Source organism: Phalacrocorax aristotelis, chromosome 7 (genome assembly GCF_949628215.1).
Source record: "Phalacrocorax aristotelis chromosome 7, bGulAri2.1, whole genome shotgun sequence".
Lineage (NCBI taxonomy): Eukaryota > Metazoa > Chordata > Aves > Suliformes > Phalacrocoracidae > Phalacrocorax > Phalacrocorax aristotelis.
This window is the reverse complement of record NC_134282.1, coordinates 44,477,264-44,621,442: the sequence shown is the minus strand read 5'-3', so window position 1 is coordinate 44,621,442 and position 144,179 is coordinate 44,477,264. Positions and strand designations below refer to the sequence as shown.

Here is a 144,179-nt window from a genome sequence, read left to right as displayed (position 1 = left end):
TTGTTACTCTAAACACCAACTGCATTGTCTCAAGTCGTTTTCCCTTGCGGGAACACTTAGCCTTACCAAACACAGCTCAGCCTTACAGGTACATTCCCACCAATTAAAGAGGAGGGGTTCCTCACAAGTCCTGCCAATGCACCCACCTAGCTTGAGCAAAGATTGCCAAGTACAACAAATGGTGCCAAAGCGTGTGGTGGTTTTGGGCTCTGCTCCAATGGGGACCAAGATGAGACACTCAGTCACAATTTAGCCTTTACATTAAGCCAAATCTTTGTGTATTCCTCCGGATTAAACTTGGAGCCGTCCTCATAATGTAATGGAGCTATAGCTGGGCGGCTGCTGGCCTCTTCTGCTGGCAGAGCTCCACCCTGGGAGAGACTGGGCAGTGGTGCATGCTTCTGGTGGAGATTTAGTTGGGGGTTGCCAGTTAGGTTGGCAAGTCTGGTTTGTGTCAATCAAAACTGAGATTCTCCTCCCAAGATTTTCAGCTGTGAAGTGTATGAATTTGATGAGGCCTTGCAAAACACCAGCCTCCCAGAAGACAGAAAATAGGTACCTTCCAGCCTTAGATCTAACAAAGGACTGAACCCAGAGGGTGGGGTTTGGATGAAGGTTCAAATCTGGATTCCCTGTTTAGTTTCAGCATTGTGGTTTTGGACCATCAGCAGCGGCAACATACAAATGATTTTTCAGTCTAAAGAGCACAGTAAAATGCTATTATTTTTGCTGATCTTTTTTATATCGTGCCAAGTAAGGACTGTTACGCTGCAGCAATATAGCTGGCGTAGCAGAGGTGCCTGTGTTTTTGCCACCCTTTGTTCATGGTGGAATGAGGACAGTTTTCTGTACGCAGTATTCTGCCCTCTCCTTAAAACATCTGAGTCACACAGCTGTTTCCCAGTTAAATTGCAGGGTCAATCTGACTGTACATTAAGTTGTGTTATGCAACACAGGCTAGCAAGCTTGGCCAGTGATACAAACTGCACAGAAAAATCTGAAGGTGGACAAGATCCCTAGAGGTGGGTTTGCTTCTCTGTTTACCAGTGAGACTTCCATTATAAGCTCACCCTGCCTTGGTTTGCTAAGAGGTTTGGTCACCATTATTCCTCATTCCAGTAGGCTCTGCCAAAGACTGCTTTAAAATCTGATTCAATCTCTGTAATAGAGCCCACGGTAAAAGATGCTTACAGCACGACATCTTGGTTTGCCATGGCTATGAACCCGCCCTGGCCAGGCTGGACTCTTAGTCCTCCTGCTGCATTTAGACCCCCAACAAAGAGGAAGGCTGTGGGTGCTTTCCACTGCTGCAGCCTCTCCCTGCTTTGCTGGCAGAGGCCATGTGTCCTGGTTTACGTTGGCAGAAGCCAGCATAGCTCAAGGATGAATTTAGCCCTTGGCTCTCCTTGGAGAGCTGACTCAGATGACTGCACATGAAAATGACAGGCCGGTCTCTTACTGAACATTCGGGAGAATTAACTACTATGTTATTTTACTATTTTAATTTTTACTTTTTGTAAAACCCTTTTTGTTTTCAGTGGGAGAGCTTTGCTGTTAGACTCTGGGATGCTCTGGAGTTATTAGCAGACTGGAGTAATAATAATTTTCCTATATACAGCACCGTATCCCAAAGGTTCTCAAGTCCCTCACAAAGAATAAATTCAGCCTGATTAGTGGGCCAGCTGATAGATAATGTTGTTTATCTTGTATATGAGAAAATGAAGGTATGGAAATTTTAGGTGATGTGCTCAAAAGTGCATGGCAGATCCATTTCAGAACTAGGATAGAAGGTAAATATCACAACTCCTTCCTCTGAAAACTGTGGGCAAAAGGATGACCTCTGGAGACAGGATTTCTTTTCTTCTGCCAGCAACTGCTGTGGATCACATTAAGGTGTAACTACATCAGTTAGTGTCTTGGACATATTTTGAAATTGATTACCTCAGAATTTCAGCTCATTTTGAATTGAGCATCCTTCTGGTCTTCACTTGGAGAGGGGAAGCTTGAAAACATGGCCAGAGTGTAGACTTGGAAGGTATAGTAGCCTCTGTAGCAGCGATACCTAGGCAGTAGCTCTGGGAATGTACCTACTAACGTCCAGTCCTGCTGTGGGTCTGATACACCAAATCCTGCAGTGGGATGAAGTGATCAGAGTTCAGCCAACCTGTCTGAACAGATATGGAGTATCTGTTGGTTATATGTTGGCTGGGGCTCTCAAGAAGGAGAATAGAACCCCTGGTGCCAAATCTACAGCTTGAAGGGAATCTTCAGTTACGTTTCAAACAGGCATGAGGTTAAGCTCAGGGAGACTTGTGCTGTCCCAAGTAAGTGTCAGGGTTGCATCATATGCAAGTTATAGCAATTGGGAGGCTTACATGTTACTTGTTAGGGGGTATCCTTTGAGCAACCAAACACTACTGGTGCCTAGGTCTTCACAGAGGCTAAGACTCCTTGCATTGTTTCTTGCTCACCTGCAGTTTTGCAGCATGCAGCACATTCCTTAGATTTTGAGGCAGAAGAATTGGAGTTTGTCTTTCATACTGTATGAGTACTTTGGCCTTGGAGAGAGCTCTAGCCAAGGACAGTAAGAAGCAAAGTAGAGATTTGCGTCAGAAATAAAATCCCACTTATTGCCATTTGCACCTGAAACTGCTTCCTGCCAACTCTGTGTCTCACGCACAATTTCTATCGGAAGCAGAATTGGTTGGGGCATGTTTATGATTGTAGCTGGCATTTCTGTCATGCCTCATGCTTAATGCACAGCCTCTCCCTGCACCCTGGGTGTCTAAACACATTAGGAACGTTGCAGGGAGGGCCTGGGAAGTGAATGCCAGGGAAGGAGAGCCACAGGGCAGACGACTACACAGGCTCAGTGAGCAGAGTTCACTGTCGCTCTTCTCGGGTGGTCAGAAAAGGTGGAGGACAGTCTATTGAAACTGCAGTGCAAATGTCTGAGAGACACCATGTGCTAATATGATCTATGAATAAAATTGGCTACTAATGTAAGATTTCTGTAAAGCTATAAAAGATTTTTTCTAAAATGGCTTTGCATGTTACATGCAAATATATAAACTTTTAAAAAATAAAACAACAAACCAACACCTTAACTAACAGAAGAAACTGAAATCACTGGATTAATTTGCAGTGGAGGGAGTATATTAATTGTTCTAATAACATTTGACTGAAGAATTACCCTGCTACCCCCAGTAGTGCTGTATTTTGTTTCTTAATCCAATCACCTCATGACTGCTCTCTAAGCCTTCTCCTTTCTCTTCTATTCTTAACATGCAATTAAAGTGAAACTCCCCTGTATTACTGCTGCAAACAACATGAAAGTAAGCGAAGCACATACTTTTCAAATGTCAATGCTTTGTTCTCTCTTATCAGTTAACCTGTATTGCTCTGATAATTTAGTTGACTACTTTGGACTTAGGCCAGCACATAATTTGTCCCCTTACTAGTAGGATAAGTAGATGTTCAGTAATGAGTAGACACGATTTTGTTTGTCTCTAATATAAAGGTGGGGTTTAGTCTTGATTTAAATAGCCATGCAGGTCTCTTACTGCATCCACTGAAGAAGACACAAATGGGCTTATGGAAGCTGCTAAGCTATAGAAATCTGTCCTTTTGGAAGTTCCCAGCTTTCTTCCACTTCTATTTCTCAATAGTAAATATAATATAATACGTAAAAGTCCAAATGAATTGGACTAAAAAATGTACTTTCAAAACAAAATATTTCACCATTTAATTCAAACTGATTAATTCCAATATTTCAATGAAACTCTCCAATGTCATGCTACCGAAACATTTGTTTTGACTAAGTTTCACTAAAACTCTTCCAATTTAGAAAGTTTTTGACACTTCTTTCAGCTGCTTTAGAAGCTTATTAAAAACTCTGACAGAATTCTGTGCTCATGAAGTTTGAACAAATGACAATAGCTGGATCCTAGGCAGGCCATACTGCCAAACTGCATATATTTTTTCTTGGCCCAATAGGCCATGCCTTGGACCAAAGTGGGCTTTGGATTGGGCTCTTTATGTGTTAATACAGTGGAGCAATGCCTTTGCTAACCTCTGAGTGGAACTCTTTAGAGACAACAGTACCCCGAGTAGCTAGCCAGATGCTGTGATTTGTGATGAGGTTAAATATCCAGTAGGAATTGAAGTGGATTAGTCAAACTACCTTTATATACTTGCCGAGCTTTCAAAAGTGAAGGGCTGCCACTAAGCCACAAGACCCTTACCACAAGCAGCACCATGCTACTGTAACTGGTATTGAAATGGGTGCACTGGGAGATATCTCTTAATAACCGTATTACTAGTGCAGAGTTGCGTAGTGGCTCCACAGGCAAATAGATAATTAAACCATTAAACACTACAGAACTGAAAACTGTGTCCCCAGCAAAATTCAAAGTTGTCTGTCTTCTTAACGGACTGTGAAACCAAGCCTGGGCCTGAATCACATATGATATGAAGTGGAAAGAAGCATAGGAGAATATGGATTTAGATTTTGCAGCTTGAGCCATTCTTCTGATTAGTCAGGTTTTTCTGAGTTATCTACTTTGTAAACATACGTGTAGATGTTTACACAAGAACAATAAAATTCTATAAACTCTTGACCTATGAAAGGGTTGCTGTATATATAATTGGTTTTTGTCTTCTGTCTCATGGGAGAATAATATGGAGTTCAATAGGAAGGTACTGTGAGAGAGAGAATTCTAGCAGAGTTCTGCTTTGGGACGTATGGGCACAAGGCTCCTAATACTGCAGAATTTTTGCAGCATTTATGTTAGGTTCATTTGTATCCTGAGATAAGGCAGAAATTATATTCTGAAACTGGAAGGGAAGGAGGGTTGTCTCTGTGTGTGTACCCTTAGAATGAGAAGAGGTGGGTACTTCAGTGAGGTGTCTACTACTCCTTGGAACTTCAGGCATATGTCTTACATTGTTATCTTGAAAATTTAAAAAACGCAAATAGCAACAAGAATGGCAAATATCTTGGGTATCAGATGGCAAGATTTGCAATAGTAGTTCTTTTTTTAAGAGATCAAGAAGCCACAGATTTGGTCAGTAAATGCTATGTCATAGGAACATTTATTATTTAGTGTACACTTCTGTTCTAGTATATGTATGCATCCTTTTTTTGTAGGCTAAAATTAAACATTTTGAAACAGAGCTAAAGCAGACTGCAGCGTTTGTAAGATTAGAAGACAAGGTCATCAGGCCACAGGGCATCTTCAGTTTCGTCCTCTGAAAATAGGTGAACATATTAAAAAGCTATGGGAGAAGTCAGATTTACTCACTCATAAAAACTCTATAACAAGACTTTTATTTCTTGTCACCTGTCTGTTTTTATTAGATTTTTCAGTTTTCAAATAACATTAAAAAAAAAGAAAGAAAACCCTCTGAGGAGGACCCTTGCCTTTAGCAGCAAGTATAATCTTCCCATTTCTCTCTTTCTTTCTCTCTTTTTTCCTCTCTCTCCCTCTCATTATATGCTGGCATGAACACTCTGACATTGCTAATTGCCTCCACATTACACTGGCTGAATTCCAAAAGCAGTGGCATAAAAATTAATGAACAAGACAGAGCTCACACATAAGGAACATATGGTGCAATAGCGGTCAATTGCATTCTAGTTTAAAATAATGTCTTGAGAGAGTCATGATCAAAGCAGTTTCACAAAATGAAAAGGGCCAGATTCTACTTGCAATATATATCTATGTTACCTCACTGTCCTCAGTGAGAGTGCATATGTGAAAAAGGAGATTCCCCAAACTGTAGATAGTTATTTTTTTTCAAATATAACAGGAATTTCCTCCACAATTCTTAATGTGAAAAATGCCATGACTTAATTCTCCTCTGTGAAGTCAAGGCTAGGGGAAAAAAATGTTCTTAGAAATGGAGAGAATTCTTCAAAGATTTTATCATTGTCTCTGCTATCAGTGCCTTCACAGAGCAATCTATGCAGTTTACAGAAACGTGACACACAATTATTTCCCATTATCCTAAAATGTGCAACATGTTAACACGAGTTGTTTTTATCTGTGTATATGCTTCACGCAAAATCCAGATTTCAAAGCAATAAAGGTAGTGTTAATACAAGGTACTCTCAAGATTCTTTCAAGTTGAAAGCTTGCTTGAGATTAATGTTAGAATTCAGGTTTTATTCTCTTGCCAAAGTACAAGCTAGGTAACCTCTCGTTAACATTAATGGGAGTTAAATATTTGCACTCAGAGGAAGATAGACCCCCGTCATGATACTAACTAGGGTTATATTATATAAATAAACATTGTTTGTTTAATAACTTTTACTGCCTTATTATGGAACAAACTGTTACAATAGTATTGCAAGGCCTTATGATGTAAACTATAGATTTTTATTTTGCTGGTGAGTTTCTATCATTATAAATGTATAAATGGGCGTTCTTTGTCTCATGAGATTTGAGTACTAACTTTAATTTATATGGGCCAAGTCCATCAGCACTTTAATGAATGGCCCAAATAATTGACTCTATCAGTACGGTACTTCATATACAAGGAAGGGAGCTTTATATCACATCATTACCTTTCAGTATCTGTATCCTCAGCCAGATGAGGTCCTTTGGTCCGTACCCCAGGTTAGAGCAGCCTGGGTGTTGCCCAAACTGACATGTGGCTGCAGATGGCCCCACTAGGTCATCACAGCCACTGGAGAGAGCTGGAATGCAGAAATACTCAAGCCACATCCCCAACATGCCTCCTGCTACTCTGCCGGAATTTCCTTGGGGCTAACTCACGCTGGCTCATAGCCATTTCTACTTTAACTCCTAGCAGGATAAAGCATAGGTAGGACAGCTTATTGGGTAGTGGGAATGAATGGTAGGCAGTTCTTTACTGATCTGGGTAAAAGTCGTGTTGGTATTTGAATTTTTCTTATCTACTTAAAAGTGTTTCTCAGAGAATTACTGAAACATCCTTTCAGTAATCCTGAATTAGTAATTGCTTCCCATCCGGCTTGTATATATGATATAATATTGATTTCGGTTGAGTTTTTATTTACTTATTTCAAGGTTAAATAAAATACTTGAAACTATGTCCAAAATTGAAAATCAATTTTTGCTTAAGACATTACAAATTATATTTTAAAGGAAAAATCATACAGTAGCTGAGAGCTGGGTTCAATGCAGTTACAGTGGCTTCAGCATAACCCTTTTCATTTACAATGCAATTAGATGCTATTCTCCTGCAGTTAATGGGCCAAATAACACTCCCCGTTTTTATAATAGGCTTCCTGATATAAATCTGAGATAACTTAGATTGATACTGAGACTTAAGGAAATGCCCGTGCTGTAGAGAGATGCAACTGGGAGAGAAAAGGACCACTGGAGTTGCTGTTTCTGCTGCTGCTACCAAGAGTTAGGTTTGGCCCACTGTGTCTTGGTCTATACATGAGGAAGCAGCCTCTCTCTTTCTCCCTTTTCATAAAAAGAAGGCAAAGGGTACCAGATGGCATGTGTTACAGAGGTTTTCCTTCTAGCATAGAATTTATTTCCAAGATGTAGAATTGTGAGGATTCCTTCAGTCATTCCCCTAGAGTCACGGGTTTGGTATCTCGCCAATGGCATGTAATACACTTCCTGGCATGCTGTAGAAGAAGTAAAATTAGTTCAGAACTTCACTTTACAACTGAGGGGTTTTTTTTACTGTGTTTTTTGAACATGCCTGGAAAAGGATCAGTGTTTAAGATTTATTAACCATTTCATTTCCAAGTTAGACGTAGCCTCCCACCCTGGTTGTAGATTTGGACAATCATCAAAATATGCGAATGCTTTGTGTCTTGTTGCTTAATGCCATATGCAAGTATCATTCATGCTTTGTTCTGTTTCCTTGGTATGGACTAAAGCATTGGGAGGGAACTGGAAGTGATATTAGGAAAAATCTTGTTTTCTTATAGCTTTTCTTACAAAAAAAAGTATTACTGGTAAGATTTATTTTTCAGGAGTTGGGGTTTCCAGGTGTAGTTTCAGGGTTGCTTTTGTAGGCAGAAGAGGGGGAAAAAAGCAAACTAGAAAATTAAAGTGAGTAATTATTGTAGGCTGTTTCCCTTAATAAGGTTTCCAAGTGAATTTCAAGCCATGTGAAAAAAATCCTCATGAAACAGTTGTTACAACCCAGTGATTAATGCATACAAATATGTGTTTCTCTGGTTTGCAGATTTGGGTGCAACTTAACAAGTTGAGTGTGAAAAAGAAGTTTATCTCAAGGGGCTTCAGCAAGAACTTTGTTTCACTATTGGGACATGACAATGGAGTTCTTTTAAGACATTTGCCTCTTAAAGGCTTTCTTCTTCTTTTTTTTTTTTTTTTTTCCTAAAAAAACCATCGTAGTTGTATTACAATGGGTATGAGTACTTGTTTCGTATTATGAGGAAAACTTCCTGGGGGTTTGGGTTTGGGGATTTTTTCACGCTCTCTCTCATACATTCCCTTGCCGTTTTATGGGTGGGTGTGCTGTACTGTTATCTCAAGAACAATACACATCACACCATATGCATGTAGTTGAGTGCATGTTTATATGAAAAAGGAGATTGTTTCTGTCTTGCTACAATGCATGTTTGTACAATTCTTTCAATGTCTTTAATTGTTTTGAACTCTAAAATAAAATGACTTCTAGATAAAATGAGCTTGCAGCTCTCTCCTTTTGTGACAGATTCCAGAGCATCTCTACCTCAAGGCACGTTTGGTCACCATTTTGCCTTTATGACCCTTCCTAACCTGTACCACTCAGCAGGCTAGCACTAATGTCAGTACTGTTTACTTGGGCAAGACTGATAGCATCCAGGTGGAGTTTCCAGTCCTCTTTTTTTTTTTTTTTTTTTCTTCCTTTTCTTTATACAGCCATGGAATGCATACCCTAACCAAAAAGTCAAGCAGCAGGCTATTTTGCAGATCTGCCAGGTCTTTATTTTACAAACTAGTTAACATTGTTATTTTCTTTTGCATAAACAGGACAAAACCTCAAGTCAGTGGGAAATTGCCTGGTTTAACTGACCTCAGTGGTCTTATACCACTCTGAGGTATACTAAGGATCGGTCTTGCAAAGCTGAATTTTTCCCTTTATTTGACCTTTTCCAAATACAGCTTCTTTACACTTTGTGGTGAGCTTGTAGTCCTCACTTCTCAGTAAAATACTAACACCAGTGCATCTTTATTTCATTGATTTAATCACTTGTATGCTGTTTTGGTGATACTAGCTTACTCAAATGTCCTTTCCCTGGTTCTCTTTCATTATTTACAGATTTCACCTAGATGAACAAGGCTGTGCAAATTAGTATAAATCAGTCCACTTACAACTTCTGACGCTTATGATTTAAGCACTGAACTACTGTCCGTGACAGCTGAAAGCTGCACAGTTTCTCTCCCTTCTGAATTTAAGACTGGAATGTAATTCTTAGCAATTAATAACAGATCATTAGAAATACCCTCGAAGTATCCACAACTGAACTGTAAAGGCAGTGAGACTGATCAGAAGCATACAGAGTACTGCAGCAGTGCCTGTCAGAGAAAGAATATTTAACAGTGAGTGCTTGCCTGCCTCTGATACATCAGCTCCTCCAGCCAGCGTAAAAGCAGGGTAGGACCAGTCCCCAGCCCTGTCTTTGGGGACAACCTTTGCAAAGAGCTTAAGTACCATTAGCGTGGCAAACTGTGTCGGGTGCTTCTCACAGTCAAGTAGAGGAAGTCCAGTATAACCCACTGCTTAGCTGAGGTTACATTTCTGTAAAGCATGGAGAGCAGGAGTCTGCCACTGAAATGTGGTATGAGTCTCTATCCTTTGGCTCCAGTTGTGGAGCCCATGCTTTTACTTCATGTGATAACTGTTTTCCAAACCTTTAACTGTAGCTCAATGCTGATACCTCTCTAGGTTTCTTGAGCAAATGAACAGATGCAGCCCACTGAATTTTAGACAGAGGTAGATGAATTAATTATCTGCCCATTCAGAAAAGATTTTGTCAGCAGGTGAAAATCTCTAGGGATGAGGTTTTTTAAACATATTTTGGTTCCTCTCATTAGTCTTGAAAGTGTTGATTTCCTTTTTCCTGACTGTAGGAGTGGTGTAAAGCACCCTGTCATTCTGTGCTGGCCTAGTTAGTGCTGCAGTGTCTTTGTAACTCTGCCACTGAGGATTTGTGCACTGATGACCTAATGCTGACATGATAAAACTAAACAAAGTACCCCCAAAAAATTTATGTCCCTTCAGTTTAAGACTGGAGAATGGCAAAATGTCAATGACTCTGCTTCTGATTAGAATTGCGTTGCTGTTTTAAACATAGGTGAGTCCTTCGTTGTCTGTTATATATTATTTTGGTGTTCTATCTGTTTAGAAGCTGAAGTTCCCTGCAATAAGATGAAAAACTTTTTACTGTGCCTATTTTCTTGTGAAAGTGAGTCGCAGCTGGTTTTTTTTGTGTTTATACCAGTTGATTGAAATATTGCGCAAGAACTAATTTTTGAGAAGGTTCATAGCTAGCTTTTGTGGACTTGTTATAAAATGACCATCCAAGAAAACTGTGAAGATACTTAAAACTCAAACTACAATTCATTTACCACAGAATATCAAAGTGTCCTGTTATTTACTGTATCTTTGTGCAGTGACACAGTCACTGTTGCTGCTTTTATCACTGAAAACATACTGGGATCTAATTTTGAATATGCTTTAAAGGGACCTTAAACTAAGAAATTTGTAGTTTTATGACATTACCTTGATTTGGTAGTATTTTCTTCAATATGCTTGGAGGCAAGAAAGAAGGAAGGGAGGAAGGATGATGCTTCATGAAGCTAATCTTCCTAGGCCCCATGTATCAACATTTCTGTAGAGGACTGTGCAGAACTATGCAGAATATCTGTGTTAGTCTTCTATTTTGAAACACTCACAGAAGGAGCCTGTCCCTCTGCTCTGAAGATAGAAGAAGCCTCGAGAGAATAATCTTTTGGAATATCCTCTGCAGACACTTAGTAATTATCAGAGAAATCATGAAACTGTTGTGATAAAAATCAGTTTACTCAAGTTTTGTTCTTTTGAACATATGGTTTTCAAAACTTTACAAGAGGTTAACTAATGGAACAATAGCACTAGATTAACTGGATCTGAAACAGCCTGTAGCAGTGCAGCCCAAGGTACTGCAAAACCCATTGCACAAGCAATAGGGAGGAGAGAGAGATGGAATCGCCCGCCTGTAGTCGCACAATTGTTGACTACAGTTCAGGTCTCTCAAGTCCAAAGTCAGCATTTAGCCCATTAGGCCAAATTCCCTGGAAAACTGTATGATAAATGTATATAAGTCCAAAGGTATTTGAGCTTAAACTTGCATCATAGGGTCTTGCTTTGTTACATAAAGAATCATTCAGAAACTTCTGTTATTGAACGCTACTGAGTGAATGACCTTTTTACATGTAAGATTGATACAGACAACGTTTCTGCAAAAGTTAGATAGTTAGTTGCAATGCTAAAATGGACACCTTCTCCAAAGATAAGAAATGTCTGGCTTTGTTGCTACCTCAGGAATTAAAAAGGCAAAAAAAAAAAGTAAAAATTACACCAATAAAAAGGTCTTGCATCATGCCTAAGGTCATTAGCATCTGGCTTTGGGAAGCTGCCAAAGGGAATGAATTTCAAAGGCTGAGCCTATTAGTTGAGAGCCTGCCAGTCCCAGGAGATCTTACCTCAGTCTTAGAGCAAGAGCTTCCTGGCAGATCTTAATAGCTGTGACAGTACGTTCAGTGTGAGGATATCACTTACAATTGAGTCTAGAACTGCACAGGACTTGGAAGAAACTTTTCTAGCACAATAAATGGCTCCAGGAAGTCACCCGAACCCAGCGAACGGCCTGTGTGCAGGTGTTGCTTGCTCACTTAGGTTCTCTCTGCTCTGGGGGAAAACAGATGCTTTTCTGCACCTGCTCTACTTTCAGCCCAGCTAAGAAGAATGCACTGCATTAATCTTGTATAGAGGTGACCAAGGCAAGGTGAATCTGCATGGTCTCTTCCCCATAAACAGGCAGCTTTCTAGATGCGCACTGTTGTATATAAACCTGTAAGCCAAGAATAGTCAGTGTATATGCAGAGCAGGCACTGCTCTTACTCAGTCCTCCAAATACTTCTCCAGCCAAAAACCCCAATCTCTTCTAGCTAATCTGAAATGAGTCACAGTCAGGTTGTTTCATAAAGTCCCCCGTCTTTGTCAGGCACTGAGAAATGGATCTGTGGTTGAACGTTATCTGCCTGTTAACGTGACACTGCAGATCAAAATAGGTGCCCGTGGCTTCCAGCAGCTTTTACAGACACAGTAGTGAGGACAGAAGAACAGAGGACACAATTTTCTGGGGTACAAACAGTTGCCCAAGGGTGTGCTTTGGAGCATATCCATTCATTTTAAAAGGGGAGTGAGAGTGTGTGTTTTAGCACATAAATAAAACCCAAAAGAACTTTGAGAGGCATGCAGGAAGTCAACTTCCAAAAAAACCTAATAAATAAATAAAGCAAACCTGCAAGTCAAATACATCTGTGGTGTACTTCCTTTTCTTCAGTGCTTTCTGTCCCTCTTCCAGTGTACTTTTGTAATCAGCTATTGTCTCCAGATGTTAAAAAGGTGGTGTCCTTACCTTATTACTGATGCAAATGTAAAATGCAGTGATTACAGTGGATAGAGGTCCTTGTTTTCTTTTACAGATGGTAACGTAAGGGAGCATAAGTGCAAAGGTATTTAATGGTTCACCAAAACCTGCCTTGCTTCACTTTCAAGTTCACCCTCCTGTTGTCCTCACCTGTTCTTAATAGGTTATTGGTTATCCAGGTGTAATTGAAAGAAGTGCCTAAAATCACTTGCATGGCTACATAAGTGGTCAAAGAGATACGTGATGTTTGTTCCAATAGTGTATTGGTGTTGCTGTACATAAAGAGATGAAATATATCTTCTACAAATAAAAAACGTCATTGTTGCACAGAGATAAAATGCTGGCATTTAAAGCTTAACCTGTGGCTCATCACTCTTCTACATGAGATCATTGCACAGCAGAATGAATTTCACAAAACATAGTACAGATAATTTTAAAACAGGATGGATTACTGGCTTGCTTTAACCTCAGTGATGATGACTGGAAACTGTTCCACCATGTAGAAGTGAAAGTTGATAGGTCTCAGTTCAGTTCCCATATGGATTCAGTTTAGTTTTCACATGGGAAGGTGTTCATATTGTTGAAACTGCCATCTTTTTATTTTCTGGTTTTGTGTTGGTTTTTTGGTGGTTTTTTTTTCCTTCCCACTTGTAAATGAGATCATATTCAGCAGGATCAGGGAAAGCAAGGATTTGAGTGAGCTGTGGAAAGAGAACATGTTTTTTTAGAGCTGGTCTCTCCAGAGAGTGACCAGATTTGCGTGGTAGGTGGGAAAGCGCACATACCTAGTTGCTGTCTGCTGGCCCCTTGAATGTCTATTTGATGCCTTTCCTCAACAGCTAAAATAAGACATTATTTTTAAATATCTGCTTGTGCTTTTGTGGGGCCTGTGGATTTTGTCTGAGGAGCCAGAGAATTTTTTGCAAGAAATAGAGAAAACTTTTCTTTCATATGGCTGAGGTTTGCTAATTTTGTTTTTATTTGCAGGCTCAGTGACATCCTTTGTGTAGTTTCACTTGTATGGTGAAAATTTAAGTGACACACAAGTCACTTAAGTATTTTAAAAACACTTACAATCCTATTATGCTTGAATTTAACTTTAAAGAAACAATCTGAATCTGAAATAAAATATTTTTGACACAGATTAAGCAGTTTGACCCAAAATAAAATTATGAAGAGCTGCTCAAGTATTTTTTTTCCAAACTGTACTTGGAAGACAACTTGACAATCTTCTTACTGTCAATATTAAGTGAAACTCAAGTTCATTGTTTTTAAAAACGCAATGATTATAAATTAAGAAAAAAATAATAAATACTTGTAGGTAAGTTAAAAGGAGATCAGTGCAAATGTCACTCCTGCTATGCAGCCCTAACTGCTTGGTGTGAGGTACTGGCACTGATAATTGGGTGTATTTTTGCCTAAAGCATCACAGCAGGATGCTGGACCTGGTGTCCCCCCTGTGCTCCCTAGGTGTATGCCTGAGTGATACTTGCGCTTCCTGGTAAAGAACTGTATGACTTCAGAGAGGAGGAGCAAATGCTTTTTAATATGGATGTCTCTCTTTTCCCCAGATTACTGTTATTTTATTGGCTCATTTATCTGTCAGCCATGTTTCAAAGTTAGCTGCTGTTCAGGGCTTGGTATAGACGGTAGGAGGCCAGTCAGTAATTTCCAGTGCTGGATACAGTTGTTAGTCACCTGAGGTTTGCAAACTGCAGGTCCTTGATAAACACTCATTGTTTCAAAATGCGCTTATTTACTAGGGAGATAATAAAGTAGGTATCTGCTGTACTCCTGATCACAACTGTTTTTACTTATGCTTGTCGTGCCAGTTTTCCATATTATGACTGGCTAGGTGCGATGAAACACATCAACTGGTAAGTAAAATAAGCAGCATGTTCCACTGCTAATGGCTGGGATGTGCAGAGCAGTTTCTAATTAGACTAAAGAAGCACCAAATACAGGCATTGTCGTAAACTGGCTCTCCAGCAGCTTATTTACATCACAAAATCTGTATGTAAAATTAGCTTGCATCCCTCCTCCCCTGTAAACATGTGTTCCACATTCTGTGAGGCTGATGCTTCACAATGAATGTTATCCAGATAATGTAGTTCGGAGTATGGACAAAGCATCTTGATAAACACAATACACAATTTCTATGGCTAGAAATGAGTTTTTAGAGCTTTCTAAAGAAGACAAATTTTTTTAATAGATGTATTGCAAAGACTCTGCTATTCCTCTGTACTGGCCAGTATAATATGATGGTTCTGCACAAAGACGTCTTTTTCTAAGTCTATAGAGGAAGAGTTTGTAAATGCAGGGATTGTACCTATACTCTGCTATTTTTATAAACAGCAATTGTCACTCGCTTGCTAAAATGGAGGTCAGGAGAGAGTGCTATTCTTGGGAGGAGGATGAAGCCACAGAACTGACTGAATGGCAGGCTGCCTCTGTCACAGGTTTATTATATAACTTCAGGTAAATCACATATTTACCCGTTTGTAAAAGGGAGATAATGCTAAGCTTACAGTGAGGGTTGTGGTGGTTTATTGGTGGTTTTTTAATGAAATACGTGGAAATTACTTGAAGAGAATGGCCTCAGAGGTATATGGAATTTATTACAGATCTGGTATAAATTGCATTTCTTGGAACTAAACTGATATATACTAATGAGGATTTGAATATATTCAGAGGAAGAAAAGGCATTTCCTTCTTAGTAGTCCTTCTTTACTAGACAGAAAACTGAAGATCATACCAAGTATTTAATTTTTATTTAAAATTGCAACAGTTTTTTAATAAAGATAATGCTGAAACTATCACAGTCTCATTTTAGCATGAGTGATTTCAAAAGAAGATAGCACTAAATGCTTATGTTGAGTTTAGTGTTTCTTCCCTATTCAGGCTTTTGTCTAATCAATGTAGAGGTTTAGTGCTGCTTTACTAGAGAGTCACAGAGGCTAGATACCAGCTGCATCTCCTGCTTGTAGAAGAGAAAGTTCAAAAAGAATATTCTCTTAATAGTCTGTTGGGCAAGCTGTGTATGGTAGAGCCATATCTGGGTGAAGAGTTTAATGCAGAAAAATTTATGATGAGCGAGGGGCTTTGGAACAAGGCATGTGGCCGGACTAATAAAAATGTCTCTCAGTTACTGCTGGAGGGCTTGATCCTGCTTCCCTTGAAGCAAGCGACACAAGTCACTTTGGCTATGCAAAGTCAGGATAAAGTCCTTTAGCTTGCAGAGACCCTCAGCAGGAGGGGACACCTGTCCAAGACATTGAAAAAGGCATCAAAACTAATCCTGAACTCCCATTAACCCCATGCTGCTCCAATAGAGTCTGTTGCAGCGTAGTCGCCTTTACATCCTACAGTGCAATGACCATTCAGCTCTTCTCTATAGAGGCCTCAGGCTCCTTCTTACCACCACTGTATGGTTTATTTTAACATTAGGACAACATAAAAGAGAAAAGGAGGTTTGTGAAAAATCACACAAACCATGTGTGTGCTTAGTATACCTGAAGGCTCGTTACTTCCTTATGGTAATCCTGCCAGGCCTCCTTCTTCAATCACCTCTGTGTAGGTCTGGCAGTCAGCTTCCTGCAGATATTCTACCCCAAACCACTGCTCCATAAGAGACTTCTGTTTTACACCTGCCATCCTTCTTTTAATTGTATGATTTCGCACCTTGTTCTAGGCCTGGCACTCCTCCAAGCAATCCCCCAGTGTCCACTAAAAAGTGGTTGGTCTTGAAGCATTTTTCTTTTCCACTTTTCATGCTATGCATACTCCCCTATTATTTCAAACCAGGGTATTAATGGAGGGAAAGCCCTGGTAACCAGTCCAGTGCTTCAAAGTCATTAACCGGGCAGCTCTGGTCTCACCCTAAAATAGGCTTGTGCTTGTTCACATCCATTTCAAGCAGCGTGGATGCTAAAATTTAAGGGACTCAGTAGCCAACACAACACTTATTCATAGCAACTTTGTGTTTCTTGAATTGCTTCTACCTGTTGCAATGCTCAAACGTTCCCACAAGTTATTTAGTTCCCAGACTTGCTAGCTGCAGTCTAAATAAGCATCCTAGCCACTTTACCCAAGTCTAGGTCCAGATCAGCTGGATAGATACAGCTTCAGCTGACAAGGAGTTTAGTTCCAATCTGGACACATTTAACTAATAATTTCCAGTATAAAAGTCTGTTCTTAATGCTGCCTAAAAAACACCAGGTAGCAGAAAGATTCTCCTTTTTCTGTATAAGGAGTCTTCTGTCAGAAAGCTCAGTGAGACAGGGGTTGGCAGAAGGAGGAAAGGGGCTGGAAAGCTTGGGTGTCTGTAAGCGGAGAAGGGCTCTGTGTTGGAAGGCTTCTCTGTATCCTGGGTTCAGAGGAAGGCAAAGTGGCAAGGGGGTGAGAGGAGGGGAACTGCAGAGACCGCCTAGGCAATGGGGCAAGGCAGCATCGGAAAATAAATGAGAGCTCACGGCAGATGCTGATTCCTCAGCCAGCTGTTCTTGGCAATGAATAAAAAGGTTAAAGCAAGGAAGAGTTATATTTATTTATATATGTGTGTGTATGTATATGTATGTATTTTATGTTTAAAAGGTTACTTTTATTTCCAGGTTTTCAATTATTTCAAAGGTTGCCTGTATTGGAGGTGCCACAATAACTCAAAGCTTCACAGAGACAAATCTATTATTGCTTATATCACAGGAATGCCCAGAGGCCTCTAGTAGGGACAAAGCTTCATTGTGTCAGATGTTATGGAAACATCATGTATATCTTTGATTCATAGTGGATTTTGAATCACCCTTAATAGTTTAACACTTTTTTTCCCATCAGTTAATTTCAGTTTTCAAGCTCTGAAAGGGGCTTTTACACAATATTTGTAGGTTCTGGCAAAAATTTCTACAGATTGCTACAGCCACCTCTGCATACCATTTCTATACACCACCATTGGCAAATACCAACAGGAGGCAATAAAGCTAGATATAAGTGATTCTGAGAATGTATCACGGTGACAGATTCAAGCATTAATGGAAAAGAGAGTCAGAAAACCATGCGTTATTCTTATTTTTGTGAAGTAATCTTAGAATTGAAATGACCCTTTACTAGCAAAGTATTTAGACATCCTGTGACCGAAAATGAGGGAGAGAGTAAGGCAGTGAGAACACTGAAGGATCGTTTGGAAAAATTCAGTGTAACATTTTCTGTAAAGTATTATCAGTTTAGTTTTTTCCCAAGAAACGTAAGATCTGTCCTAGCTGCTGATAAACTGTTTTTTTTTGATAAGAGAATATAACAGACACTAGGTGGACTCTACAGTGTAAAGTTGTCTCATTCGGCAGACAAATAGTGTGATAGTTGCTCGCACCATTTAACAGCACACTCTGCAAATAATCTTTGGAAACCACTGAGCCTGTTCATATATTTTAAACAAGTGCTTCTGTAAAGTTCTGGCGTTGCCCAAGAATGGTAGTTTTATTCATTATGTGAATGCAGTAACTTTGAATTTGTTCAGCGTAGTAAAATAGCATCCACTATGCACAAATATTGGAAGACTTTTGGACTACGGCTGCATAAAGTAATGGTTTGTGTTGTTTAGACTGGTGTTAGCCAGAATTCCAACGTTTTTGTTAACACCACTCACATCATCAAGGTATATCCAAAGCTACAGCCACGTAGCCGGGCAGCTTTCACTGCAAGTTTTTCAGATATTATCCTTCTGCACTCTGTTTCTAAAGTCTTATCTCCCTTGTCCATAGCCAAAAGCTACTAACTTGGAACAAAGTTCAATCAAGACCCAAACATAATGAAGAAGGAGAAATCACAAAAGATGGAGTTAATGGCTGCAGCTACCGCTGTGGATCCTTTTGCCACAGGCTCTGAAAGTCTGGAAAATTAATCAAAGTTCAATCAAGGATGTATGATATTGCGGCTGCTGCAGCAGCAGTGTCTGGTGTCACCTGGGAGCTGTCCATTAAAAACAGCTCACTGCAAACCATCCTGGTATCGATGTGCTATCCCGGTTGAAGGGGGTAGTCAGATGCTACTCCAGGACATTGCTATACCTTCTGCTTTCACTCCTGGGTAAACTTCAAAAGTTCAATACATATTTTAGACATAAAAAGAACAGGAACGTGTCTGGATTAAGTTAAGAAGAGGCAGTTTTAAAAGAATCTCTAAGTGGAGGGTGGATGACCATTTCAAGGAAGTTTCCTTGGAATGTCACTGGAAGATAGGAACTGAATTTTCCTCCTCCCAGTCAAGAAGGGGTTGTAGATGGGAAAAGGTAACTGAGAGTAAAAGTTTTGGCTAAAGCATGAAGTTGTAAGAAAAGTCTTCAGCTGGTAAGTATGCCTCCATAATAAACATTGATTATTCTAGTAGCAACAGTACTTTAGGCATGTGTGTTAAACTCAACATTTGGTCAGAAATTCATAGCTTATGAGCTTGGGAAAAATCTTCCACAGATAAACTGTAGTAATTTTTTTCTATAACTTCTAAAGCCAAAATTAATTTAAATATGTAGAATGTTTGCTTTTTATTTCATTGCCTAGAAAAAAATCAGTGTCCTGTAACCTGTGTGATGTTTATGATTAAAACTTGTAGGCAGGGAAAATTCATCTTTCATTTTATCAGTCTGCCACTGAGACATGTCCTAGTCATCTCTCTAATACTCTAACACTCCCATGAAACAAAGCAAAATTGCCACCACTGGTATTACTGCTATGTTACTCATCGGTTATTATATGCCATAGTTCAAATGGTTGAAAACCACTACCTGGTATTAAAGTACAAGAAGGGAAGGGGGAAAGAAAAACAAACTAAACCACAACCAAAAGGAAGGAAAATGCTGGAGGCCGTGAAAATAAATACAAAGCTCGGCACTGCAGGTGAAGTGTCTCCTGTATTCGTAGGACTCAATCATCTTTGGGAAAAAACCCAACAGCTTTACTGTTTCAGGTATCATACTGCAGACTCCCCTTTTCTTTAACCACATGAATACGAGTGGCTACCAGTTTTATGGCAGGTATTTTATTCTGACTTCAGTGCACCTCTAGCCTGATGTCACACCCTTTGGCTCCAGGGCACAAACGTGGTTCCTGACTATTCCTCTTATGACAACAACGAAGTCTCTGGAATTCTGTCTTGGCCCTTTCAATCAGATAGTGTAAACATGTCTGTCTCCCCATTGTATTTCTGACTGGTTCATCAGTATATCTTAACTGAAATTACTGGTATTCTTTTGATAAACCGTTAGTGTTAGGAAGGGGGTTGAATTTTTTTGTTAATTACTAAATCTTGGTGACAGACAGAATGTGCCTGTTAAAACTTGTATTGTAATTTGGGGATTAAATGCTGCACCTCTGACTAATATCACTATCAAAACTCATTTGCTCTAAGAGACTGAACGTTTTTAGGAGCTGCAGTTTGACAAAGTAGATTCCTTAATAACAGAGTTAGCAATTAAATGTTTTAAACTCTTCAGAGGACTTGCAAGCTGAGAGGGCAGTTGGTAGAATTGTGCAGAAAGGGAAATGTGTAGCCAGTACAGCTCCCACCTTAATCCCTGACAGCAAAAGACTTCAACTCCCATTATTGTTTGGTTATTAGATAATAGTTGAAAATCGCATTTCACTTGATAACACCTTTCTCATCTAGCCCAAAGGTTTGCAGGTTCATATTCTCTGCTAGCACTTTAATGCAAGCCCACCCCAAACTAGACTGACCATGCAAAGAAAGATGGGCAGAGCTGCCAAGAACACTTGGGTATCTCATCCTTGCTGCAGCATTCCCATCTCTACTCTTTAGAGTGATATCTCCAGTTGTGTAGGTATCTCATATATATGGCATTCGTATATGACAAAATGATGCAGTCTTTTGCCATCTATTTAGATGGAAGCTGCATACTTCATCGCAGTTAAAAAAATTTAGAAAGGTAGAGAACAGAACCTATGGGTAAGCCAATTTTCTTTCTCACAGCCTGGGGTATGGGGAAGTGGGATGAAAAAGTCCTTTAGTGTATGTCTAAAACTGCTCCAATCCAGGCAAGTCACTTAAATATGCTTAGTTTGAATAGCAGTGTGGTGCAATTCATATTTTTGTAACAACTTTTACAATCTTGATATTCACTACATATATATACAAAATTTTTCCATTTCTGTGTTTTTAAATAAATACATTTTTAGGGATTGAACAACTTCAAAGTTGACGCTTTTTTAGCCTGTTTGCAAGTTTTACTTACAAATAAAGATTTGGATTCTGAAGCCATCTTCTCCTTGAAGTTTGAATTTTGTGGAGGTTGATCTGCTTCACAAACCATTTTAAAGATGATAACGTCACTGTGTAAGTTCTTTATAATTTCTTTTCTAGTACTCTGGTTGTATATATTGAAATCCAAGTATAGAAAGCGACTAAGCAAGAAGGTGAAAGGCAATGTATTTAGTTTAACATTATAAACTGGCAAAAAGACAGAGAACAAACAATAGGAACAACCAGTGAGTTTGCAGGTGGCTAATAGTTTAGCTGGATGCTCCAGGCTCCACATTGGGTCAGATGGTGTTTATTAAAAAGCTGGGGAGGGTGGAGAGAGTACAGAAGGAATGCTGCTTGCAGAGAAGATACATTTTTTAGGCTCATTAAGACTCTGAATTGCAAGGCTCTCCAAAAGGATCTAATAAACCTACCTAAAAAGCAGATAAAACTGTTGAAAAATGCAAAGTAGAACATGCTGGAAAGAAGTAATTTGGAGTTTTTGTAAATGTGTAAGGTCCTGGAACGAAATTGTAAGCATTCAACAGAAAGGCCCAGTTATCACAAAACTGGATGTACTCACCAGTATGGCGCATATGAACAATGGATTAACTCTATTGCTCTCATTAGGAGAGAGAAGATGCTGTATTTATCTATTTGTCATCACATATGTGCTAAAAGTTGTTTGTCTCTTTTGCTCAGTGCAAAACAGCATTAAAGGGAGGAAACTAAAATGCTAGAAAGCAAAAGAGTGGAATAGTATAATATTTAAATTATAGTTAATGCTATCAAAAAGTCAAGTGAGGCAGTGTATCCCTTCTGGTGATCCAAAGACATCTCCAAAAAGATTTAGGCAAAGAATGAAGAATGAAATTGGAGAATCAAAATACACAATTCTATAAATCATTGGAGGCAGGGGAAGGCTTTAGTAGGAGGACCATCAACAGGACCACCTCAATTACCGAAGAGATTAGTAAGAGATGACATGAACAATTGTAGTGATTAGCACAGAGAAGTCAAACCACATCCTTTGGTTTGTTTCACATTTTAAAGCAACATGTTTTAAAACCAGTATATTCAAAAGATTTTTCTGTGCAATACATAATTAAGCTATGTTGTAGAAATATGGTACCATTTATGCTGAGAAATTGGCCTTGAAAAAGGATGTAACTTTAAAAAACCAAACTACATTAGGTGGCCAACTTTTACAGAATCAGATTTTTCAAAGGCAAATACATTGTAGCATAAAGCAATAATTAATTAATGTTAAAAAGAAACTTACTATTCAGGCAGGTGTTTTCATAATTAAGTGCAGGGTTTCTTGATCGTAGTGACTGTTTCAGTGGAGAGAGGTGCTGTTTCGCAGGGATGCATCAGTGGTATGATCTGGTACTGGGGATGTCTTTCTGAGTCTGCCGTACACACTACTTTAAATATTAGCATTTTGTAATGGCCAGTGCTCACTTAACTTCACTGCTATTTTGAGCTACAGAAGAAAAGTAATACAGTGAACAGTTAGATGAAAATTAGTGCGGAAGCAGGGGTGCAAATGCAGTAGTATTAAATAAACTTATTATTTTTGTTGGGTTCGTTTTGTCTAATTGCACTAAAGGGGATATAAATAGCAAGACAGGGATCAACATTTGAACTTTGTTTAAACTGTTAGTGGAAAACAGTTTTCGACACTTTATAGTTCAGTATTACCTGCTTGGGCCACCTTACAAAATCAGCCTACCTGGAAATACTAAAAAAGAGATTTGGGTTTCTCTGTTGCTTACGTGAGAACTGGAGTGTCCTACCTGACCTTCCATGGATCTTAAGAAACTTTATGAAGTACTTTATGGCTTTAGCAGGCCTATCGGTAGTTTGACTAGTGCTTAAAACCTATGCTGCAGCACACTTATGTTTAAAACTATTTTCATCTTCATGTTCAAAACACTGGGCTTGCAAGTTGTTTGAAACCCACAACTGTGTTTATGTCTTGCTGACAGGACTTCAGTTTTCCTTGTTTTCAAGGTCTGTTTCCTCTTTCCCCTGCTACCTCCCCAAAATCTTGTGTTCCTTCAGTTCTGGACATCTATTCCTGTTCCTGTTGGCTTTTATCCCTGAAAGGTGACCCAGTGCCCATCTGTATGATCATGGGGCTGGCCATTACTTCATGTCTTCTGAGAGATTAAATGTTTAATCCACACATCTCTCCAAGGTAATAAGTGAGCAGAGCATTAAATTAGCGCTAAGATCTTTGCCAGCACTGATTTAAGTAAGAGGGACACAGTGTATTATGTGTTTGGAATTCAGGTCAAGCAGGCAGGACACCGAGGTTAACGCTGTTTTGCAGCTAACTCTGGCAGAAGTGTGAAGCAGGCAGCGTGTGGTTGGGGAAGTTACATGCCCGTTTGCCTAGAGAACGCAGCAGCAAAGATCAAACCTATTCCTAACATTTAGTTGGTGCTTGATTAGTTTCCTGATATTCTTTTTAGATTTTTTTTTCTTCTTTTTGGGATCAAACACCAAAATTCAGGTCATGATTGAAATATAAGTTATTTTCCTGGGGATTGTATTGTGCTTTTGTGCTGTGTCACACTGGTTCAATTATAGTGATTCCCTAGGATTACTGCCCACTTTTTAAGTGTCCTAGGTAATAAAACCAGGTAAAAGTAGCAGCTTTTTGTTTATAGTCAGTTCCATACATTGGAGCTCTTCTCAAAACTGTGAATACTCTTGTATTTGCTTAAGTAGTTTTAGCACTTCACAGTCTGCCCTGCATCCCCTTACTTTCATATTGCTCTGAACACACAGGCTGAGACATGGAGAAGAGACAGGCTGGGGCAGGTGGGAGGAGAAAGCAGCTTTCCTTGGGCTATGTTGTTACGCTGTGATTCTAGGCGTTTATGTTATGCCTTACATGGAGTTCAGACCTGGGGACCCCTTTCCTTTGCCCTTAGCACTGTCCCCAAGAACAAAGTAAGGTGCCATAGTTTCCTCAAGGAGCTTACAACTCAAATGGCTCAAACCTGGTGCCCTGTCCCAATGCCTGTTTCTTTCCACAAGAAGCTGTTTCTTCATTAGATATTACTGCTGGAAGAGAGCTCTGGGAGTCACCGTCTGGTTTCCATTTTGGTCATTCTTCAAGACACATCTTGATAACTGTTCTGTACAAGCAAGCTTGAACTATGAATCAGCTGAAATTACTGAAAACGCTGTTAATGTACCAGTATTTCTTTAAAATTTGACCTGTAAAAATGAACTGTGCCTTGCATATGTCACATTATGCTGAAGATCAGTGGATTTTACTAAAAGGTGCAGATAGTAAGATGCTGAAAACTTGCTAATCAGTAATAGTGAATTGTTTAAAAAGAGCAAGGCATGAATATGTTCCCATAAAATATTTATTGAAAAAGCTCGAATAATGAAAATAATGCTTAAAATAAGACTGTTAGTAGATAATTAATTAAGAAAAAAGTAAATTGGTCTTCTTGTTTGCTGTGGATAGTTAGCCCATTTAATAAGAATTATCATCTTCCAGGCAAATGGCAGATAGCTAGCAAATAGGTTTTTTTCCGGGAACTGGCTACGGGGGAAAGCAGCTCTCCACACATCTAAGTTTTAGTCACTTAAAATTTTGAAGTCAATTCAGAGCTTCTGGCAGTTTATATAGTCTTAAGCCACTCTTCCCACTTTTGTTGCAGAATTCTCAATCACATAGGGTCTTTTTTAGTTACCTCTCTGCTTATTTCATTAAGAAGGAAATATGATTTACTAACAAGGTGTGCCTTTGGCTTTGAGTTGTTATCATGATGAGAGCAGTTAGGTTTTGTCCTCATCACAGGACATACACTTTTAAAACACTGCTGTTAAGGATGACCTCAAAGAGCATGATGTTGGCCATGACTTATCAGGCACTTTTTCCTATGCCTTACAAGACCCTAAGTAATCCCTGTGTAAGTGTCCTGAGTGCTCAAGAGAAGTGTCCTGGCATGTTGCAGGGCACAGAGGTGGCACTGGAGCCCCCATTCTCTGCTGGGGAAGGACCAGTGGTTGACTTTTCTCACCCTTCAGTGTGTTTTGGCAGGAGTATCTGGCAGACCACACTATGAAACTAAACTCCCTCTCTTTTTCAGTGTTGTTCAATAGCTCAGTGGGAGAAATGAGGTAAAGGGTGGAGAAACCTAGGGATTTAGGGAAAGTGTAGCCTTCATGTTGTGCTCTGTAGAAACAGATTCTGGTATCACATTGGCTTTATCGGTGCCTGGTTCCAGCTAATGCTGTGGACTTAACGTTAACCGTACTCCAGTATTAAGTAAAATGTAAATTAGGTTCTCTTCTTAAGCATTGTGCATGTATCTAGCAAATAGTAAATAGGATTAGAAGACGACAACAGATTAACCAATAATAATAATAATAATAATAATAATAATAATAATAATATGTTAACTGCCCTCTCCCTACAGCCATCTTATTTCCTGCTGCCATTCCTATGGGATTACAGGTATTCATCTGGTCAAATATTGTCCTGGTATGTTCCTACAAGGATTCTCACTGAGTTCAATGCAACTTGCTCACATCTATCTCTGGGCATAGTACAGTGTATTCCTGGGTTAGGAGAGTGCCAAGAAATTATCTACAGGAGGCAAAAGTAGAGTAGAGAGGAAGGGAGAGGTGTTTTTTCAGGGTTTTGTTTTGTTTCTTTAAATAGGTGAGAAATTACTATGACAAAAATCCTGCTCTAACTCATGAATGCAACCCAACACCTGAATAACTGAAACCAGATTTTGCCCCAATTACTGGAAAGTAATTCTCCTGTCTTTATGACCTGTATTTCTCTTAATAGGAAGCTTCAACTTCATAAAAAGAAATAAAATTCAGCCCTAACTCAAACGTAAGTTGATAGGGGGAAATGTTTTAACTTTTAAAAAATACACACCCCACTCGGTGAACCTTTGAGACCTGCAAATGTTTAAAAAGAAAAAAAAACCACAGCAGCTGCAATTTGAAAAACAACACTCTGACGCTAAAAATAAGTAATTTTAATCATAAGTACCTCATAGCTTATTTGCAGATAGTTGTAGACTCTGAGAAGGAAAAAAAAAAAACAACCCTGTAATAGGCCTTAGGTCAGCTGCATTGATTTAATGCATTACTTAGGCTGCCAGAGCAGAGGTAGAATCTCCTCGCACTGCATTAGGAGCGCCTCAAGCCTCCGTGACTCCTTTTGATCAAATCTCTGTGAAAGATGAGTGTCATGCCCTCTTCAAGCCAGCTGTGAGGGGACTGCCCTGCGACTGGAGGAGCACGTTGGAGCACACCAATCCGGGGCAGCGAGGTGAGAGCTGGCTGCAGAGGTGAGAGGCAGACACAACTTCGTACTGTAGGTCTGGAGAACACCAAGGGGGAGGATCTTATTTCACTCCCCTGTGCACAGCCTGAGCATACATCAGACCTTGAGGTGCTCAGAGTCAGACAAGAGTAAAGAGGCGTGTGATGGTTCTGCCTTAGTACTTGTACAGGCAGGAGTGTTTCCAGTACTTCTTTGTACAACTCACTGAGGGAATGGGAAACTGTTTTATAGCTCTGGAAACATAAGCACAGTAAGAATGTCTGAGGTAAGGAAAGTTCTTTGCAGTTCTATATGAATGTGTATTTTTACTGTGCAACTTTTACTTGTGGTTATGCACTGTAGAGATATAAAGAAATCTTTAATGGTGTTGTTTTGAGTAAGGAACAATGGAGATGAGAGCTGTAGGGAGCTGTACTCTCCATTTCTTAATTACAAAAAGATACTGTGAAAGTAGAAAACTAGTTTATGTAAAAAATCCTGGTTTGCTTTCTGCTGTGCACTGTAAACAACTGCATGACTTTTCTACAGTAAGTAATGCAGAATTGCAGGCTGATTATAATAAGCAGAGCCATCACTTGTGTAATTGTTTTCCAGCTGAAGTAGTAGCATGTAAATCATAAATACTTGACAATGTTTAATTGTACAAGTCCTCAATATACATTAATAGCAATAAAATCTGTGATTTGTGACTCAGATGTGTTCTGAGTCAAGTGCTTTAAGCAGATACATTATCATTATCATGACGTATAAATGCACTGGAGAGCAGACAACAATGTCAATTCTCTATGAAGTTCTTTAGAAATCACCACTAAAGTGGAGTCTAATGTATGCCCTTTATATACAATTTATTGTTGACTTTTCAGCATCCAGAAAATAAGGCCAGTAATTCTTAGGATAAGTGTGGTTTTATTTTGGGGGCAGGGAGGGCGGGGGGGGGGGGGGGGGAGAATAAGTGTGTGAGTGTGAAAGATGGGGGTGTCTGGTTTTTTTTAAATGTATTGTGCTATTTAAGAGGTTAAATGCATAAGAATACAAGACGCTTATTTAATTTTTGTTCATCACATAGAAAAATAAACACAGTTTAATTGTCAGCTCATACATAATGAGGTTTTGTTAGATGTGTTTAAGATACAGCATTTTACTTTCTGGTTTATTAATTGCCCAAATACTTGTAGTCCTCTGTGTAACGAATCCTTGGTTTAAAAATGAGAAGAGGGCAGATCGCTAACCCAGGGGAGGGCTACTGATATACACAGGCTGTGGTTTATCCTTCTGTAAAATCCTATGGGTAAAATTGACACTACTCCTCCCCCCCCCCCCCTTTTTTTTTTTTTTTTTTAATTGTTTTCAGTTTGAATAACCTAGGAGCCGGGTAACATTCTGATATTTTGGGACTGTGGGAGAGAGAAGATGAAATGAACTGGTTTTGTTTTAGTTTAAAACAAACCATTGTTCTAAAGGCATTTAGCAGTCGATTTTCACATCTGATCTGAAGTTGGAGTTTATTGTGCTCATTTAGTTGTGTTGTTCAACTGATTTCTGTATAAATTTTTGTAATTCGTGTAACTACTTGGCTTCTTGAACCTCGGGAGCTGACTGTTTGTCTTATCTTTTGGTGAGCTAACTCTGCGTTATGTTGCAAAACCTTGAGGCATGTTGTGTTTCTTCGTGTTCCTGCAGTCTGCAAGTGAAGTCAGCTTCATTAGTTTCATGATGGCACATCAGTGCATGGCTGGTGTTGCCGCTTCCTTCAAGCTACTCCCGGAGCATGATCTGGGCTGCCTTGGTTTGGATAAGCTTGTAAGGATTTGTCAGCCAGATGTGACAAGATTGTCAAGAGGCAAGTAAAGAAGGAGATCTGATATTAATCAGTGCATAGCTTGGAGCCAAACTTTCTCAAATGCAGTGTAGTAACATGTTCTTCTCATTTACTGCTTCTCTTTGTGGCTATAGAACTGCCACTGTCTGAGTTTGACGGTTAAAAGGGATGCCAGCTAATAGCCTTTAATTGTAAGGATACAATTCTAGGTGGGAAAAGATCATATGCTTCTATTTTTAACGTCCTTTTGGAAAATACGGTTTGCTGAAAAATATGCAAGCATTATGCTAGACAAGAGTCTCTGTTTTGTACTTTGGTTTTAAAATACTGAAATTGTGGTTCAGCTCTCAGTGCTGGAGGAGTGGGAGGTAGGGAGCCTCACTCCACTTCAGGTCATGGTGCAAAGTAGGACTAGCATTATTTTTAACTACTAACAACAGTGTGTGTTGGTTTTCTTTGTTCTACTGATTAGAACAATATATACTGCAGAATACCTTTCTAATTCTTTTAAAGAAAAGGGTAAAAATACGGACTTTCAGAGAACACGTCATGTATATTTCATTAGATCTATTTACCATTTATATGTATAAAGCTAATAAGTTTTCGTTAGAATCAGTGTAATTATGTATTTCTGTTTGAATTAAACTGGTTTTAGTAGTTTGCAGCTTAATCAGGTTTTTATTTTAACAATAGGTGACCATGTAAAAAGTAACTAATGTTACGGAAAATATGTTTATGTTATACTAAAAATATGGAAATTTTTTTTGCTTGATTAATTTTAAAGAGTAATTGTTCTGTTTATTCTTTGAACTACCGAACCATCTACAACCTATTTAGAACCCTAAAAATAATTGCATTTGCAAGTATCCAAACCTGGAGGAGAGCTAAATCTTCACAGAAATAGGAAAAATTATTACAAACGTTGTGCCACTTCATGGACTTTAGTATAGCCGAGATTAAATTCTGCCTAGTTAGGCTGCAAAAAGGTTTGGCCTTTTCACACCAAATGTCTTGACTTCCAGCTTACGTGCCTGTTCATGATATTGCTAGAAAATCTGTTCATACAATGTTGAGCACATCATTCCATTTCCAATCAAAAAAGCCAGTGATTTATTTTACTTTCAGTAATAAAGGCTTCATTACTATAATATTTAATAAGCCTCTGATAAGAACAAAAATGTTCTTATTTTATTTTAGATCACAGTTTTTGCTACACATATGTGTCTTAAAAACACCTTTTGTATGTTTTGGTATTTGTTAAAAATTTTCATGCAGATTTGAGCTAGAATTTAGGAATGGAACTTGAATTCATTATTCCAGCAAAACATCCACAAAATGCAGGGTAGAAAAACTTTTTTTTTGGCCCTCTGGGTCATCTCTTGCCCCTCCTGGCTTTAGTGGTGCAGGAACTCACATGGTTCCTATGTGCTGGGCAGCCAGGAGTTTTTGTCCTCGCAGATGCTACAATTGAAGTTTTACAGCAAGTGTCATTGTCTTTCTTTTTTCTAGTTTTTATTTCTTAGTATTTTATTGCTAATTGCTATCTAAAGAATGTGCTTAGGGACTGAAATGTCAATATTCAGGCTCAAAAAAAATATTATTGAGGGAGTGAGGAAAAGTGAAAATGTCTAACAGACTTCAATCATTTTAGAATAAAGAATAGTGATGCTTTCATTCCACACTTTAAAACCATGGTAGAATTGTTTCTTTAATCCCAAACTTTTTACTTCAGATTTCAAATGTAGCTGATTATCAGTGAGAAATGGGTATTTTTTTGTCATCTGAAAGTAGCTATTTAAACGAATGTCTGAAAGCCATTTAAAACTTCCTCACCTGTGTTCAATAAAAAGTTTTAAATTGTGAAATTACCAATGGAGCTATACTGTTGCATAGAATATTGCATAACTCTAGCACCATAGATAGTATCATGTGTATGTGTACAAATACTGTTTGGGTTTAAAATTTATGAAATGGCATTAAATGAAATTGTGTAACGCTAAATATTTCAGAGTGCTGTTATTTTTCTTTTATTAATCTATATCTTCCCCCGTAACAGGAAAAAAAAGGAAAAAATTTAAGCATGCATGTTTTATGGCTTTGAGACTTAAGCAGTGGTGTGAGGAGCTGAAAAAGTTAGGATTGTCTTTGAAACATTAACTGAGCCATGTTGCGCACATACAGCATTTTATAAACTAGGTAAAGAGTTAAAGGCATACTTTAAAGGGTTTACGTATTCTAAAGGGCTTGCAGTTGATTTACACTAATATTCTTCATTTCTGTGATACTTGTGCATTTGTGCTTGTAACACTTATTTCTTGCTAACATAGGGCTTGGAGTTAAATATGTAATTAAACTTTAGTCCATGGATAGATCTGTAGCTTCAGAGTTTAATATGGTATATGTAGCATGTGAATATGGGTAAATAGTGTGTGCAATTTATTTGCTAGATTCGATAGCATCTAGTGCTTTATCATAAGAAATTTCACACCATTTCTATCCAGTGACTTACCCTTTCCCCGCAGCCTGAGTAGTTTTTCTCATCAGTATGCAGCAATCTGCTACTCATTTTTGAAACGCACTAATAAGAATTCTTCCTGTAAACTTATTAAAAAGGGAATTTACTTCAATATCTTGTGATAGATACTGCTTAATACTCAGCAAAATGTAAGGGTTTCTGACCTACACAGACTAGGGCAGATACACCATGGGAACTGTAGCATTCGTAGTCTGTTTCGGAATCAGAAGTAAACTACAATGGTAAGACAATGATGATGTGACATTTTTCATTCCTCAAGTTGTATTTCCTGTTTTCTTTTCCAAACCAAATGATAAAAGAGGATCTAAATATGTTCCTGAGTTTGACCAAGCTGTCTGTCAGCACACACCTGTTGTTAACAAGTGAGATTAATTGCAGTGTAAGCCAATGTATCTACAAGCGCGTTGTTGAACAGCAATATTAAGTTTTACTGTCCAGTGCTTTTTGTTTAAAGAGTAGCAGTCTTGAGTGTGTGTGCTTAAACACACACATACACACACATTCTTTTCTCTTCATAATTATTTTGACAGTGCCATTAACGAGAGTTGCCCTAAGGGGCCCTTTAGGGTAAGTGACATGCATGAGGAGTGATTTTCATCCCACAAGTTATGCTGTGATTAAAGTTTGGCCTTGTAGCATGCTGCCTTTCTCAGAAAGAGCTCCCTTCTGCTTCATCGCCCAGCTGCATTGCCCAAGACTGCCCAGAGCTCCTCTCCATTAGCCACGAAAGCTGCCACCGAGCCCAAATTAGCTGTAGGGTTGTGAGTCTGTATTTAGTTTAGCCTATTCGCTCAGCTCCTTGCTCCCAGGACTGTTCTCAGTTAGAAAAATTTCTTAACAAAGTGGCAATATGTAGACTCGTGGCCCGTAATTCAGTAGCCAGCTGAAACGGTCGTTTAAATCCACAAGCACGGTTGATTTGATGGGGTGGTGCCATCACATGAAGGTATCACCTAATTTCAATTCCATCTCACTGAGCTTTTTCACTTCCCCCCCTTCCCTCCCCCCCTTTTTTGCTGTTTTTGAGGATGTTCTAGTCAATTATTACAAGGACAATAAAACATTTTCAGCTCAAGGTGCTCAACTGCACCCACAGGAGAGAAATTTGGTCAAATTCTAGGCCAGATTGCTTTGTTCAGCCTCACTGAGGGCAAGAGTGATGGGGTAAGGCAACTTGATGCAGGATCTTGTTGTAAATACTCTGCTTACGTGTATTCTCAGGCTGTGGCTGTTTAAAAGGAGGTCAGGTTTTTGTATCTGACCCCAAATAAACATTAATATATACATAAGGATCCAGATAATTAATGGGATGTATTCTGTGGTCTTATCTAGAAATAGTATTCAGCTTGTGGCCTTTGTGTTCTTTTAGGAGTAAAAATCATAACATCATTTCCACACAGAGAAGGGATAAGTGGGAGTTGAGTGGTATCAGCACCAGCCAAAATTTTCAGCACAATAGGTGTTATGTTCAACTCCTAAATCCACGTTTGGCCTCTGAAACAAAAGCTTTTTGTCTGGGTTTTTCAAAGGTTCTTGCACCTCCTGAGCATGGTATGGCCATACATGGTCGATGTGTATGAAAACCAGCCCAGTTATTGAGGAGCCTTCGTGGATTTAGGAACTGAGCTGTGACAATGACTTTGTGTTTAGTGGCATTGTAAAAGGCAGGTTGTGGCCCATCTCCATCTTCCCCATCTCTCTTCTAGTTGGTCTTTTAAGCTAAGTTATTTTACTAATAAGCAGTTTGTCAAATGAATCATCTAAAGCTAGCATGTTAAACATGTCTGTTAATGGAGAAGATTGGAGCTATTTGGTCAGTGCTGTTTACTCCCTCGCATCCATGTGCAACTTTTCTCTACTTAATTAAAAACTTGAAATACGGAAGACGTACTGTTTTCTGGATACAACAAACTGTAAGGGTTGTTTGCATCTCATGAAAGATGTTTGTTGTTACTTACTATGTTTATTAAACAACTCTGTTAATGGCAGCTGTTACTTTGTAAGAAATATTTTTTGTGAGATAAGACAGTGGAAATGGTGTTGGAGCATTCCATCTGATACAATTAGAAATCTTATACGGACCTTTTCTATATTTGAATAATTTTATGTAATTATTTAAAAATACTTAAGACTAAAATAAACTTTAGTATAGAAACAGCAGCACTTGAAACAACCAAATGTACTCGAGTAGGCATAAATGTACATGAATGGAAATCCCTTTGTTTCAAGGGCTAAGGTTGTTGAAGGCAGGCAGTGTACATGTACTGTCAGTGGTGTGTAACTTAGCAGTACAGCTTTCACCTCAGCCATAACTGAGAACACGTGTCAGAAGAAAACACCACGGGACTGAGCTGAACACATGCAAGTTGTCGCATAGGCCAAATCTACTTTGTGCAGAGCAACTCTCATTTTGGCCTTGCTGTCAGACCTGTACACATGTAAGTGCATTTCAGTGCACTATTGCTTTGTGTCTCCCTTTTCCACATTCCCTATGTGTCATCCTAGCTCTACTTACAGGCAGCGAAGGGTTTCCATATTCTGTCCGTCCTCCAGGCATCCCATCTCCTCTTTGAAGGGAGCATGTCAGGAAGAAGAAAATGGCCCAGAGCTTTTCCTTGAAGATGCTGCAGGGGCCCTCCTAATGTTCTTTACAGGCAGGTGGGATTCATAGCCTTAATAAACTTAGAATATGTTGAAACTTTCCAGAAGCAATAGAGATATAAGATGCTTAATCTAAACTCCACCAGACATAATATGAACATGCAATTTAGGCTTAATTGTTGGGCTATGTCTTCCACAAGTACTCATACCCCCTGGAGCAGCCCAACACCTTTTGTGATTGTACGTGGAATATACTGGAATGTATTTTGGTTCCAATAAACTGCAGGGAGCTCAACAGCGTGTCAAAAACTGAAGTCTGTGGTTAAGAGGAACACACACCAGGGCTTAGATATGTACTGTAGAGTGGACAGGGTGGATACAAATACATGTGGGATGGATGAAAAAGCCAAACATTATGGGAGTGATCCAGATAGAAACAGCTGGGATGTGATACAGTGAAAGTAAGGTGGACAGAGTGTAAACTGAGAACTTGTTTTAAATCATGACAAAACCGACAGACGGTGTTATTTATCAGTGGAATATATCCCTAGGAGAAGTGGCAAAAATTGTCTGACAAAAAGTGGACAAAGCAAAGTTTTGCTCATTTTATGGCATGGAAAAGTACAGCATTGTCAGAGATGCTTAAGATAAGGGGTTTTTTTTAAATTTGTCTCTGCTTTCAGTGGTTGTTCAAGGGATTCAGATGGAGATGTAATCAAATGTAACTGGGTGATGAAAAGGAAGACTTCTTTAAACTTTGCAACCACAAGAAACCCAGTAAATAACAGTAAAAACAGGAAAGAAGAATTGGACAGGACAGTTCTGTACTGGAAGATGCACAGATTTGGATTTGGCCTTTGATTTAGCTGTGGACTGTACTTTTAATTTAAGAGATGGTAAATGTATCCATCCCTTTACTTCCCTTGCAGATCTTTACAAAGTGCAAGCAAGAAAAGATTTCCTAATAACCAGACATATGTCCCCTGTTTAATTTTATTTCTACAAACCAAAAAGAGAGCTTAATTTCTGTCGATTATTCTTAATATGTGAGAAAATTGTTACCTGTACTGTAGGAAGTAAAAAGGCTTTCATATTTTAGCTGATTGGCAGACAAAAAAAACCCACCAAACCTAATGCTTTTCAAATTGATCTTCTGCCCCCGTTATAAATCTTGCCTCTTCCTCCACAAGTGTTCTTACTGTGGAGCTACTGCAAGTCTATTCTGCAGAAATGGGACGCAGCCCAATTCTTTTCTATAGGATATGTGCTCACATATATCACATATATTCAGTGGGATTACTTTTTCTGGGAAATGAAGGTGAGATGGCCAGAGGAGATATGGCTTGTTGCTAGAAGCCCTCAATAAAGTACATGAAAAGCAGTGTCTGTTGTACCTCATCTAATGAAAGTTTCTCTCCCACATTTCTTTCATGCAACTCCTATTTCTTCTTCGAACTTGCATTTTAAACTGATAGGAATTTCTAATCCCTGCTTGCAAAAGATGTTCCTGTAACATGGCGTTAATGACATCATTTTGCAGTAATCTGCATAGCAGAGCAGCAAAACTCTCATACTCTTCATGCGATAAAAGTAGCTTCAAAAAAAAGCCATTTCTAACGTGAGAGGTAGCTTTGTGCAGAGAAGACCCGGGTTTCTCTTGGATGCCAGAAACAAGTGAGGGTGCTGACCTGTGCATTACTGATGTTAAATGCTGCCGGGGTAATACAGGACTTGCTCTTGCAGCTCTCACTGTGTGCAGCCAGACCGGCTTTCTAGCATGAACAGAGATCTCTAACTCGGTCCTGACAGTGTCTTCAATATTTACTTACTTTTTAATTTATTTCCCAAGCCAAAGTGCTGTCAAACCAGAATCCACTTAACACCGAATGAGATTTGATACGGTTATACGGCCCTTCTCTTGCTGCACTTTTTTAACCCCGCAGTTAGTACGCTGCAAGTGAGCATAGGTCCCAAAAGGCTTCAGGAGAGCATAGATCATCTCAGACCTGCTTTATGAAATGAAGCCTGATTATATACCCAGAATCAGAATGAACTTGTCCCATTAGACTGAGCTTTTCTTTAGCTGTGAAGGCTGCAAGTGTGTTGCAAAGAAACATTTGGTAACTTCTGAAGCACAGTCGAAGCCACGTCAATATCTGACAAAGAAAGATGTCAGTAGTCGTGACTTTCAGGCAACAGATGTTAAGGTTTCTTTCTCAGTGATTAGTAGTTAGATGTTTTTCAGTGGCCAGTTTAATGGTTAATCTCTCTCGTAATGAGGGATCATTTGTATTAAAAATCTGACATTCAGGTTCCCACGGTCATGCTGGTAAAACCACAGAAAATTTTTATCAGAATTCTCTACTCTATTTAAAAAAAAAAAGATTAAGAAAGTGTTGCTGATAATGGATTTGGAAAGATCCATTTGTGAGAGGGAGAGTGACTGGGAAGCAATAACAAGATCATTGACGATGGGATAAGATTTATTTTTTTAAACATCTGCCTTTTGTTTCTGGAAGATGAAACTAAATAATAGATCTGAATGAAAGGATTGCACTTTAAAAAATTCACTTTAATTTTCATCTATGTTTCCAATACTTTAATTACAGTTTTGAAGCTTTACCATGTATGCAATATAGAAAGTTATTCCTTTGTTCTGCAGAATGAAATTGTGTGTACATTCCACTTGTTGGGAGAATAAAGCTCATTAAAAGACTTGGTATAATTAGAGTACCTTGGAATAGTTATATTAAGGATAGTAGGATTAACAGGAAAAGACAAGCATATTAATCTCATGAAGTTTTCCTAAGTTTCTGTTCATTAAACTCTGATATAAGTTAATTTGGGAGATAATCAAAGTGCATCTTTTATAAGTGCCCTTTAAAGTTGAACAATGAATGAAGATTTAAAATTGTGACTCACTGATTATTTTAAAAGTTAATTTTATCATGTAACATATTCTCTGTGACTATATCAACACAAATGTTGCTAGAAAAGTTTTAGGAGACACAGACTCTGAGAAGCACAAATGAATGGAAATGCAACCAACCTGAAAATCACACTTGTTTCTTCTCAAGGATTCTTACAAGTAATTTTAAAAGTCAGCAACAGATCCATGATTTGAGGGTATACCTTTGATATGTTAGCAGTATGCAAGCTAACTACATCTAAGACTGGTGTCCAGAAGCAGTAATGTATTGACTTGAGAGGGGATCAGTTCCATATTTAGAATAGAAGGGGAACTCTGCTCCCTTTCTAATAGCCACTTTCCTATGCATACAACAAGATGTCCTCCTTTTACTTTTTCTGGTTTTTGCATGTGCAGTCTTCTACACATACATGGGAAGACAAAGTAAGTACATGTACCATACAGAAGAAAGATCTTACACAAAACAATGAAATGCAAAATTTAGTGCAGTGTGTCTTTCTTGTCTAAGTACACAAATTAAGAAGAGAAAGTAGTTTTAAAGGTCAGTGGTTTGTGGAACATATCCAAAGGAATGAAAAAAATCTTGAAATTTTAATTAACTTATCATGACAGCTTTTTTTGTTGTGCATATTTCTGTTACTTCTTGCAGAAAAAGGAAGTACTCTTTTGTAATTTTGTCTGGAGGGACTGCAAAGGATGCATTCATCGAATGCACTGTAGCTTACTGAACCTCGCAGGGTTGCCTATGGAAGGGGTTCAGTCTGTGCAAGTCACAGAATATTATGTATGTACAGAGGTAGAAGACTTGAATTGCATTATTGTTGGATATCTTGTGATAGAAATGAATCATCAGCCAACTACACCTTTTTTCCAGCCTTTCCATAAGAAATTTATGGCTTTTTATTGTTATAAAAGTATTTTATCATCTAAGTGAAAATATAGACTCCATTAAAGGAAAGCAATTCACACTGCATAGGGTATTGATGTGTATTTTACGACTTCATGGGGAGCACAGAGCTTTTCTCAAGAATTCAGTATTTTGCAATGGCTCGTTTAAAAGATTAAAGGCAACGTGATTCAGAGATTTCAATAGCCCTGTTGCCACTTGTTCTGATCCTTCAAATAAAGATGAATCTCAGCATCCAGTCACTGCAGTCTGGAGATGTGCATGTTAGCAAACTCCTTGATAAGCCAGCTTCTGAGATTTTAAAATCTCAGTACAAACCCCATCATGTAAAGCACTAGGCATCCAAATGTCTTGCACATGCTTGTTTGTAGTAGACTGTTTTATGTCGTGTCAAACTTGAGTCAGCCAAATTTTTCAAGCCTAAAGAAATGCCTGTTGCAAACCCCAGTGAAATTACCTTTCTCTTGTGTCCTTTTCATTTTAAACATTTCCTGTGTTCATCTTTCTTAGCCTGATTGTCCAAAAACTTGCTTATTTGAATGTTTTCCAAAAGTGCCAACGTGGGGAGACCTGCATTGAAAAGACATTACTTTTTTCTTCAAGTCTTGTCTTGCTTTTCTTTTGGGTATTAATAAGTAGTGGAAGTCCCCATTTTGCATAAGACTCGAGGAGGAGGAGTAGCAGCCAGTAGTGGGCATGACTTTGCCTTATTTCATATTTGCTTCTCTGTACTTTAAAAAGTAAAACATATTGTTTTAAAAATTGAAAAATGCAGACATGTTATAATTGCATAATCTAACCTTTTTTTTTTATTTATTCCAGTGCAGACTTTCTGCACATAATTTTCTTCACTTTCCCTTCCTTAATAAATAGTCCATTTATGCAGGAACTATTCTCAGTATCAGAGCTAAGCAATACAGAATCCTACGAATGCTTTGCTCTCTAGCAATCCCTATGGAGCTTTAACTAGGACCTCAGAGTTGTCTGTCTGCCTTCTGCAGCAGATGGGCACATACCAAAGAAAGCATATATTCCAGGAAGCAAGTTTGTATTACCCTGTTGATTAGGAATATCTGAATACTAATTTGATTTGCATTATAGATGACCTTGGTGAGAGTAAAGTGATGCACAAATTGAACTGTGCAACTGGTTGCTATCTGTTTGTGTGCTCTATTTTGCCTATTATCTTTCAAGCATTTCCCTTACAAAATGTGTCTTTGAGGAGCCGGAGTACTTTTTGGTGAGCTTTGTTACTGAGAAGCGTTAGTGAACTCCTGTATCTTTGACAGGATACATATATTCTATGTGGATACTGCGGTACATAAGGGATGGCATCTATGCAGAGCTAACACATTTGTCATTAGAACTTCCTATATTGCAGTATGGAGTTCCAGCAAAACCTCAAGAGAATGGGACTTTCATCTGTATCTCTTTGTTTTCAAACCTTCCTCGAAGAAGTGTTCTTACATGAAGATCATAGCGTAGGTGAATGAACAAGAACATTTTATTATTGTTATAAAGGTGCTTCAGCCTAAACAAACCCACAGAAGTGTTGCTATGTGTGACATTAGATATTTTGCTTCCACAATATTCAAGTGCTCTAGCTGGTGACTGATTCTCTTTGAAGCAGAGGTAGCCTCGCATAACTCAGGTTTTGCCTGCATTACTTATATTGCACGCTGATAAGTATGTGCTGGTATGTTAACTCTGTCTTCATATGGATTTTACGGGTGTATTGTATATGTATAATCTGCACACCCTAGGTGGTGCTTATATATTACCTATCATCCTTTTTATTGATTTCCAGGCTATCCGATGCACTCTTTTGAACTGTAGTTGTCAGTGTTTCAAACCTGGGAAAATAAATCAGCGACAATGTGACCAATGCCGGCATGGATGGGTAGCACATGGTAATATTTGTTCTTACAATCTGTATAAAACCTTTTAGGATCTTCCTCACTCTAGCATGCTTTTTTGTGTCACCCCTTGCTCCCCCCACATGCCCCAATATTAGTTACATTCAATTTTTATCTATCGCTTGTGACTCAAGTTTATTTACATTTTGTGATTTTTATTTCAGCCTTGAGCAAATTAAGGATTCCCAACCTCTACCCATCAAGTCAGGTAGAAATAGTTCAATCCAATGTTGTTTTTGATATCAGTAGCCTCATGTTGTATGGAACCCAAGCCATTCCTGTGCGCCTTAAAATTCTGCTAGATCGGCTTTTCAGTGTTCTGAAGCAGGAAGAGGTGATACAGATTCTCCATGCTCTGGATTGGACGCTACAGGATTATATACGTGGATATGTGCTACAGGTATTTAGAGGGGCTTTTTTAATATAAATATGACAGTTAAATAGCATTTCATAATGTTTTCTAGCTTAATCTTATCAGTGGTTCACAATGCATTAACAGCGTGCTACATCTGGAAGGCAGTATTAGACTTGTAGAAGCTTAGCACCAGAAAAGAAAGGGTAGATTTTTTGTCATTGCTGTCTTTTTAGTCACACTTAATTGAAATCTTCCTATTTTGCTCAAATCTATCAACAAAGGTAAGCCAAGATGAAGAGAAAAATTTACTGGGAATGCATCAAAGTAAAGGCTTCTGAATTTGCTCTAGTATTATTTAAATTATGAGTTTACTTTTATACAGCAGAATAATACACTGACAAATAAACTTGCTGTCGTTCTAAACACCAGGGACAATAATAATCTCTGGTGTAGTGCTACTGACCTTACTGGAGCTACATCAAGGATGAATTTGGCCCTATGTGCTTACACTGATGTTAGTCCTTGCTACTGTGGAAGTTACCTTTTATGTAAAGTAACATTATGATCTTACATTATGACACAAATCAATATTTAATGGTCTTGATAATCTTGCTTTTTAGTGTTAGGATTAAAAATATGGAATCAATTACCTTGAACCTCTACCACATGAAAAATTTATAATGTTACGTTCTTCATCATCTTAGAAACTCTTACATGCACTGTGAAAAATCTCAGTAGGCCATCAAATACATGTTCTGTGATAAAATATTTATTGTAGTTATTGGGAAAAGTTAGGCATAGCTAGAGTTTGAAAGAACTCCAACACTCTAGTGTAATTACAGCTGTGCTCTGTGAACACTGGCAATAGATCAATACAGGTTCATTTGTTCTCTGATCTTAGTTGCTTGGAAGATTATTAAACTTGCAATGAAAGAATACTTGACTTAAATGAGGAGCTAAATCTTGGTCTGATTGCTTCATTTCTGCTGTCTGTACTTACATGATACTAACTATTGTTCAAAAGGCATGTCTTAATTTTTGTGGAAAAAAATAGTTTATTGGAAAGTATTACTGTCAGTTCAGAAAGAAATTGTATCACCAATGTGGTAAAATTTAGAACAAAGTATCACAGAATTGGCATTAATCTCTTATTAAGTAGAATGATTTTTATCATTTTCCTAGAGAAAAATTTTTAGTCCCTGGGAAAAAAATGAGATTCAGGGAGAGGGGTTTTTTGTTTGCCGTAGCTAATGTCTGGCTCATTTAAATATTTTTGGCTTTAGGATGCATCAGGAAAGGTGCTGGATCACTGGAGCATAATGACCACTGAAGAAGAACTGGCTACTTTGCAGCAGTTTCTTCGTTTTGGAGAAACTAAGTCCATTGTAGAGTTAATGGCAATTCAAGAGAAAGAAGGGCAATCAATTATAATACCACCACCAACTGCCAATTTGGATATTAGGGCATTCATTGAGAGCTGCAATCAACACAGTTCTAATTTTTCTGCTTCCTTGGACAAAATGAGTCCCACCAACATTCATCCCTTTGAGAATATCGTAAATAACATGGCTTTCATGCTGCCGTTTCAGTTTTTCAGTCCAGTGCCTCCACCGTTGATAGGTTCACCACCAGAAAGACATTTGATTGAGCAAGGTCAAGACCACAGCAATGAAACTAAACAAGATGTTCAGATACCGTTTTCTGAAAGCAGCTTCCTAACTTCCAGTTCTGCACCATTTCAAGTTGAAAATGAGAGGAGCATAAATGGTCCAGATGTCACCACTAAAACAGAAGATGATGCCCTTTTAAGTGATTCCAGTTCGCATAATACAGCAGCAAAGCTTGAAATGACAGCACTGTCTCCAGAAAACAAAATTAAATCTGTTGAAAAAAACGGCGCTGGGCCAAGGAAAGGGCGTGTTTTCTGCACTGCATGTGAAAAGACATTTTATGACAAAGGTACTTTGAAAATACATTACAATGCTGTTCATCTGAAGATAAAGCACAAATGCACAATTGAGGGCTGCAATATGGTATTTAGCTCTTTGCGTAGCCGAAATCGTCATAGCGCAAATCCTAACCCCAGACTCCATATGCCAATGAATAGAAATAACAGGGATAAAGATCTAAGAAACGGTTTGACTATTGCTGGACCTGGAGATAGTAAAAGGACAGAATTTACAATTTTAACTCCAGATAGCAGAACTATTACCAGCTATGCCAGCTCTTGTACAGATTCAAAGGGTCAGGCTGGATTTCCCAGTATTGGACAGAATGGTGTCCTCTTTCCAAACCTGAAGACAGTACAGCCTGTTCTTCCTTTTTATCGCAGTCCAGTCACACCAGCTGAGCTTGCAAACACTCCAGGTACTCTTCCTTCTCTGCCTCTTGTTTCTTCCTCAATACCAGAGCAGCTTGTTTCAAATGAATTGCCATTTGACACGCTACCCAAAAAGAAATCTCGTAAATCAAGTATGCCTATTAAGATAGAGAAAGAAGCTGTTGAGACACCTAATGAAAGTAGTGATGTTGCCAGTTCTGAAGATGATACACGTCTGCAAGTGGTAAGCGATGGAGAGCTTGAGACCTGTGAGCATAAGATAGAGAAGCGGGTGACCGACAGGGTGGAAAAGCACCCCCATTCAGGTAATTCATGGAAATCGGTCTCTGGGGTAGAGGGCCCAAAGTATTTTGAACCTATCTTTGCGCCAAATAACAAATACATCAAGGATATCTCTGAGAATGAATTGCATCACTGTGAGAAAGAGGTTAAACCAGAAGAAAACCAACCATTAAAAATAGTTTCCCATGAGATTATGTATGAAGATCCAAAACACCACCACAATGATGTTATAAAACCAATGACTGAACCCCCCATATATATTAAAGAGCAGTCAAAGCGCAGGATTCCTAAAAATGACTGCCCCGAATTGCAACACCACTTGCTGACCGGGGGCTTTTTCAGCACTTTGTCAAACAGGGGTGCTGCCATTCCTTGTTTTGAAGACTCTAAAGATATGGATCATGTGAGTCAACATGCACTAGGGATTCAGAAGGACGAAAGCCGCTTTCATTGTGACATCTGTAAGAAGACTTTTAAAAACCCTTACAGTGTAAAAATGCATTTTAAAAATGTACATCTCAAAGAAATGCATATTTGCACAGTTGAGGGCTGTAATGCTGCTTTCCCTTCTCGTAGAAGTCGAGACAGGTAAGAAAATTATAAACAAAATTGTATTTATTTTACCATCACAATGGAGCCTAATTTGAAATTAAAATGAGTGTTTGAGGAATGGAACCTGCAAAGATTTTCTGTGTATCCTCGTATAACAGGTACGATAACTTATCAGAACATTCATGAAATGAAAATCCATTGAAAGAAACATTTCCTTTCCACTAGACTATGCGGTATTAAATAAAGCCATGAAAATTTCATAACTGATAAAGACTGCAATAGTTGAAAGAATACTTTAGAACATAAAGGGAAAGCCACAAGGGTATGAATTCAGCAATTTTCCAGTAGATGCATGTGTGGACTTCTATGTTTAATATGTATTTTCATGTGTATTTTAATGTATACAGTGTTCTTTAATGAAAAAGCAATGAGATGAATTCAGGAAATCTTCACTTGCCCTTGTCCTTGCTTTACTCAAGGACTTTGAACAGACAGTTGGGAAAAAGCCCATAAGAAAAGCAAGATTACTCTATGCCAGTGCAAAATTAACATTACAGAGTGCTAGTTGAGCTAACACTGTCTGGTGTGTATCCACATTGGTAGTGCTCTTATGTGAGATTACATACTAATTCCTAAACTCTATCACGAGCTTGATTCATTTTACTGTTAGATGGAGTATCGTGGTGCTGTAAACTGTTTTATTTCAGCCTATTATGCACACAGACTGAGAAACAAGAACTGAAGCTTTATTGTTGACCATCAGTTACATATCTGAATTGATAACTGATAGATAACAAACCTGTTAAAGTGCAACTAAATGCTGTAAGTTTTCTCCCGTAACAGTGTTACAGCAGCTTTTGGCTGCAGAAAGCATGCCTGGATAGTAGTTCAGACTGACACAAGGTTTAGATTGTCTGTAATCTGCTAGGAGTACTGGAGCCAGCTGATGCAGTCCAGAGAGAGGATGAGCCAGTCTCTGAGGACTGGCCCCTGCATCTGAGATGCACAGATTCATCTGCTGCTGGCCAGGGCTTTACCCTGATCTGCTGCCTGCTTCTTCCCAGATGTGAATTCCTCTCCCCTGTAATTATGATATGGGCCACAGGAAAGAAGGCCAGCAGTAAGATTTGCATTCACATGCCACAGATTCCTTCCCACACCAATATATTCAGTTAAGTTTTAACATAGGTGCTTCTGACAGACTTTTTTTGGGAGGTGGGGGTGGGAGGTGGTGTTGTGTTGTTTGTTTCATTTCATCGTTTTTTTTTAAAAAAGAAAGCTAACTTGCAAGAACATGTACAAGCTTTGGTCAAAACAGTAGTTATTTGGAACAACTTTGCAGAAGTTTCTAGACTTCAACATAGAATGCTGTGACTGCAAGTGCAAAATATTTCTGTGCCCTTTTGAACAGCTCGTGGTTTGGATTAAACTATGATATCAAGGGGAAAAATGAATGTTTTCCCTGTCTTGCAATAAACTGAATCTTCTAGCCAGAGCCTGGAAGTTCCCAGTGAACTGACTGATAGTATTTAATGAGGAGCAGTGATTTCTTATGTTTTGGTGGTTTCAAACTGAATCCAGAGATGCCCATTCAAAAACTGCAAGTTGCATAAAATGCAATATAACTTTCTTCAAGGAAATTCCTGTCAAGGAAAAGCTCTGTGTACAGCTGCATCCTGACACATGGTTACAGTAGTTGAGATCATCAGAATTTTTGCAGACTCAGGTGTCACTCCTTTCCTGCTTTGTCCATTGGGAAAGAATCTTGTTTCTTCCCTCCCTCAGTCCATTCTCTGGTCTCAGTTCAGTATACAGCTTTTTAGTCTGTCCCCCAACTCTTTTAGGCCCAGCACTAGATCTAGTGGTTCAGACAGCTATCCACAATGCAGGAGAGAATCTGAAACATTGATTTCTGTAGAGTTATTGCTGACATATATGCCAGTGCAAGCAATTTCAGATACCCAGTTGCATGTTTAAATCATCCGTGTCCACTCCCAGTATGGCAATTGGTCAAATTAGAAGTATACAGTTCATGCATGCTACTAAATATTGATATTTTTTTCTTTGTTAATGATCATTGTGAAACAGCTGTTAAGTGAGGCAAAACACTTTCTTGCTAAGCTTGTCTTTGTTCTTCTAGACATAGTTCAAACCTAAATCTTCATCATAAGCTTCTGACTAAAGATACACTGGAATTCAACAACCATTTCAATGCAACATACCTCTTGAAAGACATGGCTAAGGAGTTTTGTCAAGATGTCTCTTTAAAACAACATGTTGGACATACTTCTGTAATCTTCAAAGGAATGAACAGAACAGGCAGCTTGGTTTTTCCCTTAAACAAAATTAGAGAACCCTGTTCTGAGAGTTATGGATACGATCCATTGAATGATGGAGCTGTTCTGGATCTAAGCACTACTTCCAGCATTAAATCTGAGAGCAGTGCTCATTCTTCTTGGGATTCTGATGGAGGAAGTGAAATATGCACCATGCCCTTGGATGATAGTGATGAAAGCTGTGAAGGACCCAGCCTAATGCCCAGTGATGAACTCTACCAAGACTGTACTTTAATTGAGAAAGATAATCAAAACTTTACAAATTTACCTTCCAGTTTGCCAATAACTTGTCATATATGTCAAAAAAGTTATAGTAATAAAGGAACTTTCAGGGCTCATTACAAAACTGTGCATCTCCGCCAGCTCCACAAATGTAAAGTCCCAGGTTGCAACACCATGTTTTCATCTGTTCGCAGTCGGAACAGGCACAGTCAAAACCCTAATCTGCACAAAAGTCTGGCTGGGTCACCAACTAGCCTACAGTAAGATCACGCTGATCTTAATTTATTTCTGCTAAGAATTAATAATTTCAATTAAGGAATGTGTTAACGTTAGTTTTATTTAAACTCATGACTTTTAGCCCGCCCAACAACCACGGTCAAATTCTGTTCTCCTGTGTGCGCTCTCCAGCAGTTTCATTTAGCAAAGCTTGGTGCTGTAAGTTCTTGTGCAATTGTTTGGTTTGATGTTAAATAGCTAAAGCTTCTGTAAGGAAAAGAAAGGCTCTTGGAAATTAGGGAAATATGGAGACATTAACTAAAGTATTTCTGATACCTGTGAAGTATTACTTGCCAACAATAGGAGATTCAAATGAGAACCATCATCCCTTGTGTTTACATGTTAAATGAGTTGTGTCATGTAAGAAATGAGTAACGATTGGGGTGAGTTTCCTCCAGTTGGGTTGAGATTTTTGGGGCTACCATTTCATTCCTGAGACCACAGTCTGAAGCTGACTTGCAGTATTAGTTGAACATGGTATTTGCAGTTTACTATATCCCAAAATCCAAAAGATAAAATAAAATAGAAATTTGGGAAGACTTTGCATACAGTCCAAATCCTCTGAAAATCCCACAGTCCTTACTTTTTAAGTTGGCATTTCACTTGAATAAAGATTGCAGTATTTTGGCTTTCTTAGAATTTAATATCATTTTCTTTGCAAAAGAAGGGGTGGGCTACCTAATTTGGCAGCATTGCCTGAATAAATTTGAGACATCCTGATAAACTGTAGTGATAGAAAGAATAAATAGGTTAAGCTAATATTCCTAAACCATGGCAAATGCATCCATGAAATAGAGGGGGAAAGTAAAGCCTTTAATTTAAAATGCACTTTTTGAGTTCTACTTTCAGGAAGAGAAAAGTTTCTGTTAAAATTAAAAAAAAAAAAAAATAAAAAAAGGGGAGAAAAACCCCCAAACAAATATCCAAACTGCTTAAGAGTTTGAAGGTGCAATTCTAAGCCTTTGAGAGACAGAGATAAAATGGACACAGTAGGTATCTTTCATGATTCAGCAGGAATCATTCAGCAGCAAAGTCAAGATTACTGTTTCTCTTACAGGTGGGGGAAAAAAAACATGTTGATCTTTGTAACAATAGAAGAATGCTTATTCACACTTTTTTTAATGAGAACATTGTTCAATATCTGTTAAAACGTTTAGTATCTTTGTACTTGTCCCTGTAATTAACAGTATTCTGCATTATGTTCTATGCACTTAAGAAGACTGGTCTTGCATTGTATTTAAAAAACACTTTAATATTTAATTTGTAGTCACATGCAAATGCTGTGCATGTACTTGTGGTGCATCATCTTTGACTGAATCATTTCCAAAAAGAAATAAGAAAGGAAGTCTTACAGTACCTTTTTTTTTTTTTTTACTTTAATTCACCAGTTGAAATCTGTTGAGCAATTCTAGTATGCAAGCATGATATTGACAGCACAATCTGTACGTATTATACCAAAGTGCTTACAGTATTTGTGGTCTCTAGAACTAGTCTAGTTTTCCAGTATAACTGGATCTTAGTCTTTATTCATTTTTGTGACTGAATAAAATAGACTGAATTTCTGGATTTCATATGAACGTAGAAAGACTAGTACAATGCTATTGCCATATGTCTTGATGTTTAACTTATTCTAAAAAATACTATGGTATTGTAACCATTTCATATTGTATAAAAGAAACAAAAGTGGACTGAATATTTCACTAGTTCTTTTGAAAACTGGTTTGTGTGTGAGTATGGGTTATGTGAGGAAAAAACATGACACGGTTGTAAATGTACGTGCTCACTAGAAATGGTTTTCATGCATTGTGTAAATTAATCTTCTATTTTTTTAATTTACAGTAGGTTTATGTGATATTTAAAATAATCCATTTGTGCTTGAAGCTGTCAGGAAAAATCATTAGCCTGGGGAAAGTTGTGCCATTGCTTTGAGTTTTTGTGGGTTTGTGGGTGTGGGTGTTCTAGGGTTTTGGGGGCAGTTGGGTGGTGTTTACTTTGTTTTGTATTGTTTTTTCAAATGGCAACTCATATCAGTGGGGGTCATGGTTTGAAAGCTAAGGGCACAATCATAGGAGACACAATTGCTCCCAGCCTTTTGATAGTATAAATCAATGATTTGTTATCCAGCTATTTCAAGCTTTTTTTTTTTGTCTCTGTGTGTGTGTATATATATATAAACCTATTTGTTTAATCATAAATGGTGTTTTTTTGAAACAAAGTGTGATGTAAACTAATACTGTAATGCCCATTAATTTAGCTTTCACTGTGTCCAAAAAGGAAACACGTTTGTATACCCTAATAATTTTGTATGTGTTAATAAAAACAAATAATAATGCCTCTGGCTGATTCAGAAAAGTAGGTTTTTGTGACTGAAAAAACTACTATTCTTAATTAAAAAAAATTCTGAAAACACATTCCATCTGTAGAGAGCACTGTTTTGACAATGGTACTAACTTATTCCATAATAAGGAAGTGTCATTATTTTAATGAGCCATTAGAAATAATGTAATAAAATGTTGCCAGATACTTTATTGATTTTTTTTTTTCTTTGTGCAGTAGCCAAGAGTACAGATTAGTATAAATGGCATCAGCTAAAGGTAAATATCATCGAGAACTGTGTTAAAAGGTAGATATTTTAGGCCCTATTTATACTTTATATTTTGAAAAGGTTCTTTTGTTATTTCTCCAAAATCTGGACAGAATGGGAGATTTATCAGAACAGGCTCAGCCCTTAGTACCCCTAGTATAGCATATGTATCTCATGAAGCATTTGTGTAGCTCCCTCCTCCTAATGACCACAATGTGGCTGGACCAAGCCTTAACATCTCTTGTTAGTTTTAAATATGTGTGATGCTTATAGCAGCCTGTATCACATATTCACCACAGATGTTGAAGGAAGTAACCTCACTTCAGAATAGTAGTACCATTATTTTTTGAGCTTTTCAGAGTTGGGTCTGGAATGCTGAAGCAGCTTCTACTGATTGAGGCTCAGTTCCAGAGGTGGTTACATCTGTGATGCTGTACATCTGTGATGTACAGTTGGCTCAAATCTTTACGTGAGATTTGAACTGGGCCTGGATGTGCCCACCCTTGCTACTCAAGTACGTTGCTCTGTTTTTTTTATTTGTATCTTTTTTTTTTTTTCCCTTAGAAAACAAGAGCCTCAGAAACTAGATCCTGTCCAAAGGAGAAGGCACAGATGCACACTGCGGGGTAGCCACTCTGTACGTTTGAGCATCCAAGTTCTCAGAATACAGGTATTTTGAATAGTTCTTGGTAGCAAGCCTATATCGCTCTGAACAATGAGTGCCCTCGTGCTTACAGGAGTATTTGCAGAAATCAATTTTGAATGGAGTATAAGGGATCTATTTTCATAGCTCCTGTTTTCTAAGTACTTTGAAAAGAGCTGTGACAAAACTGGAGGCTATTGTTTCTGATTAATCTTTAGTGAAGTTATGCATGGTAAAACCCAGCAGAGTAGAGAAACAAGTCTGAAAATACCTGTCTGATGCCCTGCATTGAATACGAAAGCCTAAAAAGCAGCTAAGCTACTTGGACTTAGTCCAGAGATTTTTAAATAGGGTGCCAGGTCCTCCTTGAAAAGGGTTCACAAGGAGCTTCTGATTAATGAGCAAGCATAGGTTCAAGAAATGCCGCTAAACTAAAACACCTTTAGAATTTGAGATACAGCCCATAAGGATTCCATTCAGCCTGCAAGTGAGCATTCATTTCCAAACTGAAATGAGAGTTTGACTCTGAATTGGGAAGGAGGCAACAATGCAATAAGAGAAGGAAGGATGGATCAAAGAGGTTTTGTAGAGAAAGCCAGGCTACAGGTTTTGTTCAGAGCAGCATTTACTGCCCGTCCCCCTTATTTGAAGGGAGGGCAAGACAATATATAAAAAGTTTGAAGTTGGATTAAGTATGCATACCATGATCAAGTCAGCTTTGAATTACTTGGAAAACTTTTGGAAAACTCTTTTGAAGAGTTTGCTGGCTAGTGAGATTTCCACGTAACCTCAGCAAGCATGTTTCTGAAGGTAGACTGGCTTTTAATTTCCCCTTGCCTTCACCCCCCATCCCCCGGCTCCCTGTGCCTTTTGGCACTCCTTGGATTACGCGAAGTTGCTAACTTGCAAATGTACTGTTGAAACATCACCCTGTTAAGCTCTAGCCCTGTCAGCTCCGTTCCCTTTGAGCACCCTTCAGCTTTTATGTGTGTTCTATAAACGGGTAAAAGAAAGCTAATGCTGTAAAGTGACAGTCCCTCTCTGGTGAACACTTCATCTAACGCTGCACCAGTTTAGAGCTTCACAGAAGCACTTGTAGCCCTTTGTATTGTGTCTCTAGTTCCTATCCTAAACTGGTAAAACTCAATTACTTGCCATTATTGCGTGCAGATGCATGTGTTTAATAAGCAGGGAAGTTGCTTTTAACTCCTGAGTGCAGTCATAACAGAGTTTGTCAAACTTGTGGTTGTCAAAGTCTCTAGCAAAACTCTCCTTAGTTTGAATTGTAAGGAGTACCATATATTAGCATACTTCTACAATTTTTTGAAACTTTTTTCTTTTCAATAAATTAAGGCCGATCCAAACATGTCTTAAGTGTGAGCTGATTCTTTGCTTCAGTCTTCTAAATCTTTGGTCACTAATGTTCTTGTTCTATAGTTTCTGCTCACTCAGTGTAGGGATTTCCATAACGTGTCCTCTTATTACTGTTATCATTGGTTCCCACTTCCACTGCTCTTTTGATGCTTCGAACTTTTAAGTAGAGGTAATCACTGAAGACTGTACTCTTAGCAAGTAGTTGCTAGTCTGAGAAACTGTCAGGATTGGACTGTGGAAATTAGTTACCGCTTTCTGGGAAAGCATGTTGATGTGCTGCTTGAAAAGAGGTCCTAGAAGTACTGTGTACTAGAAAAAGCCCAAGTCTTCCCTGTCATGTGATGAGTGAGAGAATTCAGTACTTTTGAAGCTTCCCTGTTGACTTTTTGAGGTTTTGAGTCAGACTGTAAGTTTCTTAAGATGTGTAACACATTTTCCACTCATTCTCTGTCTGTACATCTCCTACCGCAGACTAGCATTTCTGAAGTCCAGAAGCCCAGCCTGTCCTTCTCAGTGAAGCCTAAAGCCATAAAGCCAGCTACCAGTGAGGTGATTGTTAAGCATGAACTGAACCATCCTGGATTTTTTTCACCTCCTCTTTTTATCCGTTTAAATTCAGAAACAGCTAGCCCTAACATTTGTTCTGTCACAATAATAAATTGCAGTGGCTCCCTAATTTAAAAAAAAAAAAGAGGACCCTTGAGCTGCAAGTAACACATAATTGTTAAGGTCTGTACTGAGCAACTTACACTGCAGTAACAATGAGCAGACAAAAAGATTTCAGTCAGAGCTCTCATTTTAATTCCAAAAGCATTATTTTTAATTATAGTCATTATACAAGCCCTCATCTAGAAAAATATTTCTTATCTGAATCTGCTGATTTATAAGAATGACAGTACATATATGCACTCCACAGATAGGTAATTCATGCACCCATATGCCAATAAATAGTATAATTGCATATGCATAGGGCTGCATATTCATGTTAAACCTAATTCCACTCTCATTTATGGTATTATAAGTTGGGAGTAATTTCAATAAATTCAGTATAACAGGGCATATAATATTGGAGTCATGTCTCAACAAGGATCATAAGTTACGTGTGCGAGTACATAGGCTCATGTTGGCTGCTTACACTGCTTTGTAATTGCTAGCTTACTGAAGCAGGTCAAAATATACTTTGAAAGAACAAATAAGTTTTACTAATTTCTATGCCCCCATCTCCACTACAAATTACTAGTTTGCAGCTATATTTCTACATGACCAACCTAAGAATTGTACTATGAAAAATGTTACCTTTGCTGGTAAGATAGTGTGAGATATATCCTCTGTAGATGTAAAACACTAGCTCTGAGTGAGCTCTGCCAGTTTAGGCAAGTTCAAAATCTGGACAGATATACCTTATGACGTTCAGACAGTCTCCAGCCAAAAATTCTCAACGAGAACAAAATGTGTGAGTGTATGGTGCATAGAGATGTGGAAGAACCAGAAGCAGCCAGAGTGACTTCAGAGGAGATGCTAGAAAAACAACATAACTTACTAGAGAGGAGACATGTTATTGCTGCTCTGGGAAGCCGACATCTGCACCTCTGTGTGGGACGATATAAACCTTATGCTGGATTCCTGAGAACAGAGAGGCCATGTGCAAGTGAGAGGTACACGCAGGCTACTCAGGCTGCGAACAGTTTGAATAGAGCGTGCGCCAAACTAACAACTTGCCTAATACTATCATACGCACAGTAACGCAGGGCTTATTAATAACAGCTACAAAAATGGAGGCTTATCTCTCTTCAGAAAGTCACTGTGCAGAGCTTCCAGCCTTCACCGGTGTCCTATAGGCTGCAAGCCTCTCTGTCTTCCTAGGCATATGCAGGAAAAACTCATTTGAGTGAAATCATCTACTTAGCTTGCTTTCCCAGCACTGCCTCCCCCTGCTTTAGCAAAAAAAAGGTCTTTACGCTCTGCATACAAAGGATGGAGTAGCTAGAGCTTCTCTGTGCCCATCCTTACCCTTCAGCTATTTCTTCATCTCCTTCCTTTCCAGGGGAGGGGGAGGCACCTGGATTTCTCTCACTGCTGTAGAGTGTTTTTTCTCAGCCTTATCTTGGGCAAACAAGAATGAAGAGTAGTAGCCGGGAATGAAACTGAGGGGCTGTAATTCGGAGAGCAACCACAAGGTGGTTCCAAAGGGTGAAGGAGTGCACGGAGCAGTATAGTGTGATACAATGTGGGTGACATTTGTGTACTTTTGTGTGTTACCACCATTCACACAGAGAGCACCTTTTATGAGGGGTTCATTCTAGAGTATTATTTGTGGCAGAAAGGGGGCAGATCTTTCTTTGTTGAAGAAAACAGTAGGAACTGAATGGAGGAGAACCCATCTTGGAAGCTATGCAGGCATGAACAGCCACTGTCAGTGAGCAGGTGATGATACTGTGGGAAGCGAAGCAGGAATGGGGAAAGATCCACATGTTGAATATGAAAGGGAAAATTTCTGTGTTCTGTGATATACTTTTTCCGTTCCTAATCTTCCCTGTTGCATTTGAGAAGGCTAGTCTCCCTCCTTTTTCCTGTATTCTGTCATGATAAAAGAAAAAAGAAAAAGAACCTTGCAAGGGGACAGTTGGTAAGCAGTTTCAATTTCTCTCCCATCTTTGCAACACTCTTTATGGTAAAGGGATGGGTGCTTTCCCCTCACTCAGTCCATGCAGTTCAGCTGTAAGAAAAAAGCCAGTGCCTCCTCTCACACTGGGCTGCCAGCACTGCTTTTCTCTCTTGCTAGTGCCCTTGAGCAGATGTAATGTGAGCCTGATCCGTGCTCTGAGGATTCATTCTTCATGCCAAGGAGGGGAAGGGCTATCTACAGGTAACTAAGCGAGTTTAGAGCTCAAGATACCTGCATGAAAACTCCAGCCACAACTCTTTCTGTTTAATTTTAAGCAAAGATCTGGAAAGACATTTTATGCCTCAGTCAGAAGAGTAGTTTCCAACCTCATAAGAAAATTGTGAGAATGACTGAGCTAATGAAGGCTTGGATGTATGTTGTGATATTGCAGAACCTATATGAATCCAGTTCTATAAAATCCTTTCTGTGTCCCTATGGAAGATAATTGCAAAGGTAGTTTTTGGATGACATTATACTCCCTCACCCTTTAATTTCTTATTTTTTAAAAAATCTTGAGTATTCATAAGCAATCACTTCCTCCATCACCAGTCTTTTTGTTTACAGCAAAATGGCAATAAAAAGTAAATTACTCTGTTTTCAGAGCTAAAGAGCAATAGCCGCTGCTTGATGTCAGCTCCCATCCCCTTTCTATTACCCTTCTGTGTGACTGAAAGAAATCAATTTCTTGTTAAACTGGCGTTTATTTGGGTTTACATGTCAGGCTACTATTGCAGGGAGTGGCTGACTGGGGGGGGGGAGCGTTTTCTGAGTGTGACAACCTGTGAGGACATGTTCAGCATGGGTATGTACTGCTGCGCTCTTCTGGATGGAATTAGAATTGGCCAGACCAGCCTTTTCTTTGCTAACAACCGGGGGGGGGGGGGGCGGAGGGGGCGGGGTGTCTGTGATTCTGGTCCCCCACAGGGTAGATATCTGTGGGGGAAACAGAAATCTGCAGAAATCTACACAGGCATGTTTTAGAAAAGTAAAATTAAATTTTCTTCCCTCTTGTTTCAAGAGTTTCATAGCAGTAATAACCCAGGCAATGCCTAACTTGACATAGATTCCTTACAACAAGCTGTATTTTGTGTTATGAGGCCTGTTAGTCATTGTAACAGACCAAGATCATGAAGTGTGAAGCACAAACCAACTGTTACTGCTTCAAACTTCGAGATAATAAACACACATGATCATGTTAAGTAAGGGAAATATATCAAGTGTTGCACATCTGGTTTCAGGGATGCATATAACCCAGACAAAAACAACAGTCAAACAGGGAAAGTAGAATAATTTCCAGGTCGGTAATAGTAACTGTTCACACAACACTCGGGGGAAATCAAGCATGCGTACTTGCATTCAGATATGTACTGCAAACTCAAGAAGTCTGCATACCCTTCTATAAAAGCATGCCAAAGTTTCTTTGAAAAGGTGTGGTTTTCATCACATTAATTACATGTTGGATTTGGGTAGAAGACCACCATCATGACATTACATCAACAACTTTTGCACTAATATAAATACCACAGAGAATCTTGCAAATGAAAGTGAGCACACTCTATCCCAGAAATCTCTGCAGAACATGGTTTAGCAAGGCAGACCAGAAATATCACCCAACTCAGCACCCTGCTCCTGAAATTTAGAATACCTCATGAAGCAGTGATGCTCTTCTAGAAAGGGAGAAGATATCTTTGATTTCCAATTCCTGCCTTTGCATTTATAGTTTCTATCTTTATATTAAATCACAGTTCTTTCTTAGATATATTTCTCCTGTGCTTTAACATGAATGTAAGAGGAAACCTAATACAGTGCCTTTGAAAACCCCCAAATTGCACAAATTTTGTGAATAACAATGAGTGCACCCCTTTCCTAACTTAAAATCAAAGGAGAATTTCAGGGCATTTCAAATGAAGATAAAAATGTTTAATTCTGTGTATAGAAAATACTTTCAAGTGAAACATATATTGGAAGGAGAAAGCTCCTTCCTCAGTGTTTTGGCCTTGCAGCCTTTCTAAAGTCCCAGGACTGAGACTGAGCCACAAGTAGAACATGAATGCTGTATTTGGTGGTGGTGTTCTTGTCTAAAATGATTATATACACTATGTTAGTGGAAGAAGGTTACTGCATGGAAGAAATAGCTAGGATTGTTGGACATTCGAGGCAGTTTTATGCTTTATAGAAGCTATGTTGAAGCTGGAGGATAGTGCAAGTTTCTGGATCTGGGTGCATGATCCTGTATCCATCCTGGTTCAAGAGTCAACTTACAGCCTTCTTGTCTCTTCAGGACTAGTGCCCTAAGGCATACAAGGGCATGCACCCCGGTTACTTTCATTGCAAACTGCATGGCTTAAAGTGTGTCAGAATAGTATAGTTGGGTTGGGCATGCTTTGAGGTTTTTTTCTGCATAACCCAACGATTGACATTTTCATCCCACTTTTCCAACCTAGGGTCCTGGCACCAAGTGCTACTTAGCAGCTATGTGGCTTCTTTGCACCAATGCAAAACTTCAGAAATATAATTTGATCCAATGAAGGTGGAGGGGGGCAGCATTTTTATTCTCAGTCCTGAAAATTCTTACCGAATCTAAAGGTAAATGGGAATTAGAAATGTTAGGAAAAGGAACCAAGCATAGAGAAATTAGTGCTATTGGCACGTTACAGTAAATGTGGTTTTGGAACGCTCAGATATTCGGCATTGTATTATTCCAGCCAGCCAGCCCAAAACGTAATACGATATAATTCAAAGTGTTGTTATTATTCTGGGTTTTTTTTCTGTTGTTTAGAGTGGGAAAACCAAGTCCAATGCTGCATCCTTACTGCTACGAGATCTTTCTTATGTGGCCTGTGATATAAGGAAAGATTATTCACATGAACAAATCATGGCCTTCCTACATATTTCCTCAGGCCTTTTGTCCTGAAAAGGTGACTCTCATTTTTAAAGTGCTAACTTTGAGTAGAAATACACAGCAGTATATTATTTTTTAATTTTTAAAAATTAATACTGTCTGTGCAACTTTATCATACTGAAATTGATAGTGGCTATTGGAATTACACTATCAAATCTGTTGAAAGCCTTGAATTCACACCTGCAGATAACTGAAATAATAGCACTCAGATTTGTAAAACAGCTAAATAATGGCAGTACTATGCCAAATATCTGACGGGTGGAATACATATGACTTCTCTTCCTCTGCAAGTATTGAAATATTGCTGAGACCTTAATGTTGATATCTCAAAAAACTGAGAGTAAACAATTGTAATCTCATTACTTGCTCCTTTCTTCACATTGTTCAGCAATGTTTTTTCTGTTGTTTTCTTCCGCTGTGTTAAACGCTGGGCCACATTCCAAGTTTAAAAGTGAGGATCTTGTATAATTTGTGCACTTCTGCTTCTGTCTTCTCTTATTCCCAGATTCTGCTCACATATAATAAACATACATCTCTGCTGAAGTCAATACATAGGGGGAAAAATATATTTCCAGGCCAATAGTGAGCTTTGTCAATAGAAGGACACCTTTAGATGTTTTGTTATAGTATGTGTAAAGCAAAAGTATAGATGTTGGGCCAAGATGTGTGGGAAAATGGCTCTGAACCTCTCTGCTAGAATTTTTCTACAAAGAACACATGCCAAGAAAAAAGACCCACAAACCCTCTTCTCTGGTTGGATTATTCATCGCCTTCTGCTGGGTTCATGGTCTGTTCTTGTCCTATTTTCATTTCTTGAAGGAAGCTGTAGCCTACTGAAAGACCTTAAATTTTGGAGCAGCAAGAAAGGAGGGGCCTAACCCTGTTTAGGGACCTAAACAAGGACAGAAGGTTCCTTAGTCTCTCTGCTTCTTTCACATGAAGTGAACATAGAGCTACTTTCGGACACAAAACAGGGCCAGTGCATCTTCTCTCTTCTTTCTCTATTGTTCATCTTTTCTCTACTTGTTATTTTTCTTCTGCATCCTGATCCCTCATATGGATCAAAACCCAGTTAATAGTTGAGTTCAAGGTAGACCTTTAATCTGTGAAATTCTGGTGAGCTTTAAATCGAATAGACTCACTTTGAGCTTCTTGAGGTGCAAAACTTTATAAAAGCCCCTTTGAACTTGTAGCCTAACTTAATTTTCCTTGCCATTCATTTGATTTCTTCCTAATGTAAGCTTTTTGAATGGTCTTGGTCTGAAGATCTTGGCTCATGGAAACATTTTGGGACAATTTAGAATGTTTATGGAAAACTAAGAAAAAAGCAGTAAGAAGGAGGGATATGGTCAATTGTACTTACTGTTCCAGACCACAGTGATACCTGTGTGGTAGCCACAGAGCTTTAGAGGTGTTAATGAAACAGTCTTTGTTATTGTTGAGACAAAGGACAATATTGCTGTCCTTGACTTTAGAGAAAGGGAAGGATAGTCTCCTCAGACAGTGTCTCTGATATTGGTATGACTTTTAGGTAATTTTCAGAAGTTATAAACATCCATAACTCCAAATAAAATCTTTGTGTTGTTCGCAGACAATCCTGCCTCCCACTATAGCTTCTTCCAGGGTCTTTCAGTTATAGGATTATCCAGCAAGGTAGAAATAGGAGGGAGTTTTATCTACAGTGTCGTCCAGACTTGCAGCAGCTATGTGGGAGGAGAGCATCTAACTGCAAAGTATCGGAACTGGAAGTGAACCCTGATATCCAGAGGTTAAGCAGGTCTGCCTCTCACTTTCCCATTATCATAATCGCAATACATTTTTTTTCAGCTAAATGCAAGGTAGCGGGACAGATTGGATTATGGTGAGTTCCCAAAAAAGTCAACATACCCTCTTAAGTCAGAGACAATACTAACAAAACAAGGATCAACTTTAGGTGGAATGAAGGTATTTGCTGGGAAAGAGGGAGTGAAACATGAATCAAATTCTACCCAGAGTTTGCAAATCAAAGAACTACTGAGTTGCAAGTGAGTTTTTTCAAAGGACTGCAAGTATATCTACCACAGTACCAAGGGACTTCTGTCTCATGGTGAATTATAAGCAGAAGATTGGTGCAGGCATTGATTTGACTAAAACATTCAGTTTGAGACACAGTGAATTTTTTTGCCATTTGATTAAAATTCCTTGTGCTAAACCACAAGCAGTTCCTCTCTTTCACTTTATCCCAAAGGGCTTGCTATAGCAGGGGACACTGAGCAAGTGAGCACATTATCAGTCCATTCAATACATACATCTTCTGCTAGCTGTGCATGAATAGGAGGGATTGAGACAAAGCTGAATAAAGAATTACAGTGCTGTTGGAATTTGGCCTGCAATCACACCTATATGATGCCACTTTAACCCCAGTATGATCACATTGGTGTTGGTCGGAGTCGATTGTGCTCCTGTGCTAAGGTAATTTGTAGGTCTTGTGCTATGTGCTGCAAACAGCATAATACCTTTTCTCATTTTCCAATTGTGTTTTAGGCTGAATTTGTTTTCAGTATTGTTCTCAGTGCTATACACGCAGCTTTTCCAGTACTGCCTCAATGCCCCAGTTTGTAATATTTTGTGGAAATAAAGTGAGTGAGAGCATGTATGTATGTAGAGTTACCATCTAATAATGCTAGATTTTATGACATGAGTAAGAGCTATTAAGGTATTGGCTTGTGATTCTTCAGGCTGTGAGTCACCCCACTGAGACTGGTAGGATCAGACCTTGCATATGCTCCAGTAGTATTTGTCCAGTGGTCTTCCCTTTACAGAAGCCGGTGGTGGTGACACAGATGTGCTGGATGGGTCACTGGCCTTGTTTCAATTTGAAATATGGAGCTGTAATTTTTGGAAAGCTGGAGATGAAAGGAACATGCAACTTTCACATCACAGTTGAAAGACTATGCCAGGTCATGTTTATCAAGAAGCTTTCAGGGTGAAGAGCCATTAGTAGTATTTTATTGTTGTACCACAGTTATTGTAATGTTTGCACACAGGAAGGTGTTGCAATTGTACCAAGAGCTGGGGAAATCATGGTGATTCTGCTGCAAGACTCTCACGTCACACTGCTCTCTGCCATAACAAAATGTACACACCAGCAAACGGCTTGGCACAGAGAAGGGTAAAGATTTTTCCTGAGGTGAGGGAAGGGAACTTGCCCCACCTTGATGATATTGTTTGAGCTTCAAAAGATCCTCTGCTTGAGACTTAAAGTTTCTTGGAATATTGAGATGCTGTACAGAGCAATTAGAGACCAGACCTAAAGGTAGAAATGTTTAATCCTTATTTTTAGCACCTTGCATTTTATGAGTGCATCCCACTCAGTGAAGTAGATCAGTAAATAAAATTACAGACAGGGAAATGTAGGCATATAACTATATCATTTTCTTATAAGCAGATGGTATGCTTGTAGTAGAGCCAGATGAGAAGCAAAGAGATTGTAGCCTGAAAGCTAAGTGTCTCTTCGAGCAGTTCCCCATGGCCATTGTTAGATCTCAACTTTAGGGATCACAGTACACTATGAGAAGAAAGGAGAAGTTTCTTTTCTTCCCTTGAAATGAATTTGTCCATTTTGCATCCAGAAGTGTGATATTTACAGTTTAATAACTCTCTGATGTATTTAACAATGAGGGGCTCTTAATTCTTACATCCTTTGAAACATGTTGGTTTTGGTAGATAGGCTACATGTGCTGTGCAAACCTCAGCAGAATTATTTAAAATATCTTATCTAAGGAAACCTTTCTTTAGAATCTCTCTGTATGAAATAGATGGGCATTACTGCCCTGTGATGTAGATCATGATTTCTCAGGCGCTCAGATTTGTGAGGTCTTGGTTTTGTTTCTTAATCCTGTGAAGGGACAAAGCCTAACAATGATTTTTGACCCATGCAGTGTGTAAGCAGGCCAGACAAACTTTAATTATTAGTAGGCAGAGACCTCTGCTGGAAATCATTCAGTACTTCAGGGAAATACAGATTTCTATTAACAGTTAGAACAAAGCTTAGAAAACCCTCCTGCTGAGAAAGCTCAGAGGCCTGGGAAGGACTACATTAATAGCAGCATAGATATTCTTTATGTGGCCTTTCTCTCTGTCTTTTTTGTGAGAGCTGAATGGCTCTCTTTAAAGAAAATAAATTATCTAACTTGGACCTGTACATGAGTACAACAATGGCAACACTTTTGGACAGCCTCTGGGAAAAAGCAGTTTATTTGACCCAGCAGTGTCTTGGTGGACAGCAGTATGTCCATGGTGCTGGCAACAGCTGTGCAGAAGATGCACCTTTGGCTAATGCAGGGGAGCCCAGGGAGAAAAGAAAGCCCAGCAGGACAAGTCCTTCGGGCAAGCGCACCATAGTAGTAGCACCAGCATGTGCTAAGTAGCTTCAGAGAGCACCATTAATTGCGTCAACAAATGATCAGCAAAATGTTGAAGCCATGATTCTTGTGCTAGTCTGTCCTGCAGAAGCTTCCTCACTGATATTTTCTTTTATCAATAGTTGCAGTGCGTTGGATGCAGTGGTACAGCTAGCAGTACGCTGCCAGTTTCTCATCTCAGGGCAGATAGCATAAAGCTAAAGCAGGACTTGGCCCAGTAGTTTTTCCCAGCAGGTTGCAAAATTTGGTAGCTGTCAGAAGCATTGGCTTCCCATTTCTGAAAAGGAAACTGGTTTTGCTCTGGGACAGCACCAGAAACAGCAAACGGCCAAAGCTTCTGAGATTCAATGAGTGTCCAGCAGGCATAATCCTGAAGAGTCAGTCTCACATTTATTTCCCGACAATAGGATTCAAGCTCAAAAGTAAAAGAATGCTTCTCATGGAAATTGAAACTCATAAGCATGTGCTGTTATTTTCTCTCCAAATCCATAAAAAGTCACAATAAAATGTCTAGAAGCATCTGGATTCTTTGGAGTTGATCCATCAGTCCACTGATCTAGCATGGTACAGAGTTACAAACAGTACAATCAATGCAATTCAGAGTAAATTATGCTACAAAATGGCCCTCATGTGAAGTTTATTAGTTAAAGGAGAGATTCCTACTGACTTCAAGTTTTCGGTCGTGCTCAAAAACAGCATCTCCACCAGCTACATAATATGCATATATAGTAGATCGCATTATAACAGTTTCCCTAGCCATTTGCAACTGCAGCTTTCATTGCTTTAAACAAAGCAGATTGTAGCTGGTGGCCACGTGTACATGGAATGGTAGCGAAGTTTTCAGTGTGAGTGACAGTCTGACAGACTTCTTGGACAGGTCGGGATATTAACTTTTAAACTAAAGTTTCCCAGTGGACTTCCCGTTTTTCTTAGAGAAATTTGCCAAAACTTTCTTGGTTTATCCTCAGACCAAAGCCCAGTTTAGAAATCCTAGCTTTGTACTGTTTTATGGTTCTGTCTGCTAATGTTTCTTCCAGTTAATTTTCACACAAACGCATTCCTGCTCCTATTGACCCAAATAGCCAATACTGAATACTTGTAGACTAGTTCAGTTAACACAACTCTCTTTATGTGAAAGAATAGCCAGAGTCACAGATTTTCTCATTAAAGAAATCAGATAATCTTGGCCTAAAGGTCTTTCATCCAGCACCCTACCCCAACATCCAGCCTCTATACATAACTGTTTGTTCAAAATTCCTTCTCAGTGAGTTTTCGTGTTCTGCCTCTTCTTATTTGGCCCTGTCTCTTTTCCTTTGACAAACCACTTCTCACACCAATCCTACATATATCTTAGGAATTCCTGGGCTGCTTGGCTTTTGATTTTTAGAAGAAACCATGTGTCTCACAACCTTTGTCTTGCACAAAAAGCCCATTGACCTACCCTTTTCAGTGATGTTTCAGAGGCAGAGGATCCTCTGATACATCCTTCCTAACACACTATTTGACAACTCTTTGATCTACGCTAACAACATCATTTCTCTGTGGTAAATAGAATATGTGGCCTTGGAATATTTAAAACATACAGAATATATTAGCTTAAATACAGAGTTGCATTCATACAGATTAGCTTCCCTGACATGCCAGAACAAATCACTCAAATATATTTTATATTATTTACTATTGATCATAAATAAAATTCACATTGTGATAACCCTTGCTATGATATTGGGCCTGCATGTTGTTCATTTCTGCAGATGCAGGCAGTTTTCATAACCTGTCTGTATCTAGTTTTTGTGACAAACATTTGTCACGCACATAGGCTCTACTGGGCTATGTGCTAAACGTGTGCAGAGCAAGGAGGAGGTTTCTGATTTTTCTATACACTCCACCATCACATTCCCAAACACTGTGCCTGAACTTAGTTTTGTATTGCTTATCCCTGTGAGCGTGCCAACCTGCATTGACATTGTAGGTTACTCAAGCACGCTGGTGGCCATTTTAGTGTCAAAGGAGAAAAATGGACATAAATAAGGTGTTCTGAGTGCTTGGATTCCATGTCATCCCCAAAAATATTCTAAAAGGTCTAGTGAACTAAACTCAAAATAATTTGAACAGTTTTTTATAGAAATTGGCAGTACAAGCAATGTTCATAAAGAAAAACATGGCCAGCTTAGGATAGTCAGTACAAGGCTGCAAATTTATTCTATTATTTAACAAAGGATCAAACACTGGGCAAAAGTTTACTTACGTTATTGTGCTCAACCCTGATGAAGTAATTGAGATTGCAGCTGGAAGAAACATGTAGCCCATCGAATCCTTTAAAATGCTGTTGGTTTTATTAGTATTTTTACCTGTTATGCACATCGTTAGCATTGTAATGAAAGCAGGAATCATAGTATCTCTATTTCTGAAAGCAAGCTAATTTTAGACAAAGCCAACATTATCTTCCTTTTACACTACAAATAAGGTGATTCGAAGTACAATGGAAAGCAAGGGTGTTTAGAAAGTCTGCTTTAGAGGCCACTTTAAAAGAATTTGTATGTGATGAATGATCAGAGAAATTAATATGAAAAAATGCATGGATTAATTTTGAAATTGTAAAGGTTTTGGCAAATAAGTGAGAAGCCCTTTTCTCATAGTGTCATCTGTTTTTACTTTTACACTAAAACAGCCCTGCGGTATCCTTTTAAATAGCGCAGGAGCCCCCAGCTGGGCCTCCCTGTCTTCTAGTGCAAAACCCACCAAAATGTAGAAAAAAAGCTTTCCCTCTAAATAGCAAAAGCCATGTGTCAAGACTGTATGTGTGTATGCTATAATACAGAACCGAGCTGTGTGATTTGTGTAGACTTTACAGATTAGAAGTGAAATCAGTTTTGTCACCATATTGACACCTTCCCCTAGATGGAGAATTCGGACCAACCAGAAAACAAAAGCCCAGCATTGGGACTAATCAGCCTTAAAGATGGAATAAATTAACATTTTAAAAGCAAATCCATTCCCAGCAGAATTGTTAGCCAAGAAAGGGAAGGCTCTACTGAATCCAGTAGAGATTCAGCTGTAGACGTTGCATAGGCATATTCCGATGCATGGTGACACAACATCAAGAGATAATGTATTCAGCCTTTTCAAGTAGGAATCTTTAGTTTGCCTCTGTAGGATTTTTCATATGGAGGTGTCTCTGCTACAACATTCACTCTATTCAGTCATTTATTCTTGGAGTTTTTTTGTAGGACATCTGAGTGATTCAGTCACTATATGGATAGACAGAAACAATAAAGCTCCAGGCCTTAGGAGCATCACAACATAACCCAGATTCCCATTGATTGTGGTGATAGCAATGGTACATGTTCTGACTTGGCTTCTGTTCATTACTGTAGCAGCAGCTTTAAATGCCACTGCCCATTTAGTGGAAGGCTGGAGCTGAGCGTGCTGTATGGCGGGCCAGCAGCCTTTGACATGTCTGGCAATGAACTACATCCCATGAATCTGGAGACAAGCATTTAGGTGCTCAAAGCCCTAGTTTTTAAGTGTTTGAAGCACAAGCTTCAAGTAAAAGAGCTTGCAGAGGCACTTCACAAAGATAAACAAGAGAAATTGAGCATTTGTCCTTAATCCAAACCAGAGTGGTTACTTACAGAAGGACGCTGAGAGGATCAAAGCTGTCACCAGAAAAATGTGGTAGTTAAAAGAGAGGGTGCAGCAGTATCCTCATTCCTACTGATACTTCCCTCTCTGCAAAACGCTGAGAGAGACTGCACATAAACATTTTTATTATCATGTCACATGATGGTGCTGCATTGACGGTGATAGATTTCCTGGCAAATGTTTGTGTAGAAAGGCAAACATATGGCAGAGTGATCTACGATGAGACGGCTATTTGGACCTCCGCCCAGCCCTCAGGGATTCTCAGGATCAGTAAGAACCAGTAGGTTGGTTACAATGTGTGTGTGTATGAGAACGTGTGTGTGAGAGAGAGAACGAGTTCATATTCAATGAAATAAGGAATGCGTATATAACATTCCTGATGGCTGAAGGTTTAAATCAGCTTTGTGTGTGTATGCTTCAGTGAATACAATTTTATGTGATATATGTATACAGTGTAAGTAATGTTTAGTATTAGTATTTAATCTTCCAGTTTTTCATTAGTAGTCTGTAAGTGTGCAGAACTACATGGTATTTATAAGACTGAAATTCTGTCTGGAGAACTCAAATGCAGAATCCTGCTGGTCGTGCAAGTGGGCAGTCAGAATTAATGGGAATTTTACACTTGGCAGGCTTGCGTGAGCATGCGTCCTTTCATTGCCTTGTGCAGCAGAGGACTGGGTACACCAGGTACTCACTGGCCAAATTATTCCTTGTATGGGTGTTAGCAAAGTTGCACCAAGAGCATTTGACCTATTGACCTTCGTTACAATTATTGTAAGGTACGTATTTGCTGAGAAACTAATTCCTCACTTTATATACCTGTTGTCACTTTATTAAATTTGGGAAATTAACACAGAATGGAACCATCCTTTGCCTGTTCATTTAAAGTCCCATTGCTGAAAATAACAGACAAACAAATTGCACAAAGTCTATATAATGGCCAGTACTAGATGTAAAACAGCTTGTGGTTTTCAGTTACAGAATAGCCTGCTGTTACTCGTTTATATTACTGCCCTGAATCTTAACTGTTCCTATCCCTTGTTAACAATGTTAATTTTATGTTATGCGGGCATTACTGATATCCAGGTAAATAGTTTATATTGGTTTGAATCCTTCTATATTGGATGCTGAAGTCTACATGCTACGAGTTCCCTAAGCTACCATTGTAAGGTAAGGTAAAAACTATCCTGGAGGGCTGGTAGTGGACAGAGAAGGACACTACATGGGAAAGCAAACTGCAGCTCATTTCAATTTCATGCCATTGCTGCCTGAGACTTGTCCTTCACACAGATGTATGGAAAAGTGGATCTTTTCCTGTTGACAGAGTCCAAAATGACACATAGGTCCAGACCTAGATCTCAGTTTAAGCTCTCTGCTTAAACTGAGGCTTGCGGGGCAGCACAATTTAACTGAAGATCTGTGGTGCCTAACCAGATGTACCAGTTCTTGCCTTTCCGCTGCTCCTCTGCTAACCATGCTCCAGAAATTCACTGTTGATCACTGGATAACAAAAAGCAGCTCTGAGTGTTCAAACCATTTCTCTTCTTTGGACACCATGGGCCACATGGCAACAAAGACTGACTTTTATTTTCATAGGGTCAGCATTTGCCCAGTATGGCAAGCTCTCAGACCCCATGAAATTGCAGAGGGAGGATTCAGTACAAGCAATTAATACAGGCATTACATGAACGGACAGAAGATTTGGATATCCCTTTCAGTCCCAAAGTCCCTGCTCATCTCTAGACGAGCAGTATGTCCTTTGAAAGTTTCAGCAAGAGGTTTGCCTGAGTAAGACAGGAGCATTGTGTCCAGTGGTAGTAACAGTCTATAAATACCTGTCCATTATAAGACTGTTATTGCCAATTCTGTTTGGCTGCTTCATCTCATAATATTGTCTTTGACTTTCTTAATACTAACCAGCCTAAATATTTTATGCTTGTCTTCCAGCAATATACTAAGCCCCTTGCTGCTACTCAGTGAAGATGGGTATCATTTTTCTGTTTATTCTGAAACATTGAGTTCTCTGAACTACAGTGGGAGGGTTTGAGCTAGTATTTGTGTTCAGTAAGATAGCATCCACTTAAACGTAAGTGACAGCTAAAGAAGAAAATAAACAAGTGGTCATAAGCAAGCCATTTCCTTACCAAGTCACTATGTTCTAATTAAATATTAACATTGTCACTTCTCTAGAAATATGTACATTTCCTGGCTTATAATAATTTCTCTGCAAATCTGTTGGGATATGTATTATTTTGTAATATTTCTATTGTCTTTGTATCTTACTGAGATTTTACATTTTAGCAACTCAGTTTCTCAGTGATATGGATCAGGAGCAACTTCATTGTATCCAAAGTAGACAATGTGGCATAAACTGTAGCAGAAACAGACCCTTTGACTTCTAAGAGACCTGGTGTATATTGGCTGTTTGCTAGCAAGTGCAGCCCTGATTTATTATTATTCTATTCATTATTTATAAACATAACTTTCCAAACTCAAAAGAAGAAAACCATGCCTTTGAAGAGAGCAGTGTTGAGGAAAACAAAGTCAGACCATGGGGAAAGGGATACATTATACAACAAAGGGATCACTGAAGCACCAGGCAAGGTAATGTTAATTACAAGTTATAATCTTAATTGTTATTAAGCACACTAACTTTCTTTCCTCCTCCATATCCTACCTTTTCTTCTCATCCTATATACCACATTAATTCCAGTCTCTTTACATTCCTATGCTAACCCTCGCTCATTAGAGATGTAGTAGACCTAATCAGCTGTCCTGGGTGTCTGGGAGGCATGGAGTTTTGGGGAAGGAATCCAAAAGAAATGAGGTTGTGATTTTTGACAAGCAGGATATGAAGGACGTGTGACAAGCAGGGAGTATAGGCTGGAGATCTCTGAGAGACAAATAGGTGAGCAGGATATTAGGTTTGGCATGGTTAATGGGGAAACAATCGACATGTGGCTGCCACATGACAAGATGTAAGTTGGAAGGGGCAGTCTTGCAGGCCATCGCAAGAAACATGATCTAGAGGTAGTGGGTATGTGGAATGTGTGAAGAAATGTGCTTTTAAGAAGTTCTCACAGGAGCCAGCTGGAACCAGTTCTTGTGTTGCACAGGGTGGTGTGCTGATCTTTCAGAGTAGACCAGAGGCTTAAGTGATTGCATTTCAGGCCAAGTGTGGTGGTGGTGGATTCGGCAGCTTCAATCCCTCCCTTCAAGCCTCTCTTCACTCCCTGGAGAGGAAAGGAGCAGCTGCCCAGAGAGCTGGGTCCCTCGTCATTGGGAATCAGGGAGGGAGAGAAAATAACATGCCACATTTTCTGCCTGGCTAGTGACAACCCACTTCCCCTGCAACCCATCAGGCGCAGTATCTTCCATATCCACTTCCCCAGGCACTTCCGCATGCCCATTTTCATCCTGGCACCCACCATGGTCATCACCCTGAGGATCACCATAGCCACACAGTCTCTGAGGACCCTACTCAATGCCTTCAACCCCAGTAATATCTCAGTCTTTACCCCAAGTCCCTCTAAGCACTAGTATCATCCAGGAGCCAGGAGGATGAGGCAGCAGGTTTGGGCAGGATGAGGGTGGGAAGGTGAGAAAAAATGTGCTGGTTTTCGCTGGGATAGAGTTAATTTTCTTCACAGTAGCTCATATGGTGCTATGTTTTGGATTTGTGACCAAAATAGTGTTAACAACATAGGGATGTTTTTGTTATTGCTGAACAGTGCTTACGCAGCATCAAGGTCTTCTCTGTTCTCATGCTGCCCTGCTAGCAAGTAGGCTGGGGGTGCACAAGAAGCTGGGAGGGGATGCAGCTGGGACAACTGACCAAAGGGATATCCCATACCATATGACATCATGCTCAGCAATAGAAACTGGTGGAAGGAGAAGGAAGAGGGGGTGTTTGGAGTTATGGTGTTTGCCTTCCCAAGTAACTGTTACGCATGATGGAGCCCTGCTTTCCTGGAGATGGTTGAACGCCTGCCTGCCGATGGGAAGTAGTGAATGAATTCCTTGTTTTGCTTTGCTTGCGCGTGCTGCTTTTGCTTTCCCTCTTAAACTGTCTTTATCTCAACCCACAAGTGTTCACTTTTACCCTTATGATTCTCTTCCCCATCCCGCTGCGGGAGGGTGGTGTGAGCAAGTGGCTGTGTGGGACTTAGCTGCTGTGGGGTTAGCCCACAGCAAAGAAGCAGCAGGATGCTCAGTCCAGTGAAGCCAATGTGTAAAACACAGGTATGGCAGGAAGAAGTAGTTTCCAAGTGACTCTAAAGCAATGCAAAGTGATTATAATCAAATATGCAATTTTGATGAGGATATGCAAAATGCCATATCCTCAGAGGCATTGCTTCACATGGACTGGAGAAAGACTGTGTAGTGGTGATATATGCCAGAGAAGAAAAATGCTTACAGAAAAAGGAAGATAGTAAGATTTGTTTGTGGCCTAGGTAAAAGAGGTGGAAGGAGATAAGACCCATTTTATAGATTTGAGTCACTGAGAGTTTGATGATGTTGACCATAGAAACACAGGAGGATGATGTGAAGAATCACATCTCTCTACAACTACCTGAAATGAGGTTGTAGTGAGGTGGGTGTTGGTTTCTTCTCCCAAGTTACTAGTGATAGGATGAGAGGAAATGGCCTCAAGCTGTGTCAGGGGAGGTTTAGATTGGATATTGGGAAATGTTTCTTTACTGAAAGAGTGGTCAGGCACTGGAACAGGCTGCCCAGAGAGGTGGTGGGTCCCCATCCCTGGAAGTATTTAAAAGACGTGTAGACGCGGCACTTCAGGGCACGGTTCAGGAAGCATGGTGGTGTTGGGTTGATGGTTGGACTCGATGATCCTAGAGGTCTTTTCCAACCTTAATAATTCTATGATTCTAAGAAAGCTTGAGAGGTGACATCATGTAAAAAATGCTGACAGTTTTTCTACTGATTTCACCAGAGTTGGGATGACATTCCAGTCATTCAGTTTGGATTCTGTTAAACTCTTGTTGATGCCAAGCTATCCCAGAAGAAACTCCTAACTGAATTATTAATTAATTTCTTGTTTTTCCTGTGATAACACCTATGCATCACACTGCGTTACAACAGATGAGATTCAGAGCTTCGGTTCTGGAACTGTGAATTCTAGAACAATAAGTACATCCCAACATCAACACGCTGTTCCTGAGAGGGTTTTGTGGTACAAAATGGTCACAATCTCAACAGGTTGCATGCTAGCCACGTTATTTCTTTCTGTTCCCTGGCTTCTGGCACTGTCATTCAGGTGACACAAAAGTGAAGTTACAAAGCTCCTTAAATATATATGTTCTGTTGTCCATGTCAGGATGTAATTATTCATTAAGTCACATTCCAAAAGGCACTTTGATGAATGTACCAGAGGGCACGTGAGAGAAAGCCATTTCTCCAGTATTTATGAGGGGAAACTACGATGGGGTGAGTGTCATGAACCTGGCACCAGATTTATTGTTCCTGTCAACTCTCAACATATTTCTCACCCAATAAATTTCTGAGGCTTTAGATGACACATTTAAAATATTTCTCCAGAGGCAAAATGTCTGTTGCAGGTTTTCTTTGCTAGGTATTATGGTTTTATAGCTTTAGAGATGGAGTTTCTCACCTGGCCGTCTGAAGAGGCATTTTATAGATTAGTATATCAAATGGATATGAGAAGTCATTAGTTTCATTGTAATGAACGATGTCTCTACCAAACACTTAAAATTATGGGAACAGCAAATTAGACTGTTCAACTTCTGTCCAAAAACATAATCTTCATATCACAGATAATGTTTACTGCATATAAATGGAAGTACTAGATTTTGATTATTGTTTCTCAACAAATGGCTGCTAAAGCATCTCACATGCCACAAGACAAAATTCAAAGAACATTGAAGTTTCGAAGTCAAGTAGTCAAATGTTGGGAAACACTTGGGCTCAGGTTGCTGGTGCCACTTTAATTCTGCTTCTTAGGAGGTTTGTGATACAATCTTTAATAATCTCTTTCTGGGTTGATTTGTTTGGCTTTTTCTCCCATAGAAAATCTCAGGCTGGTTACCACTTAAAGACTCCAGTAGGTCATATAGTCCAATACCTTTGAATGCAGTGTCAAGATTTCCACATAAGCTGGTGAGTTAACTGGCATCATAGTTAACAGATCATTAGTCTTTGTTTGGAGAATTTACCAGCAAAGAATGAGACGTACTGGGCCACAGAATTTTGTTAGATAATATGTGGGTTTCCTTGATGTATTCTAAGATATTCTGAAATCTTTGTGTTCTTACACTCATGGCTGCTTTCACCTCTGTATCCTAATGCCTTTCTGTTTCTCTGGTGTCTTTCCCGGGCTTTAGCTCCTGCTCCCCCTCCAGCTTTTCTCAGTTCTCTCTGCATGCAGGACTGGTCACTCCACTCTGGTATACTATCTAGGTACTTGTAGGGAGACAACCGTGTTTTGCTCTCATGAGCTTTGCTTCCACAATCATCTCCACTCATGAGATGAATCACATTCACTTTAGCCTAGAGCGTGTTTAGTCCAGACAGAACATCTGAGACTTGTTTATCAGCCCCTACTGAGTGCATATGAATGCTGTTCGGTGTCTTGCAACTTGGCTACATTTTTATGGATATTCTTAGGATAACAAAAGGTACCTGGTAATTTGGTAATTTTACAGTTATTTCTTCTACTGTCACTGTCAAAAGAGTTCTGATTTTTAGATACACACTCATAATGGAAAACTTAAATTCTGGTGGTTAAATTATGAGAAATATACAAGAAACTGAAAACAAAGGTTTGAACTGGAAATTGTGAAGCAGAATTAACCATATGCATCTTTTGTCTGCTGCAGCTTTAGTTGAAATGCCTGTAGAGAGCAAGGAATGGCAGCAATGCACACTTGCTAATAACATTTCCATCCCATACAAACCTTTCCAGCTAATAGTGAAAGGCTCCCAACCAGAGAGGAAATTAATTTTAACTGAAGTGCTCCGATCTTTTCTGCCTCTAGGATACGCGTTCACACCTCTGCAACCTGTAAAGCAATCACCTTAAAGACTGCCTAATTTAATATGATTAGGAGATTGCTCCAGTGTATAACATAAGAAGATTCATGAAACTGAGTATAGATAACTTGCTCCAGCTATTCACACACTTCTCCCTTCTAAGCTTATTACAGAGACAGCTTGAGATCCCCTCATGAGCTTCTTATCTCCAGTAATTAAGAATATCCTAATGGGCTCGGTAAGTGCCTTTCTGTGCATGTTGGGATGGACATATAACATCATGGCCTCTTTCTGCCTGACATGAAGTAGCTCTGTGATTGCCAACAGTGCTCTCAGACATGTCTTGCAAAGGGGAATGGCTCAGTTGTGACTCAGAACAATTTCCTATTAAAATATTTAACAGACAAGCACAACCTTACTATGGACATAAACAAAATACTAATCATTGTGATCATCGCTGACACATTTTTACATACAGGAAAAGAAAATGCAGAAGGAAAGAAAATTATATCAGCTATAGATAGAAAAGTAAAAAGAAACAATTTTATTTCAGTATCTTACAGTAAAGTTGATTATACAAGTGTCTATGCTGCAGGGCATTTATAGTCTGAGGGATTTGAGCGGGGAAAGCAAAAACTGTAAGGTGGCCAGGGACAGAATTTCAGAGACAAATATAATAATCTGTGTGGCCTCTACAGACACAATATAGGCAGCATCTCACAAAATGGCAAGCGCAAGATAGCAGCATGAATAGGACCCATATGCAAGACAGTTTGCATACAAATGTCCAATATATGTGTCCAAAACTACAATCATGGAGTATTTAATGCAAAACTGACATATGTTTAAAAACTTACTTGTGACTTTGGAGAGTGCTTTTGAAATTAGGACTTTTACATCCACGTTCTCTTTCCTTAAAGATTGATCCACTCTTTTGAATCAATGGAATTCTTTCTCTATGAAAATTTTCAGCGAGGAATATAACTATTTTTCTCCTGGTATGAATAGGGGGGAAATGATCAGGGCAGGCTTAAGGCTTCTCAGTAGCTTAAAACCACTGTTTCCTGGGAATTATTGGGAAAGCAAAATTCCGTAGTGTGGTAGTGGCTTCAAAACAGTTAGCTCAGACACCATCTGTCCTGGGTGACTCATGGTTTCACTACTGACCACACTCCCAGCCCTGCCACCAATCTGCATGGTCCTGCTGGGCCACTGCCTTTACCCCCTTCCCCTGCTCATACTTGTATATGCTGCCCTGCTCTGGAAATATAACACCTGTCTGGTGGGATGAGGAGTGAGAGGGAACTTTGTCTTACCATTTTGGGGAATTCAGGGGGAAGGAGAGACCCATCCCTGCCGCAGGTCTCCCTTGCTCAGTAGGGACATGGTGTTGCTGGCTCTGTGACCTGCTGCTCTTTCTCTGTGCCCAAAGCAGAGTCAGCTGATGACTTCTGTAAATTTAGGACGTGGCCTATATGCATGTAGCGTGTATATGAGCAAGCCCCCGCACCCCGGCATTCATGCTTATGAGCTGAAACTGCTCTTGAAGTGTTTGGAAGAAACTCTCTTCACTCCACTTTCCCACTTCTGTGTAGAAGGGGTAGATGAACTCCCCTTTGTAACAGAAGAGAAAGGAGCAGAATACAGGTGAGACAGCAGATCTCAGGCTTTGTATGCTGTGATCAGTGGCTGACAGGGTTATACACACTGAGAAACTCCTTTGCCATTTGTGCTGAGGTGGTTTTCTGTGCTGTTAATGTGTGGAACATTTGATTTGGTTTTTCATTTATCAGCTGAGAAATTTGCTTTTTCATCCCCATTCTTTCCCAGCATCTTAACCGCAGCTTGACGGAGGAACTGTTTGCAAAGTGTATTTAAGAGTTTGCAGCTGGCCAAAGCTGAGCAGAGTTCTTACCTTGGCAACCTATTTATCCTTTGCAGCCTGTACACAAGAGAAAGAGAGAGCTCCATCCCTGCATGTCCATGGGATGAGTTTTCTTTGGAGCTTCAGTGTGTGATTATCTTCACTACAGACTAGAAACATTTTTCAATCACTGCATCCTCTGCAGACACCAATGCCGGGACAAAAGGAAGTAAAAAAGTGGACATTTCAACAAGATGTTTCAGTTTGGTACCTAGTGGCTTTGAATTTTGCTGTTCTGACATTAGCAATACATTGTTGCATGGATGTGTATAGAATGTGTACAGTTTCCTTTTGGAAGAAATTGGCATACTTCATGCTCCTTTCTGAATTAAGGTCACTAAATAAGTTACTAGAAAAAGCTACTAATATCTGAGATGAAAAACAAATTATGTATTTTTAAAAAAATTTAAAAAGGCAGTTCCACTTCTGTAGTAAGTATTCTGGAGATAAGGCTGGTTTGGGGAGATAATAGAGGTATGGGAGGTAAGACACAACACAGGATTATTCTGGACAGACTCAGATCAGAGTCCACAGCTCCTGTACTCAGAGATTTTATATTACATTTACCTGAAGGGAATTTAAACTGAAATGAGTTATCAATTTTAAAGGATGCAAAATCCTATCCAATGTGAAAGTGAAAGCAAGCTGTTTGGCCACATGTCTATACTGAAGGTGGCTGCATTGGCAACCCTGTCACTGATCTCAGTACTTCAGGAACAGATAACAGCACTGAGCACAGTGCAGGCTGATCATCTAAATGTTTACCCAGCTTCTTGGGGTTTTTTTCCATTGTTAGCATGCTACTGATACCTGAGCTAATGATTTTACAGCAGTGCTTCTCCAAGCAGAGAAGTCCTTATCCTATTTTATGACCCACAGTGACAAACTTTATTGACTTGTGTACTACCAACAGCAGCGTTTGGGTACTAAAACCACATCTGGAGATACCATAAACCAGGGCAGGTGCTAGAAAAGGTGTTTCTTTCCCTTCTTTCTCTGCTATTACCAGCCTTTACAGACCTGTAGCACTCCCTACAGTCCATCTACTCCCTCCCTGAAATGTGACTCTACAGCCTTCAGCCCTAAACCCAAAGGGGGTAGTTGCCATCTTGCACATGGGAATAGTTGGGGAGCCCACTGCTACCATCTCAGCCAAACCTCCAGAAAAATCTTCCCTAAACTTTTCCACTTGTAGCCCAGTTTGCAGGTGCCTTCCTAGTTTTGCTCCTCTAGACAACACTTCGGTATAATAAACGTCAATAATAATTGATTTCTGAACATTACAACTTAACTGGTAACACCATGGTAAAACCAGCAATATCTGGGGTTTAGATTTGTGAGTTCCCAGTGCTTCCCTTCCACAGAGTAGCATGTTTGTAAAAACTGGCATCATCTGGCATTCAGGCAGGTCCCATGACCAGCTCTTTGTGGCTGTGGGGATTTTTTGAGTTTGAGGCTGAGAAGGAAGGTAGAGGGGTTGGTGGTGGGGAAGAGGCTAGCTACAGAAATTGGGAATACTGGGAATACCCTGTGTCCTGGAGCCGGGCCTTCATCCCGGGGGCCTGCTCGGGGCCGGGCGTTTGGCCGCATGGGGAGGGCCGGGGTGAAGCCCGGGGTCCGCAGGCACCCCTGGGCGCAGGCAGCCCTGGGGCAGGGGAGGCCTGTCAGCCGGGCGGGTGCCGGTGGCACCGTGAGAAGCCAACCCACGCAGGGGCCTGGGCCTCCGTGACAAGGGGGGATCAGGGCACCCCCCGGGCCCAAGGGCTGGGAGCCTCCGGCCAGGGGAAACTCGGGGACCTGGCCACAAAAAATCAGCCGGGCTCAGCCGGCTTCTCGCCGCCCAGCCTCCATGTCGGGCGCGCATAAAGAACCATGTCATGCTTCAGCTGGGAAGGAAGGGCCGGGAGGGCCGGGAGCCGCTCTCTGCTCTCCTATTTTCATAGAAACCGATCTGTGTACCTAGAAAATAACAGGAAGGGAAAGCGCGGGGGGAGGCGCGGGCGGGGGGGTGGGTGGGGGGGGATAAGAAGATCCTGTTTTCGGTCGCTGCCCGAGGAGTAATTCGGCGAAGACGGCTCCATATTCCCGGGGCCGCGGCGGCTGCGGCGGGGATGGAGCGGGCGGCGCGGGCGGCGTAGCCAGCTCGCACGGGGGGGCCGCGGGCAGCGCCGCGCCCGCCCGCCCGCCGCCGCGGGGTGAGGGCTCCCCGGCCGCCCCCGCCCGGCCAGGCGCCCCGCCGCCAGCCGGCTCCCTGCGACCGGGGGCTGCTGGGGTTGTGTCCAAGGCCTCCCCCTCCCCCGCGTACACACTCACTCACACACACACACACACACACACTCACACACTCACACACACCCCATCTCCTCCTGCCGCCGCCGCCGCCGCCGGAGAGATCGGGGATCGCCCGCGGCCCGGCCCCGCTCCCGGCTGCGCCCCGTGCCCGGGCGCATCGCACCCCGCGGGGGGGGTCGCCCGGCTGCCCCCGGGGCGGCGTGTGCGGGGCTCGGGGGTGCGGGAGGGCGGGGGGGACACACGGCAGCTCCCGCGGCGGCTCCCGATGGCTCGTCCGCGGCCCCGAGAATACAAGGCTGGAGACCTGGTGTTCGCCAAAATGAAGGGGTACCCGCACTGGCCGGCCCGGGTGAGTACCGCGGCGGGGGCGCCCGGCTCCGGCCCCACGCCGCCGCCCCCCTCGGCCTCCCGCCTGGTGGGCAGCGGCCGGGCCGCGGCGAGCCTCTGCCGGAGGCCCCGGCCCCGCCGGACAGGGGGGACCGCTGTGCGCGCCCACCCCGTTATTATTGTGCATCTTTTCTTTGATCTGCAGATTTCTCCCCGGCCCCCCGGGAGGAGGAGGAGGAGGATGGAGGGGGAGGAGGAGGAGGAGGAAGAAGGGGGGAGGGCGGGGGGCGAGCGCGGGCTGTACCTGGGTTGTTATCGCGGGGAGGAGGCTCGGGGAGCCGGCAGCCCTGCCCGCATGACAACGATGCTGTTTATTATACGCCCTCCCTCGCCCCGGCCCCTACGGCTGCCCCGGCGGGCAGAGGGGCCCCTGGCGCCTGGGGCAGGGCAGGGCGGCCACCTCCCCCGGGCGAGGCGCGGCCCAGGGCCCGGGCGAGGGACAAGGCCTCGGGCCGGGCCCGGGGAGGTGTGCAGGGAAGGGGCACGGCCTGGGGCAGGGCCGGGCCTGGAGGGGGCATGTGGGGCTGGGGCGAGGCCTGGCGGCATGCAGCGCGAAGGAACCGAGGCCCGGCGCCGGGCCGCCGTTGTCACCGGGGCGGCGGGTGCGGGGAGAGCCCGGGGTGAGAGCACGGCGGGAACAGGGGAGTGGGGGGCACGGCTTGGAGTGGAGAGGTTGGGCGAGATGAAGCAGAGCCTGGCTCTGAGGTGTCGCAGTGTCCGTACAGGGCGCTGCCATCCCTGTAGCTCAGCTGCCACCCCCCCGTTCGCCGGGTTTTTGGGTGTTGGGCCTCCGACTTTATTTTGTCTTTTACCGTGTTGACTTCCGTTCATAGTCCTTTGTCATTTTTTGTTTCACACCGCCGTGATATAACTGAGGTGGAAAGGCATCGTGGGCATTTGGCAGTCAGATACGCGCCCCATTGTATTTAAACCATTTTTGGTGCCACTGCAATAATGCAGAGCAGAGCTTTCTCCTCAGGGTCTGGTACTGTGGCACACTATACACGGCCTGTCCCTTCTCTCCTTTTTGGTCACTGTTGTGTAAACTTGCTGCATAACATGCGTTTAGTGAACATACTGGCAGATATCAACCAGCGAGAGTCTGCATTTGCTTGTCTTTTCCAGCCTTACTGGGACAACTGGGTAGTGCTTCATGTCATTTTCTAGTCAAGGGAAGTTGCTGGTCTTTATAAAGAGCGTGAAGATAATGAAGTGTTGTGTGCAACACGCAGGAGGACGTAGATGGGAAGGATAGAGATGGACTGACATTAAGTGTTACCCTTGACAAGAGAGCCCAGAAAAGGCTGGGTGTAAGTTGTGGAAAGTGAACTGAAAGGCGTTCTGAGTGTAACTGAGGAAGCAGGAGAAGTGGTGTTAAACAGCAGACACCGTACAAGGAGGGAAGGCCAGCACCACAGGCTTAAGCAAAGGCCGGTGAAGAGAGAATAGTGAGAGGGTGCTAAATATCTAGAAGCATGTAAGTAAGGTGGTGATTCAATTATTTTGGCAGACCAGGCTAAAATTAGCATGCAAAAGGCTGAACTTAATCAACACTGGGTTGGAGTTTTGTTATTCTATCATTATACAGGTTGGTGGATATACTACCTAAAAAATGGCAATTTATGTCAACAGAACAGCATGATTCACTGAAAGCTGACTTCTTTCCTACCTCTGTCATGGCTTAATTTACTGTGAAAATTTTAATGTGAACAGTTGAGACCACTACCACATTGAAGCAAGTTAATCCATTTCCTTTTTGAGCCTTTGTAAAACTCCATTTGTTTACCCAGAAGCAGAACAGGGCCTTTTGTTTTAATGGCATTTTCTTTCCTTTCAAAAAATTATTATATGCTATAGAGCTGGTCATAGCCTTTGACTGGGTGTCTAAATAGGTATCCAAATGGTGATAATATCCAACAGAGTACATCTTCACTAGGAAAAAATAGGTGTGCTGTTAACATAACTTACTTCCTTTGTGCACGCTAACAGGATGTAAAGTTCAAGTGAAGACAAAGCAGTCTCTAGTTCTAACATGACTTAGCAAGCAGAGATAGAAGCTGCAGAGAGCCCAGGGTCTACCATTGAATCCAAAGAGAGCAGTCAGGCTAGGGGAGCATTAGTACTGAGTTTTAGTTCACTTGAGCGTCAAGAGGTACAGTGTGCTGCTGTAACACACGATGCAGTTACATACAACTTCATGTTAGATCAGGCTGATGTCTGCCTGAACCTAATGTATTGCTCATGAAAAATACAATCCATACCGTCTTTACTAGGACTTTTCTTCATTTCGGTTGCCAAGTTTTGCCTGATGCACGTTTCCCTAAGCGAAGGAAAAACCTAGTGAGGACACTAGCCTTTATTTTGTTCCCCAGAAAACATTATTATTTACAAATAAGAAAAGAAGCATTTGAGTTGAGAATGCACCTCAGATACCCCGATTAACTGAAAGCCTTTTATCCAGGGGATTTACTTATTTCCAGATCCATGAGTGTTTGCTACCTACTTCTTTATTCATTATGCAATTAGTGTGTTTGATCTTTGTATTCTCATGTAAAAATTGACACATTTCATGCTAATATACTAGAGCAACAATACATTTAAATGGCAGTGTTATTGCCCCTACCAAATGGTGTTTTGCATCTCTGAGACCTTAGGCATGAATTTCCTGTCTAGGGACAAACTTCTTAAACTGTGTTTAATAAACCTGAGAAGTGTTAAAGCAGGACAGAAGGACTCTACCCACTCTTTAATAAAACACACAAACATAACTGACCTGGCTCAGCATTGACCATATATTTTTGTGTGCATGGGTAGTGTCATACAGAAAATCTAACTCAGATCCCAGAAGCAGTCCAGCTGCGGTAGTGCAGACCCGCACCTAGCTCAATTACTCTTGTCTCTCATTAGGTATAATGCTTGTGGGCTCAGCCAGCTCCATGTGCACAACACTGCAGACATATCCAGTGTAGGCAGCAATCTCTAATCCTAGACCATTAGCTTTCCGCCCCCTCTCTTCGGAGGTATGCTGATTTAGCGTTCAGCAAGAACAAGACCAGCAAGCCTGACTTTCATCACTGTTGGTGAAGAGAGAGAAACTGTGAAGAAAGTGGCCAGATAGCAATGATACGCCCAGGGACCATTGAAAATTTTTGTCTAATAATTGATGGTGCATTGTAGCAGTCAAAATGCATTTAAATTTTCTTTGTGGATTGGTGTAGAATTAATTTGGAAAGGACCAAACTTACCACGTGGTAATGCCAAAACAGTAATAGCCACTGTACCCTGTTAAAATAGAATTGGTGAATAAAACCATTCTCTTCAAAAGATGCTTTTTGATACTTGGTGTCTGAAAGATGTCGCTTAGGTCTTATTACCTGGAAGGGCTGCTTTGTATTTTGGTATCACATTTTCTGGGGTGAAGCTAAGATTTCCTTTAGCTTAACTGGAGGACAGTAAATAGGTTTAGGGTTTAGGCCCCAAGAATGGTATTGAAGCTTAAGAACAGTAGATAAAATACTGGCAGCAATTAGTTTAACACAGCTTTTACGTTAGCCTGTGATGTCAGTTGTCTTCAGGTGCTCATCAAAAATGCAGAATAAATACCAGCTGGCCAGGTCATCCCTCGCTGTAATCCAACAAATAAACAGTTCTGTATCCAGGTACATGTAAAAATAGAGGGAAGATGTTGTTGTGGTTAAAATATAGGAAATAAGGATTCAGTTAATTCGATGTTTCATGAGTGGTCTTTGCCTTTGAAGCACTGTGTCTTAGTTCCCTGTTTGTAAAAGACACTTAACAACACTTTTCCCTTTAAAAAGGTGTTGTGGAGACAAAATTGCTAATGTTTATGAGTTGCTTGGCTCCTGCCACGATAGGAGCTGTATTAGCACACATAGACAGAAAAATCTCTTTCTTCAGATACCCTGGTTTATCTAGGATAGATGTCTTGGTTTATTGAGAAATTGCCCCTTAAATAGTCACTCCGATGAGATGAAAGGGAAAAACTAGTGGTAGATTCAGAAAGATCAATAATGGTGTTTGTTTTATGAGTGACCCTGAAGAAACAATAAGCACTTAGTTGCTGAAATTAGCTGCTGATTTAAAAATAGGAAGGAAGCTGTTAATGCAACTGTAGAGAGCAGAGGAAAAAGTCTGGAATGACCTCAATAAAATAAGAGCATGCCCAAGTAAATGTCTGATGCCATTATTGAACAGAAATCTAGGATCATAAGGCTGGGGAGATAAGAACTATACTTGGGTAAACCCAAGTAGTTTGTGTAGGGGTGGTAAAGTTGATCTGGGACAATACAAAAGAGATCCAGGCAGGTAAGACAATGTATTTCAGTGCAAAACACATGGATGTTTAGAGCTCTTTGGAACATTTTGTGTTGGGAAGAGAATGCAGCCTTTAAAGTGATGGTGTCACACTGTATGAAGGTGTATTTACTGTCTTGTGAAGGTGAATTTTCTATTTTCTGGACTCCTTTTTGTATTGTCCAATTCCTTTATTGCTACTCTGAATTAACACCTACTTGAACTCCAGATTTGTTAGTTAGCTGACAATCCTCATATGAGAATGTCACTATTAAAAAGCATTTGCCGATAGCAGTGGCAAAATGGTATTTGGGGCACTTTAATGTATTAGAGTTGCAAATGGGTATGAAATTTTTCAGTATATTGCTTAAAGTAATACATAGTAAATGCTGTCATTTTAATGGGATCTAGTGTCTGTGGCAGGCTGAGCATCATAAATGTACGCCTTACATGATAATTTTAGCTGAGCATGTTTCTTCAGTATTGTTGAATATGTCCCCCATCCAGCAAGGCCTGAAAGTATGGTACCTTAAAGCATGAACTAAAGTAATCCAAGGGTAGGGCTTAAAGGTAAGCTTATGCTTAAAGACTTTGTTAGACTAGAGCCTAAAAAGATAAAGCTAGTAACACTATAGTATTACAGTGTAATATAATAGCAGAGACTATTAAAAGAAATTACTACTACAGGGTGACAGAATTCCAGAAGACTTTCAGTATCAGTAAAAAAAAAAACATATTTAGTTTGGACACCTTTGTCTTCCAGTTCAGTGAAGTATGGATGGAGCTAGAGGGTTGACTGTGGTGAAGCTCTCTGTCTCTGTGTAGGACAAAGGCCCGTGTTCTGACGTAGTCTGGTAAAATACAAGATACTTAACCAGGAACAACTTTGGTCAGTTATAATTTCAAGTATGACAGCTTGGAAAAATCAAACTCTTAAACACAGCACAGAAGAAAGTTTCTACATTATAAGTGTTTGATATTTAAAACAGACCGTTTGTTTTCTTACTAGTATAAGGATAAGGGGAGGTAGGTTTTCCCTGGCAGGGTTTATCTTTTCTGGCAAAGAATGACAGACAAAAATCAGATTAGATCCAGAAAACTTCAAAGGGTCCATCAGAAATAGACAACAGATCTTTCTCTGTGTTTTTCTGCCAAAACCCAGTCTGCAGTCTTTTGAGTTTTCTGCTTGGCCATTTGGGACCTGTCCAGTCCATTGCCATGTGCTTTTCTCCTTTTTCCCTTTTTGGTTGCTCTGTTTTATGACCTCACCTTTGCCATGTTACTAAATATGAGTCTCCTGTGACTTCTCCTTTACCAACTCAGAGCTTCTTCTGTTTCTCTCCCTCTTAAATTATGTACCTCACTCATACATGACTCCTTGGAGATCTGCAAGCCATTTTTCTTGCAGATCTCTGTTTGTTCCTTTCTGAGATGAGACACGATTTACTGATCACTGCAAAGGTCTTAACCAAGGAACTAATGGCAAAGTCGTGGCTTCTTCAGGAAGCACTCGGATGACTTCTGCTCTGGTGCATCTGAAAAGAGCACGTTTAAGACAGTGAGTCCTTTATGGAACTGGATTTTACTTTCTAAACCTTCTGCACCAGGTTGACACATGTTGCTTAGACCACATGTAAACTTTTATTTTCAGGTATCTGGTCATTTTTAGAGTAGGTGTGAGTGCCTTTTCAGTGACTTCATCAGCTCATTGAGTACTGTTCCCTTCATCTCCTAAAACAGAAATAACAAAGAGTGAAGTATGAAATCTAGTGTTCGGAAGGTGGGGAACCTCAGCAGCTGATGGTCTTTCTCCATGCTTCTGCATTCTGCTTTAAGTGTGACTTAAAAACAGATTTCATCTGAGGATTGTAGCGTAAAATGGCGTAATTTTTGTACATAAAGTTGAACCATAGCTTCAGTAAAACCTTTCCAGTTGCTCTTGTTTGGCAAACGAATTATTTTGGGGCCAAGATGTTCTATGTTTGTTGTTAACACAGACAGGGATATTTGGAAAAAATTCTTTAAAATTCGGTTCTTTAAATCCCTCTCTGTTTTAATTAGTTTAAATATCTAGCCCCAAATGTGCAAGTCTGATCTTTTTGTGTAAATGACAATAGATTAATACATTTTCTCCTGCAGTTGGAGGAGACTCCTTGCATGATTTTAGGTCCAAATGAAGCTAACCCAGAATGAAGAAAGTTGTCTCAGAAGTTTGAGGCAATAGCAATTAAATTTTTTCATACCCATACTGTACAGGCTTTTTGTTCATCATTTTGAAGCCACTGAATTATTTTCATCAATTAATCTCATGGAAATCATTGGATATATGTTTTGTTTGAAGGAAGGATGCCCCTTTCAGTGAAATCTGTAGCCTGTCAAGTCAATCTCTGTGTTCTTAATACAAAAAGATATGAGGAATGTTAGTTTCCATTATGTTAATTGACAGGTCTTTTCTTTTTATTTTTGTGTGAAAACCTTTTAGGACCCCCAACTGGAATGACAGCAAAACGAAGTCTGAGTTTTCAGTCTTAACTCTTCATTTCTCGATTTCCCCACCATAATAATGCATTACCCACTCTTCCTGCATTTAGGGTAATAAAAACCTTGTAAGCAAGTGATTGCTGACAGTAAGTATATACAATTGTCGTTTCAGGATAGATGAAAGGATTTCCTGAAAATGCAGGAAAGGTGATGACAATGTAGAGAGCTTGGACATTTTAACTGTTTAAAATGGTGTTGTCTGAGCAGTAAGACCTTTCCACTGTATGCTTGAGAGGCATAAGGGAGAACGAGTCTGCCTGAGGCCTCGCAGTAATACTGTAATTCGAGTTATAAATATAGCAACAAACGCTGGAAAATAGCCTGTGTAGAGGAGGCAGGAAGAGGTTGTGGAGCCAGCTTTTGAAAGGTGTTAGGAATTAGCTGAACATCAGAACTCCACTATATCTTTAGGTGCCTCGGTACTTTCCAAGTCTTCCCCCTGTACCATTTGTATCTCTGATCTCTACGTACCATGGACATGTATGTGTGTGCGTATACATACCTATTCTGGGCATATACACACCCCTATAGAAAAGACAGATGCTAAAAACATAGGTGTAGCACATTGCTGTGGTAGCACATCACTTGACTCTGGACTCCAATAGAGGCAACATCAACAGAAAGGCCCAGTAGTTTGGCTGAAGCACAATAGGAACAATTAGAATAAACAGTTATTTGAAAGATTACAAGAAATATTTGGCAGACAAGTGCGTATCATGAGGTAAAGCTCCTAAAACTTAAAGAAGGAAACAGATCCTTGCTTCTTCCTCCTGGGAAGGTCTCTGCATTACTGGGTTTGCACATCTGAGATTGTTTCATTCATTTGTGTAACAGCCACTTCTAAACTTGATACAGAAATTGGAAATAAACTGCAGATTCATGTCCAGTTTTCCTTTCTTCTACTCAGACTATATGACATGACAGTCTTGATAATACTTACTTTTACCTAAAGGGTATAAGAGACCTGGCTTTGGTGTTGTTTTGGGGTTTTTTTTTTGTGGTTGCTTTATATTCATTTTTTGTTCTAGAAAACAAAAGGAAGGTAAGAAATTTGAGTAAATGCTACAGTATCTTAACAAAACAATGAGCTTCATGTTATGATGTAGTTCGTATCACCCCATTCTGAAGTTCCCCATCCTTCAAATGGTCTCAGGTCAACCCAAATATTATTCTTGGCATCACTGCTGCTCCAAAAACACACATAATGTTCTTGAATTTCAGAAGGATTTAATCTGTCTCCTGGCTTTTTGCAAAGCCCTGCTGAAATCTGAAAATACCTGCAGTCAACATAAAGGGAGGAGACGACACTGTACTGTGCTCTAGGTAGCTCCAAGTTAGAAGGGGCAGGTGTCCATAGTCTTTGGTCTCGTAGAAAAGTACATTTTAATCTCTTTCAGTTTTCCATCAGCAGACTGAAAGGATAATTAGCATACATCTGTAGCCCTGAAAATGCAAACTGGAAACAACTGTTTATTTTGCCTTGCAGCAACATGTAAAAACCTAGAGAGAGGCTGTTTGCCAGCTCTAGTTTGGCTGTTTGAATAGAAGACATCATGTAACAAAAGAGGAAAAACAGGGCAAGGAATATCATACACCAAAGAATTTCTTTAAGACCATCAGTTAACAAAGCGTCCTACGTACAGCAGGGTAAGTAGGGCTGGGAAGGAAGGAAAAAGTTCCAGACTGTAGGGACTTTACAGGTATTACTGTGGTGTCACAGATGTCAACTAGGAAACAGTGTGTCAGCCTTTAAAGTCAGTAACTTTGTCCTCCTTGGGCTTGGAAAGCACCTTCCTGTGAAGCTACTTAAAATACAGAAAGTAAAACCACACTGAGGCAGCGAGTAGGAGAAACGTTACGTCTGGGAGAGCTCAAGGCACAATTGCACAATAATGCAAACCATTTCTGGGAATCGATTCCATATCAGACTGGATTACTAAATGTACTAAATATAAGTACATATTGAAACTTAATAATAACATAGGGAATGACCTTACAGAAATATGTAGCATCAGTCTGGAGATGCAGTCCAGGTGAGAGAAGCAGGGAAGTACAGATAGAGGAGCAAATGCTATAGTGCAAAGAACAGCTCTGGAGTTACTGTCCTTCCCTTTATATGTTTATGCATTTTGCATAGGAAGTCATTGGATACAAGCAGGTCTTTTTTGCTAGTTTTTCTTCAGCTCCACAAATCTTGCATTTTTACAGTGTTCAAGCCTCCATGAAGGGGATACTGTGAACCTCTTCTTTTAATTCCTGGAGGATGGAGTATCTTCCTCAGCTGGATTCTCCTCCATCTGAAGAAAACAAGAATTCAGGTTTCTGTTCCTGGATGTTACCCTAGTCCCTAACCTACTGTTTGGTAACTAGGAGGCAGTTCCTCCAGCTCCGGCTCCATGTATCCTTTGGGAAAACTTTAGATGTAGGGCACTTGCATTTCACCTTTTCTATGGCGTGTATCAGTATCTTCCCGCTACAGCAGCTGTGGGGTGGCGGGGAAGGGAGGAAAGCCCAGACTCAGTGGCCTTTAGAGTAGCAGGTGCCATAGGTTGGCCATCCTGACCAAGCAGCATAAGATGGTGCCGGAAAGGAAAGGACTGTGCCTCAAAAGGAGGTTTGTGTCCTTCCTTCTCTCGAGGAGTTTTGCCTTTCTCTTTCCTGCTGCTTGTGCACAGACCACCCACAATGGCTGAGGGAGGCTCCAGAGTCAGCAGGCATGGAGGGGCGTGATTTTCACCCCACAGCAGAACTGAGGCTGTCCACACACGGCCTTCCTTCCTTGGGATATAATTTATTCTTTGTCACTGTATGTAAATCAACCCCTCCAGCCCCACCAACTGCTTTTTGGTGTGTGCATTGACATAAATATCTGTGTATTTTTCTTCAGCTTCCTTCAACGTACCAGCCTGTACAGTGATGTCCTGCACAGGGCCGAAATAATTTTCCTGGGTGCGGTCACACCACGTGGGGGTTGTCTGTCAGCTCTCTGGCGGGATATGTGTTTGCATATGGGGATTTCTGCATATTGCCTTGACCTTTGCAGCACGTCGGTTGTTCAAATGTAACTTGTGGTCCACTATTGGCTTCCTGTAGTATTGCTGCTTCCAGCTTTCTCTCTCTTACGTTGCCAGTCTGTTTTCCCAGATGTGTTAGCTTTTTCCTCTTGCAAACTAAATTTTTATTTACTTACAGCTCATTTTTCTCACAGACCCAGGACTCTGTGAGTCAGTTGTCGTATTGGTTTTACCATCACTGGGTATAGTGGAGTGACTACATGTTTATACATACATAAATGTAAGCATAAGAGACTATCTTTGTCTTAATATGTGCAGAGGTTCCCAGCTTACTGTCCCACATGCCTCTTCCAGAACATGGAAGAACGTCCTAAGTGAGGCAGATCCTGGCAAGGAATACACCTAAGCAAGGCATCTCATGCCAGGCACTCCGCCCTATTGTAGTGGCATCTTTTGTCATCTTTTTCATAAACTAGTTAGTTGCTAGTTGGTTTTCAGCCCGGATGTCACTGTTTCCATCTAAGCCAGTGTAAATTCGTATTTCTGTAAGGATTTCTTCAGACACTGTTATCTGAAATCCAATTAGGTAGCATTCATTCAGGATTAGTCGCATGTGGAAGTGTTTGCAGGATTGAGGTCCCTGTGTTCTTAGCAGTGTACTATTACCACTGTGTTTCATTATCCTCCAGCAGGCATGGGCTCGGGTATTTAATGTGTTTTAGCTGTAGCCCTGTGCACATCCACTGCAGGGCTGGAGGCTTGCTGTCCTGGTGGTTATGGAATAGCGGAAGATGATACCTATCCCATTAGTTTGCTCTCTAAAGACCGTGTCCCAAAGGCAGCGAATGAGTTCAACTGCAAAGAGTTTCCTTGATTTCAATAAAACTGCTTACATGTGTGCTGCCGTGACTGTAGAAGCATAAAGTAGGACCACAGCCTAAGGGAGAAGGCAGACGTTCATCTTAAAAAAGAAAAAAATAAAAGATGACATGCCTTACTGCAGTGCCTCTCCAAATACCAGGGCTTTTGGAAGATACTAGTCGTGCAGCAAACTCAACAGATAATTCTTTTCATATGGTGTCTGGATCAGGTGACTCACATATGTTCAAATTTTCAGGTACCCCTTTTTGCTGCTTTTTATCAGGAGTTCTTTTTCAAAATCCTCCTCTTGCGCAAACTTTATTTTTCTTTGTCACAGGCTTTTAGAAGAAGGTAGCATAAAGTTACTAAGCCTTGTGGTTAGAATTTTAATTTCTGCAAAGATATATCACTAGTAATGTGCTTGTTCTATCTGTTAATATTTTGTTTCCTTTGCATTTATTTGAGAGACTCTGCTTTGATGCTTTTTATTGTTGTTAAGGGAGTGGGTCAGTTTCTGAGCAGGTTTTTTTAATTGGTACTTCTGATAAAATGACAAGAGTTCTGCATTAAAGGATGAAAACAGATTAGAGAAGACACATTTGTCAGACAAGGGTCTTCAGCATTAAAATGCTGTGGATATTTTCCCCTTATCTTTTGGAAGATGTTTTATGCCGTCTCCTGCCTTACAAATGAATGGATTCACCTGCATATATAATTGCCATGTTATTGTGCTGGATGGGATCTGATCTTACAAAGACAATGGCTGCCAAACGGTATGCCCAGCGGTGCTTGCAGGATCGAGCCTCTAGCTGTGACATTTCTAGAAGCCATAATAATAGAGATTTTAGTGGCAATATGTTAAGAAGAAATGCCAGTTTCTTTAGGAGATGTGGGAGCAAGGGGAACAATTTTTTAATGAGAAGCTTGTACTTTTTCTGAAACATTTGCTGCTAGGCGAAGGTGTTAGTTCACTTGTTTGTCAAATGTCAGCAATACAGTTGACCTGGTATAATAACAGGGGTGTCAGGGTTGTCTCCAAGGCAGATTTATTGAAAAGGACTGCTGTCACGAATGCTATATGTGAGAGTGAGTTGGGGACCTTGAGGATTAAAAACAGTGTGAGCTTTGGTTGTGGTGCATGGTTTGGACATGCCATGTGTCATCACCAGTGTGTTAAAAAGTAAAGGCAAGTGACACTACACTTAGAATTAAAATTTTGAATACTGACTGAAAGGCTTTTGGTTGGATTTTGTTGATTTGTATGAGGTGTTTGTAAACACTGATCTGGATCCCAGGATAATTGTGATGTGCAGTGTTCCCTAATGTCCCTCCTAGTTCCAGATGTGTGTCTCACTAACCAAGTTCTCTTCTATGTGTAATTGCCTTTTCCCAGTAATTTGCACAATATGAGTCAGAATAATATGCTGTTTCTTTACAGCTGCTTTTTAAAACAAAATGGTTACCTGATTTAAACCATGTTTTTTACTGAGCCGCTAAGGGAGAGTGCTAGGCTCCCATGCTTAGTATGGATGTTATTCCTGGTTCAGAGGTAAAGAGTGTTTTAAAAATTTAATATTAATGTATGCGGGAAAACAGATATTACAGTTCCACATGTGTAATTTGTCCCTTGACAGCCTGTATCCTTTTAAAATCATCATTCCTTTAAAATTAATCTTCTGATTACCCCTCCAAGTCCGGTATAGAAGTGAGAGAGAGCGATGGCCAGAAGCCCCTGGTGGTGTTTGGAGAAGGAAAGTTAGAGAAAATCAGACACTTTTGGAAGAAAGCAGATTCTGGAGTAAACTTTGTGACTTCTGTAACATAACAGCAGCTGAGTCACTAGGTTTCGTAGATAACTTGTGCTCATAGAAACATTCTGAGAGGTTATTTGAAAGTAATACAAAATACACCTACCTCATACACAAATTGAAGTTAACTTATTGGATAGAAAGAAAGGATATTATAAAGTAATTCTTAATCCTACAAGTATGTAAACATGTAGGCAACTTCAAGCCCACAGTTAAACCATGTAAATGAAAAGAGAGTACTCATATGCTTAAAATTCATAATTAGGGTTTGTGATGTAGAATGTATTTTTTAGAATAATGGGCATGCCACCCTAGCAAGTATGGTCACTACCATGTTGATATATTCAACTTGTCTCTGACATGAATGCCACTTACAGCTCTGAAGACACATATTTTTGTCTTTCATGTTGTTATTATTTCATTTGAGTAATTTTTTTCTAACATGGCTTAGTAACTAGGATTTAAGTTTGTAGGTCTGCGTGTAATAGTGGAGTGTTTTGAGTATTTTTATATGAACAGTTTCATTCCTGTAAGCTGCTGCTTGAGTGTTTTTGTTTGTTTGTTCATTTTGATAATGTTCATTTTGATAAATAAGGCTGTTAGTCTTTTAGGAACTATCAAAGTAAATTTAAGCAACATTATGTTTTTGGTCAAAACTAAATGAAAACTCTTATTCTGAGGTTTTGGAAGCAGAAAAACAGGCAGGTGGGGAGGAGTATGACTTGGCTTGGAAAAACTTGTTCCTGATGCTCTTTAGGCAGACAGATTAAAATTCCTAAGAGTTTAACCTAGACTGAGAGACTTTGCAAAGAAGATATTTGACACCATAATGACAGCTCCTGGAAACCTGAGCAGAGATTGAAAGCAAAGCCAGTAAAAATACCAAAGCTGGGTCCGAGTACTGCATGGAGACCACTGTGACTCCATGAATCTCTCTTCATTCTATAGTTTTAGTGACCCAGGCGACACAGGCAAAAGTTCCATCTTAGCAAAACAGTCTGCCAGTTTAATTGGTTGTTTGTACCATAGATGGTGGCTAAGGCTGCGGGAGTAATGGAAACAATTATTTACAGGCAGTTGTTAGGTTTATAGCCACCCTAAGCTTTCTACAGACATGGAGCTCTTCTGCAGGCAGGAGTTTGCAGTTCGTCAGCAGAGTAAACAGGAAAATCTGCGTTTGAATGAAAAATTGTTGCAAATCACTGAATTTCACTGGCTTTGCAGTTAGATGCTGTTGCTTCTCATTCCCCTCGCAGACTGTGTACATGTTGTTGCAGGTGTTATTTGCATCACAACAAAATAATTGGCCTATGTGCCAGTGATGCTTGGTGGTTATACTTGTCCCTTAGTCCCAAAATCCAGACTGAGGCCTCTCCCCTGCTGAAGAGTCCCAGTCCACCATCTCACGTGAGCACCCTGAGTGCTGCGATGAGGTGCTCTGAGCGTGATTGTGCTTCTGCACTCCTCAGCGCCAGGATATAGTGTCTGTTCAGGGACCTCCACCACACTTGGAGCCTGCAGAAGGTACCTGTTCGTGTGGCCTCTGCTATGTGTATGCAGCTCAGCTGGTGCAGGCTACCTGTTCCTGCAAGAGGGGGGTAGGTAATAGGTAAATTAGTTTATGATACTGTGAAACTGAAGCTTATGTTTTGAAGCAATTGCTTAAATCCTGCAAATAGATATTCTGGTGTGAACATGTACACTCAGGTATTTAAGACCATGAGTCTTCATGGTCCGCGGGTCCACAGATAGCAACATAACGAAGACAAATACTTGCTTCGCTGTGTCTCCATTCCCTCTGGAGGACTGGTCAGGATACTCATGTATTCTCACCTCTACTGCAGCACCCAAACCTCAGAGGGTTGCAGGGCACTAAAAATGTTCTGTGCTTTTAAGGGACCAAGATTTTGTGTTCTTTCCCCATATAACAGCAAGCATTTTTTATGCAGGAGCTTGTTCAGTGACAAGGAGTGTTTCAGTCCCCTGATATTATACTCCTTAGCTGCAACTGATGGTAACAAAACAGGTCACAGAGGTGACAAGCAGGAAGGTTTTCTGTACCCAAAGGCCCAGATGATAGTTGCAACCTCCAGAGTGTCAAGCTTGAATCCTGCCTAGCAGGAACCTGCGGGCTGCAGCAAGTGAAGCAGATTGTTCCCTTCTTTGTCTCTAGTATGTTTGTGTTCACCCTGACACAAACTGGAGGCTCATATGCTGGGACCTGCAGTCTCCATCGATCACATTTCCTTACTCAAAACAATTTTAGCCGCAAGCTGTAGGTTTTGTGTACTTTGTGGGAAGATGGACCAAATATTGCATAGGGACACTCGGTATTCTTCAGCCTGGAAATACTGTGCCAATCCAATTTTTTAAACTGACTTTTGGGGGAGGTAAATTACATTGGAAAAGAAATAGTAAATTCAGCCACCCAAGTCTAGGAGACTGCAATCTTCCAGAAATTTGCTTACCTTTTGGCTTTAAGTGTGCCAATATGAGTATAAGGACTAGCAACACTTCTTTTAATAAAAGCTTGAACAGTGGAATATGGAGCTTCCGATATGTGGAACAGATGAGCCTCAAGTATAAAATTCACTTGTGTGTATTTGACCAAATGTCAACACTCTAGGCAGGGTGCATCTGATTGAAAAGGTTTTTGATCAAGTTGACTGGCCAAAAAATCTTATCTCATGAATATAGCATTTTTCCTTAAAAATAAACAAAATCAATGAAATAGTAAAATTCTAGTGTAAATATTGGAAGGCCAAAAATATTCCTCAGTCTAATGAGTTCTTCCACAATTCACCCACTCTTTCTAGCAGATGCGATACGGAAGGTGGCAGGGATTGTCTGAGCACTGTGGGAAGGAAGGTGGTATGACTTTTCATGTACTTTTGGCTTATGGAAAGAGAGTGGCGGGAGAGAAATATGGTGTTTATGAACGTGCACTCCCTAAAATTTCTTGCTTGTTGGTGTCTTGACTGGTTAATTAGTTTTTATTTGCTGTATGTCTTCCAAACACATTTTTGTATGTGCATTTCTTGCACACTTTTATATTTCCAGACAAGAATATTTGTAGTAAGATGGTAAAGTAGGATAACCAGATTTCATCATCAGAATCTGCTTTCACTTGTTACTATGGTTTGCTCAGGTCGATGTACATTGCAAAACATATTTTGATATCTGAGGAATAATTCAGACAAAGGAGAATCGAGCTTCAGTATGCTTATGGGGAAGAAAAGTAAACACAAAATTCCTCAGAGCTGGCAATATTTCTTGAAAATGAACCACCTCTCCCCACCCATCCACAAAGAAAAAGTAATTTTGTGAGCCATGAAACTTAAGAAGTTTATTTTTCTCTGGCTTGCCTTTATGTGGATTCCCTGTTGTCTGATATTTTGGTTGAGCCTTCCATTGCAAGCCATCTATCAGTATATGGACTACTTTTCTGTCCATCTTCTGATGGTCAGCCTATTTATCACAAAGCATGGGAAAACTTAATATCTCTGTGGCCTTTCTCTTTTGTCTGGTTTGGCAAAATTGTCTGATGGGTCCCTGAGTTATTGCACGTAGAAATCAGATGAAAATAGTGTGATCATATCCTTTCCTTAGGGAAAAGACTGGGGTGAAAAAATCCTAGTGGTAGCACCATTGCTTCACTCACAGTGGCAGGGAAATGCTTCATTTGGAGAAAATGGAGCATTTTTTTTCAGCAGTCTAACTTTGGGGTGTGCTCACTGGGAGAATCACAGCTTGGTAACCTGAAATCCTCCTGACAGAGCTGGAAGTATTTGTTATTAGTAATACCTAGCATTTTAGCAGTGGACCCCAAGAGCTTTGTAAGGAGAACAGTACCATAGTCCCCATTTGTAAAAGTGAGACTAAAGGAGATGCAGTGATGTGGCCAAGGTCATCCCAGAGGCCAGTTGCAGAGATAGAACTAGCCTTTGTACCCCGAGCCTTCTCCTCTGACAGTCCTCTGTCCACCAGCCATGAAAGCTCACAGAGGACTTGAATCACATTAATAGATCTGTTATCAACAAAGTCATGCATATAGATACCAGTCACGCAGAACTAAGCTTTGGCCCCATTTTCATATTGAAGATTAAAGCAGCTCTGCAGAAAGTGTATTTCAACTTTCTGTCTTAAAAATATGCTGCTAATTAGGGATGTAAAGGGGCTGAACTCAGCTGCAAGACTGCTGATATTTCCTAGTGAGATGTTGCCTGCCAGCATTGTTTGGACTCCAACTAACCCTTCATTGTCTTCTATCTTGTTGAGGTCCTGAGCATGCACAGGAAAAAAAGGAGGATTGATGTCTTTATATTGTCATTTCTGGCCGTCTGCAGGATACCCTTCAGCCATTTTCAGCAGTACTCAAAAGTATGCTCTGCTGTTTTTAATCTTGTTTTGGGTTTTGTTTTTGCTGGTGGCGTTCTTCCATGCCCAGGGACTTTTTTAATTTTTACCTTTGTAGCTGTGCAATTCTACCTTATTAAGCTGGAATCTTTCTAGTCTCACCCTTCACAGGGCTATCTTTTATAATGGGTAAAAAAGTGCATATGCCAGCATTCCACACTAGGAATTCTAGTATGTGATGTACATCGGGGAAGGAGCTGTGCTCTACTTCAAATATCATACAGTCCTGATAAATGAGAGAAAAATTCTGCAGTCTCCAATCAGCTTTAGTTGGATTGCTGTTCAATTTAAGTACTACAGAATTGGAGTCACAGTTTTTAGCTTGGAGGAGGTTGGATTTTTTTTTTCTTTCTTTGTTTTTTTCTACATTTTAGGATCCTCTGGGGAAAAAATTAATATTTTACATTAAATAGAACAGTATTTTAAATAATGGTTTAGAAAAGATACTGCCATACCGCTGACTCCCAGTAGCATTAGCTATTAAAAAGCATATTAAATCCATCTGAATAAAAATGTTGCAGAAAAGCAAGATATCCTATTTTAATAATGGATTTTGAAGAGTATTGCTTTTACCCATCTAGAGTTTTGCTAATAAGCTAACTGCAAAAGATCAAGCTGCTTGCATGTATTGAGCAATAATAAGCAACTTGAACCACTTTCCAGCAAAAATACTATAGGCCTTTGCTCAACTGCTGTGCAGTGACTCCAGGGATTTCAGTGGGAGATACTGATCTCTGCAGCGCTTCTGTGTGCTTTTGCCAATCAAAGGCATTTACAGTATGTCAGAACAATCAGTGACTACTGCTCTGCAGTTTTAATTCCCTCTTTTTGCAGAATAAAAGGACTTGTTCTTGTGGTTTCAGTGCCCACATAAGCATCTCTGTATGCTGAAGTAAAGCTTTCTTGTCTGTACTTGTGGACCTGATAGGTATTTTTGCACAATGCCTTTTTTTTCAGTGTAAAATTCTGTTGGAATATAATGGAACAGGGTCTGGTCTGAAAGCCACCCTGACAGCCTGGAATTCCTGCTTCTGAGCAGCAGCTTATCCACAGCACAGAGATTTTGTGATAGCCATACAACATGACACCTGCTGTCCCTCCAAGTGGAAGAAGACGCATCTGGGTTGCCCTTCCACTTTGATGGGCAGAACTGCCCCTTTCTTGACTGCTGCAATAACATAAACCTCCACAGGAAGCTGCTTTACATAGACAAGCAGAGAGACAAAGCTAGCCATTTTCTCTGTGTGTCAGAGACATGCTTCCCATTTTGCAGGGAATGTAGAGCTCTGCAGAGCCGAACACCCAGGAGTGGGTGCAGCATCCTCTGGTCCTGCACCAGTCCTCGAAGGGAGCTCCTCTGCCTGTCTGGAATATGCCACATTATCCCACAGGCAGGCACGGGGATGATTTGTGTTTCTGGGAGCCACAGTTGTTCTCGGAGGGCAGCTCTGCACTGTTGTCCTCACAGGACTACTGCTGTACAGCTCCAGTCCAACCCACCCAGCCACTGCCTCCCTCCCCAAGGTCCGTAACCTCATGGCAACTGGGAAGAAGGAGTTGCAGTATGAGTGCTGCCAAACCCAGGCTGTGAGAAACAGTTGGAAATACTCCCTGAGAAGTCAGCAATTACTCAGCACCACTGAGAGCAAAATATTCAGATTGCGTATACATCCCAGCCTGTAAACTACAATGTATGGAGACGGATTTCTTACTTGCGTATTGGTGGGCCCTAGCAACACCATTTGCTAAAGCCCTGCTCTGGTTTGAGAGGTCCAGGCTGAATTTTCTGTTCAGTGTTCCCGACCCTAGGAGCCTGGCATTTGTTTACGAAAAAAAAGCACAGTTACGTCTTTAAAGCTCTGCTGCTTGGTTGGCAAACAAATGCTGGGAAGTGCTGCTCTGCTGAGGTTGTGCAAAAAGAAAGCAATTGTTATTCATTAAGCAGATGACAGCAACGGGAGCAAAGGGGATAAAACTCGAAATATGAAACTACCTGCTTTAATTTTAGCCATAATTGAAGCGGCTGCCCATGATGTTGCTGATGCACGTTTCAGATTTGCACTCCATGCACTGCTCTTGCTGATTTCAGTGGCAGCAAGCTCCAGCTCACTGCCTGCTCTGGTTCAGGAGGGAATGGATCTCCTGTTTGATTGCAGGTTACAACGGGTGCTTTAGAATCTGTTTGTTTCCTTCCAGGAGCAAAATGCAATCGCAGTCTGGCTCTCTGATAGACAGATGCTTTAGTCATTAGTGAGGTTTCTGTGACTACAACACTATGTCCTAGTATGGGTGCACTTATCTCTTTTGTTCCTGCTTCAAAGCAGTGATGCTTTTCTCGCTCTTGTGCTCACGCGCTCTCTCTTTCTCTCCCTCCCTCTCTTTATGTCTATGATCCTGCTGATATGGGGGAAATAATCAGATCCAAATCTTCAGCATATTTAATCAAAAAATCTCATAGCATGGGAGTAAATGGTGACTGAGTGGAGCTGCAGGAGACTGCAGTATGGTTGCTTGTGCAGCTTGCTTTCTGTTACTACAAAACAGCAGCAATCGTCAAGGAGTGCTGGTGTGGTTCTGCAGCTAAATAAGCACTTAGGGCCTCAGCATTCACAGAGGGCTAAGGTGGTTTTGCTGGGAATGGGTGGACTGTGCAAAGCTCTCCTCTCACAGTCTCTAATGCAGGGATTCGCGTGAAACAGGTAAAAAGTGAAGAGATCACTAAATTCCCTGGAGTTTTTGCTACAGAGTTAAATGGCCGTAAGATAGCACTGTCACTTCATATTCAACCTCATTACAGTATTAGCGACATAAGCCTGAGAGCTGGGAAGCTCACAGCAAAATCAGTGAAGGCAGGAAAAGTCTTGACCTCAGCTACACAGTGAAATGTCAGAGAGGGAGCATTAATGGTCTGTCCTTGAGCTGTTTAGCGCAGATTTATACTGCATATGTTTGTATGTGTATGCCAACTTTCAAAAGCTATGAAAAGCTTTTTTATGGTTTCCTGTGATGATACACAGTCAGAGGGGATACTCGGATGAATAAAGAAATAGGCCACAAAATGGGGAGCAGGTGAGCTGTGTGACAGATGTGTGTGGTGTCCTTTGTCAATTTGGTGCTGCTCCCTAGCTAACAGTATAAAGTGCTGGGAATACAACATGAGGCTAAAATCCACTTGGGATGTTACTTAGGAGAAGATCCTCACTGCTTTGGAGCATAGCATGTTGTGTGATGTAAGATCACCGTTCCCATCTGATCAGCGTTCCCTGCTAAGCATGTCTTCATTCCTCTGCTTTACTGATTATTTACAGCTGTTTGCTTTATTTCATGAGAAATTCTTAAAGGGCTGAGACAGTAACTGGACTGTGCTGTTCTGTAATGCAGCCCAGAGCTGGCGTCACATTTCAAGCGGCCAAATGAGATTCACACTCAAGTCCCAGCAGACATTGTTCGTCTCAGTTGTGGGAGTCCACATTTTTCTGGACTCTAGTGTCTCTCTGGACATCTTCCTTGTCATAATGAAGAGGAAGAAGGCTATGGCATCCAGTCAGTTGAGGTGTATTACCCCTGTACTTGGTAAACTGCCAGCACAGCCTTTTTTGGTCTGACACATAGATACATCCATCTTCAAGGAGGCATAAAATGTGTTGCAGAGGAGGACATACTATCTCCCTGGCTGCTATCAGTTTGCAAAGTGAGTTGCAGTGTTTTTCCCCTGCCGTCTTTTTATCGCTGTTATACTGTAATACCTGTATTTAAATCATGAATTAGTGAGCAAATAACAAAGTAGTTAATGTCAGAAAATAATGAGTTGTAAAAAAAATCTTTGGCAGTCTTCTACATACTCCTGATGATGAAGAGGGCACCGAATAGCCTGTCATGTCGTTTCAGTTCCTTTTTACGCACAGTTGAGCTAAAAGTGAATGTATGCTTCCATCTTCCGCCAGTGTGAGTCTTCCTTCTGTGTGCATTTAAATAATAGGTTCTCCTTTTATGTATCAATTCATTAGCTTTGTTAAGCAAAAGTAGTTGAGTAATTGCTGTGCCCACAAGGCGCGTGACACCTCTGACCATCATGGATTGTCTCCTGCAGACTGTGCTGGGCAGTGAGTGCACGTTGACACATAGCCCAGCATGCCAGAGCCCCACCATCCACAGCCCTGAGTCTCGCTGCAGAAAAGACACTGGGAATAGTTTGGAAGTGCTCTTATATTCCCTGATTTTGGCATAGCTTCAGAGAATGATTCACTTAGAAATGGATGCCTGTCTTTTGGGTCTTTTGCAGAACGGAGTCTTGTGTTGTTACAGCTCCACATGGGGCTCTGGTTTCTCTGTCCCCAACGCGTGTCCTTGCAGAAAGACCAAAAGGACTTGCATTCGTATAAAAGCTTGTACTCCTTTGAGAGCTACATAGCCAGCAGATGCTTTACAGTGAAAGAGAACATCCTTTGAAAACAATCTGGTGTTTATTAATCAACAAGAATTCAGTGTTTGGGGTCCTTCGGCAGGAAGAGAGAAGGAAAGCACATGTGGGCCTGGCCTCCTGAGTGAAAACATGCAGGTTCCATCCGCATGCTCTGCTGAGGAGCAGATTTCATATAGCATTGGTTTGTCAGCACTTTACTCTCAGTTCCAGTGACATTTGGCAGGGTGCGATATGCTTATGCTGGGATGGAGTTGCCTAAGACCCAGGCAGCAGGCCATTCACCTGCTCTCTGGTGTTGCCCTATAGATATCTAGCTTCATTAGGCTCCCTCTTAGTTGGAAAGTTCTCTGGACACTTAATTTTAGACGCCCACATATGCTCAGAAGTGCCATTTCTGGGAAGGCATTTTATTTAGATTTAGATTATTTAGATTTTATTTAAAGCTGTGCTGTGTTTCTGGTTTATGTGGGTAGGCACCTGGACTCTGTTATTTCTGTTGCAGAGGACTTAAAAATTAGATGTGGACAGGACTTAAGTCATGGGCCTCACCTCCTGCCTCGCACAAACGCTCTCACTCAGGCATTAGAAGATGGGGTCTAGGCACTGCTCAGCCTGAGGGGTTTGTCCCAGTCCCAGCTATATCTCAGGAGAGCACCTTCACCATCCCTCCCTTAGCTGCTCTACAGCTATATCTTGAGAAATACAAGGCCAAGTATAAAGTGTGAAAGAAGAGATGGAGTACAGCAGGGACCAGTAACCCAAACCTGTTATTAGGATGCTGCAGGGGAAGGAGAGTCCCAGGCTCTCCTGCCTGGTGTGCATTATGCATTTTACACCGGGTACCACCATCACCACCAGGAAGCACTGATGGGAGATTGTCCAGTTTTCCGGCTGCAGAGTCTCAGAGATACTATCTGTTCCCCATTTGTTGCAGAAGTCACTTAGGTGGCTGTGTGAGACAGACAGGATTACCCTCTGGGCATCAGTGCCTTTGATGAGGCAGCATCTGATGTTAACACTTAAATGAAGCAGACTTGATTTTATTGCCTTTGTGTATTATAATGCCCATGAAATCATCAAAACTTTTTGTCTGCTCCTTGGTCTTCTGTTGTATCCCTGTAGTGTTTCTGTCACATCCCAACTTTGTATGTATGACCTGCCTGCCTAAAAAATGAGCAGCTGTCCTCCCTTCCCTACCCCAGCACACAGTGGGAGCTCCCCGGGGTGCGGGATACCTGAACTAGCACTTCGATTGCTTGGTAGGGGTTCTTGGATGAGGGACACCACATTTGGGTATAATCCTTTTTCTGTTTGTCTCACAGATCGATGAACTCCCTGAAGGAGCCGTGAAGCCTCCAGCAAATAAATACCCCATCTTCTTTTTCGGAACTCATGAAACGTAAGTGAATAAACATGATATTTTCCTTCGAAAATGTCGTCTTCCACTGCAGCTAATGTAATTTCCACCAATTTTATTGGAAACAAATCCTGACTGAAGACATTGGGAGCCTAGAAATAGGTCCTATGAGCCCAACTCATTTGTATTAACACATGGAAGTGAAACCTTAAAGTAGATGGCAATGCTGCTGCGTGGATGGCGTATACATGGTCTAAGCATAAATAATAACCAGTGCCTGTGTTTCCCGTGAAGAAAAGTGTTGGCTTATATTTATTAAAGGGTCATCTGAACTTAGGTGCAGGGGCAAGAATTTTTTACTTGGATGTACAGATCAGGCTGTTGTATTCAGACACACTTGGGTTCATGTCCTATGTGAGAACTTGCTTGGTAGTTTGTAAAATGAAAGGAGGCAGACCCCAGAGTCTCACGAAGTCCTCACATAGCTTTAAAACGTGTGCATTCCTTTGAGATTTGTGCTGGGGATATTGTAGGATGGAGCTCTCAGAAGCGATAGAACAGAGCTGGCTGAGCTCTCAGGGAAGTAAAGGAATCAGAACAGAGAGGGTAAGTTAGGTCTTACAGTAATTGCGCCAAAGTAGAGTTTCAAATTTACAATGTACATGTCTCTATTTTAAACTACGTCTAAAATAGTTTTAAAAAAAAAAATCACACTTTCCATTTTGCTTGTTTACATTTTAAGACTTTTCCTTCTCCAGTTGCAGGGAACGAGTTTTCTAGAATTCCTTAAAAAATTGTAAAACTAAAAAATGAAATTCTGATAACATTTTAAATTCCATTTTGGAGGAGTGAAGCTTTATCAAAAATCTATTATTTTTGAATTCTAACATTATTCCAGAACATAAGAAGCCCCTTAGTTCACATGTCACATTTTATTTTAAAAATCTTTGAAGGTAGTTTCTGCTTAATAAAGATCGAAATAGCCTCTCTTTAGTTACAATATTTCTTCCTATTGCTGTAATGAAACAACCTGGTATTTTGATATATTGTGATCTGCTACTGCTGTCACAAAATAATCTAAAAAGAATAAAGTTTAAATAAGCTTATAATGCTTTAAAATCAGAAACTAAAATGTAATTTTTTTAATGGAAACATTTTTCTTGAGAAACATTTTGAGAAAAAACCTGACTACTTTTATTCTGAAATGAATGAATCCCAAACTGCTAATCTCTTTTGTTTTGGATTTTGTTAGCCCATGATCTGACTGTAACATCTGAGAACAGGAAAACAGTTTGTATTTACTATGTTAATAATTTACAAAAGCATAACTGTTAAAAATGAACCATACATTGCAGCTCCTTAGTCGTACAGCACAGCCGTAGAAACTCTTATACTCTCCCAGTGGCAATGAACGTATTTCAAACAAAGATGTAGACAGTTTACTGTACATAAATGGCTGTAGAAACATTTCCATACATTACTGTTGAACTAAATTAAGGTAGCTCATGGTAAGTTTCTTAGAGTTTTCCTTTGTTATTTGTGTTAGAACTGTTTGTATGTAGACATCTCCTGATATTAGCGAAAATATAGATCAAATAATTTATTTAGATCCTTTGCTCTATTGTAGCCTTTAATATTAACAAGACATCTGTTAGTTTGGGAATCACTGTTTGGCTTTCAGGTAGGAATGCATTCTTGGCTTTATAATTATATAATATCGAGATATTTCTCAATGAGACAACTGAGTGTGGATACCATTCTGTCTCCTGTGTAGATGAAAGGAAGCTCTTTCCCCAGAGACTTGTCATCTGATGCATTTAGCCGCCATTTGGCTCTGTACTGGCCAACTTCTTGGCCAGTGGGATGATTTAAGTTAATGAAACTTTGCACATTCATAAATGCTGGGAAGAATCAGGGCATAAATCAGGCATTAATCTGAAATAATGTTTACAGCAAGGAAGATATATGATTCTGTGCTTAAGATATTAGACTGAGACTGAAGAGAGTTGGGTTTTCCTCTGTACTCTGCTATCAGTTTGAGTTTGGCCTTGGGCAAATCTCTGCCTCAGAAGCCCATCTGCAAAAACGGGCAACTTCCCAAACTCGTGGTGATGTTACGAGAGTAAATGTGTTGTAAATGGTAGAGCCCCAAGATCCCGTGGTAACGGAGACCATAGGGTTAACGTTAATTGCAAAGATCATTGGGAAAGTAGGACAGTGATTATAGGGAAAGACGCTGTGACTTGCTCAGCTCCAATCATCAGTGACATAGAATCTTCAATATGGGAATGAAGGGGGTTTTTTGCCTTCACTGTTTTTAATTTAACTTAACTTCCCAGGACCCTGATACAGAGTACAGTAAACGCACTGGATATAGATACCCAATGAAAAGGAAATTAAGCTTTCTTCAATTTTACATAAGAAATTAGAATTTTACTGCAAAGTATGTAGAAAAAGCAGGATAAATCACCACTCTTCTTTTTTTTATTGTTATTATTTTTGCCTGCATTGTGCTGCCTGTGCCTGAAATTAGTTGGCCCAGTGCACAGCTGACTTATGCAGCAGCAGAGCACAAAATCCCTCCTTTGCTGTGCTGCCTAAAAACCAATTTGGCCACAAGCACCCTGTGTGTCTCATTGTTTCCTTGTATTACTCATCTGCCTATATTCACCCATTGTTTCTTGTCTTATATAAAATTATAAGATTTTTGGGAAAGAGAACATTGTTATTGTGTTTGCACAGAATCTAGCATGTGGGGGGCTTATTCCAAGAAAGAAGCTCCCAGGCTTGCTGGCAGTATAGATAATAATAAATGCCACTGCTTTTTCTATCCAGTAGTAAAAGGGATAGGTTTTGGCTCATGGGTTCAAGGCACTCCTTACCTGCTTTAACTTTTCATATGGTATTTTTAGGCCTCTCCAGATTTGTCACACATAGGATTGGAAGTTGGGTTCCTTGCTATCCCAGGCAATTATGTCATATAATCCCTTTCATAAACTGTTCAGGTGCCAGTTCCCAGCAGCAGTTAATAGAATAAATGAGACTTGTTTTAGTTGTTTCTAGAGAGACCCAGCATGATTTTGCAACATCAAACATCAGAATGGTAAGACCATCCATTAAATCAAGACTCACAGCAGCAACTCAAAGCCAGTGTGTTAAACAAACAAATAAAACTGAAAAAGAAATTATGGAATGAGCAAAAGAATAGGGCAAACATTTGCACTGTTAATGGTTTGGGGTTTTTTTTGAAGAGGAGGAATTTAATTCTTTTTTGAATGTTACCTCTGTTAAAATGCAGTGCATTCCTGGGGCCCAAAGACCTTTTCCCATATAAAGAATATAAAGATAAGTTTGGGAAGTCGAACAAGCGAAAAGGATTTAACGAAGGCCTGTGGGAAATAGAAAACAACCCTGGAGTAAAGTTTACTGGATATCAGGTAAATGACTTTCACTTCTGTTCCTCCTTATATTTCTTGTTTTCTTCTTTGAAGACTTCTTGTCAATGTAAAACATTGTATGAGTGGTGTGGAAGGTCCTGGGTTTGGTGGAGCTAGGAAGTTTCACAGCTTTTTAACTGTGTAATGTAAAGACAACTGTGGTCTTGCACTCTGCGAGAAATTGAACTTTAATCATACTGCAGAGCCCTTTGCTTTCTCTGATATTGTGGGGTGGCAAAGTGGAAAATTCTACAGCAGATTTAGTTGAATTAAAAATGGAAGGTTTTATTTACTCCAGTATAAACATGAATAATTTCTGACTTCTTCTTTCTGTTGTTTATTTTTATATCAGGTTCGGTGTATTTTACACAGACCTTAAGGTCACTGCACTTTTGATTTTTACATTGGTAATGTATAACATGTAGGACACCACTGCCAAAGTTGTGAGGGGTGAGAAGGTGGAGGTTTAAGCTGCTGTTACAAAATAGTAGCTGCTGTACAACAGCTCTCCCTATTGGATGTCCAGAGCAAAAAGTCAGTGAAGCTGGAGGGGGAGAAGAGTAGTTGGTGGGCTGTATAAAGTCAAAGAACTTTTCTCATTAAAAAAATGTGATCCTTTGAAGGCAGAAATCACCTCCAAAAGAAGGCAAACACCTATTACATTATTAGCACAAAACCTTACAAACCAGAGATACAGACCACCTGCAGACAAGCTGCTGCCCTCTCAGTTCCTGTTTCATATTTTCAGCCCTACAGATGTTTTTCATACACTTGGGGATTTAAAAAAATCTAGTGAATAGTCTGTGGGAGATAGACTGTCAAAGAGCTCTCAGCCTTCTAGTCAGTGTTTGCTTTTTCCTAACACAGAGATCTTGCCTTTGGGGAGTTTTGTACCAGCCATCTCCTCTCCTGAATAAGTCTCTCCTGTTGCAGCCAAAGTCTAAAAGTTTCCATAGTTTTGCCCAACGTAGAACATGCCAGGCCTCTCCACTGAGCAACCCTTAATTCTCTGGCAAACACATTTTTGTTGCCAGAGCTCCTCTTTCTCTGTAAACCCTTCAGAACATGCTATCCCGCAATCTGCATCTGATAACTGTTTCCAAGTGGTGGCTGAGAAAATTGCTGTTGCAGCCCTTTTTCTTGATAATTGCAATAATAACCTGAGCTCTTCCTGACTATAGTGATAAAAGCATAAACTGTCTGTTACCAGTATTTCTGTCTTCAATACAGAACAAAACTTAAGTAATAAATTTTGGTGATATTTTTGTTGTTTATGTCATTATTGTTATTTTAAAGGCAATTCAACAACAGAGCTCATCAGAAACTGAAGGAGAAGGAGGAAATACAGCAGATGCCAGCAGTGAGGAGGAAGGTGATCGGGTAGAAGAGGATGGAAAAGGAAAAAGAAAGAATGAAAAAGCAGGCTCAAAACGGAAAAAATCCTACACTTCAAAGGTTGTCTTCTGAGTTTTTCCATTGTTACCCATGTGCATTTATAGTTAGGATACTGTCCACCTCATGGCAATCTGTTGATTCCAGTACCATAACAATGGTGTCAGACAGGCAAAGGGAAGTGCTCATGTTTTTGTAGACAGCCTTGGTGAGAGAGTAGTTGAAATACTCTGCCCTGTTCTAGTGCCCACACTTTGAGAAAGAGGGGAAAATCTGGGAAAGATTTCAGAAGGGCTGGAAGGAAAACCCATGCAAAGGTGGACTGATAGGTTTGATCATCTTAGATAGGTATTTCCCCATGAAGAGCAAAAAAAGGCCTTAGGAATGTGCCTTCTGGGAGACATGAGTTCCGGTTTGGTTCCTGTCTGGGAAAATTCAAGCTTCTCTCTCCTGTCTGCAGTGTGAGTGCCCCAGATGCCATGCTAAAAGGTATGGTAGGGTCAGATATGCTCAGCTGCTCCTGCTGTAGCTGAGTGTAAAATACTTCAGTACAGGATACAGAATGGGAGGGAGGAGGAACTGATTCATTAAGCAGGGAGTGGGGCACTCCGTTGGTAGATAAAAGACCTGCATTGTAGTACCTAGCTGACCTGTTAATATCTAAATAACAGCATAGGTGAGGAAGCTAAGAGTAATGTGTCTCAGACTGCCTTGTAATGGCTGGTGAATGTAGTCACCTGCGTAGTGACAACTTTGGGTTCAGATACCCTTCTCACTTCTTATTTGGGAGAAAGGGAACAACATTATAGTAATTTCCTCTGGTTCTGTGTGTGCCTCTAGGTCAGTACTTTGCTTAAAAAAATGTGGGAAGTGTGGCAGAGTCATGTTCGTTCACATTAATGTTATTCTTCTCTGAAAGTGAAAAAAACGAAATTAAATTAAAAGAAGCAAGCAAACAATCTGATCCAGGCTCAATTTGGGAGAGAGCAGGAGTTTTTGTGGTTCATCCACTGAACAAAATGTGTTAAGTAATTTCACCCCCTTTGTGTGTTTTACATTAGAAATTCAGGTCTGGTCTACCATCTTCTTTCCAGGAGACTCTGGGCACACAGAGGATTAGGAAAATGGTGGCTTAATGCCACAATTTATCCTTTTGTACTGTAGAATTGCATAACATAAAGGGAGCAGAAAAGATGTATTGGTCCCACATGGCTTTAATGTTAATATATTAAAGCTGACAGCACTAAAAAAAGTATGGAAAGCAGCTCTGCTAATGTTGTTCTCCTTTTACATCTGTGTGTTTAATCAAAACTTTTGTCAAGCTGGCACCATCTGTTTCATTAACTAGCAAAACCTACAGGTGACCCAACACTAATACCCATCTCCTGTTACTGTGTCTGTCTTACAGTCAATTGTGCTGCCAACCTGTGTTGAACACAGAATTTCTCCTTTTGCTTCATTGATGGCAGTAACTCCAACTATTTCACCTGAAAAACACTTTTCACCCTACACATCCTCCCCAATATTCACCCTGAACAGGGAACTACACGATCAGACAGAATTCCACATACATTCAGAAGTCTCTTTCTATGTCTGAAGCTCAGTTTTTACTCTTTAACTTTTTGATCCTTTTAGAAGTCCTCCAAGCAGTCACGGAAATCTCCTGGAGATGAAGATGATAAAGACTGCAAAGAGGAAGAAAATAAGAGCAGCTCTGATGCTGGGGACGCAGGCAATGACACAAGAAACACTTCTTCAGATTTGCAGAAAACCAGTGAAGGGGTAATCTTCTGTTAATATAATTCACTTCCCGTGCAGTTTGCTACTGGGGCACTTTGGATCTAGGCGTGAAAGGCTTTGCATTGACGTGACCTGTGCATACTGCCTGCGATCTTTTTACGTTGCATTTCAGTGCTCAGAATGTGCCTACCCCTGCACTGGTACAAATTTTGCTCTAGAGAAACGACTGAATGAGAAAAGATACTATAAGCATTATTTTTGTTCCAACACTTGCATGAGTGTCAGCTGAGAGGAACTACTGAAAACCATGAGCTGGAATGATGCAAAATTGATGTGAGAGCAGAATCAGACTGTTTGTGTAATGCATTTTGGTTCACTGAACAGTGGGAGCCTGCTTATTCTTTCACAGTTGTTTAAAATTTGTGCAGTCCCACTGACATCTGTGGAGTTCATGAGGATTCATGTGCAATTTCCAGACTCTGCATACTGCAGGGTTTAGGGCAGATCCTGCTTGGGGTATGACCTTCCAAGGCGGGGATATACAGTCTGCTCCAGAGCAGGTTCATACGATCTCCTTATATGCTTGTGTCAGTTGTGCGTTCATATCAATATTATTTTGTTATGACCACACCAACAGAAAGGAAGGCTGCTGAACAGAGGAATTGGCATGGGAATTCGTTAACTGTCAGCAACCTTTAACAACCACTACTATTTCTGACCCTTTGGAGCAGCACAAGCCTCCCTGCTCCAGCACTTACAGCTCCTGCTCAGAACCAGTTCCTGTGCAGTTCCCATGCCAAGGCTCTGCCACATGGCCAGCAGCCGGGCTGGGCTGTCACAGGAGCTGCTGAGTGACACGAACCCCCAGGTGTGAGAGGAAGGCAGCCAGCACAGGCTCTCATCTGACATTGCCAAGGTGCCTTAGCACCCAGCTGTGTGCTCAGCCTCAACCCTTTCTCACAAAACACTACCTCTGGGGAGCTGCTGTAGTCTCCCACTTAAAGATTTCTCCCAGAGCTTCCTTTCCCCTTGTCCCTCTGTGGTAGTGTGTGTGTTTTGTGGCTCCTCACCTTATAAAGATTTTGATATGTGGGTTATGGTGTCAGGAAGATAATATGCTGTGACCCTCTCCCGTTCAGTCTGAACAAGCAACTGACACAAGGAGGTATGCCTTCCCAGCGCCTCACCCACAGAGTTTGAGAGTCTGGGGCTGATAAATGTGGCGAGTGCATAGTGCATGTGCTGGCCACATTCTGGCTAGAGAACCCTGTTACACTTTCTTCAAATAGGTATTTGAGTGAGAAAACTGGCCATAGGGTCCATCTGAGGTGGAAAGAGGTGGAGGGCAGTGACAGGATATGTCTGAACTTAGGCATATTCTCCATGTAAGGACCAAATGCTTACTGAGTTAGGTCAGTCGCAGATTAAATGGCTAAGAAGTCACATAGGATGTTGGCTTTGTGGCTGGTGACATTCATATGGCTCTTCCTTCTGTATGTGACATGCTTGTAACTGCTGGGAGGTAGAGGCCAGCATGCTAGAACATCTTGGTGCTCTGCAGCATTTTCAGGATTGCAGATATTTCAGCCCCAGTGCTGAATCCTCAGTAGTCTCTGTCCTTCCTGCCACCACCAACTCCAAAGAAATACTCACAGTCAGCACTGTCATACACATCTGAGGAGTTGGCTCTGCTCTGACTTCTGCAACCCCAGTACTCTGCCTTGACCTCACACTGGAACAACCAGTTTTTAACTAGAACTTGGATGCTTTTAACATTATGGGAAAGGTGGAGTTTTAGTAGCATGTACTAAAGAGAGATAGAGAGCCAGTTTTAAGGGCTTTGAGATAAAAGTACTGATAAGTTTGGAGAATTTCACATCCTGATCCAGGTATTTCACTTTGGGCATTTCTGCTGCAGAATCAGCATTTGACATGTAAATCCTCTTTTTAGATTTTGTCAGTAGTGCAATTCTCTTTTAGGGCCAGGAGGGGACACTCTGTCTCCTGGCATCCTCACAGCCAGACAAGGTGTCTTTTTAGAAGGTGCGCCTTCATCAACACGGGACACTCAGGGAAAGAGTAATGAGATTTTGTTTTTTCAGTTGGTGTTAAACACATGCAGTCTAGACTGGCCTCCTGGTGTACAGGGTGGCTGTCCTGCAGCCACCTTCTGCTGGGCATCCTGACTGGGAGTCTGCCAGAGGGCATTGAGGTCCTCCAACCCACGCACATGGACTTCTCTTCCATAGAAAGGAAGGTCAAAAAAGACCAACACGTGCCTGCAGAGTTGGGTTATGGTCCTCTTGTCCACACACGTGAATTCAGAAGAATGTCTAGGTCTGCTAAAAGACACCAGCAGAGATGAGATTATGGTCTCTTTAAAATAATTTAGCCTGCGAGAAGAGCATGGGACCAACAACACACAGTCCGGAGAAGATGGGCATCCTCCTCCCCAGTGTGCAGCGCCGACGCTGTGTGCCCACCGCTGCGCCCTGCTGCGTGCCCAGCCAAGCTCAGGGCGGTTATCTGGCCATGAGATGGCGCCAAGAGCGTACCAAAATGAACACTGGGGTGCAAACCTGCTCCTCCCCCAGAGGCAGGGTGCTGGGGGCTGCGAGACTCACGGCAGAAAAGAGATTTTTTCAAAGTAAGTTGTAGAAAGGTACCATGAAGGCAAAGAGACAAGAAAAATAAGAGTACAGAGCCCTGATCTCAAAGATAGGCATGTTTCATTCCCCTGGTTTTGCCGCCGTGACCAGCTGCTCAAAAGGTGCCTGGTAGTGGAGGCTGGGAGGGGGTGTGGAAGGCAGGTGGGCAGCAGGCTGCAGGCTCACCTACCCTGCCTGTTCAGATCCCCACCGCCTGTGTCCTGGAGAGCCTTTGGCTCCTGTGCTCTGCACCTCCCGGGTCTCTGACCATGCCAGAGTTGCCTAAAGGACACAAGCAGCTTTTCTCTTAATAATACTTCTAATAATGAGGTAGCGATTATGTTTTACAATGCCTGGGCTGCAGGCCGAAGACACATCTCTCTTCTTTGGACCAGAGGAAACCTTGCCTTTTAATCATGCTCTTACCCTCAGCATTATGGGGATCTTCCTGAAGGGTTAACAGCTGAAGTCAAATGATTGCAGAAGCATCCTCACCTATATTTTTAATGAAATTTCTAACCTCCAGGTGGTGGAGGAAAGCTTGAAAATGTGAAATGATGGATGGCTTCCTAAAGACTCAAAACCCAGAGCAAATAAAAGTACTTCCAAAGCTATGATATTTTTTCAGTCAATTTCATGCTGTTCAAGGGCTGAACTTGTGATTTTTTTTTTTATACCTGGGGTTGACAAAGCTGATTTCTCTTCTTCATAGTTTAGTTTCTCAACTATTCATGAGGACTACAGGCATTCAACAGAAGAGACATTGGCTTCCTCGGACTCAGCCACAGTTTATAATTGTGCCCTGCCATTACCTGTTTCTCAAGCTCTTTCCCTCACTGCTGTTCTTTGGCTGACTCCTTCCCCAGAAACATGCAAAGCCTGAATCTTGGGTTTTATTATCTAATATTAATTAACTACTAATATATTAGCTAAGATATCCCATCCCAGAGTTTGCTCAAGTCAAGAGTCACAGACCTCCCCCCCATGACAGTCTTCTGCTGTTAAATACTAAATTGTTTTGGCTTTCTCAAAATACCACATAAACAGAATATTCCCTTAGAAAGTTATTCATTGCTCTGTGCTGTTTACTTTCTATGGTACAGAATTAGCTCATAAATCAGTGAATTCATGGCAGCAGATTTACATTCCACATTTAAATCTCCAGTGACTTGTATGTTTGCTTCTTGGCTGGCATGACTCTGAATCTTTATAACTGAACACCTAAGCTGCTTTTTACTTTTACTGTCTGGATACCCATATAGTGGCGTTTGAAAGCTGGCTGCAGTCCCTGCCCTATTAGAGAGTATTTGAATGTTAAGGTCAGCGCTGAGGGTATGTGGCAAGTTTTTCTTTTGGTATTCATTATTTTAGTTACAGTCCGGACATTGTGTTGGTAAATGAGGCATTCTCTTTGTGTACAGATGCATGTGGCTGCCTTTCAGGAGGCGAATTATTTTACTGAGTCTTTGAAAAATAATGGATTTGTTGGAAATGAAAAAATATTTTTTTTCCGCTCCTGGTACGGCCTGAATATTAAAGTGGGGTAAAGGACTGTGATCTTTTTACTCGCACTGACAATCAGTTACTATCATGGGAGTCAGTGGATCTATTTGCGGAGGCAACTGCTTGCCAGCATGAATAAGGGGATCAAAATCTGGTCCAAAATTACTGCCATCTGATACTATTGCAATTGGGAGAACGTATTTAAAACAGCCTGTGTCCAGGACATACTTTTTGTTGTGATGTTCTTGTGGGGTAGCAACAATTCCAGTTACTGCTGTGAAAGACAAGTGTTATGGCCAAACTGGCCAGAGAAGCACAGGTTCATTAGGTTCATTGTGTCCCTCTGATGTGGTTTTGAGATGTTTGGTTTCTTTGCTCTTTCCTCTTTACTTCTCAAGAATAACATTGGTTACACTGCAGAACAGGTTTGGGGTTTTATCGATGTTAAAAGCATAGCATTTAGGGCTCTATTCAATGTAAAAGCATTTATGTGGGCATTTTTCCAGAATATGAAAACAGAGTACCTATTTCTGTCTGAATTTTATTTCATTTGAGCTAAGGTAAAATCTATCCCTCCAAAAAGATAATATTTGTAAAAATGTGTTTAACTATTGCACAGTAAAAATTTCTCTGTGGAAATCAAGTAGTGGCATACTCTACGGTGTAAAGAGAGTTTGCTGCTGCTTTCGTATAGCTCAGGAGAACAGCACTGCTAAATAATGCTATGGGACGTAACTCAGGAGAAGCATAAAAGTCTGAATGCAAGCTGAGATTAAAGCAGCCGGTATAGATGAAATATACTCTTTGCATCTGTGTGTACATTGAATCCTGTAACCATTTTGACCTCAGACCAACATGGAATAATGATCATGCAGAGCAAGTAAATAATTATCCTTCTGCTCATCCAGCAAGAGCTTTTAAAGTACAGAATGGCTGAGTCAGTTGCCAGACACTGTTGAGGAAGGAATTTTCAGTGCCAGAAAAAACAAGGCAATTTGTGGATTTAGTTTTATTCCCTGCTCTCTGTGTTCTCTGCCCTTCAATTTTATTGATAACTGAAATTTTTCACTCGAATCAGACTCTGTGGTGTTTTCTTTGTGTGCAGTAGCATTGGTCAGTGTAGCACATGTTGTACCATCTTACAGTAAAGCTGAGAGTCTTGTTCAAACAAAGATGATGCAAGTTGATCTGTTTCTGAATAGATGTGAAACCATGGAGACCGTGGAAACTGCTCAGCTCTGCTGCATCCGTGTTCAGCGGCTGCTGCGGGAGCCTGGCAGTGCGTGCTGCCTGGGTGGGGGAAGGAGCCGAGGTCCCTGTGCCGCCCCGCTGGCCCAGGGGGCTACCGGCATCGGGGAGAAGGGAACTTCTGGGGCACCTGGGAGACAAAATGTCTGTCATGCTGGAAGATGGTACTGGGAACTATGAAAATCCTAGAGGATGATATGCATCATTGTTGGGCTCTTTGTTGTCCCTCCTGTGACACACTGTGGCCCAGCAGACCTATCTGTGGGACAGTGAGGAGCAGAAGAATTCATATGCCCAGTGCCCCACGTGAGAATGGTGCCTACCTAATCTTCTGGCCTTAGCCCAGAGGGGAATTGTTGTTAGTAAGCGCAAAGGTTTCATACTCCGAAAGGACACCTTTCCTTACTGGATCTGAGGGCAACACTGTAGGGACTGACCATTTCATCACCCATCCTGCCTATCAGTGCTGAGTAGCAGCTGTCATTAAGAACTTCAGCAGAAGGCATGGTTTGATTGACTAATCATTTGTAGCTGTTTTAATGGGTGTCTACACTTCCCTCTGAAGGGAGAGAAATGGCAGCGAACCCCTCCAAGCCACGTCTCCAAAGCATCTGTAAGTACAATCTTGTTGACTCTTAAACAGGAAGGAGGCCAATAGCAGTGCAGCGCTCTGGCTGAGCAGCTCACTGTTACACCTTTTGGGGAGAGGCAGGGCTCAGGCAGTTCCTGTAAGCCATCACCACATGCATGAGCATTTTATAATAGCCCCTTATCATGTGTCGTGAGGATGTGCCAGGACCTCCCACACGGGAAGTGCAAGTTTCCATTACTTACTGTTTGCAAGCCCCGTGTCATAGGAGAGAACCACCACACTGAACAAACACAGCCCTTAGCTCAGAGGTGCAGCAACCAGACTGGGATCCCAGACTGCTGAGTGGGCACTTCTGTGCTCTCACCCTCCTGGGTAGGGAAGCATAGTCCACTATAGCCATGGCATTGCACAGAGCAGGTACAATGGGCCAGAGGGGGAGAGCTTAGGCAGCAAATGGCTCGTGCTAGTGCAGGGATGTTAAAATGTCTTCTTTTCATATTCTCCTCTGGATCCTGCGTAAAATGAAAATCCCATCATCCCCAGTGGATTTAACCTGTACCCCCCCCACTTATTCCTCGACGTTGATTTTTTTTCTTGGATGATCACAGCAAGCACAGTACTAATTCTTTCGTGCTGCCTTTGTGTTGTGTTTCTTCCCATCCATCAGGGTGTGGGTGGACAAGCATTCACGCTTGGAATTCTTTACGAAGGAGAAGGGACATCTTGCTCAGGGTTAGGCAGTCATGCAGCGTTGCATGTCTTCATGTGTTGGACAAAAGAGGCGGGTCCCTGTGCCTGTAGGTGAGTTTTGTGATCTCTGCTTAATATGAAGAAGCTGAGACTTGGAGACGCTTGCCGTGATCACATGAGGACAGCCTGATCCTGTTCCCACCAATGTCAGTGGAAGCAAGAGCTGACCTTGACTCTGTCATGAAGTAGGAGTTTCTTCCTTTCCTGTCATCACCTTACAGTGAACTCCAAGCCAAACTGTTTCCTTTTCAGAAGCAACATTCAGATAACATTAGCTGCGAAAACTGTTCATCTTTCTTCATCCTGGCCGAAGTGTTCCTTTGTTTGAACAAAAGGGTGTTCTCCTCGCAAGGTGTTTGGGAACACAGCAGTGCCTGAGCTTTTGCGTGAAGCGTGTCAGCAATTAGCATAGTGGAAAAATGCCAAATTTGGTTGTGTGTGAAGTATACGACGAGATTCGTAATTAAACGATGGGGGAAAACAAAAACCAACCCACATACGTGACTCAAGCTGCTTATTTGAATAAAGCCCTAAATGATTACTTTTAAGCTGTACTGTGTAATATTTTGTAGCGGTGTGTTTAGCTGATGTAATGTAAGCAGTTTTCTCTAGAAAAAATTTCTGTTCAACCAGACCAGGTGGTTACTTGTGCCTGTGACTTTAAAGTGTGGGACTCTGGCATTAACTGTATCGCATGTGTTGCAGCAGGCTTTCTTACATTAAATGTGATTTTCTTTTTTCTCTTTCAGACTTAACCAACATAATGACTGCTGAATATTAAGGGAAAACACAAGAAGGTTACATGTTTGGTTGTCTAATATTCTTGGATTTGATATGAGTCACCACATCTGTTCATTAGTATCATCAACAGCATCCCAGTTTGTATGCGCATTATTCACATTCCTATCCGTTGTGTTTGCAGAAATGACATTTTACCCTTTTTCCTAAGGGTTACATTTTGATTTTCATATTATTTGGTTGCATGAAGTTACCCTTTACCAGTGGCTGAGGTTTATGAAGATACCGCATACCTGAACATGTTCGAGGCACCTTTTCTAGACAGAAAAGGTGTAACTCCAAATTCTACCATTCTAAATCAGCATTTTTTAAAAACAAGTAAATCTTAGAAATGAGTCCCCTCCATATGATACTAGAATAACTTCCACGTACAAACATGATTTTATAGTTCCCTATATCCATACTTTGATTTTTGATCAGTTTACAACATAAAAGAAAAATTCTTCTTCAGTTGAGATCACCGCCAAGTTCAATAATGTAATAAAATACCTTTCCTTATTAGAAGTACCTAGCTAGTTACTCTTAATACTTCTCAAAATCATGATGTAATGTACACTATCTGACTTAGTTCCTATATGTGGAGTTAGTGAAAGTCTTTTTGTGTTTCTTTAGATTAATACAAGGATTTTTTCCAATGCCAACACAATTTGAAATCATTCATTTGGATGCTTTCCATTTTTAAGCTTACTGTGATATAGAACCCTATGGGAAACCAAAAGAAAACATCAATTTTAAATAATGAAAGGCTTAAAAAAGGATGCTGTCATTCTGGCTTTTTTTTCCTTTTGGAAATAGAACTAGACTAGTAAGTAAGCATTCCAAATCCATTATTCTGTGTACATTATTGTTGCTATTGTGATAATAGAGATTTTTATTTATTTTTATGCCAGCTTTTATTGTGAAAACATATTTAGTCTGGTTTTATCAATCCTTGTTATGCTTGTCCTTGGAACATCTTTTGCGTATTCAAGGTTTGTAGTTGACGAGTTTACTGTAAAAAACTAAAAAAAAAAAACACAAAAAAAAACCCAAAACAAAACAAAACAAAAACAAAAAAATGTATTGTTTTTACAGAATAAATTTATTGGAATGTGTATTGGGAGTAAGGTTTGAGGTTGTAAGCAACTAAGTTAGCGTCATATTTGGCTTCATACGTGTAATAATGTGAGGTATTAATGTAAGTCAAGTATTAAAGCAAAACATTCTGTTAACATGAGTTGACCATAATAGATACAAGTGCAGGTGAGATCTTTATTTTTTCTGTACTTTGCCTTTTCTGGATAACAGGAGGTTATTAAATTCACCTTGAATGTATTCAAAGTTTCTTTAAAAACATTAGAAGTAACATCGGAGGCTCAAATGCCTGTTTGTGAGCCAGCATGTCCCGGTACAGCCCAACAGCTCTGGGTTTGCTTGCTTGGGAGGACGTACCGGGATGGAGCTGTCCCAACTTCTAGCGCACACGGAGGACCCTGCCCCAGGGAGGCTGGGTGCTGGAGGAAGTTATTGCCAAGCTCCTTTTTGCTGAGGAGCCTTGACTGAGATCTGTTGTGGTTATTTTGGGTCTGCCCCTTTGGCTGGAGGTATGAAACCGGGGGTTCTCTCTTCTGAGCACTGCTGTGACCTACACCTCAGTGTTCAGTGGGAGAGCGTTAAAGCACGGATTTCTTGGTGCTCTGAAAGTCCCCTTTTGCAGGGCGCGACACGCATGCGCGTGGCCTGATGCTTTCTTGTTACTGATCAGGTTTAAAAGGAAAATGAAAAATCTCTAAATCAAAACAGCCAAAAGTCAACATCCCAAAATAAAGTGTTTCCAGTTAAAACGTATCAGCTAATTTCAGCTGTGAGAAAGGCACCAAATGTACTGCTTTTAGTATAAATACACACAGAAGTCATAGACATAGTTGTAATTGCAAACACAAACATAAACCACACAAATCAGGGTCGCTGTATTTGCTGCTACTTGTTCATGACCCAAGAGCATTAGCAAGAGTAGCTGCAGAGAAGCTGCTGGCCAAAACCCCCACCTCTCTGAAAATGCATGCTACCGTGTCAGGCCTGATTGTTTGAGGTAACAAGCCCTCTGTGCCCAGTTCCCAAGTGCTAGTAGGCACATGCTTAACTTCAAGCAGATGAGCAGTCCTTGCAGAAGTGAATTTTAAAAAGAATTAACACAACTATATGATTTGCTTAGCATATATGGAGTCTTACCGTAAGAGGTGATTGTTTCTTAAAAGATTTCTTGGGATTTTTAACAAGGCTGACCCACGAGACATACTTTCTGACAAATAAAACGTGTGCATGTGACAGTTATGTATGTTAATTTTTCACACTTCAAAATATTAACCTTCACATTCTACAGTAGCTCCACGTAGGGACTGCTAGCACTGATGCTCTGCAGTGTGCGGAGGCTAAACACTGACATCATTATTATTATTTAACTTCATGCAGTATTTCTAAAACTGTCAAAGCAGCTCACTTAAAAATAGCTATGTGAACGAGCAACTCCACTGCAGCGCAAAGTCAAAATGTTGAGAAGTGGTACTGAAGGCAGTTGTCTTTATTTTCCCTTTTTGAGTAGGATAAACAAAGCAGACCGTGCAGCTTTACACAATTGTGCAATTTTACACATCTTACACGCTTTGTCTGGGTTCCATGTGAGCAGTCCCGTTACATCCCAGCCCAATTATATACATAGCCAAAAAGAGGAGCTGAAAACACTTGGGCTATTCCGTTTTCTCTTCTTGTTTTGTTTTCATGAAAAACTCAGGCTTGTTGACGCACCTGTAAGCCAACAGCTGGGGAAGAATCCCATACATTATGTTCAATATCAGAAAAAACTGTTTTGCTTCTTCAGGGACTCTGTAGATGTAAGGAGTTCGAGCATGAAGAGAAGCACCAATATGGGAAAATTGAGCCTGTAGTGTGTATATAACGTATATGTAAAAAAAAGGTAAAGTTGATGCATATTTTGGAAAGTCAGCATAATCTGCATGCAAGTACGCACCTCCAGTGACATTTTCCAAGCCAGCCCTTTTATTCCAGAATTATCCATCAGACTGCACAGCGGTATAAAAATACGGCCTAAACTAATGTCATTAATATCTTGGTGTAAGAGACAGGAACTGCCAGTGCCATGGTAGGAGGTTTATTTTATGCACATAGTGGCACTGATCTTTACATCAGGTATAGGATTTCACCCTTGGCTTATAGGTGATTATTCATGCAGCAGGGTCCCTGACCCTGCCCCAGGCAAATGGCCGCTGAAGCGCACATCGCCGCCGAGATCCGCGCTCCTGAGCCTTGGCCCAGTAGTGGGGGCAGGACTCACACCCACCTACCTCAAAATGTTGTGTTTGGCATCAAGGGGAAGCAGACAGACTCTTGCTCTGAATAAAGTTAGAAAATAAAATCTTGGAAGCTATGTTAGTTCTGGTTTTGGTTTGGTTTTTCAAATCTTAATCCCAAGTCACCAGAGTCAGATCCCAGAACTCCGATGGTTTCAGAAAACATCTGCAATAGTTGGCTTTTGGTCTGGGGGTGGTTCTGAAGTATAGGTTAAGTTTTCAGTGAAGGTTATATGCAACGACAAGCTTGCTGGGCTGAGGCGTATTTTTAGCATAAACAAACATTTAAAGATAGAAGCATCAGGATAGTCACTGTCTTTTGTCTCCATCTGTTACCTGCTATTTCAAGCCACAGCTTGTTCACATTAACTATTGTGTGTCCTTTTTTTTTTATTATTATTTAGTCAGCAGTGGAGCAGATCTAAGAAGATAAACATCAATTTGATCTTAAGCAGAGCAGGAGAAAGGGACATGGGGATTTTAGTAACGCAGGGGAGTACACCATGGCCAAATCACGTCCTCTGTTCTGTCTTCAACAGGAGTTATTTTGGACTCACGAACATAGTTCTGTTCCCAGTTAGTGAAGCAGGAAGTGAAATACAGTGCAGGTGTTCTAATACACACCCCTCTAGCAAAAGGTTAGGCTGAGACCATACATCAAAACAGAAAAGGAAATCGGTTTTCAGGTGATTCTAACCACCTCCACTTAACAGGGAGAGCTGATCTAGCAAACCTGAGCCGGGAAACAGTAATCAAAGAAATCAAGTACAAACACACTTCAGCAGAGTGCCACTTAGCATGTTTCTGTAAATAGCTATTACACAGTAAACAGATGTTCAGGGGCACAGTATCAGCAGTCTTTTTATATCAGCCTAATAATTCAGTGCCCCTTACAGCCTGTTTGTTCTCATCTATCTCAGGCAGGAATGGCCTCTGGCACCTGGGTGTTCTTGCTTAGATCACTGCTACCTTTTCTCGCCTCGGGAGCCGGCCCAGCCCAGGCAGCCAGAGCATTAGTGCTCAGCAGCAAAGACATCCTGCTCTATGAGGCAGCAGTTTCCCAAGCAGATAGTTGGCCACCATCAGGCTTTGGGTAGGAGGTTTGGGGCTGTCCACTGTTTACCTAGGCACTAACAGCCTCCTGGTGGTGTTTTAGAGCCTCTTCTGGGGTCAACAAGCTGCTGAGCTATGTACATCTCTGTGGAGGACTGCAAGGCCTGCGTGCCTCCAGAAGTGGCCAGCTCTGTGTCATAGTAAGTTAATAGTAAATTCATAAGAAGTTCACAGTAAGCCTTGTCAGAAAGAGCTGTAAGGGACTGCTGCTGAGAGACCCAGAACTCCCACAGCCTCCTAGATGCCTTTGATGATCTAAGCCTTATTGTGTGGTCATGTCTCTTACAAGAGTTGTAGCACATTAGTGAGCTTTGAGCATTATAAAAAGAAAAAGCAGAAACATTTTGTTCTATTTGTAGCTCATGAAGATTTTTACTAGCTAATGAGGCACTATATAATGAAGTTACTGTTTATTAGACTTGTTTTTCAATATAACACATTATTTTTTCCTTTCATTACCAGGGAGGATATTTAGGTCTGTTAAAGTAACTTTTTTTTCTTTAATTTGATTTGCCTCTGTGGAAATTGTGTTATGTCTTTAATCTCATGTGCTTCCTTTCCATGACTGTACTCTGCTTCTGCCTTTTTTTTTTCTTCTCCCCCTTTTTCTTTACCCGCTTGGGGCAGGGGGTGCGTCTTAAAAGCGGACCTCTCACCCACCAGTAGCCCAGTCCTGCCCTTCTTTCAAGTACCAGGCAGACTTGCACCAAATTGTAATTTTAAGCAGTAAGACAAGAGCTGTTAGTTACGGCACATCCCTGTGCCTGTTGCACAATAGGCTGGCATGGCAGTAAGCGAGAGCAACCTTGAGTGTGTTGTGTTACCTCACTGCGATCGGGTCTGCTCAGAGAAAAAGCCATTCCTTGGTGCTTTCTGTTATTGAACCCTCTCTGAGTGAGGAATTTTGAGCATGAAACCCATAAACCTTGGCTGAGATGCTGCAAATGAGATGCTGCAGGTAAACTTCTAAGGTAGCCTTATCTGTTTAACATACAGCCTTTATTAACCTCAAAGCCTCGGCCAGTCTGCTGATCAGGCCATCCCACAGCAATTGGAAGCTGCCTGGTGCTGGATGTGGCACTGCTCCACTTGACAACTGCAATTTGCATATGCCTGCTACTCGTCAGGCTTCTTGTCTGTATGAAATAGTTTGGGTTTGGATTTTTCGTATGCTATTTCTTGTCTGTAGTCTAATCATAGTTAAAACTTGGAGTGTTTCTTACACTGCAGTCAAGAAAGCTAGGGACAGAGAAGGGCCTGAACCAGAAAAAGTTTAGGAGTCCTTCTTCACTCTGTGCCTTCTCTCTAAAACTGACTAAAATCAGGAAAAAACTATAACTGATTTTAGATGGGTTTGGACCAGGTCTCATGAGCCTAAGAAAAGCCATCAAATACAGCAGGGAGAGAGTAACCTAGAAAAATATGTTCCTTGGGTTTAGGTTGTCTTGTAAACAAGAGGCACTGCAGAAACTAGCTACCAAAAATTGCAGGATTAAGGAAGACACTTGGAGAAAGGGTAGAGAAAAACTTTTAGTCTAGTAGGGAAGTGGGCTCTGGAGAGTTGGTGGGCCAGAATGGTTTTGGCTAGCAGGGCTGTGGCTCACTTGCATAGGGAAATGCCAGTTTTATCAAGTTTACAGAGGCTGTTCCAACCCTTTTATATAATTGAAGCTCCTGGAGCTTCAGTCGTGTGACATTTAAAGAGTGCTTCCTGAAGCTTCAGAAAACCCAATAAGGGTAACAACCGTGTTTTGGAGTCTGAATGTTAGTAGCAGAATAATTCAAGCTGACAGCTATATGTAACTCTGAGAAACAGTAAATATTTCTCTTTGTGTATGAAAGGCACTTTTAGAGGTTCTTAGTTTAGATGCATCACGTGGTATTTTGAGACTTGTTTTTGTAAAAAGTACATACTTCATAATGATAGAAATAAATTAAAATTTCCCCATTCCCCATCCGTAGGAGCAGTGTTCATTCCCAGGGGGCAATGCCCCCTGTTTCCATCAGTAGCTATTTACCTTTTTCAAACCTTTGTGCATAACAGAAAGCAAAATGTGTTTCAGCAACTACATATGTTTCAAGTATCAATTACAATGTTTTAACTTGAGAAAACAGTGGACAAATCTGAAATGTGTTTTGTGCCTCAAAATGACCAACATGAAAAATAATATAGAGCCCTCAGTTCATTGTCATGGACCTTTTTTGTCCCAGGTTGCTCACAGTTCACCGAGACAAATTAATTAAGTCATGCTCAGTTGCAGAATGACTGAAGTTCATTCTGCAGTGCATTACAGTAAAAACTACCAGAAAAAACTCCCAAACTTAAAGAAATGTTTTTTTGATTAGGATAAAATGTGGGGAGTGTGCAGCAACATGCAGTTCTCTTAATCAGTTAGTTTTCATCAGCGCATGGTTTTTGCTTGTGCCTAGGACAAGCTTTCAAGAGTAAAATGGGAAATTTTGAGTGTTAGCTTTGGGTTACCAGTAGCTTTTCTTGTCTAATGTGTAAACCAGCATTACCCTGAAGCCAAACTACAAGGGACAACAGAGGGGTTTTAAACCTCAGCTTCAAAACGTTGCATGTATTAATCATACAGCTAAAAGGTACAAAGAGCCATTAAAAAGGAAAAAAAAAAAGTGAGAGTTTGTTGTTATGGGAAACATTTTTAAAAAAAAAAAACAACCAACCCAAACATCAACAAAACAAACCCCAACAAACCAAAATCAAACCAACCAACCAAAAATTGCCTCTAATCTGGGAGGCTGAGCTTTTTGGTAAATTTGCAAGATTACGATAGCCAGCACACTCTGCCTTCTGGTTTACTTTTCCTTGTGCTAAACAATCTTTGAAGGAGTGGTTTCTTTCCTGACCGACTGGGGAATTCATGAAACCTGAGTAATCCGTCAGTAGAGAGAGGTTCCTGACACTGGCTTGTCTACTTTAGCTAGCTTGTGCTTTTTTTAGATTAGATTGGGGCCAAATGCAATTGTATGATATTTATGATACCTTTTGAGCTTTTAAACCTCCTCATTAATAAGTTTGCCGGATTCTGTTTTGATATAATTTGGTGATTCAAGATCCTCTGTAAGTTGGTGTGTTTAAAAAAACCCAAACAACTCATTCTCTGTGCTAGTTGCTCACAAACAGAAAGTAAACTGTCCCTTCCCCCGTTCTTACTGCGCAGTGAAACTGGACTGTAGTTTGTATCCATGATTGTTGTCTCTGGCCCGGGGAACAGTGTTGGTCTGTGATTGTTTAATAGTGGTACCTGAACTATGCTTATTACCATGTCCCTGTGTTCTCGTTGTTGCAGTATCACGTGCGTATTTTCCACACTGTCTGGATGCTCAGAGCACAATTCATTTCCTTACATTCAGTACAAATCAGTTGTCACTGTCTCAACTGCTAAATGGTCATCTATGCCATGAGAAGTCATTTACTAGTTCCTTTTGAGTTTTTTTTGTTTTGGCCAGCCTTCTCATAAGCATGAGCACCATCTAGTAATTAACTACAGTTCATTTAAGAGAATCAGAACAGAATGTGTTAAGAAAGTATGATTGTTGGTCTGCCTCTGGCAACACCAGCGTGTCTTAGTGTTACTGTGGTTTGTGGCTCAGGGTGTTCCTAGTGTTGTATCAACATCATCAACTGATATTATTCATTTTGTGTAACTAGTAGATACTTTTTCCATTTATCTTCATCAACTGTCTAGTTGGCCAAAACATAGTAAGGGAACAATGTATTTTACTGCTTTTTGCATTGTGGGTTTTTTTACACGGTTGACTGTTACAGCTGTAATTCAGGCTTCCTGTCGTGGTCTCAGCTAAAGAGTGTGTGGTGCTTAATAAGGTTTAAATGAGCCCAATAAAAAGATTATGCAGAAGGAGAGGTGTCTTCTAAAGCAAGAATGCAGTCATTAGAGATGTATAATAGGTTTGATTCTCCACTCCCTTGAATCAGTTTTTTACAGATACAAAAGGTGACCTGAGTTACAACGGCATAAAACCTGCATGAGAAGATCAAGCCCTGGGCCCCTTATTTAGTCTATAGTTCTCTACTTATTAATTTGTAATTCAAAAGTGATCATTTTACAAAGAAATACCTGAGCTAGTCCTCCAGCATGTATAAGGGTTATATCAGGCATCCAGGAACAACCAGGCACCAGCAGGCCATACAGAGCAATCACATAGTATGGCACAGAGTAGAACATGTATGCCAGCATCTGCATTTTAAACAGAAATATTAGTTGCTTTGCAGGGTGAGGGAGATACATTTTAAAATTAGCCAGCTGCTGACTCTGGAGTTAAGACTATTCAAAACTACAGTCCTTGCAGCAATGATTCCCAGGCCTTTTTGCAGCTATAACTTATTTGAGAAAAGAGTTTCACACCTGGATGCTGTTGACTGGATCCACCTACCCTAAGGCCTCTACTAATATTGACGGCTGTTGTCTCTTTGGCCCATACAAATCCTCTTCCTCTCAGGAAACATCTTCCTACCCGTCACTGTCTTGAGACCATGCCAATAAGCATGGCCTGACGTAACTCAGTGCCCAACACAACATGGGTGTCCATTTCTCAAGCTCCATTGAACTTTTGGCTGGGAGGTGTGAAATCTACCCAAGCCACCCCTTTCCCAGAAAGAACAGGCCCAGCAGGGATTTTTGGTTTCTGCTCATTGCTTCATCTGTGAATTCTCTTACTGCTTCAAGCCCTGCCCCCATGTATCAGCCAGCCTTGCAAAAGAATGGCAACCTTGCAAATACTACAAAACTAAAGCAAAACATTTCCTCCTCTGCATGCTTGTGCAAATAGGGTTTGTAAAAAGTGTCATGTTTCAAGGAGTGTGTCACTGGTGGCAGAAGCATAAGATGAGCTTATGGACTCTAGTCCTACTACAGGCCTTTTTGCTACATTATTCCAGACCAAAAGTCTACTTTGCCCTTCAAAGGAAGGGGGATGATCATAAAAAGCATGCAGATCTGTTTCATGGGCTATATTAAAAGAAGCCTGAGTAATTAGGAAGTGTAGTTCTAGGTAAATTATTTGAATCTAAGTTATCACAACAAAGAGTCGGTACTCTGTAATGGCTGTAGTAGAAAAGGTGAAATATTGTTTAACTTGCCATGAACAAATACTCCCCGTATTGATCTTGTTATCTGTGAAACCCATGGCTTCATCTTTGTGCCAGTTAACAAATCACTTCTTAACACTCTATGCTCCACAGTCAATGCTTTACCTGAAGCTTAGGGTAGGCAGCAGGATCTTTTATATAAGGCTCGTGAAGTTGAATATATAGCCGGCAGAGTTCAGCAGGGCAATCCAGAGCAATCTAAGAAGAATTTTTAAAACTTCCCGTGAACAAAGAATTTGTTCGAAAATGAGCTAACCTGATACCTGTTACCAGCCCTAAAGATTCACTAGTTACCTGCAGCACTGCTACCCTGGAGGCTTGCTCAAAATTTATTACAAAGGTGATCCATTTGGTCACCAATTAGAAAGCTGAAATGCATCCTCCTCTCAGCTCCTGCTCAGAGGGTTTGTGAGGAAATGCTGACAGCCTGCTTTAAAGACTGTGACTAGAAGTGAATACAATCAGTTGGCTATGCTGTAGTAAAAGTACAATTGCTATTTGCTCTGATAAACAGACTTTGATCCCAGCAAATGAACTTTCCAATGGAAAATTTCTCAAACAGTGGAAACTTCAGGTTAAGCACCCCATTTTAGAATAGCAAGCTATAGATGTCGTCCAAGAAAAGAGTTGCAATGTGGCAAGGTAGCAGTGGAGAGCAATGCAGAGACAGGTGTTACTTAAAAAATAGTAATTTTAAAAAGAGTAGCAAAGGAGAGATTACTGGATTTTACATTCCTATAGAAAGAACAAAAGTTCCCAATAAACACGAAGAGACCCCACAGCTGCAAAAGTAGTTCCTTTTCATGGTAGCCCTTAAAACTACTACAGAAAATACTATTCTAAAATGAGTTAGCAATCTGTGTCAACAGCTGTCACTGTGTGTTATGGCAAGACATAGTTAATGCCTAAGTTACAGGACTGAAAAGTATGTTTTGCACAACTTCATTTCATGTGTATTTGTTGTGTGACTTTGACGGGGAGATGCAAAGATTTACAAACAGTGGGTATCCCTTCCTGTTCTTTTCCAGCATGGGCATCCCACAGGGAGGTCTGGGTGGGCTATAATGGATTATGTTTAATTAGCTTTTTCACAAAATCATGGTTACTGCAGCTTACACAGAGGTGTTCACTTGATCTCTGTAAGTAAGGCCAGTAAACAGTTGCTGTTTGGTAAAGGAAATACATAAGGAAATGACCACGCTGTCAAAATCAACAAAAAATTGTTCTGAGAAATGAAGAAGTGGGATTGCAGAACCAAGTTAGATGTTGGAGCATGAGACTAACATTTCCCACAGTGAAATTACAGGTAAAACAGCTGATTAATCTGCATCAGCGGTGCTCCGAAGTAGCATGATCTATAAGAAATGAAGCAGTCTGTGACAAGTTAGATGAAAAAAAAAACATTTTTGAGAGGCAAGTTTTCAGAGAAACAGCAGAAGATGACAGAGTAATGTGAGCAGCAGAACTACAAAAGGACAATCTGCGCTAGGTAAATAAAACGTTGCTTGGGTACTTATTGTCACCTCTTACTTGAATTATCTAGACAGGATCAGATCTACAAATCAAGCAAGCAGGCAGTTGTCTAAGACACCCTAACATTTGATCTCTGTTCACTGAATGATATACAGCTTCCCTTCTGCTTAAGACAGAAACTGCTTTAGAGCTGACAAAGGACTAGATTTACCTGCTACTGGATTAATCTACTTCAAGCATTTTCAGTACTGATTCATTCCCTCAGAAATTTTAATTCAATCAGCTACGCTTAAAAAGCAAACATATTTTTAAAAAATCAGCTCTTGGTAAGTAGAACAATGTGTGTTGTTCAGGTAATGTGGATAATTTTTTTTTCAGGTGGAGATGTTCTTGGTCTCACGCACTGTACGTTAACTTGGTTTCCTATATAATTTTAACTATGCATCTCTGTTTAGAAAAACATTAATAACACTTAAATTTAGTTGGTTTGTCTCCATGTTCTTGGACATAAATGTAACAACAGACCAATTGTGCACCTACTTTCTTTTGAAAAATATACTTTACACAGGGCAAAATGGAGAAGCAAAGCACCGCTAATTATCAGAAATAATCAAATTGTCCTTTATATATATAAGGCTTATTCCAACCCTGAAAGTCACAGGATTTCCCTTAACCAAAATGTATATACTTTTTCACACAGACACAATGATTTCAAATTTAAAAGTTTGACTGAAAATTAGAGGCCAGAATATTAAAATATCTTCAACTTACCATGCCCCTGAATATGCAAAACCCCATTGCTAGAATGAGGTACGCAGCCAACATTAGATCTATTGGTCGTCGTAAGAGTCCTTTCTTCTGGACTTCCTGCACCACCTGCAACACAGAACGCATTTAGTGAGTACATCCCAGTTCCACGATATGTATTTAACTCCAGATCAGTCGCTACAAGAAGGGTGAAGTGATGAAACATTATGATAGACACAGTTCTCAGTTACATTGCCACTGATTTCAGAGACAGAAAGATTTCCACATCTAAAAAGGTGACTTCAGACTTCACAGGATGCTGTCAGAAAAGTTAACCTGAATGAACTCTAGAAATGGACGGATCCAACTAAAACCATTTCAATGCAGATTAGTTAACTTTCAAAGCAACTGAAATCAAATGAACACTAACTCTGCAATCATGTAAGGCTTTAAAGCAGCGTAACTAACTTCTCCAAAGTTGTGTCTTTTGTTAAGTGGAATGAATTCATTTTCCTGAGTGTCCTTATGTAGAAAAGCTTTGGAAACATAGGTCTGTCTCAAACATTTGAAGTAGAATCTAATACACTTTGTAAAAGAGCTGTTTGGAGGGACAGCAATAGGAAGATCCATCTCATCATTGACAGTGAATACTGGTTTTCAGCTACCTGTGACACTACTGAAATTAATGGAATATCCCTGGCATAAAAAAACTTTTCTGTAGCCAGCTGAGTTCAGTGAGCAAATATTATATCTTAATATGTAATGCAGAAATAGTGAATGAAATGTGTGTGCCTGTGCATATGGAGCATGTGGAAACCCTCCTTTCATTCTTTCATTACTGTAATCCACTGCTGTGGATTCCTCTGATGGGCACTGAAGCATTTCTTGGCATCTGGATCTGATCTGTTCTGTGCCTCCTTTCCTCAGCCTCAGAACAGGAACCCCCCCTCTGCACCATGTGGGCGCACATGAGGGGTTCACACTCTACAGTAGCGAAGGCCATATAGATATCTAACATGGAAGATGACTTGGAGGAACCAGCATCATCTCTTTGCCTACATGATAAAAATTACAAGACCCATGGAAATAATTCGAGGTACACTTGCAGCACTGTGTAGTCACAAAGTTATAAGCACATCAGAGTCTCTTTCTGTAGCTCAGAAGGAAAACTTCCCCATTTATATGTGTTACTCATTTCCTCTTCCTTTTTATTAGCCATGTGTTGGCATGCAGACAGCAAAAGAAAAACCAAATTTCCTTCCTGTTATACACTTGTGGAATTGTCTCCAAAGCACGAAACAATAATTAGGATGTAGAGGCACAGTTAAAAGCACTCAGGATCAAGATACTCACAATAAAGTTATCGAAACAGGAGAACCTATCTTGCAAGCACAATTCCCAAGTAAGAACTGCAAGATCTGAATTGTATTTAATAAAAATAAGGCTATTTTAAACACATAGGCCATCTGTTTCATAAAACTATTTCTTTTTTTCTTTTAAAGGATCTCTTCCAGGTGATACCTTGGTTTTTCTAACACAAATAACAGATCTGTTTTGGCAGTATGGTGTCACTTCACAGTATTTGAAGTACTAGTGGAGGAATATTTATAATGTCACCTGCAAAGCCTGTCTACATTCTAGTGTTTATTCCTGTGAAAGATAAAGGCCTCCCATGGCTGCTGAGTTGCAAGTCATTTTCAGATGTAGACTACCTAAGGATAATGGAAAGTCTGAGGGTTGATATAGTTTCTTTCTGCTTTTGTCTAAGTATGAAGCTTACATGTGTATATATATCACTCCTCCTTTCAAAGGTATATTAAATGAATGTGCATATTTACTGTGATCACAAAGCTACGACAGAGGTTTGGACTTAGAGGTTTTGGAGACAAAGCCAATATTAGTGGAAACAACCTTTGGTGCACTACAAGTTGTGAAATTGCCAAGGTACATAAAACTCATCTTTTTTTCTCTATGCATACATTTATGCAAACAAAATGAAAATGTAAAGCTTAAAAAAAGGCAGAAGTGAGAATCTGAAAGACAGCATGCGCTGTGCTGACAGACCTCAGCTATGTAGCAACTTTGCCTTACCCTTCTTTTACATAGCAAAGTCACATCAATACATGCTGAAATTAATTACGCGTTAAGTACACCGGCTGAGTAGCAATGACCTGCCACAGGTTTCCCATTTATTGAAAACAACATTGAATTCTGCACAAATCTCACCAACCCTGCTATTTCTTTTGTGTAGCAAGGAAGTGTGTAGGCACGCTTTGCAATTTCTCTCACTTCCAGGAAAAAAAACTGTTTTCCATAACTTCTGAGAGGCTCCTTACATGATCAGTTTTAAGGAACAGGAATAATCTTGTGTGCTGCCCACAGAAGTCAGTCCCTTCAGAATTCATGTGCAAATCTCAATTTATGTTTATTAATTCTGTTAATGAATTTTAAATTACATTAAAATTCTCTGAGCTGATATACTTGTAGCTAAATCTGCTGGGCTTTGTAAGTACTGCAGCACAGCTTGGTTTGATTCTAAATGAGGGCATAACTCCATTCCTCTCCCATGCACCCACCTCTTTTGGAAAACACCCAAAATTTGATTACCTCTTCTCTGTCCCCACAGTGATTTTTTTATTTAACTAACTGGTTTACAATAATATTATAGCAATGAATACCTTGGCCAACAGAATATACCTTACTTCTGCTGCTTTCATGTAAGTATTTTTCTATATACTTGCACTATCATGTTTAAAAGCATTATTACACTTTCTTCCTGAATCTTTTAATACCAGCTCTGAATAATGATAGCTAAAAAAAAAAGTTTTACAGCTAATTGCAAATGATCTGTTGAAAGAGAACCAAATATTTTCAGGACTTACAATGATTAGCTAACTGATTAGTAGCTTTACACACAATTATTTCCTGGAAACAATACTTAATTTAAGACTGAGTTGTATAAAAAATAGGAAAAAAATCGTGAGTATTAAATCATGTTAAGATTTAAACGCATTTTAAGGTATACGGTTATTGAACCCAGGTATTTATGCTTGGATATGGATCATAAATTAGCTGGGAAGATAAAATATGACTTCTAAAAAAGAAATTACTTAGGAAGGGTAGGAGGCCCCAGTGAAAGGAATCAAGGCTTTTTCTGTGACCTTCTGAGCAAGGAAGTTTAGGTTTACAAGAAAGGATTCACTAAGAAGTGCAATGTTAAATTTTCAGATCACCAGCTTTTTATGCACTCTCTTTTTGAAACAGAATTTAAAAACTAAGTTTCTCTGCAATATATACCGAAGAAAAATATCAAACCTAGGGAGGCAGTTTAGCTCCAATAAGCATAGGAGACATTGCTATATTTCAGCAATAAGCAGTCCATCGTGTATTTTCTATAATAGCAATTTCTGTGGTGTTCTCAGTACTAGGAAAACAAACTGAAACCTCCATCCATCCTCCATGTTCTCACTAATATATATGGCAAAAATCGCCATCACTATCTTCAGCTACACTTAACTTCTCTACCCTGATGACTAAAGAACGTGTTTCTGGCCAGAATTAGTGATGCCTTTAAGTAAATCAGATCAGATTGCTTTGGGATGGGACACGTGGTTTTCTATAAGCCTACGCAGGTGGGTAGAAGAGGGTTTGGCACCTGAAGTCTCCTCCAATTTGCCTTTCATTGGAATCTGCCCTAAAAGTGGCGATTCTGTAGCGGCTTTTCAAACTTCAGGAGATATGAACATCTGTCTATACCCCACTTTCCTACTGAAGATGGATGGATGGATGTTATCTTTCATATATTTCTGAGAAAATCTGTCAGTGCATCTTTTGCTGTTATTCTATGCCATAGGCTACGTCCCTTGCACACTGGCTGCCTATTAGCTATGGAATAGGAACTAACTCCTCCATCGATGTCTGTGTTTTCAGTGGCAGAATGAACCTGACTGAGACTCAGGAGCTCTTGTCATGCAAAAATATTAATTGATTATATTACTTACAACTGATATGGTGTGCTGTGGCAATAAACTGGCTTGCTTATAGCAACAAAGAGTTAAAGATCTGTTCTGTGCTTTCCACTGCAGGGATTTATTTTTTTTATAAAACAGTGCATAAACTATTATTGCATTTTTTGATTGCTCAGTTAATCTTATTACAGCCCAACTATTAAATGCAAAGGTCTGAGGAGTTTTAAGTAAAATTATTTTTACATATTTTTAAATAAATATACACTGTGTAAATAATTTTCATATCAATTAATGTACAATGTCTTACCTTTAAAATCTAATATTGCAGAATGCACATTAAAAAATTATAAAGTACATGAAATCTGTAAGTCAGCTGCAGAAAAGTACTTTCCTGCAGAGCTTCTATAAGGATTTTGTGGTACTTTATGAAGCTGGTATACGTCAATATTTTCATCAGCTAAGAAATTGAAACAGTCAGAAACTGCCTAGATAGAGGGTAGTAACACAATTACACCTCAAAATTAGTTCTTTACTCTAAACATGAGATTCTTTTGCTTTTTCTTTATCCCTCTATAATGCAATGGTCCTGCAGTACAGATATTTTTACAGCATCTACACAGCCCAGCAGCAATTGTCGTAACAGTGAACAGTTACAGTGCATTCCACACTCACCGAGGGACCTATAAAACTTGGTAGGAACAGCAAGGATATTTCAGTTTTCCTAACAGTAGCCAACACTTAAGTACAATAGTATTACCTTGATTGGAGTGTCATGCGTCACCGAAGGTTGGTTATAAATTCGGAACCCAGCCCATATGGGAAGGCAAATATATGGTATACTTAAGAAAAAAGCAGGACACACTTTTGTTCCATATTTGCCTGTTAAAAAACAATTTGATGCATGAGAATTTGTAAGCTATGTTGCAGAAGAGTTAGAAAAATATCCTGTGTAATATCAAACCTGAAGCAGCTATGGTAATGTGAACATAAAACATGAGAAATCACTGGTAAAATAACACAAAAATCTTGTTGAAAATCACATGCTCAATAGTGGTAGAGTCACAGGTGACAAAGTCTATCAGCCATTTAGGAAATTACAGGAGTTTTGAAGAGGACAGGAAGCCCCCTCAGTCACTCTGCACTAAGTAATCCTATAGGATGGGAGAGCTTTGAAATCTCTTAATGGAACCTGCTTCAAATCGAGAGATCATTCTTTTAAAAAATGGAAAGAATTAATGTATCCATTTTTTAAGATCTGATATTGCATTTGTTTTTCAAAGTCCTGATTTCTCCTACAGGCCTATAAGACAACACATAAATTCAGAGAGCCATCCTCAGCCCAGATAAATCAGGAAAAACTGTCTTTTTTACACTGGCTACACTCTATGTCAGAAAGGAAGGCAGAAGGCATGCTATTGAGAACAAGTTCCTCAGCCTTCCCTAGGAAAGAGGAAGATATACTGTCTCATTAAATCTGCTCATTAAACCTGCTGGCTGTTTTCTCTGTGGTGTGTGTGTATCCGCAAAGGAGGGGACTGGAGCGGCCCCAGGCTGCACCATGAATATTCCTCCTCTGTCATAAAATGGGGCCATAGCAAGGCTTTTCTAAAAGTGACTACAGGATTTGGACATATGAACATTTTTCTCAGCTGAACACTTGTCAGCTTTGAATCAATTTACCCTTTGCTAAAAGGGGAAACCTTTAATGGAGGGGGTGGCACTCTTAAAGGACCACCTGCCAATAATAATGATGTAAAATTTTTATTACAATTCTCAACCTCTAGCAGCACAGCTATGCACTGATTTAAGTTGGAAATCTAGAAATGTTAAATTTAGTTTGAAAATAGAATAACTTCCAGATTTCACTTTTAAAGTTGATTTGGATGCCTCTTGTAAGCTACTTGAAATTCAGACTATTAAGTAAATTGGAAATTTTATGCAAAATAAAATTTATATTTTTATGATACTAAGAGACAGTTATTGTCTCATTGCTTACATTAAATCTGGTTTGGATGAAAGTCTTACGGGTATAACAAAGTACAATACTTTTCTTCCTTGAAAGCAATGTAAATTGAAAGGTTGGGGTTTTTTTTCTGGTCTCCATCTTCACTTCCTTATATTTAAATTTCAAAATATCTTGCATCTCTTTACTGATATTCCTAAAATTCCTCTTTCATGTTATTGCAGAAAGGAACAAACACTGCAGTAAAATATACATAGCCAAATGCTGAATTCAGAAAATGTTAGTCATATAAATTATGTCCTTACCCACAATGTTTCCAGGCATAAAGACAATGATGCTCATGATAATGGAACCTAGCCAGTAGAGGCCAATAGTTCTATAGCTTTGTCTGTTTAAAAAAGAAAACAAGACATAATTATTGTACTGTCCCTAAAAAATACCTACCCCAAATCACCCTCAAATATTATGCTAATTGCCATGGTTCTATCTTAGTAAGTAATGGTTTTAAAATCTATACCACAAATCAACAGTGGATTCCTGCCTCTGAGAGGGGGATATGGAGAAATCCTACATTCATGTATGAGAAGGTTATCACATGAACAGTACAGGATTTGTGCTATACAGGATTAGTTATTTGCTGTTATGTTTCACTCATCTGAAGGCTGACTGCACCATTTTGCACATCATGGGTTGTACAAGACTATAAAAGAATTAATAATTAATTAATAATTTATTTAATTCTGCTAATGCTTCTATTACCAGTGGGTACATTAGCCTCTGGAATTTAAGTACTTATTTTCTCAAACTATTCAACAGCAAAAAACATAAGACTCTCTAGAAATAACTATTTTCTCTTAAACAGCATGATACTCTCTAATGTGGATGAGAGAACATTACCATGCTGAATGATACATTATTCCTATCATAAATGCTATTTGGAATAAAAAATGTTTTTTACACATGGTTCTAACGTGCATCATCTTCAAGCTTTCCTTTTAACTAACGCAAAGCATGCAGACAGGCTATGTGCTCTGCTGCAGAGTGAGGCAGACAGACTGCAACTCAATGCATTTGCTGGGCTTATTCAGCTGACAGAAAGGGTAAGTTGGTGAGGGTACAATTCCTGAAAGTAATGGAATTTTAATAGTGTTGCTTTCGCCTAAGACATCAAACAGTCCTGAAAGAAAAAATCTAAATACTGCATAGAAAAGGAAGCCCTCTGTATGTTATATGAGAACACAAGCAAAGAAAACAGTACTCAAATCAAAATTACTTACTCCCATGCAATAGCTGCCACCATCACCAGATACATCAGATAATGAACGGAGCCATCCCAATAGCAGATCACATGGCCATACGCAGTGTTCAGATACGGTTCACCCTAGGGAACATTTATTTTAAAAAAGATACAGTGATTAGAGGAAGAACAACAAACAATTAATAAAGAACAGCAGGAAAAAATTTCAGAAAAGTAATTGATGTTCTTTCAATCCAGGGGTACAGTTTTTCACTGACAATACACGTTTCCAAGCACAAACCTGATTTAGGTAGGATCAGATATAATTAAATCAGTTCTATGGTTGCAAAATAGGGTGCAAGATGGAAGGGAAAACTCCTATGTATGATTGTCAGCACTGTTCTGCTACGTTATGGAAATATTACTTTACCATATTTTAGTGTTAAAAGCTACAAAATAAAGATACATTTAACATGGAATAAATAAAGATATAGCTAGCAGCCTAGAGATCTACGACAGCATTGAATATATTGATGACAAGGTATAACCTTGTAAGGTCCAACTCATTTCATGCTAAAGTTCATAGAATCTTTTCAATTACTTCAGTGACTTTCATTATCAAGCTCTTACTGAGCTATTTCTGGTGGATGTTGATACTCAGCCGCCAACAGATTCTGCTGACAAGCTATCTGGCATCATAATTTCTAAACTCTAGTTCAATTCCTTTTACTAAAGTGATGAGGCAAAAATAACGATGCAATTTTGTTTCCTTCTCAGTGACACATTTAGGCACTGCAGTACTCATCCACTCCTGGGTGCTGGGTGTCTATGGCTTTCTGCAAACACATATAGTCTGTTCAAGTCCCTCAGAAGTTCATACAGCACAGTATTACTTAAACTAAGTGAAATAACATGGGAGCTTGAAAGGTATGCTATTTTTCCCAAAAAAGTCGGTGATTTCAAGTCAGTGAAGGTTTTGTCCATGACAATAATGAAACGGGTCAATGACCAAATTCAGGAAGACTCTTCTGAATGTGTAAGTGGTTATTTTTCTGTGACAAATACTATACCAAATTATTTATAGTAAAGATTTTCTTCACATTTGTAAGCCAAACAATTGTTTACCTCTCTCAAGTAATGAGTCATGAATCCGTCAATAATTCCATCCTGTTCCAGACCAATTATCAGATTCACTACACTGGTAAAGGCAAATACAGCATAAACTGTAATAAGGGAAAAAAATAACAATAAAGATTTGGAATCACACAGTTGCTTCACAGTCCAATAAATTCAGTCAGGCAGAGATCTACTGAATGAAATGCATCTACTTCGAGGTCACAGATATTTAACATACAATAGGACCTTCCCACATTGCTTAGTATTTTTTTAATTAGTGGTTAGTCAACAAAGTTCTTAGGAAGCTTTTCTTAGGAACGTGAAATTCTGTAGAGCTGTAGGCACAGCCTCCTGGAAAGTCAGTGTCTGCAGAAAGGTCTATGTAGCCTTTCAAAAATCTTGGTCACACGAAGTGTACAACCTTGACTGTAGCCATCTCTTGGAAAGAAGAAAGAACAAAAAGGAGGCGGAGAGGGAAATGTGACTTGCCGTTTCTGGAGGTAAGCAAGGCAAACTGCATTAGCCACAGCATCCCATAGGAGACCTATCTGGCAAGTTAACGAGTCACTCCTTTGAGACAGGAAATTTATTTGTGATGGGTTTATGTTATTTATTTCCTTTGACTTCATCATGAACTGAGAGTTCCTGGCCTCATGTAGAACACTGGGGACAAACGCCTACAAGTTGTAATGAGGAGGAAGACAGAGGGCAAATATGGATGTTTTGTGTCCTGCTTTGCCTATGGGCCCTTCTTGTAAAATTCGAAAAAACATTGGTGTTTTTTCTTCTAGATTTTTGCTATAAGGTAATATAGACCTAAGGTTTCCTTTCAAAAGGTAACCAATATCTCTATTCTTTTATGGCAAAGTATCAACATAGAAATCCCCACCCTCTACAGGCAGCTTGAGCCAGGAGTTGAGGATGGTTTGAACTTTCTTATATATCTCAAAGGTGAGTTAACACAAAAGCTTAAAAAAAAATAGGAGAATTAAGGAAGTCAGTCATAGGAGGAACAAAGCCATGGAGGCCAAAAGATCAAAAAATCCCAAAGGAGTCCACTCAGGATAAGAGATGCATGAGAGGTCTACTGTGGTGCCTAAGTCCTGCTGCAAGGAGGATCTTAACAGAGCAGGTATGACAGTATTTCAAACACTTTCACAGCCCAACTCAAGTGTTATTCTTTTCAAATGGGAGGTCTGGGTTGTCCCTAAGCTGGATCTCCTATTTGAAAAGAATAAAAAGGTTCAAAAGAGGCATTATATCTCCTCCTTCCCCAGTCTTTCTTTCTTTCTTGGCTCCTTAGCACCTCAGCAGACTGGGTTCTGAAGCCATGCCTTAAATGTTCAATTTGAAATAACTGTCATAGAGTATCATTTATATAAATTAACACTTTCTAAATTTAGCTTCATTGTTAACAAGACATACCGTAAAACAGTGGGTCTTTTGGTGGTTTCCTTTTGACAAGAACACGAGCCAACAGAGCAATAAAAACCAGAACCAGCAATCCAACTGCAACAATTGCCCAGGAACTGTAACAATATTAAAAAGAAAAAGAATTTAAAAGAAAGAGAAAGAGACAGAATTTTGCTTCTTCAGCTTTTCTTACCAGCTATCCTCAAATGCACGCACCCTTAAAGTAACTTTTAATACTTTAAAAGGCTGTTTTTAAAGTCCATCATGTAGTCTGTCATAGTATTCATTTTATAGTTTTGCAGAATTTATGTGCCTGTCTTTTCACATGTGATCATCTAAAAAAAGAAAATATTAAAATAGCTAGATAAACAACATATCCAGGAGTCTAGATTTCTCTGACTAAAATCAGTCTTCATGCTGGTGTCTGCAAAAATAAACAAAAATTATGGAAAACTTAAAGGCCAACAGAGGTGAAAGTCACACGCACAGAGATTTCAAGGCTTAAAAGGATCATTAGGGACATTTAGTCTAACCTCAGCAAGAAATTATCTACTCAGGAAATTTCATAGTTTATTCAGAAATAAAACACGACAGTCCCATGGAATAGGAGTAGCAGTGTGGAGTGCCTATGATGGTTCTAGGTTTAATTTCCAGTTTTGGAAGTGCTACCAAAGGTCTCCCCAGCCCTATAAGGCAGGATCACTTGCAGGGGTTCAGTAATCAACGCCGGTGGGCTCGGCAGAAAAGACCTTTGCTCTGAAGCCAGGCCTATAATGATAGCGCATGTAAAGTGGCAGTAGAGGGAAGCACAAAAATCTTTAGCACAAAGCAAATTTGTCTCCTTCCCCAAGAAAATGCAAGTTAAGAAAACCAGTTTGAAATTGGTTTATAGCTCTAAGTGTGCAAATTGTATTTAGTTCTCTTTAAGACAGACTCTCGTGCTCAGTCTTCACTTTTGTGCTTGTGTACGGGGGAAAAAAAGGGAGGAGTAAGTTAGGTAAAGTCCAGAAGCACAGGCTGAAAGTATTTGGTACATAATTTTATACATAATATCACTCTGTGTCAAGAAAACAACTTGTGGACAAACAATACTACGACAATTTCAGTGAAACTTGACGTAAAATTATTGCAAAAAAATTTGCAAGATCAAATATTTCAGAATATATACACACATACTGTCTAAGTCAAGATGAGCAGTCCTAGCTTGTTGATTTATTTTATGGTTTGAAACTTCTGCTAGTCTGTTTTCCCAGCGATGAATTTCTTCATGCCATTACAGCTGTTAATACTGCAGTGACTTTTCACTGCGGTCTATCAATTTGAAATAAATATTGGCAACGAATCAAGTAAGCCAGCACGTGTTATTCGGCATTTCTCTAGCAGTGAGAAGCAAAAAAATTAAGTTATTGGCCAGAAGGAGGAAAACGAGGAAGGAACAGATGTAGCAAAGCCTTAAAAACACACCAAATATTTGTGCAGCAAAGTTGCAAAACACCCCAGGCTGTGAGATCACAAAATACTACACAGACCCTTAGGTATACTGGGTTTTCGCTGAGAAGTGACCTTTTTTTTCTAGACCTGCGGTCTAGATCCTGGGTTTTGCCGGGGCGCGGGCACATGGGTATCTCCAGTTAAACCTCGCACGCCTTACGGGCGCCTGAAGCGTGCGGATCGGGAGCTTTCCGAGGCTGCCGAGCTCTTCCACTCGCTTCTAACTAGAGCTGGGTTTTGTGCCTGCCTCGCCCGGGGGGCCGGCGGAGCCGCAGAGCCCTGGACCGCCTCCGGCGCCGCCGCCCCGGGGCTCACGGCGCGCTGCGGGCGCAGCTACCGCGGGGCCGGCGGTCCCCTGGGGGCCGGTTTGTCCTTTCGGCCTTACCGGCCGGCCCGGCAATGACCCGCGCTCCGGAGACACCGGGACACGCTTCAGGTGATGCGAAACCGGCAGTTCTGAGGGTCCTGGGGTGAGCGGCAGGATCGGCATCCCGGCACGGCTCCCGTGAGGGGAGGCGGACAGGACGCGGGGCTCTTCCCACCCGAGCCGCTCCGCGCAGCGCCGGCTGCCTGCGGGGGGCCCGACCGGCGCCCTCCACCGCCCCGCTCCGCCTCCCGCCCCGTCCCGCTCAGCCCCGCAGTCGCAGCCGCTCCCAGCGCCGCCGCTAAAAGTACCCGCCGGGCTCCCGGGGTCCCCCGCTTCGCTCCGCTCCGCTCCCCTCCCGCCGGGCGGAGCCGCCCGGCCTCACCCGCCTCACCTGCCACCGGCCGCCAGGCAGTTGAAGAGGTACGTGACGGGGATGGCGGTGAGGGAGAGGACGAAGACGCCGGTAGCGGCCGAGGCGCTCATCCCCGCGGCGGGAGGCGGCAGCCGCCCTCTGCGCCCCGAGGCGCCGCCTCGCCTCAGCCCTTCAGGCCCCGCCGAGGGGCCCCCGGCAGCCCGCCCGCCGGCCCGCCGCCCCGCCGGCCTCTGCCCGCCGCCCGTCCCATCGCCGGCCGCGCACCCCGCGGCGGGCCGCCCCCTCCCGCCCTGCGCGGGAAAGGTTAAATCCGCCTCAGAAACCGGAGCCGGCCGATGTGCCCGCGGCGGCTCGGGGAGGGCCGCGGGACTCCCCCAGGCCTCAGCCCCGGTGCAGGGCAGCGCCCGAAAGGCGAGGCGGCGCCGAGCGAGGATGCCCGGGGCGATGCCGCCCCCGCGGGACCGTGGGCCCGGGGCGTCGCGGCGGGGGGGGCGGCACCGCGGCAGCAGGGAAGGGGGCTCCACCGGGAGCCGCCGAGTGGATGTTGTGGCAGGCGGAGGGGCCTGAACCCGGCGTTGTGAAAGGCTCCAGAGGTCAATGGTTGCCTGACGGCGCCGCAGGAAGCGGCAGGTGGATGCAGTGGCGTCCGCGGTGACTCTTCAGAAGCGATCCGTTCAGGCGAAAGGTGCTGGCTGGAAAAGAGGTTCCCTCCGTCCGACTAGCGCAGGAGTCTCTCTAAGAGACCCCCAAGAAAAATTTATGCATCTCTTTTTCCATCAGATTTTAGCTGGGTTATTAAGAACAAGGGCATCAGCATTTAAGAAAATGTTTTAGTTGCAAACTTACTTTTTCCGTTCAAATGTCAAAAATAACACAAATTAGGCATATGTTTGAATTAATGCATCAGCATTTTACTCCGGCTTCAAACTTTGCTCACACATGAGTATCAACGCTAAACTGTTAGTGTGCAAAGATGGGCAAACAAGTCTTGTGTGCACGGCAAACAGAATTTAAAACTGCTATTCCTAGAAGTTACTGAGCATTTAAGCCCAGGACATTTGCAAGAGAATGATCAACCCGTGTTGCTTGGGGAAAAACAGCAAGTGCATATCTAGCGTGCCAGGCAAGCTCCTTCTGGTAGAGATCAGGAAGTATTAAAGCCCTTGTAAATGCACCCGCCTGCAATAACATGCACAATTCTGATTTCCTCATGGTGAAACGATACAGAGGAGGACTGCTAAGGTGGCTGAGGAAACAGGGCACTTGTCCATAGCAAGAGGCTGAAGAGCTTGGCATATGAGTGCTCTCCATGAATACTTGAGGAGTTAATACCAGGGAGAGGAAAGCACTCTTTAATTTGAAGGACAAAGCCCTGAAGAAAATTCCAGTAGTTTCTGGAAGGAGATTTTTAGCTATGAGTAGTAAAGGGTCTCTAAGCCTTGTACAATAAGAGTAGTGAATTTAAAAAAAAAAAAAAAAAAGGAGTCCAGTTTTAGAGTGATATTTGATAAGTTTAAGCAATAGACTAATTGATCTGATTGCAGGAACGCAACTCGATGACCTGGGACATATCTATGCCTTATACACAAACAAATTCTTGCATAGAGTTTTCAAGTGAGAAAGGTCTAGAATCCGGCCACAGATATATGAATGGGTTAAACCACACTCAACCAAACTATCTGGTAAAAACATGATGCAACTCCTAAAAGTAATTTAGTCCACCCAAGTGTCAAAATTGCCATTGGATGAGTCAGGGCTAAATTTACCACCTCCAAATGCCTACCTTTCAATGCACAGCCGGTTTACTTCTCAAGCTTTCAAATGTATAGGCTGCTTGTTTGTATGCAGCTGCCACAGTGCAGTCTCAAGATTCACGTCTCAGGCTTTGCTTCTTAGTTCCCATGTCCATAAAGTCAAATGCTATATGAGAAACTTCCTCCTTACCACTCTGCCAGCATATTCCGGCACTGATTTGCACCAGGCTGGTTAATCAAGTCCTATTTCAGCTTTGGAGTAGAAACTATCAGGGCACGTCGTGCAGTAGGCACATAGCAGCTCACTTGTATGGGGTGCATTGTTGGAGTCCATCATGTTGAGATTTATCAACTTTTCATCAAAAAAAATAGTTATAATCATCTGGTAGCAGAAAAGACCTCTGAAATGAGATGTTTGAAGTGTTTGTTCAAAAGGGCATTTTTTTTCCTTTCATTTCCATCTCTCGCCCTGTGAAAGAAGCACTAGCAAGCCTTGCAGCTTCATCATGCCTTTCCATTTCCTCACAGAGGTGGCCCCCACGTCCACCCATGATAGTGTTGAACATGTGGATTCTGGTATTCCGCGCTTTCCGTATCAGAAATCTTTATTTCTAGTAGCTACACATCCTTCTAATTCCACCTTTCCTTCTCTGTGCCAAAACATCCTGGCTTGTACTTCAGCCTTTCTAAAGAAAATAACGACCCCAGCGTTTTTGGTGATTGTATTTATATAGTCAACACCAATTCTGGAGGAAAAGGGAAAACTTGCTTAGTTAGTGCAGCCCAAAACCACTGTTTAACTTCCCCAACAGCAAATAGTTCAAAATTTGGCTTTAAATCAGAGATTAAGACAAACAGCTAACTGTCTTACTGACCAAACAACACCCCTAGTTTAAAAGCAGGAGTCCTCAAAAAGTAACACATGCATTTCTTGAAAGCCTTAAGTGTTCTTGTGGGGGAGGAAGGGGAAAGAACAACTTTGACTTTGACTGTATGTGGCACCACCCTCTAGTCCATGTGTCGGAACAGCAATATAAAAGTGAAGGTAGGAATAGGGTGTTTTAACAACATAATTACTAATCAAATTGTTACGTGAAAGCAGTGTTGATAAGATGCTGTCACCAGAATAAGTGTAATCGCTCAGCTTCCTGTCACATACTCAATTATATTCATCTCTTGATGTTGCAAAAGCATTTTTTTTCCTTCCTTTTCCTCAATTTTATAAATGGTAACATAATGAGATACGTGGATGCCATCACTTGTAGAAAATCTTACAGCTCTTTAACTATTTAGCAATATTAGGTGTCAGGATAAGATTGAAAAATATGTATGTCCTATATAAAATGCAGTGAAGCTTAGGAAAGCAAAATGGGGTAATGAAAACACAAAAATAAGACTCCTTATTGTCAGAAGGTCATATTTATTGACAGCATGAGATTCCTAGAGTTCTGACCTTACATCTCATCTGAAAGACCGTCCCTAGAGCAGCACGGTGTCAAAACCAGTGTCAAAACCAGTGTCAAAACCACATTGTAACATTCCTGTGCCAGGAACTACATGATTTCTGTCTAAATGGTAATTTTTAAATAGTTAGTCCCACTCTCTCTCAAATCACAAGTAAGGCTTACGCCACATGACAGATTCCTCACCAGGCATCCTGACCTCAGCAACAGACCAGTACCACTTGCGTGGCCCCTTGGCTGGCAATACTCAACTCAAAAGCAGAACGCTTGGGCTGATGTTTGCCAGCTTCTCCATGAGACCATTACCAAATCAATAACTGGTATTTATAATATGGAAGATGTTTCTCTTCATTCTCTCTACTAAATGGCGGAAGATCAGTCTTGATGTCAGGACAAAGAAGGCATTTGGAAGTTTGCCAGCAAAAGAATACTGGTGAGGACACAAAAAATGCTTGTTTATTAATGGTCAGCTTCAAACTAGGAGACTTACTGGCCATTAGGTCTTGGTGTCCACTTTTAGTCTGGGAAACAGCTCTTACCTTTAATAGCTGCCAGTAAAATCCTTAAAAATTGTAGGTCTTAACATTATACCGAGACATTGCTGGTTTTATTTTAAACCAGAGAAACGGCATTAATCTATACAAATATAGGTAGGTGAACCTTAAGCAAGCACATGAAGATCAATGCAGGGATTAAGAGATGCTATTTATAGCTCATGGGAGCATTGCTCATGTGTTCGCATATGGCTCTGCCAAGCAGCGAGCTTTCATTGCATTATGATGCCAGCTACAAAATACCATCCTGGTACAAAACAGCTCATGTCATTCAATTTTTACTGAACTAAGCCGATACATTCTTAAGAGTGTACTTCCTGTATTCACAAGAGAGATTTTAAGGCAAGAAAAATCAGAAACCAACGGTCCAGATAAAGATGGATTAAAAGGTGAATTAAAAGATTAATTAAAAGCTTCATTTTTGGGACTTTTGTTAATTTCTTAATTTGCTGAGGGAGCAGCTTAGTCCACACAGAACTGCAGCCCTCCAACAGCTTTAAGTCCAACCTACTCTATTTCTGAATTTCTTGTTAGTTGAGGGCATAAGGCCTAATAAATGATGCTGCATTGTAAATCACAGGCTGCATGGTACACCAGAGGCAACGTAAAGTAGTTCATATGGTGTGCACTGAGGGTCTGGAGCTACAGGTCATGTGCTGCTGATCTGCTGAGGATTTGGGGGGGTTCTCCAGCAGCAATCACAGCACCAAAGAAGCATGCAAAGATGAATTAGTGATTAGTGTCCGTTCCACTTACAAAATTGAATACTGGTACCTCAGAAATGGAGCTGCTTTTTGTGCTGCAGCCTGTCTTTTCACCAATGAATACTCTTAAGAGGGAAAGAGACATGTCAGAGTAAAATTAATAGGCATTACGGTAAAGGGGAGGATGTCAATTGTACTGTGCAATTTAAACTGTAAATGGCAACAGTGTGGCTTCTGAGTAAGAATCTTGTTAATCATCTGGAAATTGAACTGCTATCTAAGTACGCTGGTAGAAATGGAGGAAATGTGTGCTCTGGATCGCTGCTGTGCCTCCACAGGTTTAGTAGGGATTGCAAATTAAATAGCTTCACAAAATAGTTACTGTTCAATCATGAAGACATGCTGGTAATAACTAATAAAAGAATTTCCCCTCCTTTGCTTCTCAAGCTATGCAGTAACAGAATATTTTTAATTATTTAATAAATACGTCAAGGTATAGATGTTTCACAGAGCCAGCCATGTCAGTGTTTGAAATTATATGTAAAATAGGTATGTGGTGAGTAGAATCTCCTAAGGCTTTACTAACTGGTTTTGTTTTGTAATTACTTTCAGACAAAAGATGTGAAGAATGTTGCTGTTGCCATTTGTTGTATATTTTTGAAATACATAAATGTGCAGAATGAAAAATGAGAGCTACCTCCACAACTAGAGTGACTGAAAATTTTCACAGATGTTTCTATCAGTTGTACACACGTCTAAGTTAGGATTCTGAAAATTTTCACAGAAATGTTTTGATTAGCAGGAATGTTTACGGCAACAGTGTACTGTAAGCAATAATTGCAATATATTATCAGAAATTAATGTAGAAATTATTAATATTATCACTAAAAATCAGAAAAGTATGTCAATATAATTGAGGGCAGAAGAGACCTAACAACCTTAATACTCCAGGACAAATAACTAGCACAGCATTTTATGCACAATGAAGTGCTTGCATACAAAAATTACTTGTAGGAATGATAAAAATGATCATGAGTTTAAAAAGTCTGAGAAAGTTGCATACTTCTTTTGGACAGTTTTAGATTACAGTTGAATTTATGACAGAGAAAAAAATACCAATTGCTCTTTATTTTGGCTTTTTTATCAATGTTATATAGGCACTTTAAAAGACACAAGAAAAAAAGTTAATCCCTGCCCTTCGGTGTTCCTCAGATCTAAAACTCTTAATTTGTTTTCTGTGCATGCACGGATCCGGTGCTGCAAAAATGTCAAGGTTACGTTACCTGCAGACCCCACATCACAACAGTACAGGTTAGTGCAAACCAGAGAGAAGAAAACAATAATAATCACAATATAAAAGCCCAGGGATGTAACATCATCATCATCATCATCATCATCATCATTATTATTATTAGGCATTGTTATTACAAATTTACACATCTGAATAACTTTAATGCTACTAGTAATTCAGTCACTGGAGAGGTAGTATGCATGTCTGTCATTCACAGCAATGGCATGAATCAAATGCAGGGGATTTTAAGAATCTAATTGAGCATGGAAAGGAAAAGATGCCATCAAATGGCCCCAAGCAGGAAGTTAATCAGAAACAAATCTGTTATTAACTCTGACTTATTCTCTTCCCTCCTGAAGCAGAGAAAGGATGCTAACCACTAATGAGAACAATTGCTAACCACTGTAAGAATACATGCCAGCTCAAAAGTCTGATTATAACAACAAGCAGCTCCTTAGAACATACACAAAGCTGAGTTAATGTGGGGAAACGGAGGAAAGGGAGGAGAATTTAAACAATTTCAGGAACAAATGATTGAAAACAATACGCTTTGTAACTCAAACCCTTCTGAAAGCTCTTACAGAACTGGCCCCGTTTCATTGGCAGGGAAGCCCTGGGCTGCTGGGCAGGCATTCCTGTGTCTCTGGGATATCCCTGGTATCACAAGTATCTCAGAAATTCCTGCAGTTTGATCATGGCATTCTCTGGTTCTTCTTCGGTATATATAAACCCCCTTTGTCCTCTCTCCCCCTGCTGACAGGTAAAGGAACTTTGAAACTTGGAGAGTACTTCCTTCACGAACTTCCACAGAAAAAAGGCACCAGGTCAGCATGAGCTTGCTCAGGCCACTATGTAGACCTTGAAAATGAGTTGCTCGGAAGTGTAGACACTCCCTGACCTTCTATTTTGCTGGCTAGTGATCCGGACAACCTTCCCAGCTATATAATATAATACTGTTGAACTTTTGTCTGCAGCCCTTGATTTGTAGCCACTCTGTTACATGAGATCAAACAAAAAGTTCTTCTTGGGCCAATTTGCACTGCTTATGTTATATAAATATTTTTCTCTGTATGAATTTCTGCTCAATTTCCTAGACAAAAACTGAATATGCTAAGAAAGCAAACAACGGGACAGCATTTTAGTGACATTCATGTGTGGCCCCTTTTGGGAAAAGCATTGTGTATTATTTCTGATCTGGACTGGTGAATACAGTTCCATGACATCACATTTAAAATAGCTATGATCCACCTACTGATAATGCCAAAGAAAAAACAGCTGATTTTTTTAAGAAGGAAGGTGGCATGAAGATTACAAGGTAAAACAAATGTCTGAGGCTCATTGTCTACATGCAGAAAGGCCCAGTTTCTAAAGGAAATCTGTTACTTAATATTTTCTTAGCTCTCACTTCCAAAACTGTTTAAATTAGTGCATTTGGCTTTTAGCTGATCAGGTCTGATGGGCATCCAGGTCGCATTTCTCCTTTCCTTTGTCTCCCTTCCTTTGTCTCCTTTCCTGTTTTTCTTTTTTTTAGACATTTGATTTCTTTCATGTTATTTTTATTTCTGTTTCTTTCCCCTCATTTCCTCTCTCAGCTTTCTTTCTCAGCCCATCTCATAGGTCTTTCCCATTTTTTCTGTCCTGCATAGATTGCAGTCTTATGATTGTTTTCTCATCCCTGAAGCTATCTCACATACCATGTCTGCCCCAGCTGCCCTCCTTTTCCTTTGGCCTACGTTTCCTTCTTTTTCCCTTAACCCTCTTCCATCCTTGTTAGCTTCCTCTAGTGTGTTACTGACAATAAGTTTGCTTTTTAGAAACACGGTTCTCTATAAGTAGAGCAGTCATGGCAGTTGGCTCTCGGCTGACGGACTAACCTGTGAGTGACCGCAGAAAGGCAAAAGCAGAAAGACAGCAATGACAGAAACTCTCATATAATACCCAGATCATCCCATGACTGAAAAAAAATACCCCAAAACCTATTTATTTGTGTCCATGGTATCACCATTTCCCTCATGATTTTTTCTACCTCCTTCCCTAAGGTGTTGGAGGGAATCTGGGTTTCTTCTGCTTTCCCTTCGTTGCCCACCTTGGGATATGAACACCACAAAGGTTCTTCTAAGTCAGCAATATGATTTTATTTTTAAATATAGCATCTGTGCAAAGCTACTTGCTGCTTTGGGCAGCAAGTACTATGCTGCAAATACTATGTCTTCTTGTGCCCTTTCCCACCATAGTTCACCCTGCTGAAATTGCTTCCATCTTGTTTAAGGTTCTCTAAAACTTGTTCTGCGAAACAGACCACATTTGTTCGGTCTCAGTTTTGTCCTAATTATAAACCTAAATGCAGAGTGGTGACATATTCTATTCCTCTTTTAGCCACATGCTTCCATAAATGCTGACAAGTCAGGAACTGTGATAAATAGCTTTCAGCTCCATTATTTAAATTGCTGCTGCATTTACAGCAAAACTCCAGTAGATGGCAAAATGATCCACCTTATTTTTTATTGTCAGGTTTGATAGGATGGTGAAAAGGCAAACATACCTTTTTTCTTCTTTCCCCTTTATTTCCCAAAAGCCGCAAAGATAGTACACTAAAAATGATCCCATTTTGCTTGCCAGAATTTGCCAAATTAATTCACCACCCTACATTGCTAGTCCAAGGACGTTAAATTTGATGACTACTGCTTTAGGCA

General features: G+C 40.5%; 3 protein-coding genes across 5 annotated transcripts; 2 read left to right on the top strand and 1 right to left on the bottom strand.

Annotated features, from left to right (window-relative positions):
• The first annotated feature begins 26,335 nt into the window (after positions 1-26,335).
• On the top strand, positions 26,336-46,177 carry BNC1 (basonuclin zinc finger protein 1). The gene is made up of 5 exons (XM_075100498.1): positions 26,336-26,502; positions 38,837-38,939; positions 39,110-39,345; positions 40,584-42,511; positions 44,616-46,177. The coding sequence occupies exons 1-5, from the start codon at positions 26,494-26,496 to the stop codon at positions 45,295-45,297; spliced, it is 2,958 nt and encodes a 985-aa protein (XP_074956599.1). The 5' UTR covers positions 26,336-26,493; the 3' UTR covers positions 45,298-46,177.
• Positions 46,178-74,524: 28,347 nt separating this feature from the next.
• On the top strand, positions 74,525-113,292 carry HDGFL3 (HDGF like 3). Its single transcript, XM_075100490.1, has 6 exons — positions 74,525-75,098; positions 97,836-97,912; positions 101,169-101,307; positions 102,604-102,762; positions 104,335-104,481; positions 111,930-113,292. The coding sequence occupies exons 1-6, from the start codon at positions 75,015-75,017 to the stop codon at positions 111,933-111,935; spliced, it is 612 nt and encodes a 203-aa protein (XP_074956591.1). The 5' UTR covers positions 74,525-75,014; the 3' UTR covers positions 111,936-113,292.
• TM6SF1 (transmembrane 6 superfamily member 1) lies at positions 113,041-136,140 on the bottom strand. 3 transcript variants are annotated; one of them, XM_075100487.1, is made up of 10 exons: positions 135,739-136,140; positions 133,502-133,605; positions 132,086-132,183; positions 131,001-131,104; positions 130,029-130,111; positions 128,518-128,639; positions 123,817-123,921; positions 121,678-121,770; positions 120,542-120,661; positions 113,041-114,896 (listed from the first exon to the last, which is right to left on the bottom strand). In XM_075100487.1, the coding sequence occupies exons 1-10, from the start codon at positions 135,828-135,830 to the stop codon at positions 114,705-114,707; spliced, it is 1,113 nt and encodes a 370-aa protein (XP_074956588.1). In that variant the 5' UTR covers positions 135,831-136,140; the 3' UTR covers positions 113,041-114,704. The 3 variants fall into 3 exon arrangements, with proteins under 3 accessions (XP_074956588.1, XP_074956587.1, XP_074956589.1); XM_075100486.1 differs by lacking the exon at positions 121,678-121,770 and having other exon boundaries at positions 135,739-135,974; XM_075100488.1 differs by lacking the exons at positions 113,041-114,896; positions 121,678-121,770; positions 123,817-123,921; positions 128,518-128,639 and having other exon boundaries at positions 120,543-120,661; positions 135,739-135,975.
• Between the last annotated feature and the right edge of the window lie 8,039 nt (positions 136,141-144,179).

Bases quoted from the DNA above. Each gene is read 5' to 3' on its own strand.
- BNC1 (XM_075100498.1), top strand. The intron at 38,940-39,109 runs GTAATATTTGTT...TTTTTATTTCAG, and splicing joins GCATGGATGGGTAGCACATG to CCTTGAGCAAATTAAGGATT. The intron at 39,346-40,583 runs GTATTTAGAGGG...TTTTGGCTTTAG, and splicing joins TACGTGGATATGTGCTACAG to GATGCATCAGGAAAGGTGCT.
- HDGFL3 (XM_075100490.1), top strand. From the start codon at position 75,015: ATGGCTCGTCCGCGGCCCCGAGAATACAAGGCTGGAGACCTGGTGTTC. The intron at 75,099-97,835 runs GTGAGTACCGCG...TTTGTCTCACAG, and splicing joins ACCCGCACTGGCCGGCCCGG to ATCGATGAACTCCCTGAAGG. The intron at 97,913-101,168 runs GTAAGTGAATAA...GTTAAAATGCAG, and splicing joins TTTTTCGGAACTCATGAAAC to TGCATTCCTGGGGCCCAAAG.
- TM6SF1 (XM_075100487.1), bottom strand. From the start codon at position 135,830: ATGAGCGCCTCGGCCGCTACCGGCGTCTTCGTCCTCTCCCTCACCGCC. The intron at 123,922-128,517 runs GTAATACTATTG...TCTGTGTTGCAG, and splicing joins CGCATGACACTCCAATCAAG to GTGGTGCAGGAAGTCCAGAA. The intron at 121,771-123,816 runs GTAAGTTGAAGA...AATTCTTCTTAG, and splicing joins TTTGCATATTCAGGGGCATG to ATTGCTCTGGATTGCCCTGC.